The sequence below is a fragment of the Schistocerca piceifrons genome, unplaced genomic scaffold (assembly GCF_021461385.2).
Source record: "Schistocerca piceifrons isolate TAMUIC-IGC-003096 unplaced genomic scaffold, iqSchPice1.1 HiC_scaffold_1808, whole genome shotgun sequence".
Lineage (NCBI taxonomy): Eukaryota > Metazoa > Arthropoda > Insecta > Orthoptera > Acrididae > Schistocerca > Schistocerca piceifrons.
Window position 1 is genome coordinate 1,857,569 of NW_025727688.1, and position 144,179 is coordinate 2,001,747.

Genomic DNA, 144,179 nt, shown 5'->3' on the forward strand with positions numbered 1-144,179 from the left:
AAGACTGACTCTTCACATTGTTTGTGGATTGCTTTGAGCATTTCCTGGGAGACCAGTATTAGATTCCGATGCACCAATGCAGCTTTATTGCATCCGATGGACCTTCACATTGACGATGAAACACAGAAATTGCGTCGGGATTCAATTCAAATGCCACAATGCCGACTTAAGTACAGGAAGACTGACTCCTCTCATTGTTTGTGGTTTGATAAGAGCGTTTCCTGGGAGACCAGGATTAGATTCCGATGCACCATTGCAGCTTTACTGTTTACGATAGACCTTCACATTGACGATGAAACACAGAAATTGCGTCGGGATTTTATTCAAATGGCACAATGCCGACAAGGTACAAGAAGACTGACTCAAGTCATTGTTTGTGGTGTGCTTTGAGCGTTTCCTGGGAGACCAGTATTATTTTCCGATGCACCAATGCAGCTTTACTGTTACCGATCGACCTTCACTTTGACGATGAAACACAGAAATTGCGTCGGGATTTAATTCAAATGGCACAATGCCGACAAGGTACAAGATGACTGACTCTACTCATTGTTTGTGGTTTGATTTGAGTGTTTCCTGGGAGACCAGTATTAGATTCCGATGTACCAATGCAAGTTTACTATATCCGATGAACCTTCACATTGACGATGAATCACAGAAATTGCAACGGGATTTAATTCAAATGGCACAATGCCGACTTAAGTTCAAGAAGACAGTCTCTTCTCATTGTTTGTGGTTTGCTTTGAGCGTTTCTTGGGAGACTAGTATTAGATTCCGATGCACCAATGGGGCTTTACTGTATCCAAAGGACCTTCACATTGACGATGAAACACAGAAATTGCGTCGGGATTAATTCAAATGGCACAATGCCTACAAGTTACAAGAAGACTGACTCCCCTCATTGTTTGTGGTTTGCTTTGAGCGTTTCCTGGTCACGAGAATTAGATCCCGATGCACCAATGCAGCTTTACTGTATCCGTTGTACCTTCACATTGACGAAGAAACATAGAAATTGCGTCGCGGTTTAATTCAAATGGCACAATGCCGACAAGGTACAAGAAGACTAAATCCTCTCATTGATTGGGGCTTGCTGTGAGAGTTTCCTGGGAGACCAGTATTAGTTTCCGATGCACAAATGGAGCTTTACTGTATCCGATGGACTTTCACATTGACGATCAAACACAGAAATTGCGTCGGGATTTAATTCTAATGGCACAAGGCCGACAAGGTACAAGAAGACTGACTCTTCTCATTGTTTGTGGTTTCCTTTGCGCGTTTCCTGGGAGGCAAGTATTTCCCTCCGATGTACCAATGCAGCTTTACTGTATCCGATGGACATTAACATTGACGACGAAACATAGAAATTGCGTCGGGCTTTAATTCAAATGGCACAATGCCGACAAGGTACAAGAAGACTAAATCCTCTCATTGATTGGGGCTTGCTGTGAGCATTTCCTGGGAGACCAGTATTAGTTTCCGATGCACAAATGGGGCTTTACTGTATCCGATGGACTTTCACATTGACGATCAATCACAGAAATTGGGTCGGGATTTAATTCTAATGGCACAAGGCCGACAAGGTACAAGAAGACTGACTCTTCTCTTTGTTTGTGGTTTGCTTTGAGCGATTCCTGGAAGACCAGTAGTAGATTCCGATGCACCAATGCTGCTTTACTGATTCTGATGGACATTCACATTGACGATGAAACAAAGAAATTGTATCGGGATTTAATTCAAATGGCACAATGCCGACAAGGTACAGGAAGACTGACTCTTCTCTTTGTTTGTGGTTTGCTTTGAGCGTTTCCTGGAAGACCAGTATTAGATTCCGATGCACCAATGCAGCTTGACTGTATCCGATGGACCTTCACATTGACATTGAAACACAGAAATTGATTCGGAATTTAATTCAAATAGCAAAATGCCGACAAGGTACAAGACGACTGACTCTTCTTATTGTTTTTGGTTTGCTTTGAGCGTTTCCTGAGACGCCAGTATTAGATTCCGGTTCACCAATGCAGCTTTACTGTATCCGATGTATATTCACATTGACGATGAAACACAGAAACCACGTCGGGATTAACTTCGAATGGCACAATGCCGACAAGGTACATGAGGACTGACTCTTCTCATTGTTTGTGGTTTGCTTTGTGCGTTTCCAGGGAGACCAGTATTAGACTCCGATGCACCAATGCAGCTTTACTGTATCCGATGGACCTCCACATTGACCTTGAGACATAGATATTGCGTTGGGATTTAATTCAAATGGCATAATGCCGACAAGGTGCAAGAAGACTGACTCTTCTCATTGTTTGTGGTTTGCTTTGAGCGTTTCCTGGTAGACCAGTATTAGATTCCGATGCACCAATGCAGCTTTACCGTATCCGATGGACCTGCACATTGACGATGAAATTAAGAAATGGCGTCGGGATATCAATCGAAATGCACAATGCCGACTTAGGTACAAGAAGTCTGACTCTTCTCATTGTTTGTGGTTTGCTTTGAGCGTTTCCTGGGAGACCACTATTAGATTCCAATGCACCAATGCTGCATTACTGTATCCGATGGTTCATCACATTGACGATGAAACACAGAAATTGCGTCGGGATTTAATTCAAATGGCACAATGCCGACTAGGTACATGAAGACTGACTCTTATCATTGTTTGTGGTTTGCTTTGAACGTTTCCTGGGAGACCAGTATTAGATTCCGAGGCACCAATTCAGCATTACTGTATCTGATGGACATTCACATTGCCGATGAACCACAGAAAATACGTCAGGGTTTATTTCAAATGGCACAATGCCGACAAGGTACAAGTAGACTGACTCTTCTTAATGTTTGTGGTTTGCTTTGAGCGTTTCCTGGGAGACCAGTATTAGATTCCAATGCACCAGAGCAGCATTACTGTATCCGATGGACCTCCACATTGAAGATGAAACACACAAATTGCGTCGGTCTTTAATTCAAGTGGCACATTGCCCACTTAAGCACAAGAAAACTGACTGTTCTCATTGTTTGTGGTTTGCTTTGAGCGTTTCCTGGGAGACCAGTATTAGATTCCGTTGCACCAATCCAGCTTTATTGTATCCGATGGACCCTCTCATTAACCACGAAACACAGAAATTGCGTCTAGATTTAATTAAAATTGCACAATGCCGACTGAAGTACAAGAAGACTGACTCTTCTCATAGCTTCTGGTGTGCTTTGGGCGTTTCCTGGGGGACCAGTATTAGTTTCCGTTGCACCAAAGCAGCTCTACTGTATCCGATGGACCTCCACATTGACGATCGAACACAGAAATTGCGTCGGTATATAATTCAAACGACACAATGCTGACAAGGCACAAGAAGACTGACTCTTCTCAATGTTTGTGGTTTGATTTGAGCGTTTGCTGTGAGACCAGTATTAAATTCCGATGCACCAATGCAGCTTTACTGTATCCGATGGACATTCACATCGACGATGAAGCACAGATATTGCGTCGGGACTTAATTCAAACGGCACGTGGTTTGCTTTGAGCGTTTCCTGAGAGGCCAGTATTAGATTCCGGTTCACCAATGCAACTTTACTGTATCCGGTGTATATTCACATTGACGATGAAACACTGAAATCACATCGGGATTTACTTCAAATGGCACAATGCCGACAAGGTATATTAGGACTGACTCTTCTCATTGTTTGTTGTTTGCTTTGAGCGTTTCCTGGGAGACCAGTATTAGATTCCGATGCACCAATGCAGCTTTACTGTATCCGATGGACCTCCACACTGACGACGAAACACACAAATTGCGTCGGGATTTAATACAAATGGCACAATGCTGACTTAAGTACACGAAGACTGACACCTCTCATTGTTTGTGGTTTGCTCCGAGCGTTCCCTGGGTGACCAGTATTAGATTCCGATGCACCAATGAAGCTTTACATCATCCGTTGGACCTTCTCATTGACGATGAGACACAGAAATTGCGTCGGGATCTAATTCAAATGGCACTATGCCGACAAGGTACTAGACGACTGACTCTTCTCATTGTTTGTGGTTTGTTTTGAGCTTTTCCTGGGAGACCAGTATTAGATTCCGATACACCAATGCAGCTTTACTGTATCCGATGGAGCTCCACGTTGACGATCAAACAGAGAAATTGCGTCGGGTTTTAACTCAAATGGCACAATGCCGACAAGGTACAAGAAGACTGACTCTTCTCATTGTTTTTGGTTTGCTTTGAGCGTTTCCTGGGAGCCCAGTATTAGATTCCGATGCACCAATACAGTGTTAGTGTATCCGATGGACCTTCACATTGACGATGAAACAAAGAAATTGTGTCAGGATTTAATTCAAATGGCACAGTGCCGACTTAAGTACAGGAAGACTGACTCCTCTCATTGTTCGTGGTTTGCTTGAGCACTTCCTGGGAGAACAGTATTAGTGTCCGATGCCCCAGTGCAGCTTTAGTGTATCCGATGAACCTTCAGATAAACGATGAATCACAGAAATTGCGTCGGGATTTAATTCAAATGGCACAATGCTGACTAGGTACAAGAACACTGACTCTTCTCATTGTTTGTGGTTTGCTTTGAGCGTTTTCTGGGAAAGCATTATTGGATTCAGATGCACCAATGCAGCTTTACTGAATCCGATGGACCTTCACATTGCCGATGAAACACAGAAAATACGTCAGGGTTCATATCAAATGGCACAATGCCGACATGGTACAAGAAGGCTGACTCATCTTAATGTTTGTGATTTAATTTGAGCGTTTCCTGGGAGACCAGTATTTGATTCCGAAGCACCAATTCAGCATTACTGTATCCGATGGACCTTCACATTGACGATGAAACCCAGAAATGGTGTCGGAATTTAATTCAAATGGCACAATGCCGACGAGGTACAAGAAGACTGACTCTTCGCATTGTTTGTGGTTTGCTTTGAGCGTTTCCTGGGAGACCACCATTAGATTCCGATGCACCAATGTAGCATTACCGTATCCTATGGACCTGCACATTGACGATGAAATACAGAAATTGCGTCGAGATATCATTCAAAAGGCACATGGCAGACTTAAGTACAAGAAGACCGACTCTTATCATTGTTTGTGGTTTGCATTGAGCGTTTCCTGGGAGACCAGTATTAGTTTCCGATGCACCAATGCAGCTTTACTGTATCCGATGGACCTTCACATTGACGATTAAACACAGAAATTGCATCTTGATTTAATTCGTATGGCACAATGCAGACTTAAGTACAACAAGACTGACTCTTTTCATTGATTGTAGTTTGCTTTGAGCGTTTCCTGGGAGACCAGTATTAGATTCCGATGCACCAATACAGAATAACTGTATCCGGTGCACCTTCACATTGACGATAAAACACAGATGATGCGTCGGGATTTAATTCAAATGGCACAATGTCGACAAGGTACAAGAAGACTGACTCTTCTCATTGTATGAGTTTCTTTTTGCGTTTCCTGGGATAACAGTAATAGATTCCGTCGCACCAATGCAGCTTTACTGTATCCAATGGACCTTCACACTGACGATGAAACACACTAATTGCGTCGCGATTTAATTCAAATAGCACAATGCCGACAAGGTACAAGAAGACTGATTCTTCTCATTGTTTGTGGTTTGTTTTGAGCGTTACCTGGGAGACCAGTATTACATTCCGTTGCACCAATGCAGCTTTACTGAATCCGATGGACCTTCACATTGCCGATGAAACACAGAAAATACGTCAGGGTTTATTTCAAATGGCACAATGCCGACAAGGTACAAGAAGACTGACTCTTCTTAATGTTTGTGGTTTGCTTTGAGCGTTTCCTGTGAGACTAGTATTACATTCCATTGCACCAATGCAGCTTTATTGAATCCGATGGACCTTCACATTGAGGATGAAACACAGAAATTGCGTCGGGATATAATTCAAATGCGACAATACCGACTTAAGTACACAAAGACAGACTCTTCTCATTGTTTGTGATTGCTTTGAGCGTTTCCTGGGGGCCAGTATTAGATTCCGATGCATCAATGCAGTTTTACTCTATCCAATGGACCTTCACATTGTCGATGAAACCCAGAAATGGTGTCGGAATTTAATTCAAATGGCACAATGCCGACGAGGTACAAGAAGACTGACACTTCTCATTGTTTGTGGTTTGCTTTGAGCGTTTCCTGGGAGAACTGTATTAGATTCGGATGCACCAATGCAGCTTTACTGTATCCGATGGACCATACCATTGACGATGAAACACAGAAATTGCTTCGGGATTTCATTAAATTGGCACAATGCCGACAAGGTACAAGAAGACTGACTCTTCTCATTGTTTGTGGTTTGCTTTGAGCGTTCCCTGGGAGACCAGTATCAGATTCCGATGCACCAATGCAGCTTTACTGTATCCGATGGACCTCCACATTGACCTTGAAACACAGATATTGCGTTCGGATTTAATTCAAATGGCAAATTGCCGACAAGGTACAAGAAGACTGACTCTTCTCATTGTTTGTGGTTTGCTTTGAGCGTTTCCTGGGAGACCAGTATTAGATTCCGATGCACCAATGCATCTTTACCGTATCCGATGGACCTGCACATTGACGATGAAATACAGAAATTGCTTCGGGATATCATTCAAAAGGCACAATGCCGACTTAAGTACAAGAAGACTGACTCTTCTCATTGTTTGTGGTTTGCTTTGAGCGTTTCCTGGGAGATCAGTATTAGTTTCTGATGCACCAATGCAGCTTAACAGTATGCAATGGACCTTCACATTGTCGATGAAACACGGATATAGCGTCAGGAGTTAATTCAAATGGCACAATGCCGACAAGGTACAATATAACTGACTCTTCTCATTGTTTGTGGTTTGCTTTGAGTGATTTCTGGGAGACGAGTATTAGATTCCGGTGTACCAATGCAGCTTTACTGTATCCAATGGACCTCCACATTGACGATGAAACGCAGATGTTGCGTTGGGTTTTAATCCAAATGGCACAATGCCAACAAGGTACAAGAAGACTGACTCTTCTCATTGTTTGTGGTTTGCTTTGAGCGTTTCCTCGGAGACCAGTATTAGTTTCCGATTCACCAATGCAGCTGTACTGTATCCGATGGACCTTCACATTGACGATTAAACACAGAAAATGGGGCTTGATTTAATTCATATGGCACAATGCAGACTTAAGTACATCAAGACTGACTCTTCTCATTGATTGTAGTTTGCTTTGAGCGTTTCCTGGGAGACCAGTATTAGATTCCGATGGACCAATGCAGCATAACTGTATCCGGTGCACCTTCACATTGACGATGAAACACAGAAATTACGTCGGGATTTTATTCAAATGGCACAATTCCGACAAGGTACAAGAAGACTGACTTTCCTCATTGTTTCTGGTTTGCTCTGAGCGTTTCCTGAGAGACCAGTATTATATTCCGATACACCAATGCAGCTCTACTGTATCCGATGGACCTTCACATTGTCGATGAAACACAAAAATTGCGTCTGGATTTTTTTCAAATGGCACAAAGCAGACAAGGTACAAGAAGATTGACTCTTCTCAATGTCTGTGGTTTGCTTAGAGCGTTTTCTGGGGGACCAGTATTAGATTCCAATGCACCAATGCAGCATAACTGTATCAGGTGCACCTTCACATTGACGATGAAACACAGAAATTGCGTCGGGATTTGATTCAAATGGCACAATGCAAAGCAGGTACAAGAAGACACACTCTTCTCATTGTTTTTGGTTGCTTTGAGCGTTTCTTGGGAGACCGGTATTAGTATCCGATACACCAATGCAGCTTTACTGTATCCAATGGACCATCACGTTGACGATGAAACACAGAAATTACGTCGGTATTTTATTCAAATGGCACAATTAAGACAAGGTACAGGAAGACTCACTCTTCTCATTGTTTGTGGTTTGCTTCGAGCGTTTCCTGGAAGACCAGTATTAGATTCCGATGCACCAATGCAGTTTTACCGTATCCGATGGACCTTCACATTGTCTATTAAAAACAGAAAATGCGTCTGGATCTCTTTGAAATGGCACAATGCCTACAACGTACAGGGAGATTGACTCTTCTCATTGTTTGTGGTTTGCCTTGAGCCTTTCGAGGGAGACCAGTATTGGATTACGATGCACCAATGCAGCTTTACTGTATCCGATGGACCTTCACATTGACGATGACACACAGAAATTGCAACGGGAGTTAATTCAAATGGCACAATGCCGACAAGGTACAAGAAGACTGACTCTTCTCATTGTTTGTGGATTGCTTTGACCGTTACCTGGAAGACCAGTATTAGAATCCGATGCACCAATGCAGCTTCACAGTATTCGATGGACCTCCTCACAGACGATGAAACACATATATTGCGTCGGTATTTAATTAAAACGGCACAATGCCGACAAGGTACAAGAAGACTGACCCTTCTCACTGTTTGTGGTTTGTTTTGAGCAGTTTCCTGGGAGACTAGTATTAGATACCGATGTACCAATGCAGCTTTACAGTATCCGATGGACCTTCACATTGACGATGAAACACAGAAATTGCGTCGGGATTTAATTCGAGTGGCACAATGCCGACAACGTACATGGAGACTGACTCTTCTCATTGTTTGTGGTTTGCTTTGATCGCTTACTGGGAGACCGGTATTAGATTCCGACGCACAAATGCAGCTTAACTCTATCTGTTGGACCTTTACATTGACGGTGAAATACAGAAATTGCGTCGGGATGCAGTTCAAAAGGCACAATGCCGAAAAGGTACAAGACGACTGACTCATCTCATTGTTTGTGGGTTGCATTTCGCGTTACCTGGGAGACCAGTATTAGATTACGATTCACCAATGCAGCTTTACTGTATCCGATGGACTTTCGCAATAACGATGATACACAGAAACTGCGTCTGCATTTAATTCAAATGGCACAATGCCGACAAGGTACAAGAAAACTGACTCTTCTCATTGTGTGTGGTTTGCTTTGAGCGTTTCCTCGGAGACCGGTATTAAATTCCGATACACTAATGCAGCTTTACTGTATCCGATGGACCCTCACATTGACGATGAAACACAGAAGTTACGTCGGGATTTAATTCAAATGGCACATTGCCGACAAGGTACAGGAAGACTGACTCTTCTCGTAGTTTGTGGTTTGCTTTGAGCGTTTCCTGGGAGACCAGTATTTGATTCCGACGCACCAATGCAGCTTTACTGTATCCGATGGACCACTTCATTGACTATGAAACACAGAAATAGCGTCGGGATTTAATTCAAATGGCACAATGCCGAAAAGGTGCATGAAGACAGACTCTTCTCATTGTTTGTGGTTTGCTATTAGTATTACCTGGGAGACCAGAATTAGATTGAATGCACCAATGCAGGTTTACTGTATCCGATGGACCTTCACATTGACGATGAAAGTAAGAAATTGCGTCGGGATTTAATTCGAACGGCACAATGCCGACTGAGGTACAAGACGATTGACTCTTCTCATTGTTTGTAGTTTGCTTTGAGTGATTCCTGGGAGACCAGTATTAGATACCGATGCACCAATGGTGCTTTACTGTATCCGAAGGACCTTCACATTGACGATGAAGCACAGATATGGTGTAGGGATTTAATTCAAATGGCACAATGCTGACAAGGTCCAGGAAGACTGACTCTTCTCATTGTTAGTGGTTTGCTGTGAGCGTTTCCTGGGAGACCAGTATTAAATTCCGATACACCAATGCAGTTTTACTGAACCCGATGGACCTTCACATTAACGATGAAACACAGAAATTGCTTCGGGATCTAATTCAAATGGCACAATGCCGAAAAGGTACAGGATGACTGACTCTTCTCGTTTTTGTGGTTTGCTTTGAGCGCTTCCTGGGAGTCCGGTATTACATTCCGACGCAACAATGCGGCTTTAGTGTATACGATGGACCTTCACATTGACGATAAAACACAGAAATTGCGTCGGGATATAAATTCAAATGGCACAATGCCGACACGGTACAAGAAGACTGACTCTTCTCATTGTTTGAGGTTTGCTTTGAGCCTTTCCTGGGAGACCAGTATTAGATTCCGATGCACCAATGAAGCCTTACTGTATCCGATGGTCCTCCACATTGACGAAGAAACACAGAAATTCCGTCGCTATTTAATTCAAGTGGCACAATGCCGACTAGGTACAAGAAGACTGACTCTTCTCATTGTTTGTGGTTTGCCTTGAGCGTTTCCTGGGAGAACTGTATTAGATTCCGATGCACCAATGCAGCTTTACTTTATCCGATGGACCTTTACATTGACAATGAAACACAGAAATTGCGTCGGGCTTTAATTCAAATGGTACAATGCCGACAAGGTACATGGAGACCGACTCTTCTCATTGTTTGTGGTTTGCTTTGTCTGTTTCCTGGGGACCAGTATTAGATTCCGGTGCAGCAATGCTGCTGTACTGAAATACATGGACCTTCTCAATGACGATGTAACACTTGAAATGCGTCGGGATTTAATGCAAATGGCACGATGCCGAACTTAAGTACAAGAAGAGTGACCCTACTCATTGTTTGTGGTTTGCTTTGAGCCTATCCTGGGAGACCAGTATTAGATTCCGATGCACCAATGCAGCTTTACTGTATCCGATGGACTTTCACATTGACAATGAAACATAGATATTGCGTCGGTATTTCATTCAAATGGCACGATGCCGGCAAAAGTCAAGACGACTGACTCTTCTCATTGTTCGTGGTTTGCTTTGAGCGTTTCCTGGGATACCAGCATTAAATTCCGATGCACCAATGCAGCTTTACTGTATCCGATGGACCTTCACATTGAAGATGAAACACAGAAATTGCGTCGGTATTAATTCAAATGGCACAATGCCGACAAGGTACAAGAAGACTGACTCTTATCATTGTTTGTGGGTTGCATTTGGCGTTACCTGGGAGACCAGTAATAGATTACGATGCACCAATGCAGCTTTACTGTATCCGATGGACCTTCACATTGACGATGATACACAGAAACTGCGTCAGCATTTAATTCAAATGGCACAATGCCGTCAAGGTACAAGAAGACTGACTCTTCTCGTTGTTTGTGGTTTGCTTTGAGCGCTTCCTGGGAGACCAGTATTAGATTCCGACGCACCAATGCAGCTTTACTGTATCAGGTAGACCTTCACATTGACGATGAAACTTAGAAATTGCGTCGGGATTTAATTCAAATCGCACAATGCCGACTTAGGTACAAGAAGAATAACTCTACTCATTGTTTGTGGTTTGCTTTGAGCGTTTCCTGTGAGACCAGTATTAGATTCCGATGCACCAATGAAGCCTTACTGTATCCGATGGATGTTCACATTGACGAAGAAACACACAAATTGCGTCGGTATTTAAATCAAATGGCACAATGCCGACAAGGTACAAGAAGACTGACTCATCTCATTGTTTGTGGTTTGCTTTGAGCGTTTCCTGGATGACCAGTATTAGATTACGATGCACCAATCCAGCTTTACTGTATCCAATGGATCTTCACATTGACGAAGAAACACACAAATTGCGTCGGTATTTAAATCAAATGGCACAATGCCGACAAGGTACAAGAAGACTGACTCTTCTCATTGTTTGTGGTATGCTTTGAGCGTTTCCTGGGAAAACAGTATTAGGTTCCGATGCTTCAATGCAGCTTTACTGTAGCCGATGGACATTCACATTGACGATGAAACACAGTAATTGCGTCGGGATTTAATTATAATGGCACAGTGCCGACAAGGTACAGGAAGTCTGACTCTTCTCGTAGTTTGTGGTTTGCTTTGAGCCCTTCCTGGGAGACCAGTATTAGATTCCGACGCACAAATGCAGTTTTACTGTATCCAATGGACCTACTCATTGACGATGAAACACAGTAATTGCGTCGGGATTTAATTCAAATAGCACAATGCCGAAAAGGTACATGAAGACAGACTCTTCTCATTGTTTATGGTTTGGTTTGAGCGTTTCCTCGGAGACAAGTATTAGATTCCGATACATCTATGCAGATTTACTGTATCCGATGGATGTTCACATTGACGGTGAAACACAGATATAGCGTCGGGATTTAATTCAAATGGCGCAATGCCGTCAAGGTACAAGAAGACTGACTCTTCTCATTGTTTGTGGTTTGCTTTGAGCGCTTCCTGGGAGACTAGTATCAGATTCCGTTGCACGAACGCAGCTTTACTGTATCCGATGGACCCTCACATTGACGATAAAACACAGAAATTGCGTCGGGATTTAATTCAAATGGCACAATGCCGAAAAGGTACATGAAGACAGACTCTTCTCATTGTTTGTGGTTTGCTTTTAAGGTTACCTGGGAGACTAGAATTAGATTGCGATGCACCAATGCAGCTTTACTGTATCCGATGGACCTTCACATTGACGATGAAACACAGATATTGCGTCGGGATTTAATTCAAATGGCACAATGCCGTCAAGGTACAAGAAGACTGACTCTTCTCATTGTTTGTGGTTTGCTTTGAGCGCTTCCTGGGAGACTAGTATCAGATTCCGTTGCACGAACGCAGCTTTACTGTATCCGATGGACCCTCAAATTGACGATAAAACACAGAAATTGCGTCGGGATTCAATTGAAATGGCACGATGCCACCTTACGTACAAGAAGACTGACTCTACTCATTGTTTGTGGTTTGCTTTGAGCGTTTCCTCGGAGACCAGTTTAAGATTCCGATGCACCTATGGAGCTTTAATGTATCCGACGGACCTTTACATAGACGATGAAACACAGAAATTACGTCGGGATTTATTTCAAACGTCACAATGCCGACAAGGTACAAGAAGACTGACTATTCTCATTGTTTATGGTTTCGTTTGAGCGTTTCCTCGGAGACAAGTATTAGATTCCGATACATCTATGCAGATTTACTGTATCCGATGGATGTTCACATTGACGGTGAAACAGAGATATAGCGTCGGGATTTAATTCAAATGGCGCAATGCCGACAAGGTACTTGATGACCGACTCTTCTCATTGTTTGTGGTTTGCTTTGTCTGTTTCCTGGGAGACCAGTATTAGATTCCGTTGCAGCATTGCAGCTGTAGTGTAACAGATGGGCCTAATTAATGACGATGAAACACAGAAAATGCGTCGGGTTTTAATGCAAATGGCACGATGCCGACTTAAGTACAAGAAGAGTGACTCTACTCATTGTTTGTGGTTTGCTTTGAGCGCTTCCTGGGAGACCAGTATTAGATTCCGTCGCACCAATGCCGCTTTACTGTATCCGATGGACCTTCTCATTGACGATGAAACACAGTAATTGCGTCGGGATTTAATTCCAACGGCACAATGCCGACAAGGTACATGAAGACTGACTCTCCTCATTGTTTGCGGTTTGTTTTGAGCGTTTCCTGGGCGAGCAGTATTAGATTCCGATTCACCAATGCAGCTATACTGGATCCGATGGACCTCCTCATTGACGATTAAACACAGAAATTGCGTCGGGATGTAATTCAAATAGCACAATGCCGAAAAGGTACATCTAGACAGACTCTTCTCATTGTTTGTGGTTTGCTTTTCGGGTTAGATGGGAGACCAGAATTAGATTGCGATGCCCCAATGCAGCTTTACTGTATCCGATGGACCTTGACATTGACGATGAAGCACAGAAATGGGGTCGGGATTTAATTCAAATGGCACAATGCCGACTTAGGTACATGCAGACTGACTCTACTCATTGTTTGTGGTATGCTGTGAGCGTTTCCTGGGAGACCAGCATTAGATTCCGATGCACCAATGGAGCTCTACTGTATCCGATGGACCTTCACATTGACGATGAAGCACAGAAATGTTGTAGGGATTTAATTCAAATGGCACAATGCTGATAAGGTACAGGAAGACTGAATCTTCTCGTTTTTGTGGTTTGCTTTGAGCGCTTTCTGGGAGTCCGGTATTAGTTTCCGACGCACCAATGCAGCTTTACTGTTTCCGATGGGCCTTCACATTGACGGTAAAACACAGAAATTGCGTCGGGATTTAATTCAAATGGCACAATGCCGACAAGGTACAAGAAGACTGACTCTTCTCATTGTTTGAGGTTTGCTTTGAGAGTTTCCTGTTAGACCAGTATTAGATTCCGATGCACAAATGAAGCCTTACTGTATAAGATGGACCTTCACATTGACGAAGAAACACAGAAATTGTGTCGCTATTTCATTCAAGTGGCACAATGCCGACAAGGTACAAGAAGACTGACTCTTCTCATTGTTTGTGGTTTGCCTTGAGCGTTTCCTGGGAAAACTCTATTAGATTCCGATGCACCAATGCAGCTTTACTTTATCCGATGGATATTTACATTGACAATGAAACACAGAAATTGCGTCGGGCTCTAATTCAAATGGCACAATGCCGACAAGGTACAAGAAGAGATACTCTTCTCATAGTTTTTCGTTTGCTTTGAGCGTTTCCTGGGAGACCAGTATTAGATTCCGATGCACGAGTGCAGCTTTACTGTATCCGATGGACCTTTACATTGACGATGAAACACAGATATTGCGTCGGGATTTAATTGAAATGGCACGTGCCACCTTAAGTACAAGAAGACAGACTCTACTCATTGTTTGGGGTTTGATTTGAGCGTATCCTGGTAGACCAGTATTGGATTCCGATGCACCAATGCAGCATAACTGTATCCGATGGACCTCCACAAAGCCGATGAAACTCAGAAATTGCGTCGTGATTTATTTCAAACGGCACAATGCCGACAAGGTAGAAGAAGACTGACCCTTCGCATTGTTTGTGGTTTACTTTGAGCGCTTCCTGGGAGACCAGTAATAGATTCCGACGCACCAATGCAGCTAAACTGTATCACGTAGACCTTCACATTGACGATGAAACTCAGAAATTACGTCGGGATTAATTGATATGGCACGATGTTTCCTTAAGTACAAGAAGACTGTCTCTACTCATTGTTTGTGGTTAGCTTTGAGCGTTTCCTGGGAGACCAGTATTAGATTCCGATGCACCAATGCAGCTTTACTGTATCCGACGGAGCTTTACATTGACGATGAAACACAGAGATTGCGTCGGGATATATTACAAACGGCACAATGCCGACAACGTACAAGAAGACTGACTCATCTCATTGTTTGTGGTTTGCTTTGAGCGTTTTCTGGGAGACAAGTATTAGATTTGATACATCTATGCAGATTTACTGGATCCGATGGACCTTCACATTGACGATGAAACACAGAAATTGCGTCGGGATTTAATTCAAATGGCACAATGCCAACAAGGTACAGGAGGACTGACTCTTCTCGTAGCTTGTGGTTTGCTTTGAGCGCTTCCTGGGAGACCAGTATTAGATTCCGACGCACCAATGCAGCTTTACTGTATCCGATGGACCTCCTCATTGACTATGAAACACAGAAATTGCGTCGGGATTTAATTCAAATAGCACAATGCCGAAAAGGTACATGAAGACAGACTCTTCTCATTGTTTGTGGTTTGCTTTTAAGGTTACCTGGGAGACTAGAATTAGATTGTGATGCACCAATGCAGCTTTACTGTATCCGATGGACCTTCACATTGACGATGAAACACAGATATTGCGTCGGGATTTAATTCAAACCGCACAATGCCGACAAGGTACAAGAAGACTGACTCTTCTCATTGGTTATGGTTTGGTTTGAGCGTTTCCTCGGAGACAAGTATTAGATTCCGATACATCTATGCAGATTTACTGTATCCGATGGATCTTCACATTGCCGGTGAAACACAGATATAGCGTCTTGATTTAATTCAAATGGCGCAATGCCGACAAGGTACTTGAAGACCGACTCTTCTCATTGTTTGTGGTTTGCTTTGTCTGTTTCCTGGGAGACCAGTACTAGATTCCGGTGCAGCATTGCAGCTGTAGTGTAACAGATGGGCCTAATTAATGGCGATGAAACACAGATAATGCGTCGGGTTTTAATGCAAATGGCACGAAGCCGACTTAAGTGCAAGAAGAGTGACTCTACTCATTGTTTGTGGTTTGCTTTGAGCGCTTCCTGGGAGACCAGTATTAGATTCCGCCGCACCAATGCAGTTTTACTGTATCCGATGGACCTTCTCATTGACGATGAAACACAGTAATTGCGTCGGGATTTAATTCCGCGGCACAATGCCGACAAGGTACATGAAGACTGACTCTCCTCATTGTTTGCGGTTTGTTTTGAGCGTTTCCTGGGCGAGCAGTATTAGATTCCGATTCACCAATGCAGCTATACTGGATCCGATGGACCTCCTCATTGACGATTAAACACAGAAATTGCGTCGGGATTTAATTCAAATAGCACAATGCCGAAAAGGTACATGAAGACAGACTCTTCTCATTGATTGTGGTTTGCTTTTAGGGTTACCTGGGAGACCAGAATTAGATGGCGATGCCCCAATGCAGCTTTACTGTATCCGATGGACCTTGACATTGACGATGAAGCACAGAAATGGCGTCGGGATTTAATTCAAATGGCACAATGCCGACTTAGGTACATGCAGACTGACTCTACTCATTGTTCGTGGTATGCTGTGAGCGTTTCCTGGGAGACCAGCATTAGATTCCGATGCACCAATGGAGCTCTACTGTATCCGATGGACCTTCAGATTGACGATGAAGCACAGAAATGTTGTAGGGATTTAATTCAAATGGCACAATGCTGCTAAGGTACAGGAAGACTGAATCTTCTCGTTTTTGAGGTTTGCTTTGAGCGCTTCCTGGGAGTCCGGTATTACTTTCCGACGCACCAATGCAGCTTTACTGTTTCCGATGGGCCTTCACATTGACGGTAAAACACAGAAATTGCGTCGGGATTTAATTCAAATGGCACAATGCCGACAAGGTACAAGAAGACTGACTCTTCTCATTGTTTGAGGTTTGCTTTGAGAGTTTCCTGTTAGACCAGTATTAGATTCCGATGCACAAATGAAGCCTTACTGTATAAGATGGACCTTCACATTGACGAAGAAACACAGAAATTGTGTCGCTATTTCATTCAAGTGGCACAATGCCGACAAGGTACAAGAAGACTGACTCTTCTCATTGTTTGTGGTTTGCCTTGAGCGTTTCCTGGGAAAACTCTATTAGATTCCGATGCACCAATGCAGCTTTACTTTATCCGATGGATCTTTACATTGACAATGAAACACAGAAATTGCGTCGGGCTCTAATTCAAGTGGCACAATGCCGACAAGGTACAAGAAGAAATACTCTTCTCATAGTTTTTCGTTTGCTTTGAGCGTTTCCTGGGAGACCAGTATTAGATTCCGATGCACGAGTGCAGCTTTACTGTATCCGATGAACCTTCATATTGACGATGAAACACAGATATTGCGTCGGGATTTAATTGAAATGGCACGTGCCACCTTAAGTACAAGAAGACTGACTGTACTCATTGTTTGTGGTTTGATTTGAGCGTATCCTGGTAGACCAGTATTAGATTCCGATGCACCAATGCAGCATAACTGTATCCGATGGACCTCCACAATGCCGATGAAACACAGAAATTGCGTCGTGATTTATTTCAAACGGCACAATGCCGACAAGGTAGAAGAAGACTGACCCTTCGCATTGTTTGTGGTTTTCTTTGAGCTCTTCCTGGGAGACCAGTAATAGATTCCGACGCACCAATGCAGCTAAACTGTATCAGGTAGACCTTCACATTGACGATGAAACTCAGAAATTACGTCGGGATTAAATGATATGGCACGATGTTTCCTTAAGTAAAAGAAGACTGTCTCTACTCATTGTATGTGGTTTGCTTTGAGCGTTTCCTGGGAGACCAGTATTAGATTCCGATGCACCAATGCAGCTTTACTGTATCCGACGGACCTTTACATTGACGATGAAACACAGAGATTGCGTCGGGATATATTACAAACGGCACAATGCCGACAAGGTACAAGAAGACTGACTCATCTCATTGTTTGTGGTTTGCTTTGAGGGTTTTCTGGGAGACAAGTATTAGATTCCGATACATCTATGCAGATTTACTGGATCCCATGGACCTTCACATTGACGATGAAACACAGAAATTGCGTCGGGATTTAATTCAAATGGCACAATGCCGAAAAGGTACATGAAGAGCGTCTCTTCTCATTGTTTGTGGTTTGCTTTTTTCTGTTTCCTGGGAGACCAGTACAAGATTCCGGTGAAGCAATGCAGCTGTACTATATCAGATGGTCCTTCTCAATGACGATGAAACACAGAAAATGCGTCGGGATTTAATGCAAATGGCACGATGCCGACAGAAGTACAAGATGAGTGACTCTACCCATTTTTTGTGTTTTGCTTTGAGCGTATCCTGGGAGACCAGTATTAGATTCCGATGCACCAATGCAGCTTTAATGTATTCGATGGAACTTCACATTGACGATGAAACACAGAAAATGCGTCGGGATTTAATTCAAATGGCACAATGCCGACAAGGTACTGGAAGACTGACTCTTCTCGTTTTTGTGGTTTGTTTGAGCGCTTCCTGGGAGTCCGGTATTAGATTCCGACGCACCAATGCAGCTTTACTGTATCCGATGGACCTTCACATTGACGATAAAACACAGAAATTCCGTCGGGATTTAATTCAAATGGCACAATGCCGACTTAGTTACAGGAAGACAGACTCTTCTCATTGTTTGTGGTTTGCCTTGAGCGTTTCCTTGGAGACTGTATTAGATTCCGATGCACCAATTCAGCTTTACTGTATCCGATAGACCTTCACATTGACGATGAAACACAGAAATTGCGTCGGGATTTAATTCAAATGGCACAATGCCGGCAAAAGGCAAGACGACTGACTCATCTCATTGTTTGAGGTTTGCTTTGAGCGTTTCCTGGGAGACCAGTATTAGATTCCGATGCTCCAATGCAGCTTTACTGTATCCGATGGACCTTTACATTGGCGGCGAAACACAGTTATTGCCTCGGAATGTAATTCAAAAGGCACAATGCCGAAAAGGTACAAGAGGACTGACTCATCTCATTGTTTGTGGGTTGCATTATCGTTACCTGAGAGACCAGTATTAGATTACGATGCACCAATGCAGCTTTACTGTATCCGATGGACCTTCACATTGACGATCATACACAGAAACTGCGTCAGCATTTAATTCAAATGGCACAATGCCTTCAAGGTACAAGAAAATGACTCTTCTCATTGTGTGTGGTTTGCTTTGAGCGTTTCCTCGGAGACCGGTATTAGATTCCGATACACTAATGTAGCTTTACTGTATACGATGGACCTTCGCATTGACGATGAAACACAGAAATTGCGTCGGGATTTAATTCAAATGGCACAATGCCAACAAGGTACAGGAGGACTGACTCTTCTCGTAGTTTGTGGTTTGCTTTGAGCGCTTCCTGGGAGACCAGTATTAGATTCCGACGCACCAATGCAGCTTTACTGTATCCGATGGACCTTCTCATTGACGATGAAACACAGTAATTGCGTCGGGATTTAATTCCAACGGCGCAATGCCGACAAGGTACATGAAGACTGACTCTCCTCATTGTTTGCGGTTTGTTTTGAGCGTTTCCTGGGCGAGCAGTATTAGATTCCGATTCACCAATGCAGGTATACTGGATCCGATGGACCTCCTCCTTGACTATGAAACACAGGAATTGCGTCGGGATTTAATTCAAATAGCACAATGCCGAAAAGGTACATGAAGACAGACTCTTCTCATTGTTTGTGGTTTGCTTTTAAGGTTACCTGGGAGACTAGAATTAGATTGTGATGCACCAATGCAGCTTTACTGTATCCGATGGATCTTCACATTGACGATGAAACACAGATATAGCGCATTGATTTAATTCAAATGGCGCAATGCCGACAAGGTACTTGAAGACCGACTCTTCTCATTGTTTGTGGTTTGCTTTGTCTGTTTCCTGGGAGACCAGTACTAGATTCCGGTGCAGCATTGCAGCTGTAGTGTAACAGATGGGCCTGATTAATGACGATGAAACACAGAAAATGCGTCGGGTTTTAATGCAAATGGCACGATGCCGACTTAAGTACAAGAAGAGTGACTCTACTCATTGTTTGTGGTTTGCTTTGAGCGCTTCCTGGGTGACCAGTATTAGATTCCGTCGCACCAATGCAGCTTTACTGTATCCGATGGACCTTCTCATTGACGATGAAACACAGTAATTGCGTCGGGATTTAATTCCAACGGCACAATGCCGACAAGGTACATGAAGACTGACTCTCCTCATCGTTTGCGGTTTGTTTTGAGCGTTTCCTGGGCGAGCAGTATTAGATTCCGATTCACCAATGCAGCTATACTGGATCCGATGGACCTCCTCATTGACTATGAAACACTGAAATTGCGTCGCGATTTAATTCAAATAGCACAATGCCGAAAAGGTACATGAAGACAGACTCTTCTCATTGATTGTGGTTTGCTTTTAGGGTTACCTGGGAGAGCAGACTTAGATGGCGATGCCCCAATGCAGCTTTACTGTATCCGATGGACCTTGACATTGACAATGAAGCACAGAAATGGCGTCGGGATTTAATTCAAATGGCACAATGCCGGTAAGGTACAAGAAGACTGACTCTTCTCATTGTTTGTGGTTTGCTTTTAGCGCTTCCTGGGAGACCAGTATTAGATTCCGAAGCATCAATGCAGCTTTACTGTATCCGATGACCTTCTCATTGACGATGAAACTAATAAATTGCGTCGCGATTTAATTCAAATAGCACAATGCCGAAAAGGTACATGAAGACAGACTCTTCTCATTGATTGTGGTTTGCTTTAAGGGTTACCTGGGAGACCAGAATTAGATGGCGATGCCCCAATGCAGCTATACTGGATCCGATGGGCCTTCACATTGACGGTAAAGCACAGAAATTGCGTCGGGATTTAATTCAAATGGCACAATGCCGACAAGGTACAAGAAGACTGACTCTTCTCATTGTTTGTGGTTTGCCTTGAGCGTTTCCTGGGAAAACTCTATTAGATTCCGATGCACCAATGCAGCTTTACTTTATCCGATGGACCTTTACATTGACAATGAAACACAGAAATTGCGTCGGGCTCTAATTCAAATGGCACAATGCCGACAAGGTACAAGAAGAGATACTCATCTCATAGTTTACGTTTGCTTTGAACGTCTCCTGGGAGACCAGTATTAGATTCCGATGCACGAGTGCAGCTTTACTGTATCCAATGGACCTTCACATTGACGATGAAACACAGAAATTGCGTCGGGATTTAATTGAAATGGCACGTGCCACCTTAAGCACAAGAAGACTGACTCTACTCATTGTTTGTGGTTTGATTTGAGCGTATCCTTGAGGACCAGTATTAGATTCCGATGCACCAATGCAGCATAACTGTATCCGATGGACCTTCACAAAGCCGATGAAACACAGAAATTGCGTCGTGATTTATTTCAAACGGCACAATGCCGACAAGGTAGAAGAAGACTGACCCTTCGCATTGGTTGTGGTTTACTTTGAGCGCTTCCTGGGAGACCAGTAATAGATTCCGACGCACCAATGCAGCCAAACTGTATCAGGTAGACCTTCACATTGACGATGAAACTCAGAAATTACGTCGGGATTAATTGATATGGCACGATGTTTCCTTAAGTACAGAAGACTGACTCTACTCATTTTTTGTGTTTTGCTTTGAGCGTATCCTGGGAGACCAGTATTAGATTCCGATGCACCAATGCAGCTTTAATGTATCCGATGGAACTTCACATTGACGATGAAACACAGAAAATGCGTCGGGATTTAATTCAAATGGCACAATGCCGACAAGGTACAGGAAGACTGACTCTTCTCGTTTTTGTGGTTTGCTTTGAGCGCTTCCTGGGAGTCCGGTATTAGATTCCGACGCACCAATGCAGCTTTACTGTATCCGATGGATCTTCACATTGACGATAAAACACAGAAATTGCGTCGGGATTTAATTCAAATGGCACAATGCCGACTTAGGTACAGGAAGACTGACTCTTCTCATTGTTTGTGGTTTGCCTTAAGCGTTTCCTGGGTGAACTGTTTTAGATTCCGATGCACCAATTCAGCTTTACTGTATCCGATAGACCTTCACATTGACGATGAATCACAGAAATTGCGTCGGGATTTAATTCAAATGGCACAATGCCGGCAAAAGGCCAGACGACTGACTCATCTCATTGTTTGAGGTTTGCTTTGAGCGTTTCCTGGGAGACCAGTATTAGATTCCGATGCTCCAATGCAGCTTTACTGTATCCAATGGACCTTTACATTGGTGGCGAAACACAGTAATTGCCTCGGGATGTAATTCAAAAGGCACAATGCAGAAAAGGTACAAGACAACTGACTCATCTCATTGTTTGTGGGTTGCATTTAGCGTTCCCTGAGAGACCAGTATTAGATTACGAAGCACCAATGGAGCTTTACTGTATCCGATGGACCTTCACATTGACGATGATACACAGAAACTGCGTCAGCATTTAATTCAAATGGCACAATGCCGACAAGGTACAAGAAAATGACTCTTCTCATTGTGTGTGGTTTGCTTTGAGCGTTTCCTCGGAGACCGGTATTAGATTCCGATACACTAATGTAGCTTTACTGTATACGATGGACTTTCACATTGACGACGAAACACAGATATTGCGTCGGGATTTAATTCAAATGGCACAATGCCGACAAGGTACAGGAGGACTGACTCTTCTCGTAGTTTGTGGTTTGCTTTGAGCGCTTCCTGGGAGACCAGTATTAGATTCCGACGCACCAATGCAGCTTTACTGTATCCGATGACCTTCTCATTGACGATGAAACACAGTAATTGCGTCGGGAAATAATTCCAATGGCACAATGCCGACAAGGTACAAGAAGACTGACTCTTCTCACTGTTTGTGGTTTGTTTTGAGCGTTTCCTGGGTAACCAATATTAGATTCCGATGCACCAATGCAGCTTTACGGGATCCGATGGTCCTCCTCATTGACTATGAAACGCAGAAATTGCGTAGGGGTTTAATTCAAACGGCACAATGCCGTCAAGGTACAAGAAGACTGACTCTTCTCATTGTTTGTGGTTTGCTTTGAGCGCTTCCTTGGAGACCAGTATTAGATTCCGACGCACCAATGCAGCTTTACTGTATCAGGTAGACCTTCACATTGACGATGAAACTCAGAAATTGCGTCGGGATTTAATTCAAATGGCACAATGCCGACATAGGTACAAGAAGACTGACCCTACTCATTGTTTGTGGTTTGCTTTGAGCGTTCCCTGGGAGACCAGTACCAGATTCCGATGCACCAATGGAGCTTTACTGTATCCGATGGACCTTCACATTGACGATGAAGCACAGAAATGTCGTAGGGATTTAATTCAAATGGCACAATGCTGACAAGGTACAGGAAGACTGACTCTTATCATTGTTAGTGGTTTGCTTTGAGCGTTTCCTGGGAGACCAGTATAAAATTCCGATACACCAATACAGTCTCACCAAATCCGCTGGACCTTCACATTGGCGATGAAACACAGAAATTGCGTCGGTATTTAATTCAAATGGCACAATGCCGACAAGGTACAAGAAGACTGATTCTTCTCATTACTTGTGGTTTGCCTTGAGCGTTTCCTGGGAGAACTGTATTAGATTCCGATGCACCAATACAGCTTTACTTTATCCGATGGACCTTTACATTGACAATGAAACAAAGAAATTGCGTCGGGATTTAATTCAAATGGCACAATGCTGAAAAGGTACAAGAATAGATACTCTTCTCATTGTTTCTCGTTTGCTTTGAGCGTCTCCAGGGAGAAAAGTATTAGATTCCGATGCACGAACGCAGCATTACTGTATCCGATGGACCTTCACATTGACGGTGAAACACAGAAATTGCGTCGCGACTTAATTGAAATGGCACGATGCCACCTTAAGTACAAGAAGATTGACTCTACTCAGTGTTTGTGGTTTGCTTTGGGCGTTTCCTGGGAGACCAGTATTAGATTCCGATGCACCAATGCAGCTTTACTGTCCCGACGGACCTTTACATTGCCGATGAAACACAGAATTCGCGTCGGGATTTGTTTCAAACGGCACAATGCCGACAAGGTACAAGAAGACTGACTCTTCTCATTGTTTGTGGTTTACTTTGAGCCTTTCCTGGGAGAGAAGTATTAGATTCCGATACATCTATGCTGATTTACTGTATCCGATGGACCTTCACATTGACGATGAAACACAGAAATTGCGTCGGGATTTAATTCAAATGACACAATGCCGACAAGGTACATGAAGACCGAATCTTCTCATTGTTTGTGGTTTGCTATGTCTGTTTCCTGGGATACCAGTATTAGATTCCGATGCACGAATGCAGCTTTACTGTATTCGATGGACCTTCACATTGGCGATGAAACACAGAAATTGCGTCGGGATTTGATTCAAATGGCACGATGCCGACAAGATACAAGAAGACTAACTCTTCTCATTGTTTGTGGTTTGCTTTGAGCGTTTCCTGGGTGACCAGTATTAGATTCCAATACAGCAATGAAGCTTTACTGTATCCGATGGACCTTAGCGATGACGAAGAACCACACATATTGCGTCGGTATTTAATTCAAATGGCACAATGCCGACAAGGTACAGGAAGACTGACTCTTCTCTTAGTTTGAGGTTTGCTTTGAGCGTTTCCTGGGAGACCAGTATTAGATTCCGATACACCAATGCATTTCCACTGCATCCGATGGACCATCACATTGACGATGAAACACAGAAATGGCGTCCAGATTTAATTCAAGTGGCACAATGCCGACAAGGTACAAGAAGACTGACTCCTCTCACTGTCTGTGGTTTGCTTTGAGCGTTTGCTGGGAGACAAGAATTAGATTCCGATACATCTATGCAGTTTTACTGTATCCGATGGACCTTCACATTGACGATGAAACACAGAAATTGCGTCGGGATTTAAATCGAATGGCACAATGCCGACAAGGTACATGAAGAGAGACTCTTCTCATTGTTTGTGCTTTGCTTTGTCTGTTTCCTGGGAGACCAGTATTAGAATCCGGTGCAGCAATTCAGCTGTACTGTATCAGATGGACCTTCTCAATGACGATGAAACACAGAAAATGCGTCGGGGTTTATTGCAAATGGCACGATGCCGACTTAAGTACAAGTAGAGTGAATTTACTCATTGTTTGTGGTTTTCTTTGATCGTATCCTGGGAGACCAGTATTAGATTCCGATGCACCAATGCAGCTTTAACGTATCCGATGGAACTTCACATTGACGATGAAACACAGAAAATGCGTCGGGATTTAATTCAAATGGCACAATGCCGACAAGGTACAGGAAGACTGACTCTTCTCATTGTTTGTGGTTTGCCTTGAGCGTTTCCTGGGAGAACTGTATTAGATTCCGATGCACCAATTCAGCTTTACTGTATCCGATAGACCTTCACATTGACGATGAATCACAGAAATTGCGTCGGGATATAATTCAAATGGCACAATGCCGGCAAAAGGCAAGACGACTGACTCATCTCATTGTTTGAGGTTTGCTTTGAGCGTTTCCTGGGAGACCAGTATTAGATTCCGGTGCTCCAATGCAGCTTTACTGTATCCGATGGACCTTTACATTGGTGGCGAAACACAGTAATTGCCTCGGGATGTAATTCAAAAGGCACAATGCAGAAAAGGTACAAGACGACTGACTCATCTCATTGTTTGTGGGTTGCATTTAGCGTTACCTGAGAGACCAGTATTAGATTACGAAGCACCAATGGAGCTTTACTGTATCCGATGGACCTTCACATTGACGATGATACACAGAAACTGCGTCAGCATTTAATTCAAATGGCACAATGCCGACAAGGTACAAGAAAATGACTCTTCTCATTGTGTGTGGTTTGCTTTGAGCGTTTCCTCGGAGACCGGTATTAGATTCCGATACACTAATGTAGGTTTACTGTGTACAATGGACCTTCACATTGACGATGAAACACAGAAATTGCGTCGGGATTTAATTCAAATGGCACAATGCCGACAAGGTACAGGAGGACTGACTCTTCTCGTAGTTTGTGGTTTGCTTTGAGCGCTTCCTGGGAGACCAGTATTAGATTCCGACGCACCAATGCAGCTTTACTGTATCTGATGACCTTCTCATTGACGATGAAACACAGTAATTGCGTCGGGAAATAATTCCAATGGCACAATGCCGACAAGGTACAAGAAGACTGACTCTTCTCACTGTTTGTGGTTTGCTTTGAGCGTTTCCTGGGCAACCAATATTAGATTCCGATGCACCAATGCAGCTTTACGGGATCCGATGGACCTCCTCATTGACTATGAAACGCAGAAATTGCGTAGGGATATAATTCAAACGGCACAATGCCGTCAAGGTACAAGAAGACTGAATCTTCTCATTGTTTGTGGTTTGCTTTGAGCGCTTCCTTGGAGACCAGTATTAGATTCCGATGCACCAATGCAGCTTTACTGTATCAGGTAGACCTTCACATTGACGATGAAACTCAGAAATTGCGTCGGGATTTAATTCAAATGGCACAATGCCGACTTAGGTACAAGAAGACTGACCCTACTCATTGTTTGTGGTTTGCTTTGAGCGTTTCCTGGGAGACCAGTACCAGATTCCGATGCACCAATGGAGCTTTACTGTATCCGATGGACCTTCACATTGACGATGAAGCACAGAAATGTCGTAGGGATTTAATTCAAATGGCACAATGCTGACAAGGTACAGGAAGACTGACTCTTATCATTGTTAGTGGTTTGCTTTGAGCGTTTCCTGGGAGACCAGTATAAAATTCCGATACACCAATGCAGTCTCACTGAATCCGCTGGACCTTCACATTGGCGATGAAACACAGAAATTGCGTCGGTATTTAATTCAAATGGCACAATGCCGACAAGGTACAGGAAGACTGACTCTTCTCATTGTTTGAGGTTTGATTTGTGGGTTTCCTGGGAGACCAGTATTAGATTTCGATGCACCAATGAAGCCTTACTATATCCGATGGACCTTCACATTGACGAAGAAACACAGAAATTGCGTCGCCATTTAATTCAAGTGGCACAATGCCGACAAGGTACAAGAAGACTGATTCTTCTCATTACTTGTGGTTTGCCTTGAGCGTTTCCTGGGAGAACTGTATTAGATTCCGATGCACCAATACAGCTTTACTTTATCCGATGGACCTTTACATTGACAATGAAACAAAGAAATTGCGTCGGGATTTAATTCAAATGGCACAATGCTGACAAGGTACAAGAATAGATACTCTTCTCATTGTTTCTCGTTTGCTTTGAGCGTTTCCTGGGAGAAAAGTATTAGATTCCGATGCACGAACGCAGCATTACTGTATCCGATGGACCTTCACATTGACGGTGAAACACAGAAATTGCGTCGCGATTTAATTGAAAGGGCACGATGCCACCTTAAGTACAAGAAGACTGACTCTACTCAGTGTTTGTGGTTTGCTTTGAGCGTTTCCTGGGAGACCAGTATTAGATTCCGATGCACCAATGCAGCTTTACTGTCCCGACGGACCTTTACATTGCCGATGAAACACAGAAATCGCGTCGGGATTTGTTTCAAACGGCACAATGCCGACAAGGTACAAGAAGACTAACTCTTCTCATTGTTTGTGGTTTGCTTTGAGCCTTTCCTGGGAGAGAAGTATTAGATTCCGATACATCTATGCAGATTTACTGTATCCGATGGACCTTCACATTGACGATGAAACACAGAAATTGCGTCGGGATTTAATTCAAATGACACAATGCCGACAAGGTACATGAAGACCGAATCTTCTCATTGTTTGTGGTTTGCTATGTCTGTTTCCTGGGATACCAGTATTAGATTCCGATGCACGAATGCAGCTTTACTGTATTCGATGGACCTTCACATTGGCGATGAAACACAGAAATTGCGTCGGGATTTGATTCAAATGGCACGATGCCGACAAGATACAAGAAGACTAACTCTTCTCATTGTTTGTGGTTTGCTTTGAGCGTTTCCTGGGAGACAAGAATTAGATTCCGATACATCTATGCAGTTTTACTGTATCCGATGGACCTTCACATTGACGATCAAACACAGAAATTGCGACGGGATTTAATCCAAGTGGCACAATGCCTACTTACGTACAAGAAGACTGACTCTCCTCATTGTTTGTGGTTTGCTTTGAGCGTTTCCTGGGTGACCAGTATTAGATTCCAATACAGCAATGAAGCTTTACTGTATCCGATGGACCTTAGCGATGACGAAGAACCACACATATTGCGTCGGTATTTAATTCAAATGGCACAATGCCGACAAGGTACAGGAAGACTGACTCTTCTCTTAGTTTGAGGTTTGCATTGAGCGTTTCCTGGGAGACCAGTATTAGATTCCGATACACTAATGCATTTCCACTGCATCCGATGGACCCTCACATTGACGATGAAACACAGAAATGGCGTCCAGATTTAATTCAAGTGGCACAATGCCGACAAGGTACAAGAAGACTGACTCCTCTCACTGTCTGTGGTTTGCTTTGAGCGTTTCCTGGGAGACAAGAATTAGATTCCGATACATCTATGCAGTTTTACTGTATCCGATGGACCTTCACATTGACGATCAAACACAGAAATTGCGTCGGGATTTAATTCGAATGGCACAATGCCGACAAGGTACATGAAGAGAGACTCTTCTCATTGTTTGTGCTTTGCTTTGTCTGTTTCCTGGGAGACCAGTATTAGAATCCCGTGCAGCAACTCAGCTGTACTGTATCAGATGGACCTTCTCAATGACGATGAAACACAGAAAATGCGTCGGGGTTTATTGTTAATGGCACGATGCCGACTTAAGTACAAGTAGAGTGAATCTACTCATTGTTTGTGGTTTCCTTTGATCGTATCCTGGGAGACCAGTATTAGATTCCGATGCACCAATGCAGCTTTAATGTGTCCGATGGAACTTCACATTGACGATGAAACACAGAAAATGCGTCGGGATTTAATTCAAATGACACAATGCCGACAAGGTACAGGAAGACTGACTCTTCTCGTTTTTGTGGTTTGCTTTGAGCGCCTCCTGGGAGTCCGGTATTAGATTCCGACGTACCAATGCAGCTTTACTGTATCCGATGGACCTTCACATTGACGATAAAACACAGAAATTGCGTCGGGATTTAATTCAAATGGCACAATGCTGACTTAGGTACAGGAAGACTGACTCTTCTCATTGTTTGTGGTTTGCCTTGAGCGTATCCTGGGAGAACTGTATTAGATTCCGATGCACCAATTCAGCTTTACTTTATCCGATGGACCATTACATTGACAATGAAACACAGAATTTGCGTCGGGCTTTAATTCAAATGGCACAATGCCGACAAGGTACAAGGAGAGTTACTCTTCTCATTATTTGTCGTTTGCTTTGAGCGTTTCCTGGGAGACCAGTATTAGATTGCGATTAACGTATGCAGCTTTACTGTATCCGATGGACCTACACATTGACGTTGAGACACAGAAATTGGGTCAGGATTTAATTTAAATGGCACGATGCTTCCTTAAGTACTAGAAGACTGACTCTACTCATTGTTTGTGGTTTGCTTTGAGCGTATCCTGGGAGACCAGCATTAGATTCCAATGCACCAATGCCGCTTTACTGTATCCGATGGACTTTCACATTGACGATAAAACACCGAAATTGCGTCGGGATTTAATTCAAATGGCACAATGCTGACAAGGTACAAGAAGACAGACTCTTCCAATTGTTTGTGGTGTGCTTTGAGCGTTTCCTGAGAGACAAGAATTAGATTCCAATGCACAAATGGAGCCTTACTGTATCCGATGGACCTTCAAATTGACGATGAAACACAGAAATTGCATCGGGATTTAATTCAAATGGCACAATGCCGGCAAAAGGCAAGACGACTGACTCTTCTCCTTGTTTGTGGTTAGCTTTGAGCGTTTCCTGGGAGACCAGAATTAGATTCCGATGCTCCATTGCAGCTTTACTGAATCCGATGGACCTTTACATTGGCGGCGAAACACAGTAATTGCGTCGGGATGTTATTCAAAAGGCACAATGCCGAAAAAGTACAAGACGACTGACTCATCTCATTGTTTGTGGGTTGCATTTAGCGTTACCTGAGAGAACAGTATTAGATTACGATGCACCAATGGAGCTTTACTGAATCTGATGGACCCTCACATTGACGATGATACACAGAAACTGCGTCAGCATTTAATTCAAATAGCACAATGCCGACAAGGTACGAGAAGACTTACTCTTCTCATTGTTTGTGGTTTGTTTTGAGCGTTTTATGGGCGACCAATATTAGATTCGGATGCACCAATACAGCTTTACGGGATCCGTTGGATCTCCTCATTGAAAATGAAAGACAGGAATTGCGTCGGGATTTAATTCAAATGGCACAATGCCGAAAAGGTACATGAAGACAGACTAATCTCATTGTTTGTGGTTTGCTTTTAGGGTTACCTGGGAGACCAGATTTAGATTGTGATGCCCCAATGCAGCTTTACTGTATCTGATGGACCATGACAGTGACGATGAAACACAGAAATGGCGTCGGGAATTAATTCAAACGGCACAATGCCGTCAAGGTACTAGGAGACTAACTCTTCTCACTGTTTGTGGTTTGCTTTGAGCGCTTCCTTGGAGACCAGTATTAGATTCCGATGCACCAATGCAGCATTACTGTATCAGGTAGGCCTTCACATTGACGATGAAACTCAGAAATTGCGTCGGGATTTAATTCAAATGGCACAATGCCGACTTAATTACAAGAAGACTGACCCTACTCATTGTTTGTGGTTTGCTTTGAGCGTTTCCTGCGAGACCAGTATTAGATTCCGATGCACCAATGGAGCTTTACTGTATTCGATGGACCTTCACATTGACGAAGATGCAAAGAAATGTCGTAGGGATTTAATTCAAATGGCACAATGCCGACAAGGTACAGGAAGACTGACTCTTCTCATTGTTTGAGTCTTGCCTTGAGCGTTTCCTGGGAGAACTGTATTAGATTCCGATGCACGAACGCAGCTTTACTGTATCCGATGGACCTTCACATTGACAATGAAACACAGAAATTGCGTCGGGATTTAATTCAAATAGCACGATGCCACCTTAAGTACAAGAAGACTGACACTACTCATTGTTTGTGGTTTGCTTTGAGCGTTTCCTGGGAGACCAGTATTAGATTCCGAAGCACCAATGCAGCTTTACTGTTTCCGACGGACCTTTACATTGACGATAAAACACAGAAATCGCGTCGGGATTTGTTTCAAACGGCACAATGCCGATAAGTTACAAGAAGACTGACTCTTCTCATTGTTTGTGCTTTGCTTTGAGCCTTTCCTGGGAGAGAAGTATTAGATTCCCATACATCTATGCAGATTTACTGTATCCGATGGACCTTCTATTTGACGATGAAACACAGAAATTGCGATTGGATTTAATTCAAATGACACAACGCCGACAAGGTACATGAAGACCGAATCTTCTCATTGTTTGTGGTTTGCTATGTCTGTTTCCTGGGAGACCAGTATTAGATTCCAATGCACGAATGCAGCATTACTGTATCCGATGGACCTTCACATTGACGATGAGACACAGATATTGCGTCGGGATTTGATTCAAATGGCACGATGCCGACAAGGTACAAGAAGACTAACTCTTCTCATTGTTTGTGGTTTGCTTTGAGCGTTTGCTGGGAAAACAGTATTAGATTCCGATGCAGCAATGCAGCTTTACTGTAGCCGATGGACCTACACATTGACGATGAAACACTGAAATTGCGTCGGGATGTAATTCAAAAGGCACAATGCCGAAAAGGAACAAGTCGAATGACTCATCTGATTGTTTGTGTGATGCATTTAGCGTTACCTGGGAGACCAGTATTTGATTACGATGCACCAATGCAACTTTACTGTATCCGATGGACCTTCACTTTGACGATGATAAACAGAAACTGCGTCAGCAATTAATTCAATTAGCACAATGCCGACATGGTACAAGAAAACTGACTCTTCTCATTGTGTGTTGTTTGGTTTGAGCGTTTCCTCGGAGGCCGGTATTAGATTCCGATACACTAATGCAGCTTTCCTGTATCTGATGGACCTTCACATTGACGATATAACACAGAAATTGGGTCGCTATTTAGTTCAAGTTGCACAATGAAGACAAGGTACAAGAAGACTGACTCTTCTCAATGTTTGTGGTTTGCCTTGAGCGTTTAATGCTAGAACTGTATTAGATTCCGATGCACCAATGCAGCTTTGCTTAATACGATGGACCTTTACATTGACAATGAAACACAGAAATTGCGTCGGGCTTTAATTCAAATGGCACAATGCCGACAAAGTACAATAAGAGATGCTCTCCTCATTGTTTGTCGTTTGCTTTGAGCGTTTCCTGGGAGACCAGTATTAGATTTTGATGCACCAATGCAGCTTTACTGTATCCAACGGATCTTTACATTGACGATGAAACACAGAAATTGCGGCGGGATTTATTTCAAACGGCACAATGAAGACAAGGTACAAGAAGACGGACTCTTCTCATTGTTTGTGGTTTGCTTTGAGCGTTTCCTGGGATACAAGTATTAGATTCCGATACATCTATGCAGATTTACTGTATCCGATGGACCTTCACATTGACGATGAAACACAGAAATTGCGTCGGGATTTAATGCAAATGGCACGATGCCGACTTAAGTACAAGAAGATTGACTGTACTCATTGTTTGTGGTTTGCTTTGAGCGTATCCTGGGAGACAAGTATTAGATTCCGATACATCTATGCAGATTTACTGTATCCGATGGACCTTCACATTGACGATGAAACACAGAAATTGGGTCGGGATTTAATTCAAATGGCTCAGTGCTGACACGGTACATGAAGACCGACTCTTCACATTGTTTGTGGTTTGCTTTGTCTGTTTCCTGCTAGACCAGTATTAGATTCCGGTGCAGCAATGCAGCTGTACTGTATCAGATGGACCTTCTTAATGACGATGAAACACAGAAAATGTTCGGGATTTAATGCAAATGGCACGATGCCGACTGAAGTACAAGATGAGTGACTCTACTCATTGCTTGTGGTTTGCTTTGAGCGTATCCTGGGAGACCAGTATTAGATTCCGATGCTCCAATGCAGCTTTACTGTATCCGATGGACCTTCACATTGAGGATAAAACACCGAAAATGCGTCGAGATTTAATTCAAATGGCACAATGCTGACAAGGTACAAGAAGACAGACTCTTCCAATTGTTTGTGGTTTGCTTTGAGCGTTTCCTGAGAGACCAGTATTAGATTCCGATGCACCAATGAAGCCTTACTGTATCCGATGGACCTTCATATTGATGGAGAAATACTGAAATTGCGTCGGTATTTAATTCAAGTGGCACAATGCCGACAAGGTACAAGAAGACTGACTCGTCTCATTGTTTGTGGTTTGCTTTGAGCGTTTCCTGGGAGAACAGTATTAGATTCCGATGCACCAATTCAGCTTTACTGTATCCGATAGACCTTCACAATGACGATGAAACACAGAAATTGCGTCGGGATTTAATTCAAATGGCACAATGCCGGCAAAAGGCAAGACGACTGACTCTTCTCATTGTTTGTGGTTTGCTTTGAGCGTTTCCTGGGAGACCAGTATTAGATTCCGATGCTCCAATGCAGCTTTACTGTATCCGATGGACCTTTACATTGACGGCGAAACACAGAAATTGCGTCGGGATGTAATTCAAAAGCCACAATGCCGAAAAGGTACAAGATGACTGACACATCTCATTGTTTGTGGGTTGCATTTAGCGTTACCTGAGAGACCAGTATTAGAATACGATGCACCAATGCAACTTTACTGAATCCGATGGACCCTCACATTGACGATGATACTCAGAAACTGCGTCAGCATTTAATTCAAATGGCACAATGCCGACAAGGTACAGGAAGACTGACTCTTCTCATTGTTTGAGTCTTGCCTTGAGCGTTTCCTGGGAGAACTGTATTAGATTTCGATGCACCAATACAGCTTTACTTTATCCGATGGGCCTTTACATTGACAATGAGACATAGAAATTGCGTCGGGGTTTAATTCGAATGGCACAATGCCGACAAGGTACAAGAAAACTGACTCTTCTCATTGTGTGTTGTTTGCTTTGAGCGTTTCCTGGGAGACCAGTATTAGATTCCGATGCTCCAATGCAGCTTTACTGTATCCGATGGACCTTTACATTGACGGCGAAACACAGAAATTGCGTCGGGATGTAATTCAAAAGGCACAATGCCGAAAAGGTACAAGATGACTGACTCATCTCATTGTTTGTGGGTTGCATTTAGCGTTACCAGGGAGACCAGTATTAGATTACGATGCACCAATGCAGCTTTACTCTATCCGATGGACCTTCACATTGACGATGATACACAGAAATTGCGTCGGGATTTAATTCAAATGGCACAATGCCGACAAGGTAGAGGAAGACTGACTCTTCTCGTAGTTTGTGGTTTGCTTTGAGCGCTTCCTGGGAGACCAGTATTAGATTCCGACGCACCAATGCAGCTTTACTGAATCCGATGACCTTCTCATAGACGATGAAACACAGTAATTGCGTCTGGAATTAATTCCAATGGCACAATGCCGACAAGGTACAAGAAGGCTGACTCTTCTCATTGTTTGTGATTTGTTTTGAGCGTTTCCTGGGCGACCAATATTAGATTCCGATGCACCAATGCAGCTTTGCGGGATCCGATTGACCTCCTCATTGACTATGAAACACAGAAATTGCGTAAGGATTTAATTCACATGGCACAATGCCGAAAAGGTACATGAAGACAGAATATTCTCATTGTTTGTGGTTTGCTTTTAGGGTTACCTGGGAGACCAGATTTTGATTGCGATGCACCAATGCAGCTTTAGTGTATCCGATGGACTTTCACATTGACGATGAAACACAGAAATTGCGTCGGGATTTAATTCAAATGGCACAATGCCGACTTAGATACAAGAAGACTGACCCTACTCATTGTTTGTGGTTTGCTTCGGGCGTTTCCTGGGAGACCAGTATGAGATTCCGATGCACCAATGGAGCTTTACTGTATCCGATGGACCTTCACATAGACAATGAAGCACAAAAATGTCGTAGGGATATAATTCAAATGGCACAATGCTGACAAGGTACAGGAAGACTGACTCTTCTCATTGTTAGTGGTTTGCTTTGAGCGTTTCCTGGGAGACCAGTATAAATTTCCGATACACCAATGCAGTTTTACTGAACCCGCTGGACCTGCACATTGACGATGAAACACAGAAATTGCGTCGGTATTTAATTCAAATAGCACAATGCCGACAAGGTACAGGAAGACTGACTCTTCTCATTGTTTGAGGTTTGCTTTGAGGGTTTCCTGGGAGACCAGTATTAGATTCCGATGCACCAATGAAGCCTTACTGTATCCGATGGACCTTCACATTGACGAAGAAACACAGATATTGCGTCGCTATTTAATTCAAGTGGCACAATGCCGACAAGGTACAAGAAGACTGATTCTTCTCATTGTTTGTGGTTTGCCTTGAGCGTTTCCTGGGAGAACTGTATTAGATTTCGATGCACCAATTCAGCTTTACTTTATCCGATGGACCTTTACTATGACAATGAAACACAGAAATTGCGTCGGGCTTTAATTCAAATGGCACAATGCCGACAAGGTACAAGAAGAGATACTCTTCTCATTGTTTCCCGTTTGCTTTGAGCGTTTCCTGCGAGAAAAGTATTAGATTCCGATGCACCAATGCAGCTTTACTGTATCCGATGGACCTTCACTTTGACAATGATACACAGAAACTGCGTCAGCATTTAATTCAATTGGCACAATGCCGACACGGTACAAGAGAACTGACTCTCTTCATTGTGTGTGGTTTGCTTTGAGCGTTTCCTCGGAAACCGGTAATAGATTCCGATACACCAATGCAGCTTTCCTGTATCCGATGGACCTTCACATTGTCGATGAAACACAGAAATTGCGTCGGGAGTTAATTCAAATGGCACAATGCCGACAAGGTGCAGGAAGACTGACTCTTCTCGTAGTTTGTGGTTTGCTTTGATTGCTTCCTGGGTGACCAGTATTAGAGTCCGACGCAACAATGCAGCTTTACTGTATCCGATGGACCGTCTCATTGACGATGAAACACAGTAATTGCATCGGGATTTAATTTCAATGGCACAATGCCGACAAGGTACAAGAAGACTTACTTATCTCATTGTTTTCGGTTTGTTTTGAGAGTTTCCTGGGCGACCAGTATTAGATTCCGATGCACCAATGCAGCTGTATTGGATCCGATGGACCTCCTCATTGACTATGAAACACAGAAATTGCGTCGGGATTTAATTCAAATTTCACAATCCCGAAAAGGTACATGAAGACAGACTCTTCTCATAGTTTGTGGTTTGATGGTAGGGTTACCAGGGAGACCAGAATTAGATTGCGATGCACCAATGCAGCTTTACTGTAACTGATGGACCTTCACAATGACGAAGAAACAAAGAAATTGCGTCGCTATTTAATTCAAGTGGCACAATGCCGACAAGGTTCAAGAAGACTGACTCTCCACATTGTTTGTGGTTTGCTCTGAGCGTTTGCTCGGAGACCAGTATTAGATTCCGATGCACCAATGGAGCTTCACTGTATCCGATGGACCTTCACATTGACGATGAAGCACAGAAATGTCGTAGGGATTCAATTCAAATGGCACAATGCTAACAAGGTACAGGAAGTCTGACTCTTTTCGTTTTTGTGGTTTGCTTTGATTGCTTACTGGGAGTCCGGTATTAGTTTCCGACTCAAGAATGCAGCTTTACTGTATCCGATGGACCTTCACATTGACGATAAAACACAGAAATTGCGTCGGGACTTAATTCAAATGGCACGATGCCGACTTAAGTACAAGAAGATTGACTGTACTCATTGTTTGTGGTTTGCTTTGAGCGTATCCTGGGAGACCAGTATTAGATTCCGATTCACCAATGAAGCCTTAATGTATCCGATGGACCTTCACATTGACGAAGAAAGACAGAAATTGGGTCGCTATTTAGTTTAAGTTGCGCAATGCTGACAAGGTACAAGAAGACTGACTCTTCTCACTGTTTGTGGTTTCCTTTGAGCGTTTCCTGGGAGACAAGGATTAGATTCTGATACATCTATGCAGATTTACTGTATCCAATGGACCTTCACATTGACGATGTAACACAGAAATTGCGTTGGGATTTAATGCAAATGTCACGATGCCGTCTTAAGTACAAGAAGATTGACAGTACTCATTGTTTGTGGTTTGCTTTGAGCGTATCCTGGGAGACAAGTAATAGATTCCGAAGCACCAATGCAGCTTTACTGTATCTGATGGACCTGCACATTGACGATGAAACACAAATATTGAGTCGGGATTTAATTCAAAAGGCACAATGCTGACAAGGTACAAGAAGATAGACTCTTATCATTGATTGTGGTTTGCTTTTAGTGTTACCAGGGAGATTAGAATTAGATTGCGATGCACCAATGCAGCTTTAATGTATCCGATGGAACTTCACATTGACGATGAAACACAGAAATTGCGTCGGAATTTAATTCAAATGGCACAATGCCGACAAGGTATAAGAAGACTGACTCTTCCCATTGTTTGAGGTTTGCTTTGATCGTTTCCTGGGAGACCAGTATTAGATTCCGATGAACCAATGAAGCCTTACTGTATCCGATGGACCTTCACATTGACGAAGTTACACAGAAATTGCGTCGCTATTTAATTTAATTGGCACAATGCCGACTAGGTACAAGAAGACTGACTCCTCTCTTTGTTTGTGGTTTGCCTTGAGCGTTTCTTGGGAGAACTGTATTAGATTCCGATGCAGCTTTACTTAATCCGATGGCCTTTACATTGACAATGAAACACGGAAATTGCGTCGGGCTTTAATTGAAATGGCACGATGCCACCTTAAGTACAAGAAGACTGACTCTACTCATTGTTTGTGGTTTGCTTTGAGCGTTTCCTGGGAGACCAGTATTAGATTCCGATGCACGAATGAAGCTTCACTGTATCCGACGGACCTTCACATTGACAATGGAACACAGAAATTGCGCCGGGAATTGATTCAAATCGCACGATGCCGAAAAGGTACAAGAAGACTAACTCTTCTCATTGTTTGTGGTTTGCTTTGAGCGTTTCCTGGGTGACCAGTATTTGATTCCAATACACCAATGAAGCTTTACTGTAACCGATGGACCTTAGCGATGACGAAGAACCACACATATTGCGTCGGTATATAATTCAAATGGCACAATGGCGACAAGGTACAAGAAGACCGACTCTTCTCATTGTTTGTGGTTTGCTTTGAGCGTTTCCTGGGAGACCAGTATTAGATTCCGATGCACCAATGAAGCCTTACTGTATCTGATGGACCTTCACATTGACGAAGAAACACAGATATTGCGTCGCTATTTAATTCGAGTGGCACAATGCAAAAAGGTACAGGAAGACTGACTCTTCTCGTTTTTATGCTTTGCTTTGAGCGCTTCCTGGGAGTCTGGTATTAGATTCCGACTCAACAATGCAGCGTTACAATATCCGTTGGACTTTTACATTGACGATAAAACACAGAAATTGCGTCGGGATTTAATTGAAATAGCACAATGCCGACAAGGTACAAGAAGACTGACTCTTCTCATTGTGTGTGGTTTGTTTTGAGCGTTTCCTCGGATACCGGTATTAGATACCGATACACTAATGCAGCTCTCCAGTATCCAATGGACCTTCACATTGACGATGAAACACAGAAATTGCGTCGGGAGTTATTTCAAATGGCACAATGCCGACAAGGTGCAGGAAGACTGACTCTTCTCGTAGGTTGTGGTATGCATTGAGCGCTTCCTGGGAGACCAGTATTAGATTCCGACGCACCAATGCAGCTTTACTGTATCCGATGGACCTTCTCATTGACGATGAAACACAGTAATTGCATCGGTATTTAATTTCAATGGCACAATGCCGACAAGGTACAAGAAGACTGACATTTCTCGTTGTTTTCGGTTTGTTTTGAGAGTTTCCTGGGCGACCAGTATTAGATTTCGATGCACCAATGCAGCTTTACTGGATCCGATGAACCTCCTCATTGACTATGAAACACAGAAATTGCGTCGGCTTTTAATTAAAATGGCACAATGCTAACAAGGTACAGGAAGAATGACTCTCCTCGTTTTTGTGCTTTGGTTTGAGCGCTTCCTGGGGGTCTGGTATTAGATTCCGACTCAACAATGCAGCGTTACTATATCCGATGGACCATCACATTGACGATAAAACACAGAAATTGCGTCGGAATTTAATTCAAATAGCACAATGCCGACAAGGTACAAGAAGACTGACTCTTCTCATTGTTTGAGGTTTGCTTTGAGCGTTTCCTGGGAGACCAGTATTAGATACCGATTCACCAATGAAGCCTTACTGTTTCCGATGGTCCTTCACATTGACGAAGAAATACTGAAATTGCGTCGCTATATAGTTCGAGTTGCACAATGCCGACAAGGTACACGATGACTGACTCTTCTCAATGTTTGTGGTTTGCCTTGAGAATTTCCTGCTAGAACTGCATTAGATTCCGATGCACCAATACAGCTTTACTTTATCCGACGGACCTTTACATTGACGATGAATCACAGAAATTGCGGCGGGATTTGCTTCAAACGGCACAATGCCGACAAGGTACAAGATGACTGACTCTTCTCATTGTTTGTGATTTGCTTTGAGCGTTTCCTGGGAGACAAGTATTAGATTCCGATACATCTATGCAGATTTACTGTATCCAATGGACCTCCACATTGACGATGAAACACAGAAATTGCGTCGGGATTTAATTCAAATGGCACGATGCCGACTTAAGTACAAGAGATTGACTGTACTCATTGTTCGTGGTTTGCTTTGAGCGTATCCTGGGAGACCAGTATTGGATTCCGAAGCACCAATGCAGCTTTACTGTATCCGATGGACCTGCACATTGACGATGAAACACAGAAATAGCGTCGGGATTTAATTGAAATGGCACAATGCTGACAAGGTACAAGAAGACAGACTGTTATCATTGTTTGTGGTTTGCTTTTAGTGTTACCTGGGAGACCAGAATTAGATTGCGATGCACCAATGCAGCTTTACTGTATCCGATGGAACATCACATTGACGAAAAAACACAGAAATTGCGTCGGGATTTAATTCAAATGGCACAATGCCGACAAGGTACAAGATGACTGACTCTTCTCATTGTTTGAGATTTGCTTTGATCGTTACCTGGGAGTCCAGTATTAGATTCTGATGCACCAATGAAGCCTTAATGTATCCGATGGACCTTCGCATTGACGAAGTCACACAGAAATTGCGTCGCTATTTAATTCAATTGGCACAATGCCGAAAAGGTACAAGAAGAGATACTCTTCTCATTCTTTGTCGTTTAGATTGAGCGTTTACTGGGAGACCAGTATTAGATTCCGATGCACCAATGCTGCTTTACTGTATCCGATGGACCTTAGCGATGACGAAGAACCACAGATATTGCGTCGGTATATAATTCAAATGGCACAATGCCGACAAGGTACAAGAAGACTGACTCTTCTCATTGTTAGTGGTTTGCTTTGAGCGTTTCCTGGGAGACCAGTACAAATTTTCGATACACCAATGCAGTTTTACTGAACCCGCTGGACCTTCACATTGACGATGAAACACAGAAATTGCGTCGGTATTTAATTCAAATGGCACAATGCCGACAAGGTACAGGAAGACTGACTCTTCTCATTGTTTGAGGTTTGCTTTGAGGGTTTCCTGGGAGACCAATATTAGATTCCGATGCACCAATGAAGCCTTACTGTATCCGATGGACCTTCACATTGGCGAAGAAACACAGATATTGCGTCGCTATTTAATTCAAGTGGCACAATGCCGACAAGGTACAAGAAGACTGATTCTTCTCATTGATTGTGGTTTGCCTTGAGAGTATTAGATTCCGATGCACCAATACAGCTTTACTTTATCCGATGGACTTTACATTGACAATGAAACACAGAAATTGCGTCGGGCTTTAATTCAAATGGCACAATGCCGACAAGGTACAAGAAGAGATACTCTTCTCATTGTTTCCCGTTTGCTTTGAGCGTTTCCTGGGAGAAAAGTATTAGATTCCGATGCAAGTTCGCAGCTTTACTGTATCCGATGGACCTTCACATTGACGATGAAACACAGAAATTGCGTCGGGACTTAATTGAAATGGCACGATGCCACCATAAGTACAAGAAGACTGACTCTACTCATTGTTTGTGGTGGGCTTTGAGCGTTTCCTGCGAGACCAGTATTAGATTCCGATGCACCAATGCAGGTTAACTGTTTCCGACGGATCTTTACATTGACGATGAAACACAGAAATTGCGTCGGGATTTGTTTCAAACGGCACAATGCCGACAAGGTACAAGAAGACTGACTCTTCTCATTGTTTGTGGTTTGCTTTGAGCCTTTCCTGGGAGAGAAGTATTAGATTCCGATACATCTTTGCAGATTTACTGTATCCGATGGACCTTCACATTGACGATGAAACACAGAAATTGCGTCGGGATTTGATTGAAATGGCACGATGCCGACAAGGTACAAGAAGACTAACTCTTCTCATTGTTTGCGGTTTGCTTAGAGCGTTTCCTGGGTGACCAGTATTAGATTCCAATACACCAATGAAGCTTTACTGTATCCGATGGAACTTAGCGATGACGAAGAACCACACATATTGCGTCGGTATTTAATTCAAATGGCACAATGCCGACAAGGTACAAGAAGACTGACTCTTCTCATTGTTTGTGATTTGCTTTGAGCGTTTCCTGGGAAAAAAGTATTAGATTCCGATGCTGCAATGCAGCTTTACTGTAGCCGATGGACCTACACATTGACGATGAAACAGAGAAATTGCGTCGGGATGTAATTCAAAAAGCGCAATGCCGAAAAGGAACAAGTCGAATGACTCTTCTCATTGTTTGTGTGTTGCATTTAGCGTTACATGGGAAACCAGTATTAGATTACGATGCACCAATGCAACTTTACTGTATCCGATGGACCTTCACTTTGACAATGATACACAGAAACTGCGTCAGCATTTAATTCAATTGGCACAATGCCGACATGGTACAAGAAAACTGACTCTTCTCATTGTGTGTGGTTTGCGTTGAGCGTTTCCTCGGAAACTGGTATTAGTTTCCGATACACCAATGCAGCTTTCCTGTATCCGATGGACATTCACATTGACAATGAATCTCAGAAATTGCGTCGGGAGTTAATTCAAATGGCACAATGCCGACAAGGTGCAGGAAGACTGACTCTTCTCGTAGTTTGTGGTTTGCTTTGAGCGCTTCCTGGGAGACCAGTATTAGAGTCCGACGCACCAATGCAGCTTTACTGTATCCGATGGACCGTCTCATTGACGATGAAACACAGTAATTGCATCGGGATTTAATTTCAATGGCACAATGCCGACAAGGTACAAGAAGACTGACACATCTCATTGTTTTCGGTTTGCTTTGAGAGTTTCCTGGGCGACCAGTATTAGATTCCGATGCACCAATGCAGCTTTATTGGATCCGATGGACCTCCTCATTGACTATGAAACACAGAAATTGCGTCGGGATTTAATTCAAATTTCACAATCCCGAAGAGCTACATGAAGACAGACTCTTCTCATTGTTTGTGGTTTGCTTGTAGGGTTACCTGGGAGACCAGAATTAGATTGCGATGCACCAATGCAGCTTTACTGTAACCGATGGACCTTCACAATGACGAAGAAACACAGAAATTGCGTCGCTATTTAATTCAAGTGGCACAATGCCGACAAGGTACAAGAAGACTGACTCTCCTCATTGTTTGTGGTTTGCTCTGAGCGTTTGCTGGGAGACCAGTATTAGATTCCGATGCACAAATGGAGCTTTACTGTATCCGATGGACCTTCACATTGACGACGAAGCACAGAAATGTCGTCGGGATTTAAATCAAATGGCACAATGCTAACAAGGTACAGGAAGACTGACTCTTCTCGTTTTTGTGGTTTGCTTTGATCGCTTACTGGGAGTCCGGTATTAGTTTCCGACTCTACAATTCAGCATTACTGTATCCAATGGACCTTCACATTGACGATGTAACACAGAAATTGCGTTGGGATTTAATGCAAATGGCACGATGCCGTCTTAAGTACAAGAGGATTGACAGTACTCATTGTTTGTGGTTTGCTTTGAGCGTATCCTGGGAGACCAGTATTAGATTCCGAGGCACCAATGCAGCTTTACTGTATCCGATGGACCTGCACATTGACGATGAAACACAGATATTGAGTCGGGATTTAATTCAAATGGCACAATGCTGACAACGTACAAGAAGATAGACTCTTATCATTGATTGTGGTTTGCTTTTAGTGTTACCAGGGAGACCAGAATTAGATTGCGATGCACCAATGCAGCTTTACTGTATCCGATGGAACTTTACATTGACGATAAAACACAGAAATTGCGTCGGGATTTATTTCAAATGGCACAATGCCGACAAGGTATAAGAAGACTGACTCTTCCCATTGTTTGAGGTTTGCTTTGGTCGTTTCCTGGGAGACCAGTATTAGATTCCGATGCACCAATGAAGCCTTACTGTATCCGATGGACCTTCACTTTGACGAAGTTACACAGAAATTGCGTCGCTATTTAATTCAATTAGCATAATGCCGACTAGGTACAAGAAGACTGACTCCTCTCATTGTTTGTGGTTTGCCTTGATCGTTTCTTGGGAGAACTGTATTAGATTCCGACGCACCAATGCAGCTTTACTTAATCCGATGGTCCTTTACATTGACAATGAAACACAGAAATTGCGTCGGGCTTTAATTCAAATGGCACAATGCCAACAAGGTACAAGAAGAGATACTTTTCTCATTGTTTCTCGTTTGCTTTGAGCGTTTCCTGTCAGAAAAGTATTAGATTCCGATGCACGAATGCAGCTTTACTGTATCCGATGGACCTTCACATTGACGATGAAACACAGAAATTGCGTCGGGATTTAATTGAAATGGCACGATGCCACCTTAAGTACAAGAAGACTGACTCTACTCATTGTTTGTGGTTTGCTTTGAGCAGTTCCTGGGAGACCAGTATTAGACTCCGATGCACGAATGCAGCTTTACTGTATCCGATGGACCTTCACATTGACAATGGAACACAGAAATTGCGTCGGGAATTGATTCAAATCGCACGATGCCGAAAAGGTACAAGAAGACTAACTCTTCTCATTGTTTGTGGTTTTCTTTGAGCGTTTCCTGGGTGACCAGTATTAGATTCCAATACACCAATGAAGCTTTACTGTATCCGATGGACCATAGCGATGACGAAGAACGACACATATTGCGTCGGTATTTAATTCAAATGGAACAATGCCGACAAGGTACAAGAAGACTGACTCTTCTCATTGTTTGTGGTTTGGTTTGAGCGTTTCCTGGGAAAACAGTATTAGTTTCCAATGCTGCAATGCAGCTTTACTGTAGCCGATGGACTTACACATTGACGATGAAACAGAGAAATTGCGTCGGGATGTTTTTCAGAAGGCACACTGCCGAAAAGGAACAAGTCGAATGACTCATCTCATTGTTTGTGTGTTGCATTTAGCGTTACCTTGGAGACCTGAATTAGATTACGATGCACCAATGCAGATTTACTGTATCCGATGGACCTTCACTTTGACGATGATACACAGAAACTGCGTCAGCATTTAATTTAATTGGCACAATGCCGACATGGTACAAGAAAACTGACTCTTCTCATTGTGTGAGGTTTGCTTTGAGTGTTTCCTCGGAGACCGGTATTAGATTCCGATACACTAATGCAGCTTTCCGGTATCCAATGGATCTTCACATTGACGATGGAACACAGAATTTGCGTCGGGAGTTAATTCAAATGGCACAATGCCGACAAGGTGCAGGAAGACTGACTCTTCTCGTAGTTTGTGGTTGGCTTTGAGCGCTTCCTCGGAGACCAGTATTAGATTCCGACGCACCAATGCAGCTTTACTGTATCCGACGGACCTTCTCATTGACGATGATACACAGTAATTGCATCGGGATTTAATTTCAATGGCACAATGCCGACAAGGTACAAGAAGGCTGACACTTCTCATTGTTTTCGGTTTGTTTTGAGAGTTTCCTGGGCGACCAGTATTAGATTCCGATGCACCAATGCAGCTTTACTGGAGCCGATGGACCTCCTCATTGACTATGAAACAGAGAAATTGCGTCGGGTTTTAATTCAAGTTTCACAATCGCAAAAAGATACATAAGACAGACTCTACTCATTGTTTGTGGTTTGCTTGTAGGGTTACCTGGGAGACCAGAATTAGATTGCGATGCACCAATGCAGCTTTACTGTATCTGATTGTCCTTCACATTGACGAAGAAACACTGAAATTGCGTCGCTATTTAATTCAAGTGGCACAATGCCGACAAGATACAATAAGACTAACTCTCCTCATTGTTTGTGGTTTGCTCTGAGCGTATGCTGGGAGACCAGTATTAGATTCCGATGCACCAATGGAGCCTTACTGTATCCGATGGACCTTCACATTGACGATGAAGCACAGAAATGTCGTAGGGATTTCATTCAAATGGCACAATGCTAACAAGGTACAGGAAGACTGACTCTTCTCGTTTTTGTGCTTTGCTTTCAGCGCTTCCTGGGAGTCTGGTATTAGATTCCGACTCAACAATGCAGCGTTACTATATCCGATGGACCTTCACATTGACGATAAAACACAGAAATTGCGTCGGGATTTAATTCAAATGGCACGATGCCGAGTTAAGTACAAGAGATTTACTGTACTCATTGTTTGTGGTTTGCTTTGAGCGTATCCTGGGAGACCAGTATTGGATTCCGAAGCACCAATGCAGCTTTGCTGTATCCGATGGACCTGCACATTGACGATGAAACACAGAAATTGCGTCGGGATTTAATTCAAATGGCACAATGCTGACAAGGTACAAGAAGACAGACTGTTATCATTGTTTGTCGTTTGCTTTTAGCGTTACCTGGGAGACCAGAATTAGATTGCGATGCACCAATGCAGCTTTACTGTATCCGATGGAACTTCACATTGACGATAAAACACAGAAATTGCGTCGGGATTTAATTCAAATGGCACAATGCCGACAAGGTACAAGTAGACTGACTCTTCTCATTGTCTGAGGTTTGCTTTGATCGTTTCCTGGGAGGCCAGTATTAGATTCCGATGCACCAATGAAGCCTTACTGTATCCGATGGACCTTCACATTGACGAAGTCACACAGAAATTGCGTCGCTATTTAAATCAATTGGCACAATGCCGACAAGGTACAAGAAGAGATACTCTTCTCATTCTTTGTAGTTTAGATTGAACGTTTACTGGGTGACCAGTATTAGATTCCGATGCACGAATTCAGCTTTACTGTATCCGATGGACCTTCACATTGACGATGGAACACAGAAATTGCGTCGGGATGTAATTGAAATGGCACACCGCCACCTTAAGTACAAGATGACTGACTCCACTCATTGTTTGTGGTTTGCTTTGAGCGTTTACTGGAAGACCAGTATTAGATTCCGATGCACCAATGCAGCTTTACTGTATCCGATGGACCTTCGCATTGACGATGATACACAGAAACTGCGTCAGCATTTAATTCAAATGGCACAATGCTGACAAGGTACAAGAAAACTGACTCGTCTCATTGTGTGTGGTTTGCTTTGAGCGTTTCCTGGGAAAACAGTATTAGATTCCAATGCTCCAATGCAGCTTTACTGTAGCCGATGGACCTTCACATTGACGATGAAACACAGATAATGCGTCGGGATTTAAATCAAATGGCACAATGCCGACAAGGTACTGGAGGACTGACTCTTCTGATTTTTGTGGTTTGCTTTGAGCGTTTCCTGGGAGACCAGTTTTAGATTCTGATACACCAATGCAGCTCCACTGCATCCGATGGACCATCAGACTGACGATGAAACACAGAAATGGCGTCGGGATTTAATTCAAATGGCACAATGCCGACAAGGTACAAGAAGACTGACTCTTCTCATTGTTTGTGGATTGCTTTGAGCGTGTCCTGGGAGACCAGTATTAGATTCCGAAGCACCTATGCAGCTTTACTGTATCCCATGGACCTTTACATTGACGGTGAAACACAGAAATTGAGTCCGGATGTAATTCAAAAGGCACAATGCCGAAAAGATACAAGACGACTGACTCATCTCATTGTTTGTGGTTTGCATATAGCGTTAGCTGGGAGACCAGTATTAGATTCCGAAGCACCAATGCAGCTTTACTGTATCCGATGGACCTTCTCATTGACGATGAAACACAGATTTTGCGTCGGAATTTAAATCAAATGGCACAATGCCGACAAGGTACAGGAAGACTGACTCTTCTCATTGTTTGAGGTTTGCTTTGATAGTTTCCTGGGAGACCAGTATTAGATTCCGATGCACCAATGAAGCCTTACTGTATCCGATGGACCTTCACATTGACGTAGTTACACAGAAATTGCGTCGCTATTTAATTCAATTGGCACAATGCCGACTAGGTACAAGAAGACTGACTCCTCTCATTGTTTGTGGTATGCCTTGAGCGTTTCCTGGGAGACCTGTATTAGATTCCGATGCGCCAATGCAGTTTTACCTTATCCGATGGACCTTTACATTGACAAAGAAACACAGAAATTGCGTCGGGCTTTAATTCTAATGGCACAATGCCGACAAGGTACAAGAAGAGATACTCTTCTCATTCTTTGTAGTTTGCATTGAGCGTTTACTGGGAGACCAGTATTAGATTCCGATGCACGAATGCAGCTTTACTGAATCCGATGGGCCTTCACATTGGCGATGGAACACAGAAATTGCGTCGGGATGTAACTGAAATGGCACACCGTCACCTTAAGTACAAGAAGATTGACTCCACTTATTGTTTGTGGTTTGCTTTGAGCGTTTCCTGGGAGACCGTTATTAGATTCCGATGCACCAATGCAGCTTTACTGTATCCGACGTACCTTTACATTGACGATGAATCACAGAAATTGCGTCGGGATTTATCTTAAACGGCACAAAGCCGACAAGGTACAAGAAGACTGACACCTCTCATTGATTGTGGATTGCTTTGAGCGTATCCTGGGAGACCAGTATTAGATTCCGAAGCACCTATGCAGCTTTACTGTATCCGTTGGACATTCACATTGACGATGAAACACAGGTATTGCGTCGGAATTTAATTCAAATGACACAATGCCGACAAGGGTTGGAGGACTGACTCATCTGATTGTTTGTGGTTTGCTTTGAGCGTTTCCTGGGAGACCAGTATTAGATTCTGATACACCAATGCAGCTCCACTGCATCCGATGGACCATCAGATTGACGATGAAACACAGAAATGGCGTCGGGATTTAATTCAAATGGCACAATGCCGACAAGGTACAAGAAGACAGACTGTTATCATTGTTTGTGGTTTGCTTTGAGCGTTTCCTGGGAGACCAGTATTACATTCCGATGCTCCAATGCAGCTTTACTGTATCCGATGGACCTTTACATTGATGGTGAAACACAGACATTGCGTCGGGATGTAATTCAAAAGGCAGAATGCGAAAAGGTACAAGACGACTGACTCATCTCATTGTTTTTGGGTTGCATTTAGCGTTACCTGGGAGACCAGTATTATATTCCGATGCACCAAGCAGCTTTACTGTATCCGATGGACCTTCACACTGACGATGCTACACAGAAACAGCGTCAGCATTTAATTCAAATTGCACAACGCCGACAAGGTACGAGAAATCTGACTCTTCTCATTGTGTGCGTTTTGCTTTGAGCGTTTCCTCGGTGACCGGTATTAGATTCCGATACACTGATGCAGCTTTACTGTATCCGATGGACCTTCACATTGACGATGAAACACAGAAAATGCGTCGGGATTTAAATCAAATGGCACAATGCCGACAAGGTACAAGAAGACTGACTCTTCTCATTGTTTGTGGTTTGCTTTGAGCGTTTCCTGGGAAAACAGTATTAGATTCCAATGCTCCATTGCAGCTTTACTGTTGCCGATGGACCTTCACATTGACGATGGAACACAGAAAATTCGTCGGGAAAAAAATCAAATGGCACAATGCCGACAAGGTACAAGAAGACTGACTCATCTCATTGTTTGTGGATTGCTTTGAGCGTATCCTGGGAGACCACTATGAGATTCCGAAGTACCTATGCAGCTTTACTGTATCCGATGGACCTTTACATTGACGCTGAAATACAGAAATTGGGTCGGGATGTAATTCAAAAGGCACAATGCCGAAAAGATTCAAGACGACTGACTCATCTCATTGTTTGTGTTGCATTTAGCGTTACCTGGGAAACCAGTATTAGATTACGATGCACCAATGCAACTTTACTGTATCCGATGGACCTTCACTTTGACAATGATACACAGAAACTGCTTGAGCATTTAATTCAATTGGCACAATGCCAACATGGTACAAGAAAACTGACTCTTCTCATTGTGTGTGGTTTGCGTTGAGCCTTTCCTCGGAACTGGTATTAGATTCCGATACACCAATGCAGCTTTCCTGTATCCGATGGACCTTCACATTGACGATGAAACACAGAAATTGCGTCGGGAGTTAATTCAAATGGCACAATGCCGACAAGGTGCAGGAAGACTGACTCTTCTCGTAGTTTGTGGTTTGCTTTGAGCGCTTCCTGGGAGACCAGTATTATAGTCCGACGCACCAATGCAGCTTTACAGTATCCGATGGACCGACTCATTGACGATGAAACACAGTAATTGCATCGGGATTTAATTTCAATGGCACAATGCCGACAAGGTACAAGAAGACTGACACATCTCATTGTTTTCGGTTTGTTTTGAGAGTTTCCTGGGCGACCAGTATTAGATTCCGATGCACCAATGCAGCTTAATTGGATCCGATGGACCTCCTCATTGACTATGAAACACAGAAATTGTGTCGGGATTTCATTCAAATGCCAGAGAGCCGAAAAGGTACATGATGACAGACTCTTCTCATTGTTTGTGGTTTGCTTTTTAGGGTTACCTGGGAGACCAGTATTAGATTCCTAAGCACCAATGCAGCTTTACTATATCCGATGGACCTGCTCATTGACGATGAAACACATAAATCGCCTCGGGATTTAATTCAAATGGCACAATGCTGACAAGGTACAAGAAGACAGACTCTTATCATTGTCTGTGGTTTGCTTTTAGTGTTACCTGGGAGACCAGAATTAGATTGCGATGCACCAATGCAGCTATACTGTATCCGATGTAACTTCACATTGACGATAAAACACAGAAATTGCGTCGGGATTTAATTCAAATGGCACAATGCCGAGAAGGTTAAAGAAGACTGACTCTTCTCATTGTTTGAGGTTTGCTTTGATAGTTTCCTGGGAGACCAGTATTAGATTCCGATGCACCAATGAAGCCTTACTGTATCCGATGGACCTTCACATTGACGTAGTTACACAGAAATTGCGTCGCTATTTAATTCAATTGGCACAATGCCGACTAGGTACAAGAAGACTGACTCCTCTCATTGTTTATGGTTTGCCTTGAGCGTTTCTTGGGAGACCTGTATTAGATTCCGATGCGCCAATGCAGCTTTACCTTATCCGATGGACCTTTACATTGACAAAGAAACACAGAAATTGCGTCGGGCTTTAATTCTAATGGCACAATGCCGACAAGGTACAAGAAGAGATACTCTTCTCATTCTTTGTAGTTTGCATTGATCGTTTACTGGGAGACCAGTATTAGATTCCGATGCACGAATGCAGCTTTACTGAATCCGATGGACCTTCACATTGGCGATGGAACACAGAAATTGCGTCGGGATGTAACTGAAATGGCACACCGTCACCTTAAGTACAAGAAGATTGACTCCACTTATTGTTTGTGGTTTGCTTTGAGCGTTTCCTGGGAGACCAGTATTAGATTCCGATGCACCAATGCAGCTTTACTGTATCCGACATACCTTTACATTGACGATGAATCACAGAAATTGCGTCGGGATTTATCTTAAACGGCACAAAGCCGACAAGGTACAAGAAGACTGACACCTCTCATTGTTTGTGGATTGCTTTGAGCGTATCCTGGGAGACCAGTATTAGATTCCGAAGCACCTATGCAGCTTTACTGTATCCGATGGACATTCACATTGACGATGAAACACAGGTATTGCGTCGGAATTTAATTCAAATGGCACAATGCCGACAAGGTACTGGAGGACTGACTCTTCTGATTGTTTGTGGTTTGCTTTGAGCGTTTCCTGGGAGACCAGTATTAGATTCTGGTACACCAATGCAGCACCATTGCATCCGATGGACCATCAGATTGACGATGAAACACAGAAATGGCGTCGGGATTTCATTCAAATGGCACAATGCCGACAAGGTACAAGAAGCCTGCCTCTTATCATTGTTTGTGGTTTGCTTTGAGCGTTTCCTGGGAGACCAGTATTACATTCCGATGCTCCAATGCAGCTTTACTGTATCCGATGGACCTTCACATTGACTATGATACACAGAAACTGCATCAGCATTTAATTCAAATGGCACAATGCCGACAAGGTACGAGAAATCTGACTCTTCTCATTGTGTGTGGTTTGCCTTGAGCGTTTCCTCGGTGACCGGTATTAGATTCCGATAAACTAATGCAGCTTTACTGTATCCGATGGACCTTCACATTGACGATGAAACACAGAAAATGCGTCGGGATTTAAATCAAATGGCACAATGCCGACAAGGTACAAGAGGACTGACTCTTCCCATTGTTTGTAGTTTGCTTTGAGCGTTTCCTGGGAAAACAGTATTAGATTCCAATGCTCCTTTGCAGCTTTACTGTTGCCGATGGACTTTCACATTGACGATGGAACACAGAAAATTCGTCGGGATATAATCAAATGGCAAAATGCCGACAAGGTACAAGAAGACTGACTCTTCTCATTGTTTGTGGATTTCTTTGAGCGTATCCTGGGAGACCACTATTAGATTCCGAAGTACCTATGCAGCTTTACTGTATCCGATGGACCGTTACATTGACGGTGAAACACAGAAATTGGGTCGGGATGTAATTCAAAAGGCACAATGCCGAAAAGATACAAGACGACTGACTCATCTCATTGTTTGTGGGTTGCATTTAGCGTTAACTAGGAGACCAGTATTAGATTCCGAAGCACCAATGCAGCTTTACTGGATCCGATGGACCTTCTCATTGACGATGAAACACAGTAATTGCGTCGGGATTTAATTCCAATGGCACAATGCCGACAAAGTACAAGAACACTGACTCTTCTCATTGTTTGTGATTTGTTTTGAGCGTTTCCTGGGAGACCAGTATTAGACTCCGATGCACCAGTGCAGCTTTACTGGATCCGATGGACCTCCTCATTGACTATGAAACACAGAAATTGCGTCGGGATTTCATTCAAATGCCAGAAAGCCGAAATGGTACATGAAGACAGACTCTTCTCACATTTTGTGGTTTGCTTTTAGGGTTACCTGGGAGACCTGAATTAGATTGCAATGCACCAATGCAGATTTACTGTAGCCGATGGACCTTCACATTGACGATGAAACACAGAAATTGCGTCGGGATTTAATTCAAACGGCACAATGCCGTCAAGGTACAAGAAGACTGACTCTTCTCATTGTTTGTGGTTTGCTTTGAGCGCTTCCTGGGAGACCAGTATTAGATTCCGACGCACCAATGCAGGTTTACTGTATCAGGTAGATCTTCACATTGACGATGAATCTCAGAAATTGGGTCGGGATTTAATTCAAATGGCACAATGCCGACATAGGTACAAGTAGACTGTCTCTAGTCATTGTCTGTGGTTTGCTTTGAGCGTTTCCTGGGAGACCAGTATTAGATTCCGATGCACCAATGGAGTTTTACTGTATCCGATGGACCTTAACATTGACGATAAAACACAGTTATTGCTTCGGGATTTAATTCAAATGGCACAATGCCGACAAGGTACATGAAGACCGACTCTTCTCATTGTTTGTGGTTTGCTTTGTCTGTTTCCTGGGAGACCAGTATTAGATTCCGATGCACGAATGCAGCTTTACTGTATCCGATGGACCTTCGCATTGACGATGATACACAGAAACTGCGTCAGCATTTAATTCAAATGGTACAATGCTGACAAGGTACAAGAAAACTGACTCGTCTCTTTGTGTGTGGTTTGCTTTGAGCGTTTCCTGGGAAAACAGTATTAGATTCCAATGCTCCAATGCAGCTTTACTGTAGCCGATGGACCTTCACATTGACGATGAAACACAGATAATGCGTCGGGATTTAAATCAAATGGCACAATGCCGACAAGGTACTGGAGGACTGACTCTTCTGATTTTTGTGGTTTGCTTTGAGCGTTTCCTGGGAGACCAGTTTTAGATTGTGGTACACCAATGCAGCTCCACTGCATCCGATGGACCATCAGATTGACGATGAAACACAGAAATGGCGTCGGGATTTAATTCAAATGGCACAATGCCGACAAGGTACAAGAAGACTGACTCTTCTCATTGTTTGTGGATTGCTTTGAGCGTATCCTGGGAGACCAGTATTAGATTCCGAAGCACCTATGCAGCTTTACTGTATCCCATGGACCTTTACATTGACGGTGAAACACAGAAATTGAGTCCGGATGTAATTCAAAAGGCACAATGCCGAAAAGATACAAGACGACTGACTCATCTCATTGTTTGTGGTTTGCATATAGCGTTAACTGGGAGACCAGTATTAGATTCCGAAGCACCAATGCAGCTTTACTGTATCCGATGGACCTTCTCATTGACGATGAAACACAGATTTTGCGTCGGAATTTAATTCAAATGGCACAATGCCGACAAGGTACAGGAAGACTGACTCTTCTCATTGTTTGAGGTTTGCTTTGATAGTTTCCTGGGAGACCAGTATTAGATTCCGATGCACCAATGAAGCCTTACTGTATCCGATGGACCTTCACATTGACGTAGTTACACAGAAATTGCGTCGCTATTTAATTCAATTGGCACAATGCCGACTAGGTACAAGAAGACTGACTCCTCTCATTGTTTGTGGTATGCCTTGAGCGTTTCTTGGGAGACCTGTATTAGATTCCGATGCGCCAATGCAGTTTTACCTTATCCGATGGACCTTTACATTGACAAAGAAACACAGAAATTGCGTCGGGCTTTAATTCTAATGGCACAATGCCGACAAGGTACAAGAAGTTTGCATTGAGCGTTTACTGGGAGACCAGTATTAGATTCCGATGCGCGAATGCAGCTTTACTGAATCCGATGGACCTTCACATTGGCGATGGAACACAGAAATTGCGTCGGGATGTAACTGAAATGGCACACCGTCACCTTAAGTACAAGAAGATTGACTCCACTTATTGTTTGTGGTTTGCTTTGAGCGTTTCCTGGGAGACCGTTATTAGATTCCGATGCACCAATGCAGCTTTACTGTATCCGACGTACCTTTACATTGACGATGAATCACAGAAATTGCGTCGGGATTTATCTTAAACGGCACAAAGCCGACAAGGTACAAGAAGACTGACACCTCTCATTGATTGTGGATTGCTTTGAGCGTATCCTGGGAGACCAGTATTAGATTCCGAAGCACCTATGCAGCTTTACTGTATCCGTTGGACATTCACATTGACGATGAAACACAGGTATTGCGTCGGAATTTAATTCAAATGACACAATGCCGACAAGGGTTGGAGGACTGACTCATCTGATTGTTTGTGGTTTGCTTTGAGCGTTTCCTGGGAGACCAGTATTAGATTCTGATACACCAATGCAGCTCCACTACATCCGATGGACCATCAGATTGACGATGAAACACAGAAAAGGCGTTGGGATTTAATTCAAATGGCAAAATGCCGACAAGGTACAAGAAGCCTGCCTCTTATCATTATTTGTGGTTTGCTTTGAGCGTTTCCTGGGAGACCAGTATTACATTCTGATGCTCCAATGCAGCTTTACTCTATCCGATGGACCTTTACATTGACGGTGAAACACAGACATCGCGTCGGGATGTAATTCAAAAGGCAGAATGCGAAAAGGTACAAGACGACTGACTCATCTCATTGTTTTTGGGTTGCATTTAGCGTTACCTGGGAGACCAGTATTATATTCCGATGCACCAAGCAGCTTTACTGTATCCGATGGACCTTCACACTGACGATGCTACACAGAAACAGCGTCAGCATTTAATTCAAATTGCACAACGCCGACAAGGTACGAGAAATCTGACTCTTCTCATTGTGTGCGGTTTGCTTTGAGCGTTTCCTCGGTGACCGGTATTAGATTCCGATACACTGATGCAGCTTTACTGTATCCGATGGACCTTCACATTGACGATGAAACACAGAAAATGCGTCGGGATTTAAATCAAATGGCACAATGCCGACAAGGTACAAGAAGACTGACTCTTCTCATTGTTTGTGGTTTGCTTTGAGCGTTTCCTGGGAAAACAGTATTAGATTCCAATGCTCCATTGCAGCTTTACTGTTGCCGATGGACCTTCACATTGACGATGGAACACAGAAAATTCGTCGGGAAAAAAATCAAATGGCACAATGCCGACAAGGTACAAGAAGACTGACTCATCTCATTGTTTGTGGATTGCTTTGAGCGTATCCTGGGAGACCACTATTAGATTCCGAAGTACCTATGCAGCTTTACTGTATCCGATGGACCTTTACATTGACGCTGAAACACAGAAATTGGGTCGGGATGTAATTCAAAAGGCACAATGCCGAAAAGATACAAGACGACTGACTCATCTCATTGTTTGTGTTGCATTTAGCGTTACCTGGGAAACCAGTATTAGATTACAATGCACCAATGCAACTTTACTGTATCCGATGGACCTTCACTTTGACAATGATACACAGAAACTGCGTCAGCATTTAATTCAATTGGCACAATGCCAACATGGTACAAGAAAACTGACTCTTCTCATTGTGTGTGGTTTGCGTTGAGCCTTTCCTCGGAAACTGGTATTAGATTCCGATACACCAATGCAGCTTTCCTGTATCCGATGGACCTTCACATTGACGATGAAACACAGAAATTGCGTCGGGAGTTAATTCAAATGGCACAATGCCGACAAGGTGCAGGAAGACTGACTCTTCTCGTAGTTTGTGGTTTGCTTTGAGCGCTTCCTGGGAGACCAGTATTAGAGTCCGACGCACCAATGCAGCTTTACAGTATCCGATGGACCGTCTCATTGACGATGAAACACAGTAATTGCATCGGGATTTAATTTCAATGGCACAATGCCGACAAGGTACAAGAAGACTGACACATCTCATTGTTTTCGGTTTGTTTTGAGAGTTTCCTGGGCGACCAGTATTAGATTCCGATGCACCAATGCAGCTTTATTGGATCCGATGGACCTCCTCATTGACTATGAAACACAGAAATTGCGTCGGGATTTAATTCAAATTTCACAATCCCGAAAAGCTACATGAAGACAGACTCTTCTCATTGTTTGTGGTTTGCTTGTAGGGTTACCTGGAAGACCAGAATTAGATTGCGATGCACCAATGCAGCTTTACTGTAACCGATGGACCTTCACAATGACGAAGAAACACAGAAATTGCGTCGCTATTTAATTCAAGTGGCACAATGCCGACAAGGTACAAGAAGACTGACTCTCCTCATTGTGTGTGGTTTGCTCTGAGCGTTTGCTGGGAGACCAGTATTAGATTCCGATGCACCAATGGAGCTTTGCTGTATCCGATGGACCTTCACATTGACGACGAAGCACAGAAATGTCGTAGGGATTTAAATCAAATGGCACAATGCTAACAAGGTACAGGAAGACTGACTCTTCTCGTTTTTGTGGTTTGCTTTGATCGCTTACTGGGAGTCCGGTATTAGTTTCCGACTCAACAATTCAGCTTTACTGTATCCGATGGACCTTCACATTGACGATGTAACACAGAAATTGCGTTGGGATTTAATGCAAATGGCACGATGCCGTCTTAAGAACAAGAAGATTGACAGTACTCATTGTTTGCGGTTTGCTTTGAGCGTTTCCTGGGAGACCAGTATTAGATTCCGATGCACCAATGCAGCTTTACTGGATCCGATGGACCTCCTCATTGACTATGAAACACAGAAATTGTGTCTGGATTTCATTCAAATGCCAGAGAGCCGAAAAGGTACATGATGACAGACTCTTCTCATTGTTTGTGGTTTGCTTTTTAGGGTTACCTGGGAGACCAGTATTAGATTCCGAAGCACCGATGCAGCTTTACTATATCCGATGGACCTGCTCATTGACGATGAAACACATAAATCGCGTCGGGATTTAATTCAAATGGCACAATGCTGACAAGGTACAAGAAGACAGACTCTTATCATTGTCTGTGGTTTGCTTTTAGTGTTACCTGGGAGACCAGAATTAGATTGCGATGCACCAATGCAGCTATACTGTATCCGATGTAACTTCACATTGACGATAAAACACAGAAATTGCGTCGGGATTTAATTCAAATGGCACAATGCCGAGAAGGTACAAGAAGACTGACTCTTCTCATTGTTTGAGGTTTGCTTTGATAGTTTCCTGGGAGACCAGTATTAGATTCCGATGCACCAATGAAGCCTTACTGTATCCGATGGACCTTCACATTGACGTAGTTACACAGAAATTGCGTCGCTATTTAATTCAATTGGCACAATGCCGACTAGGTACAAGAAGACTGACTCCTCTCATTGTTTATGGTTTGCCTTGAGCGTTTCTTGGGAGACCTGTATTAGATTCCGATGCGCCAATGCAGCTTTACCTTATCCGATGGACCTTTACATTGACAAAGAAACACAGAAATTGCGTCGGGCTTTAATTCTAATGGCACAATGCCGACAAGGTACAAGAAGAGCTACTCTTCTCATTCTTTGTAGTTTGCATTGATCGTTTACTGGGAGACCAGTATTAGATTCCGATGCACGAATGCAGCTTTACTGAATCCGATGGACCTTCACATTGGCGATGGAACACAGAAATTGCGTCGGGATGTAACTGAAATGGCACACCGTCACATTAAGTACAAGAAGATTGACTCCACTTATTGTTTGTGGTTTGCTTTGAGCGTTTCCTGGGAGACCAGTATTAGATTCCGATGCACCAATGCAGCTTTACTGTATCCGACGTACCTTTACATTGACGATGAATCACAGAAATTGCGTCAGGATTTATCTTAAACGGCACAAAGCCGACAAGGTACAAGAAGACTGACACCTCTCATTGTTTGTGGATTGCTTTGAGCGTATCCTGGGAGACCAGTATTAGATTCCGAAGCACCTATGCAGCTTTACTGTATCCGATGGACATGCACATTGACGATGAAACACAGGTATTGCGTCGGAATTTAATTCAAATGGCACAATGCCGACAAGGTACTGGAGGACTGACTCTTCTGATTGTTTGTGGTTTGCTTTGAGCGTTTCCTGGGAGACCAGTATTAGATTCTGATACACCAATGCAGCACCATTGCATCCGATGGACCATCAGATTGACGATGAAACACAGAAATGGCGTCGGGATTTAATTCAAATGGCACAATGCCGACAAGGTACAAGAAGCCTGCCTCTTATCATTGTTTGTGGTTTGCTTTGAGCGTTTCCTGGGAGACCAGTATTACATTCCGATGCTCCAATGCAGCTTTACTGTATCCGATGGACCTTCACATTGACTATGATACACAGAAACTGCATCAGCATTAAATTCAAATGGCACAATGCCGACAAGGTACGAGAAATCTGACTCTTCTCATTGTGTGTGGTTTGCCTTGAGCGTTTCCTCGGTGACCGGTATTAGATTCCGATACACTAATGCAGCTTTACTGTATCCGATGGACCTTCACATTGACGATGAAACACAGAAAATGCGTCGGGATTTAAATCAAATGGCACAATGCCGACAAGGTACAAGAGGACTGACTCTTCCCATTGTTTGTAGTTTGCTTTGAGCGTTTCCTGGGAAAACAGTATTAGATTCCAATGCTCCTTTGCAGCTTTACTGTTGCCGATGGACTTTCACATTGACGATGGAACACAGAAAATTCGTCGGGATATAATCAAATGGCAAAATGCCGACAAGGTACAAGAAGACTGACTCTTCTCATTGTTTGTGGATTTCTTTGAGCGTATCCTGGGAGACCACTATTAGATTCCGAAGTACCTATGCAGCTTTACTGTATCCGATGGACCGTTACATTGACGGTGAAACACAGAAATTGGGTCGGGATGTAATTCAAAAGGCACAATGCCGAAAAGATACAAGACGACTGACTCATCTCATTGTTTGTGGGTTGCATTTAGCGTTAACTAGGAGACCAGTATTAGATTCCGAAGCACCAATGCAGCTTTACTGGATCCGATGGACCTTCTCATTGACAATGAAACACAGTAATTGCGTCGGGATTTAATTCCAATGGCACAATGCCGACTAAGTACAAGAACACTGACTCTTCTCATTGTTTGTGATTTGTTTTGAGCGTTTCCTGGGAGACCAGTATTAGACTCCGATGCACCAGTGCAGCTTTACTGGATCCGATGGACCTCCTCATTGACTATGAAACACAGAAATTGCGTCGGGATTTCATTCAAATGCCAGAAAGCCGAAATGGTACATGAAGACAGACTCTTCTCACATTTTGTGGTTTGCTTTTAGGGTTACCTGGGAGACCTGAATTAGATTGCAATGCACCAATGCAGATTTACTGTAGCCGATGGACCTTCACATTGACGATGAAACACAGAAATTGCGTCGGGATTTAATTCAAACGGCACAATGCCGTCAAGGTACAAGAAGACTGACTCTTCTCATTGTTTGTGGTTTGCTTTGAGCGCTTCCTGGGAGACCAGTATTAGATTCTGACGCACCAATGCAGGTTTACTGTATCAGGTAGATCTTCACATTGACGATGAATCTCAGAAATTGGGTCGGGATTTAATTCAAATGGCACAATGCCGACATAGGTACAAGTAGACTGTCTCTAGTCATTGTCTGTGGTTTGCTTTGAGCGTTTCCTGGGAGACCAGTATTAGATTCCGATGCACCAATGGAGTTTTACTGTATCCGATGGACCTTAACATTGACGATAAAACACAGTTATTGCTTCGGGATTTAATTCAAATGGCACAATGCCGACAAGGTACATGAAGACCGACTCTTCTCATTGTTTGTGGTTTGCTTTGTCTGTTTCCTGGGAGACCAGTATTAGATTCCGATGCACGAATGCAGCTTTACTGTATCCGATGGACCTTCGCATTGACGATGATACACAGAAACTGCGTCAGCATTTAATTCAAATGGTACAATGCTGACAAGGTACAAGAAAACTGACTCGTCTCTTTGTGTGTGGTTTGCTTTGAGCGTTTCCTGGGAAAACAGTATTAGATTCCAATGCTCCAATGCAGCTTTACTGTAGCCGATGGACCTTCACATTGACGATGAAACACAGATAATGCGTCGGGATTTAAATCAAATGGCACAATGCCGACAAGGTACTGGAGGACTGACTCTTCTGATTTTTGTGGTTTGCTTTGAGCGTTTCCTGGGAGACCAGTTTTAGATTGTGGTACACCAATGCAGCTCCACTGCATCCGATGGACCATCAGATTGACGATGAAACACAGAAATGGCGTCGGGATTTAATTCAAATGGCACAATGCCGACAAGGTACAAGAAGACTGACTCTTCTCATTGTTTGTGGATTGCTTTGAGCGTATCCTGGGAGACCAGTATTAGATTCCGAAGCACCTATGCAGCTTTACTGTATCCCATGGACCTTTACATTGACGGTGAAACACAGAAATTGAGTCCGGATGTAATTCAAAAGGCACAATGCCGAAAAGATACAAGACGACTGACTCATCTCATTGTTTGTGGTTTGCATATAGCGTTAACTGGGAGACCAGTATTAGATTCCGAAGCACCAATGCAGCTTTACTGTATCCGATGGACCTTCTCATTGACGATGAAACACAGATTTTGCGTCGGAATTTAATTCAAATGGCACAATGCCGACAAGGTACAGGAAGACTGACTCTTCTCATTGTTTGAGGTTTGCTTTGATAGTTTCCTGGGAGACCAGTATTAGATTCCGATGCACCAATGAAGCCTTACTGTATCCGATGGACCTTCACATTGACGTAGTTACACAGAAATTGCGTCGCTATTTAATTCAATTGGCACAATGCCGACTAGGTACAAGAAGACTGACTCCTCTCATTGTTTGTGGTATGCCTTGAGCGTTTCTTGGGAGACCTGTATTAGATTCCGATGCGCCAATGCAGTTTTACCTTATCCGATGGACCTTTACATTGACAAAGAAACACAGAAATTGCGTCGGGGTGTAATTCTAATGGCACAATGCCGACAAGGTACAAGAAGAGATACTCTTCTCATTCTTTGTAGTTTGCATTGAGCGTTTACTGGGAGACCAGTATTAGATTCCGATGCACGAATGCAGCTTTACTGAATCCGATGGACCTTCACATTGGCGATGGAACACAGAAATTGCGTCGGGATGTAACTGAAATGGCACACCGTCACCTTAAGTACAAGAAGATTGACTCCACTAATTGTTTGTGGTTTGCTTTGAGCGTTTCCTGGGAGACCGTTATTAGATTCCGATGCACCAATGCAGCTTTACTGTATCCGACGTACCTTTACATTGACGATGGATCACAGAAATTGCGTCGGGATTTATCTTAAACGGCACAAAGCCGACAAGGTACAAGAAGACTGACACCTCTCATTGATTGTGGATTGCTTTGAGCGTATCCTGGGAGACCAGTATTAGATTCCGAAGCACCTATGCAGCTTTACTGTATCCGTTGGACATTCACATTGACGATGAAACACAGGTATTGCGTCGGAATTTAATTCAAATGACACAATGCCGACAAGGGTTGGAGGACTGACTCATCTGATTGTTTGTGGTTTGCTTTGAGCGTTTCCTGGGAGACCAGTATTAGATTCTGATACACCAATGCAGCTCCACTGCATCCGATGGACCATCAGATTGACGATGAAACACAGAAATGGCGTCGGGATTTAATTCAAATGGCACAATGCCGACAAGGTACAAGAAGCCTGCCTCTTATCATTGTTTGTGGTTTGCTTTGAGCGTTTCCTGGGAGACCAGTATTACATTCTGATGCTCCAATGCAGCTTTACTCTATCCGATGGACCTTTACATTGACGGTGAAACACAGACATCGCGTCGGGATGTAATTCAAAAGGCAGAATGCGAAAAGGTACAAGGCGACTGACTCATCTCATTGTTTTTGGGTTGCATTTAGCGTTACCTGGGAGACCAGTATTATATTCCGATGCACCAAGCAGCTTTACTGTATCCGATGGACCTTCACACTGACGATGCTACACAGAAACAGCGTCAGCATTTAATTCAAATTGCACAACGCCGACAAGGTACGAGAAATCTGACTCTTCTCATTGTGTGCGGTTTGCTTTGAGCGTTTCCTCGGTGACCGGTATTAGATTCCGATACACTGATGCAGCTTTACTGTATCCGATGGACCTTCACATTGACGATGAAACACAGAAAATGCGTCGGGATTTAAATCAAATGGCACAATGCCGACAAGGTACAAGAAGACTGACTCTTCTCATTGTTTGTGGTTTGCTTTGAGCGTTTCCTGGGAAAACAGTATTAGATTCCAATGCTCCATTGCAGCTTTACTGTTGCCGATGGACCTTCACATTGACGATGGAACACAGAAAATTCGTCGGGAAAAAAATCAAATGGCACAATGCCGACAAGGTACAAGAAGACTGACTCATCTCATTGTTTGTGGATTGCTTTGAGCGTATCCTGGGAGACCACTATTAGATTCCGAAGTACCTATGCAGCTTTACTGTATCCGATGGACCTTTACATTGACGCTGAAACACAGAAATTGGGTCGGGCTGTAATTCAAAAGGCACAATGCCGAAAAGATACAAGACGACTGACTCATCTCATTGTTTGTGTTGCATTTAGCGTTACCTGGGAAACCAGTATTAGATTACGATGCACCAATGCAACTTTACTGTATCCGATGGACCTTCACTTTGACAATGATACACAGAAACTGCGTCAGCATTTAATTCAATTGGCACAATGCCAACATGGTACAAGAAAACTGACTCTTCTCATTGTGTGTGGTTTGCGTTGAGCCTTTCCTCGGAAACTGGTATTAGATTCCGATACACCAATGCAGCTTTCCTGTATCCGATGGACCTTCACATTGACGATGAAACACAGAAATTGCGTCGGGAGTTAATTCAAATGGCACAATGCCGACAAGGTGCAGGAAGACTGACTCTTCTCGTAGTTTGTGGTTTGCTTTGAGCGCTTCCTGGGAGACCAGTATTAGAGTCCGACGCACCAATGCAGCTTTACAGTATCCGATGGACCGTCTCATTGACGATGAAACACAGTAATTGCATCGGGATTTAATTTCAATGGCACAATGCCGACAAGGTACAAGAAGACTGACACATCTCATTGTTTTCGGTTTGTTTTGAGAGTTTCCTGGACGACCAGTATTAGATTCCGATGCACCAATGCAGCTTTATTGGATCCGATGGACCTCCTCATTGACTATGAAACACAGAAATTGCGTCGGGATTTAATTCAAATTTCACAATCCCGAAAAGCTACATGAAGACAGACTCTTCTCATTGTTTGTGGTTTGCTTGTAGGGATACCTGGGAGACCAGAATTAGATTGCGATGCACCAATGCAGCTTTACTGTAACCGATGGACCTTCACAATGACGAAGAAACACAGAAATTGCGTCGCTATTTAATTCAAGTGGCACAATGCCGACAAGGTACAAGAAGACTGACTCTCCTCATTGTTTGTGGTTTGCTCTGAGCGTTTGCTGGGAGACCAGTATTAGATTCCGATGCACCAATGGAGCTTTGCTGTATCCGATGGACCTTCACATTGACGACGAAGCACAGAAATGTCGTAGGGATTTAAATCAAATGGCACAATGCTAACAAGGTACAGGAAGACTGACTCTTCTCGTTTTTGTGGTTAGCGTTGATCGCTTACTGGGAGTCCGGTATTAGTTTCCGACTCAACAATTCAGCTTTACTGTGTCCGATGGACCTTCACATTGACGATGTAACACAGAAATTGCGTTGGGATTTAATGCAAATGGCACGATGCCGTCTTAAGAACAAGAAGATTGACAGTACTCATTGTTTGCGGTTTGCTTTGAGCGTTTCCTGGGAGACCAGAATTAGATTCCGATGCACCAATGCAGCTTTACTGGATCCGATGGACCTCCTCATTGACTATGAAACACAGAAATTGTGTCGGGATTTCATTCAAATGCCAGAGAGCCGAAAAGGTACATGATGACAGACTCTTCTCATTGTTTGTGGTTTGCTTTTTAGGGTTACCTGGGAGACCAGTATTAGATTCCGAAGCACCAATGCAGCTTTACTATATCCGATGGACCTGCTCATTGACGATGAAACACATAAATCGCGTCGGGATATAATTCAAATGGCACAATGCTGACAAGGTACAAGAAGACAGACTCTTATCATTGTCTGTGGTTTGCTTTTAGTGTTACCTGGGAGACCAGAATTAGATTGCGATGCACCAATGCAGCTATACTGTATCCGATGTAACTTCACATTGACGATAAAACACAGAAATTGCGTCGGGATTTAATTCAAATGGCACAATGCCGAGAAGGTACAAGAAGACTGACTCTTCTCATTGTTTGAGGTTTGCTTTGATAGTTTCCTGGGAGACCAGTATTAGAATCCGATGCACCAATGAAGCCTTACTGTATCCGATGGACCTTCACATTGACGTAGTTACACAGAAATTGCGTCGCTATTTAATTCAATTGGCACAATGCCGACTAGGTACAAGAAGACTGACTCCTCTCATTGTTTATGGTTTGCCTTGAGCGTTTCTTGGGAGACCTGTATTAGATTCCGATGCGCCAATGCAGCTTTACCTTATCCGATGGACCTTTACATTGACAAAGAAACACAGAAATTGCGTCGGGCTTTAATTCTAATGGCACAATGCCGACAAGGTACAAGAAGAGATACTCTTCTCATTCTTTGTAGTTTGCATTGATCGTTTACTGGGAGACCAGTATTAGATTCCGATGCACGAATGCAGCTTTACTGAATCCGATGGACCTTCACATTGGCGATGGAACACAGAAATTGCGTCGGGATGTAACTGAAATGGCACACCGTCACCTTAAGTACAAGAAGATTGACTCCACTTATTGTTTGTGGTTTGCTTTGAGCGTTTCCTGGGAGACCAGTATTAGATTCCGATGCACCAATGCAGCTTTACTGTATCCGACGTACCTTTACATTGACGATGAATCACAGAAATTGTGTCGGGATTTATCTTAAACGGCACAAAGCCGACAAGGTACAAGAAGACTGACACCTCTCATTGTTTGTGGATTGCTTTGAGCGTATCCTGGGAGACCAGTATTAGATTCCGAAGCACCTATGCAGCTTTACTGTATCCGATGGACATTCACATTGACGATGAAACACAGGTATTGCGTCGGAATTTAATTCAAATGGCACAATGCCGACAAGGTACTGGAGGACTGACTCTTCTGATTGTTTGTGGTTTGCTTTGAGCGTTTCCTGGGAGACCAGTATTAGATTCTGATACACCAATGCAGCACCATTGCATCCGATGGACCATCAGATTGACGATGAAACACAGAAATGGCGTCGGGATTTAATTCAAATGGCACAATGCCGACAAGGTACAAGAAGCCTGCCTCTTATCATTGTTTGTGGTTTGCTTTGAGCGTTTCCTGGGAGACCAGTATTACATTCCGATGCTCAAATGCAGCTTTACTGTATCCGATGGACCTTCACATTGACTATGATACACAGAAACTGCATCAGCATTTAATTCAAATGGCACAATGCCGACAAGGTACGAGAAATCTGACTCTTCTCATTGTGTGTGGTTTGCCTTGAGCGTTTCCTCGGTGACCGGTATTAGATTCCGATACACTAATGCAGCTTTACTGTATCCGATGGACCTTCACATTGACGATGAAACACAGAAAATGCGTCGGGATTTAAATCAAATGGCACAATGCCGACAAGGTACAAGAGGACTGACTCTTCCCATTGTTTGTAGTTTGCTTTGAGCGTTTCCTGGGAAAACAGTATTAGATTCCAATGCTCCTTTGCAGCTTTACTGTTGCCGATGGACTTTCACATTGACGATGGAACACAGAAAATTCGTCGGGATATAATCAAATGGCAAAATGCCGACAAGGTACAAGAAGACTGACTCTTCTCATTGTTTGTGGATTTCTTTGAGCGTATCCTGGGAGACCACTATTAGATTCCGAAGTACCTATGCAGCTTTACTGTATCCGATGGACCGTTACATTGACGGTGAAACACAGAAATTGGGTCGGGATGTAATTCAAAAGGCACAATGCCGAAAAGATACAAGACGACTGACTCATCTCATTGTTTGTGGGTTGCATTTAGCGTTAACTAGGAGACCAGTATTAGATTCCGAAGCACCAATGCAGCTTTACTGGATCCGATGGACCTTCTCATTGACGATGAAACACAGTAATTGCGTCGGGATTTAATTCCAATGGCACAATGCCGACAAAGTACAAGAACACTGACTCTTCTCATTGTTTGTGATTTGTTTTGAGCGTTTCCTGGGAGACCAGTATTAGACTCCGATGCACCAGTGCAGCTTAACTGGATCCGATGGACCTCCTCATTGACTATGAAACACAGAAATTGCGTCGGGATTTCATTCAAATGCCAGAAAGCCGAAATGGTACATGAAGACAGACTCTTCTCACATTTTGTGGTTTGCTTTTAGGGTTACCTGGGAGACCTGAATTAGATTGCAATGCACCAATGCAGATTTACTGTAGCCGATGGACCTTCACATTGACGATGAAACACAGAAATTGCGTCGGGATTTAATTCAAACGGCACAATGCCGTCAAGGTACAAGAAGACTGACTCTTCTCATTGTTTGTGGTTTGCTTTGAGCGCTTCCTGGGAGACCAGTATTAGATTCCGACGCACCAATGCAGGTTTACTGTATCAGGTAGATCTTCACATTGACGATGAATCTCAGAAATTGGGTCGGGATTTAATTCAAATGGCACAATGCCGACATAGGTACAAGTAGACTGTCTCTAGTCATTGTCTGTGGTTTGCTTTGAGCGTTTCCTGGGAGACCAGTATTAGATTCCGATGCACCAATGGAGTTTTACTGTATCCGATGGACCTTAACATTGACGATAAAACACAGTTATTGCTTCGGGATTTAATTCAAATGGCACAATGCCGACAAGGTACATGAAGACCGACTCTTCTCATTGTTTGTGGTTTGCTTTGTCTGTTTCCTGGGAGACCAGTATTAGATTCCGATGCACGAATGCAGCTTTACTGTATCCGATGGACCTTCGCATTGACGATGATACACAGAAACTGCGTCAGCATTTAATTCAAATGGTACAATGCTGACAAGGTACAAGAAAACTGACTCGTCTCTTTGTGTGTGGTTTGCTTTGAGCGTTTCCTGGGAAAACAGTATTAGATTCCAATGCTCCAATGCAGCTTTACTGTAGCCGATGGACCTTCACATTGACGATGAAACACAGATAATGCGTCGGGATTTAAATCAAATGGCACAATGCCGACAAGGTACTGGAGGACTGACTCTTCTGATTTTTGTGGTTTGCTTTGAGCGTTTCCTGGGAGACCAGTTTTAGATTGTGATACACCAATGCAGCTCCACTGCATCCGATGGACCATCAGATTGACGATGAAACACAGAAATGGCGTCGGGATTTAATTCAAATGGCACAATGCCGACAAGGTACAAGAAGACTGACTCTTCTCATTGTTTGTGGATTGCTTTGAGCGTATCCTGGGAGACCAGTATTAGATTCCGAAGCACCTATGCAGCTTTACTGTATCCCATGGACCTTTACATTGACGGTGAAACACAGAAATTGAGTCCGGATGTAATTCAAAAGGCACAATGCCGAAAAGATACAAGACGACTGACTCATCTCGTTGTTTGTGGTTTGCATATAGCGTTAACTGGGAGACCAGTATTAGATTCCGAAGCACCAATGCAGCTTTACTGTATCCGATGGACCTTCTCATTGACGATGAAACACAGATTTTGCGTCGGAATTTAATTCAAATGGCACAATGCCGACAAGGTACAGGAAGACTGACTCTTCTCATTGTTTGAGGTTTGCTTTGATAGTTTCCTGGGAGACCAGTATTAGATTCCGATGCACCAATGAAGCCTTACTGAATCCGATGGACCTTCACATTGGCGATGGAACACAGAAATTGCGTCGGGATGTAACTGAAATGGCACACCGTCACCTTAAGAACAAGAAGATTGACTCCACTTATTGTTTGTGGTTTGCTTTGAGCGTTTCCTGGGAGACCGTTATTAGATTCCGATGCACCAATGCAGCTTTACTGTATCCGACGTACCTTTACATTGACGATGAATCACAGAAATTGCGTCGGGATTTATCTTAAACGGCACAAAGCCGACAAGGTACAAGAAGACTGACACCTCTCATTGATTGTGGATTGCTTTGAGCGTATCCTGGGAGACCAGTATTAGATTCCGAAGCACCTATGCAGCTTTACTGTATCCGTTGGACATTCACATTGACGATGAAACACAGGTATTGCGTCGGAATTTAATTCAAATGACACAATGCCGACAAGGGTTGGAGGACTGACTCATCTGATTGTTTGTGGTTTGCTTTGAGCGTTTCCTGGGAGACCAGTATTAGATTCTGATACACCAATGCAGCTCCACTGCATCCGATGGACCATCAGATTGACGATGAAACACAGAAATGGCGTCGGGATTTAATTCAAATGGCGCAATGCCGACAAGGTACAAGAAGCCTGCCTCTTATCATTGTTTGTGGTTTGCTTTGAGCGTTTCCTGGGAGACCAGTATTACATTCTGATGCTCCAATGCAGCTTTACTCTATCCGATGGACCTTTACATTGACGGTGAAACACAGACATCGCGTCGGGATGTAATTCAAAAGGCAGAATGCGAAAAGGTACAAGACGACTGACTCATCTCATTGTTTTTGGGTTGCATTTAGCGTTACCTGGGAGACCAGTATTATATTCCGATGCACCAAGCAGCTTTACTGTATCCGATGGACCTTCACACTGACGATGCTACACAGAAACAGCGTCAGCATTTAATTCAAATTGCACAACGCCGACAAGGTACGAGAAATCTGACTCTTCTCATTGTGTGCGGTTTGCTTTGAGCGTTTCCTCGGTGACCGGTATTAGATTCCGATACACTGATGCAGCTTTACTGTATCCGATGGACCTTCACATTGACGATGAAACACAGAAAATGCGTCGGGATTTAAATCAAATTGCACAATGCCGACAAGGTACAAGAAGACTGACTCTTCTCATTGTTTGTGGTTTGCTTTGAGCGTTTCCTGGGAGACCACTATTAGATTCCGAAGTACCTATGCAGCTTTACTGTATCCGATGGACCTTTACATTGACGCTGAAACACAGAAATTGGGTCGGGATGTAATTCAAAAGGCACAATGCCGAAAAGATACAAGACGACTGACTCATCTCATTGTTTGTGTTGCATTTAGCGTTACCTGGGAAACCAGTATTAGATTACGATGCACCAATGCAACTTTACTGTATCCGATGGACCTTCACTTTGGCAATGATACACAGAAACTGCGTCAGCATTTAATTCAATTGGCACAATGCCAACATGGTACAAGAAAACTGACTCTTCTCATTGTGTGTGGTTTGCGTTGAGCCTTTCCTCGGAAACTGGTATTAGATTCCGATACACCAATGCAGTTTTCCTGTATCCGATGGACCTTCACATTGACGATGAAACACAGAAATTGCGTCGGGAGTTAATTCAAATGGCACAATGCCGACAAGGTGCAGGGAGACTGACTCTTCTCGTAGTTTGTGGTTTGCTTTGAGCGCTTCCTGGGAGACCAGTATTAGAGTCCGACGCACCAATGCAGCTTTACAGTATCCGATGGACCTGCTCATTGACGATGAAACACATAAATCGCGTCGGGGTTTAATTCAAATGCCACAATGCTGACAAGGTACAAGAAGACAGACTCTTATCATTGTCTGTGGTTTGCTTTTAGTGTTACCTGGGAGACCAGAATTAGATTGCGATGCACCAATGCAGCTATACTGTATCCGATGTAACTTCACATTGACGATAAAACACAGAAATTGCGTCGGGATTTAATTCAAATGGCACAATGCCGAGAAGGTACAAGAAGACTGATTCTTCTCATTGTTTGAGGTTTGCTTTGATAGTTTCCTGGGAGACCAGTATTAGATTCCGATGCACCAATGAAGCCTTACTGTATCCGATGGACCTTCACATTGACGTAGTTACACAGAAATTGCGTCGCTATTTAATTCAATTGGCACAATGCCGACTAGGTACAAGAAGACTGACTCCTCTCATTGTTTATGGTTTGCCTTGAGCGTTTCTTGGGAGACCTGTATTAGATTCCGATGCGCCAATGCAGCTTTACCTTACCCGATGGACCTTTACATTGACAAAGAAACACAGAAATTGCGTCGGGCTTTAATTCTAATGGCACAATGCCGACAAGGTACAAGAAGAGATACTCTTCTCTTTCTTTGTAGTTTGCATTGATCGTTTACTGGGAGACCAGTATTAGATTCCGATGCACGAATGCAGCTTTACTGAATCCGATGGACCTTCACATTGACGATGAAACACAGAAAATGCGTCGGGATTTAAATCAAATGGCACAATGCCGACAAGGTACAAGAGGACTGACTCTTCTCATTGTTTGTAGTTTGCTTTGAGCGTTTCCTGGGAAAACAGTATTAGATTCCAATGCTCCTTTGCAGCTTTACTGTTGCCGATGGACTTTCACATTGACGATGGAACACAGAAAATTCGTCGGGATATAATCAAATGGCAAAATGCCGACAAGGTACAAGAAGACTGACTCTTCTCATTGTTTGTGGATTGCTTTGAGCGTATCCTGGGAGACCACTATTAGATTCCGAAGTACCTATGCAGCTTTACTGTATCCGATGGACCGTTACATTGACGGTGAAACACAGAAATTGGGTCGGGATGTAATTCAAAAGGCACAATGCCGAAAAGATACAAGACGACTGACTCATCTCATTGTTTGTGGGTTGCATTTAGCGTTAACTAGGAGACCAGTATTAGATTCCGAAGCACCAATGCAGCTTTACTGGATCCGATGGACCTTCTCATTGACGATGAAACACAGTAATTGCGTCGGGATTTAATTCCAATGGCACAATGCCGACAAAGTACAAGAACACTGACTCTTCTCATTGTTTGTGATTTGTTTTGAGCGTTTCCTGGGAGACCAGTATTAGACTCCGATGCACCAGTGCAGCTTTACTGGATCCGATGGACCTCCTCATTGACTATGAAACATAGAAATTGCGTCGGGATTTCATTCAAATGCCAGAAAGCCGAAATGGTACATGAAGACAGACTCTTCTCACATTTTGTGGTTTGCTTTTAGGGTTACCTGGGAGACCTGAATTAGATTGCAATGCACCAATGCAGATTTACTGTAGCCGATGGACCTTCACATTGACGATGAAACACAGAAATTGCGTCGGGATTTAATTCAAACGGCACAATGCCGTCAAGGTACAAGAAGACTGACTCTTCTCATTGTTTGTGGTTTGCTTTGAGCGCTTCCTGGGAGACCAGTATTAGATTCCGACGCACCAATGCAGGTTTACTGTATCAGGTAGATCTTCACATTGACGATGAATCTCAGAAATTGGGTCGGGATTTAATTCAAAAGGCACAATGCCGACATAGGTACATGTAGACTGTCTCTAGTCATTGTCTGTGGTTTGCTTTGAGCGTTTCCTGGGAGACCAGTATTAGATTCCGATGCACCAATGGAGTTTTACTGTATCCGATGGACCCTAACATTGACGATAAAACACAGTTATAGCTTCGGGATTTAATTCAAATGGCACAATGCCGACAAGGTACATGAAGCCCGACTCTTCTCATTGTTTGTGGTTTGCTTTGTCTGTTTCCTGGGAGACCAGTATTAGATTCCGATGCACGAATGCAGCTTTACTGGATCCGATGGACATTCACATTGACGATGAAACACAGAAATTGCGTCGGGATTTAATTCAAATGGCACAATGCCGACAAGGTACATGAAGACCAACTCTTCACATTGTTTGTGGTTTGCTTTGTCTGTTTGATGGGAGACCAGTATTAGATTCCCGTGCAGCACTGCAGCTGTACTGTATCACATGGACCTTCTCAATGACGATGAAACACAGAAAAAGCGTCGGGATTTAATGAGAATCGCACGATGACGACTTAAGTACAAAAAGAGTGACTCTTCTCATTGTTTGTGGTTTGCTTTGAGGGTATCCTATGAGACCAGTATTAGATTCCGATGCACGAATGCAGCTTTACTGTATCCAATGGACCTTCACATTGACGATGAAACGCAGAAATTGCGTCGGGATTTAATTCAAATGGCACAATGCTGACAAGATACAAGAACACTGACTCCTCTCATTGTTTGTGGATTGCTTGAGCGTTTCCTGGGAGACCAGTATTATATTCCGGTACACCAATGAAGCATAGCTGTATCCGATGGACCTTCACATTGACGAAGAAACACAGAAAATGCGTCGGTATTTAATTCAAGTGGCACAATGTCGACAAGGTACAAGAAGACTGACTCTTCTCATTGTTTGTGGTTTGCTTTGAGCGTTTCCTGGGAGAACAGTATTAGATTCCGATGCACCAATGCAGGTTTACTGTATCCGATAGACCTTCACATTGACAAGGAAGACCCAGAAAATGCGTTGGGATTTCATTCAAATGGCACAATGCCGACAAGGTAAAGAAGACATACTCTTGTCATTGTTTGTGGTTTGCTTTGAGCGTTTCCTGGGACACCAGTATTAGATTCCGATGCACGAATGCAGCGTTACTGTATACGATGGACCATCACATTGACGATGAAACACAGCAATTGCGTCGGGATTTGATTCAAATTGCTCGATGCCGACAAGGTGCAAGAAGACTAACTCTTCTCATTGTTTGTGGTTTGCTTTGAGCGGTTCCTGGGTGACCAGAATTAGATTCCGATACACCAATGAAGCTTTACTATATCCGATGGACCTTAGCATTGACGAAAAAACACACAAATTGCGTCGGTATTTAATTCAAAAGGCACAATGCCGACGAGGTACAAGAAGACTGACTTTACGCATTGTTTGTGTTTTGCATTGAGCGTTTCCTGGGTAAACAGTATTAGATACCGATGCACGAATGCAGCTTTACTGTTTCCGATGGACCTTCACATTGACGATGAAACACAGCAATTGCGTCGTGATTTAATTCAAATGGCACAATACCGACTTAGGTCCACGAAAACTGACTCTTCTCATTGTTTGTGGTTTGCTTTAAGCGCTTCCTGGGAGACCAGTATTAAATTCCGATACACCAATGCAGTTTTACTGAATCCGATGGACATTCACATTGACGATGAAACACAGAAGTAGCGTCGGGATTTAATTCAAATGGCACAACGCCGACAAGGTATAGGATGACTGACTCTTCTCGTTTTTTGTGGTTTGCTTTGAGCGCTTATTGGGAGTCCAGTATTAGATTCCGACGCACCAATGCAGCTTTACTGTTTCCAATGGACCTTCACATTGATGATGAAACACAGAAATCGCGTCGGGTTTTAACTCAAATGGCACAATGCCGACAAGGTACAAGAAGACTGACTCTTCTCATTTTTTGTGGATTGTTTTGAGCGTTTCCTGGGAGACCAGTATTAGATTCCCATGCACCAATGAAGAGTTACTCTATCCGATGGACGTTCACATTGACGAAGAAACACAGAAATTGCGTCGGGATTTAATTCAAATGACACAATGCCGACAAGGTACACGAAGACATACTCTTCATTGGTTGTGGTTTGCTTTGAGCGTTTCCTGGGAGACCAGTATTACATTCTGATGCTCCAATGCAGCTTTACTCTATCCGATGGACCTTTACATTGACGGTGAAACACAGACATCGCGTCGGGATGTAATTCAAAAGGCAGAATGCGAAAAGGTACAAGACGACTGACTCATCTCATTGTTTTTGGGTTGCATTTAGCGTTACCTGGGAGACCAGTATTATATTCCGATGCACCAAGCAGCTTTACTGTATCCGATGGACCTTCACACTGACGATGCTACACAGAAACAGCGTCAGCATTTAATTCAAATTGCACAACGCCGACAAGGTACGAGAAATCTGACTCTTCTCATTGTGTGCGGTTTGCTTTGAGCGTTTCCTCGGTGACCGGTATTAGATTCCGATACACTGATGCAGCTTTACTGTATCCGATGGACCTTCACATTGACGATGAAACACAGAAAATGCGTCGGGATTTAAATCAAATTGCACAATGCCGACAAGGTACAAGAAGACTGACTCTTCTCATTGTTTGTGGTTTGCTTTGAGCGTTTCCTGGGAGACCACTATTAGATTCCGAAGTACCTATGCAGCTTTACTGTATCCGATGGACCTTTACATTGACGCTGAAACACAGAAATTGGGTCGGGATGTAATTCAAAAGGCACAATGCCGAAAAGATACAAGACGACTGACTCATCTCATTGTTTGTGTTGCATTTAGCGTTACCTGGGAAACCAGTATTAGATTACGATGCACCAATGCAACTTTACTGTATCCGATGGACCTTCACTTTGGCAATGATACACAGAAACTGCGTCAGCATTTAATTCAATTGGCACAATGCCAACATGGTACAAGAAAACTGACTCTTCTCATTGTGTGTGGTTTGCGTTGAGCCTTTCCTCGGAAACTGGTATTAGATTCCGATACACCAATGCAGTTTTCCTGTATCCGATGGACCTTCACATTGACGATGAAACACAGAAATTGCGTCGGGAGTTAATTCAAATGGCACAATGCCGACAAGGTGCAGGGAGACTGACTCTTCTCGTAGTTTGTGGTTTGCTTTGAGCGCTTCCTGGGAGACCAGTATTAGAGTCCGACGCACCAATGCAGCTTTACAGTATCCGATGGACCTGCTCATTGACGATGAAACACATAAATCGCGTCGGGGTTTAATTCAAATGCCACAATGCTGACAAGGTACAAGAAGACAGACTCTTATCATTGTCTGTGGTTTGCTTTTAGTGTTACCTGGGAGACCAGAATTAGATTGCGATGCACCAATGCAGCTATACTGTATCCGATGTAACTTCACATTGACGATAAAACACAGAAATTGCGTCGGGATTTAATTCAAATGGCACAATGCCGAGAAGGTACAAGAAGACTGATTCTTCTCATTGTTTGAGGTTTGCTTTGATAGTTTCCTGGGAGACCAGTATTAGATTCCGATGCACCAATGAAGCCTTACTGTATCCGATGGACCTTCACATTGACGTAGTTACACAGAAATTGCGTCGCTATTTAATTCAATTGGCACAATGCCGACTAGGTACAAGAAGACTGACTCCTCTCATTGTTTATGGTTTGCCTTGAGCGTATCTTGGGAGACCTGTATTAGATTCCGATGCGCCAATGCAGCTTTACCTTACCCGATGGACCTTTACATTGACAAAGAAACACAGAAATTGCGTCGGGCTTTAATTCTAATGGCACAATGCCGACAAGGTACAAGAAGAGATACTCTTCTCTTTCTTTGTAGTTTGCATTGATCGTTTACTGGGAGACCAGTATTAGATTCCGTTGCACGAATGCAGCTTTACTGAATCCGATGGACCTTCACATTGACGATGAAACACAGAAAATGCGTCGGGATTTAAATCAAATGGCACAATGCCGACAAGGTACAAGAGGACTGACTCTTCTCATTGTTTGTAGTTTGCTTTGAGCGTTTCCTGGGAAAACAGTATTAGATTCCAATGCTCCTTTGCAGCTTTACTGTTGCCGATGGACTTTCACATTGACGATGGAACACAGAAAATTCGTCGGGATATAATCAAATGGCAAAATGCCGACAAGGTACAAGAAGACTGACTCTTCTCATTGTTTGTGGATTGCTTTGAGCGTATCCTGGGAGACCACTATTAGATTCCGAAGTACCTATGCAGCTTTACTGTATCCGATGGACCGTTACATTGATGGTGAAACACAGAAATTGGGTCGGGATGTAATTCAAAAGGCACAATGCCGAAAAGATACAAGACGACTGACTCATCTCATTGTTTGTGGGTTGCATTTAGCGTTAACTAGGAGACCAGTATTAGATTCCGAAGCACCAATGCAGCTTTACTGGATCCGATGGACCTTCTCATTGACGATGAAACACAGTAATTGCGTCGGGATTTAATTCCAATGGCACAATGCCGACAAAGTACAAGAACACTGACTCTTCTCATTGTTTGTGATTTGTTTTGAGCGTTTCCTGGGAGACCAGTATTAGACTCCGATGCACCAGTGCAGCTTTACTGGATCCGATGGACCTCCTCATTGACTATGAAACATAGAAATTGCGTCGGGATTTCATTCAAATGCCAGAAAGCCGAAATGGTACATGAAGACAGACTCTTCTCACATTTTGTGGTTTGCTTTTAGGGTTACCTGGGAGACCTGAATTAGATTGCAATGCACCAATGCAGATTTACTGTAGCCGATGGACCTTCACATTGACGATGAAACACAGAAATTGCGTCGGGATTTAATTCAAACGGCACAATGCCGTCAAGGTACAAGAAGACTGACTCTTCTCATTGTTTGTGGTTTGCTTTGAGCGCTTCCTGGGAGACCAGTATTAGATTCCGACGCACCAATGCAGGTTTACTGTATCAGGTAGATCTTCACATTGACGATGAATCTCAGAAATTGGGTCGGGATTTAATTCAAAAGGCACAATGCCGACATAGGTACATGTAGACTGTCTCTAGTCATTGTCTGTGGTTTGCTTTGAGCGTTTCCTGGGAGACCAGTATTAGATTCCGATGCACCAATGGAGTTTTACTGTATCCGATGGACCCTAACATTGACGATAAAACACAGTTATAGCTTCGGGATTTAATTCAAATGGCACAATGCCGACAAGGTACATGAAGCCCGACTCTTCTCATTGTTTGTGGTTTGCTTTGTCTGTTTCCTGGGAGACCAGTATTAGATTCCGATGCACGAATGCAGCTTTACTGGATCCGATGGACATTCACATTGACGATGAAACACAGAAATTGCGTCGGGATTTAATTCAAATGGCACAATGCCGACAAGGTACATGAAGACCAACTCTTCACATTGTTTGTGGTTTGCTTTGTCTGTTTGATGGGAGACCAGTATTAGATTCCCGTGCAGCACTGCAGCTGTACTGTATCACATGGACCTTCTCAATGACGATGAAACACAGAAAAAGCGTCGGGATTTAATGAGAATCGCACGATGACGACTTAAGTACAAAAAGAGTGACTCTTCTCATTGTTTGTGGTTTGCTTTGAGGGTATCCTATGAGACCAGTATTAGATTCCGATGCACGAATGCAGCTTTACTGTATCCAATGGACCTTCACATTGACGATGAAACGCAGAAATTGCGTCGGGATTTAATTCAAATGGCACAATGCTGACAAGATACAAGAACACTGACTCCTCTCATTGTTTGTGGATTGCTTGAGCGTTTCCTGGGAGACCAGTATTATATTCCGGTACACCAATGAAGCATAGCTGTATCCGATGGACCTTCACATTGACGAAGAAACACAGAAAATGCGTCGGTATTTAATTCAAGTGGCACAATGTCGACAAGGTACAAGAAGACTGACTCTTCTCATTGTTTGTGGTTTGCTTTGAGCGTTTCCTGGGAGAACAGTATTAGATTCCGATGCACCAATGCAGGTTTACTGTATCCGATAGACCTTCACATTGACAAGGAAGACCCAGAAAATGCGTTGGGATTTCATTCAAATGGCACAATGCCGACAAGGTAAAGAAGACATACTCTTGTCATTGTTTGTGGTTTGCTTTGAGCGTTTCCTGGGACACCAGTATTAGATTCCGATGCACGAATGCAGCGTTACTGTATACGATGGACCATCACATTGACGATGAAACACAGCAATTGCGTCGGGATTTGATTCAAATTGCTCGATGCCGACAAGGTGCAAGAAGACTAACTCTTCTCATTGTTTGTGGTTTGCTTTGAGCGGTTCCTGGGTGACCAGAATTAGATTCCGATACACCAATGAAGCTTTACTATATCCGATGGACCTTAGCATTGACGAAAAAACACACAAATTGCGTCGGTATTTAATTCAAAAGGCACAATGCCGACGAGGTACAAGAAGACTGACTTTACGCATTGTTTGTGTTTTGCATTGAGCGTTTCCTGGGTAAACAGTATTAGATACCGATGCACGAATGCAGCTTTACTGTTTCCGATGGACCTTCACATTGACGATGAAACACAGCAATTGCGTCGTGATTTAATTCAAATGGCACAATACCGACTTAGGTCCACGAAAACTGACTCTTCTCATTGTTTGTGGTTTGCTTTAAGCGCTTCCTGGGAGACCAGTATTAAATTCCGATACACCAATGCAGTTTTACTGAATCCGATGGACATTCACATTGACGATGAAACACAGAAGTAGCGTCGGGATTTAATTCAAATGGCACAACGCCGACAAGGTATAGGATGACTGACTCTTCTCGTTTTTTGTGGTTTGCTTTGAGCGCTTATTGGGAGTCCAGTATTAGATTCCGACGCACCAATGCAGCTTTACTGTTTCCAATGGACCTTCACATTGATGATGAAACACAGAAATCGCGTCGGGTTTTAACTCAAATGGCACAATGCCGACAAGGTACAAGAAGACTGACTCTTCTCATTTTTTGTGGATTGTTTTGAGCGTTTCCTGGGAGACCAGTATTAGATTCCCATGCACCAATGAAGAGTTACTCTATCCGATGGACGTTCACATTGACGAAGAAACACAGAAATAGCGTCGGGATTTAATTCAAATGACACAATGCCGACAAGGTACACGAAGACATACTCTTCATTGGTTGTGGTTTGATTTGAGCGTTTCCTGGGAGACCAGTATTAGATTCCGATACACGAATTCAGCATAACTGTATCCGATGGACCTTCACATTGACGATGAAACACAGAATTTGCTTCGGGATTTAATTGAAATGACACTATCCCGCCTTAAGTACAAGAAGAATGACTCTACTCTCTGTTTGTTGTTTGCCTTGAGCGGTTCCTGGGAGACCAGTAGTAGATTCCGATGCACCAATGCAGCTTTACTGTATCCGATGGACCTTCACATTGAGGATACAACACAGAAATTGCGTCGGGATTTAATTCAAATGGCGCAATGCCGACAAGGTACAGGGAGAATGACTCTTCTCATTGTTAGTGACTAGTTTTGAGCGATTCCTGGGAGACCAGTATTAGATTCCGAAGCACCATTGCAGCTTTATTGTATCCGATTGACCTTCACATTGATGATGAAACACAGAAATTCGTCGTGTTTTAATTCAAATGGCACAATGCCGACTTAGTTACACGAAGACTGTCTCTTCTCATTGTTTGTGGTTTGCTTTAAGCGTTTCCTGGGAGACCAGTATTAAATTCCGATACACCAATGCAGTTTTACTGAATCCGATGGACCTTCACATTGACGATGAAACACAGAAATTGCGTCGGGATTTAATTCACATGGCACAACGCCGACAAGGTACACTAAGGCTGACTTTTCTCGTTTTTTGTGGTTTGCTTTGAGCGCTTATTGGGAGTCCAGCATTAGATTCCGACGCACCAATGCAGCTTTACTGTCCCCCATGGACCTTCACATTGATGATGAAACACAGATATCGCGTCGGGTTTTAACTCAAATGGCACAATGCCGACAAGGTACAAGACGACTGACTCTTCTCATTGTTTGTGGCTAGCTTTGAGCGTTTCCTGGGAGACTGGTATTAGATTCCGATGCACCAATGCAGTTTTACTGCATCCGATGGACCATCACATTGACGATGAAACACAGAAATTGCGTCGGTATTTAATTGAAATGGCACAATGCCGACAAGGTACAAGAAGACTGACTCTTCTCATTGTTTGTGGTTTGCTTTGAGCGTTTCCTGGGAGACAAGTATTAGATTCCGATGCACCAATGCAGCTTTACTGTATTCGATGGACCTTCTCATTGACGATGAAACACAGAAATTGCTTCGGGATTTAATTCAAATAACACAATGCCGAAATGGTACAAAAGACTGACTCTTCTCATTGTTTGTGGGTTGCTTTTACGGTTACCTGGGAGACCAGTTCTAGATTACGATGCACAAAAACAGCTTTACTGTATCCGATAGGCATTCACATTGACAATGATACACAGAAACTGCGTCGGGATTCGATTCAAATGGCACAATGCCGACAAGGTACAAGAAGACTGACTATTCTCATTCTTTGTGGTTTGTTTTGAGCGTTTCCTGGGGGTCCAGTATTAGACTCCGATGCACCAAAGCAGCTTTAATGCATCCGATGAACCATCACATTGACGATGAAACACAGAAATTGCGTCGGGATTTAATTCAAATGGCACATTGCCGACAAGGTGGAAGAAGACATTCTCTTCTCATTGGTTGTGGTTTGCTTTGAGCGTTTCCTGGGAGACCAGTATTAGATTCCGACGCACCAATGCAGCTTTACTGTTTCCGATGGACCTTCACATTGACGATGAAACACAGATATTGCCTCGGGATTTAATTCAAATGCCACAATGCCGACAAGGTAGAAGAAGACTGACTCTTCTCATTGTTTGTGGTTTGCTTTGAGCGTTTCCTGGGAGACCAGTATTAGATTCCTATGCACCAATGCAGGTTTACTGTATCCGATGGACCTTAACATTGACGATGAAACACAAAAATTGCATCGTAATGTAATTCAAATGGCACAATGCCGACAAGGTACAAGAAGACTGACTCTTCTCAAGGTTTGTGGTTTGCTTTGAGCGTTTCCTGGGAGTACAGTATTAGATTCCGATGCACCAATGCAGCTTTACTGTATCCGATGGACCATCATATCGACGATGAAACACAGAAATTGCGATGGGATTTAATTCATATGGCACATTGCCGACAAGGTACAGGAAGACATTCTCTTCTCATTCTTTCTTGTTGGCTTTGAGCGTTTACTGGGAGACCAGTATTAGATTCCGATACACCAATGCAGCTTTACTCTATCCGAAGGACCTTCACATTGACGATGAAACACAGATAATGCGTCGGTATTTGATTCAAATGGCACAATGCCGGCTAGGTACAAGAAGACTGACTACTCTCATTGTTTGTGGTTTGTTTTGAGCGTTTCCTGGGAGACCAGTATTAGATTCTGATGCGCCAATGCAGCATTACTGTATCCGATGGACCTTCACATTTACGATGAATCACAGAAATTGCGTCTGAATTTTTTTCAAATGGCACAATACCGACAAGGTACAAGAAGACTGTCTCTTCTCATAGTTTGTGGTTTGCTTTGAGCGTTTCCTGGGAGACCAGTATTAGATTCCGATGCACCAATTCAGCTTTACTGTATTCCGATGGACCTTCACATTGACGATGAAACACTGAAGATGCGTCGGGATTTAATTCAAATGGCACAGTGCCGACAAGGTACTAGAAGACTGACACTTCTCATTGTTTGTGGTTTGCTTTGATATTTTACTGGGAGATCAGTATTAGAATACGATGCACCAATGAACCTTTACTGTATCCAATGGACCCCCACATTGATGATGAAACACAGATATTGCGTCGGGATTTTATTCAAATGGCACAATGCCGACAAGGTACAAGAAGACTGATTCTTCTCATTGTTTGCGGTTTGCTTTGAGCGTTTCCTGGGAGACCAGTATTAGATTCCGATGTACCAATGCAGCTTTACTGTATCTGATAGACCCTCACATTGACGATGAACCACAGACATTGCGTCGAGAAGTAATTCAAACGGCACAATTTCGACAAGGTACAAGAAGACTGAATCTTCTCAATGATTGTGGTTCATTTTGAGCGTCTCCTGGGAGACCAGTATTAGATTCCGATGCACCAAAGCAGCTTTACTGTATCCGTTGGACCTTCACATTGACGATGAAACATAGAAATTGCGATGGGATTTAATTCAAACGGCACTATGCCGACAAGGTAGAAGAAGACTGACTCTTCTCACTGTTTGTGATTTCCTTTGAGCGTTTCCTGGGAGACCAGTATTAGATTCCGATACACCAATGTAGCTGTACTGTGCCCGATGGACCTTCACATTGACGATGAAACACCGACATTGCGTCGGTATTTAATTCAAATATCACAATGCCGACAATGTACAAGAAGACTGACTCATCTCAGTGTTTGTGGTTTGCTTTGAGCGTTACCTGGGAGAACACTATTACATTACGATGCACCAATGCACCTTTACTGAATCCGATGGTCCTTCATTTCGACGATGAAACACTGAAATTGCGTCGGGAATTAATTCAAATGGCACATTGCCGACAAGGAACAAGAAGACATTCTCTTCTCATTGTTTGTGGTTTGGTTTGAACGTTTCCTGGGAGACCAGTATTAGATTCCGATGCACCAATGCAGGTTTACTGTATCCGATGGACCATCATATCGACGATGAAACACAGAAATTGCGTCGGGATTTAATTCATATGGCACACTGCCGACAAGGTACAAGAAGACATTCTCTTCTCATTGTTTCTTGTTGGCTTTGAGCGTTTACTGGGAGACCAGTATTAGATTCCGATACACCAATGCAGATTTACTGTATTTGATGGACCTTCACATTGACGATGAAACACAGAAATTGCGGCGGGATTTAATTCAAATGGCACATCGCCGACAAGGAACAAGAAGACATTCTCTTCTCAATGTTTGTGGTTTGGTTTGAACGTTTCCTGGGAGACCAGTATTAGATTCCGATGCACCAATGCAGGTTTACTGTATCCGATGGACCATCATATCGACGATGAAACACAGAAATTGCGTCGGGATTTAATTCATATGGCACACTGCCGACAAGGTACAAGAAGACATTCTCTTCTCATTGTTTCTTGTTGGCTTTGAGCGTTTACTGGGAGACCAGTATTAGATTCCGATACACCAATGCAGATTTACTGTATTTGATGGACCTTCACATTGACGATGAAACACAGAAATTGCGGCGGGATTTAATTCAAATGGCACAATGCCGACAAGGTACAGGAAGACTGACTCTTCTCATTGTTAGTGGTTTGCTTTGAGCGTTTCCTGGGAGTACAGTATTAGATTCCGATGCACCAATGCAGCTTTACTGTATCCGAAGGACCTTCACATTGACGATGAAACACAGATATTGCGTCGGTATTTGATTCAAATGGCACAATGCCGGCAAGGTACAAGAAGACTGACTATTCTCATTGTTTGTGGTTTCTTTTGAGCGTTTCCTGGGAGACCAGTATTAGATTCTGATGCGCCAATGCAGCATTACTGTATCCGATGGACCTTCACATTTGCGATGAATCACAGAAATTGCGTCTGAATTTTTTTCAAATGGCACAATACCGACAAGGTACAAGATGACTTTCTCTTCTCATTGTTTGTGGTTTGCATTGAGCGTTTCCTGGGAGACCAGTATTAGATTCCGATGCACCAATTCAGCTTTACTGTATTCTGATGGGCCTTCACATTGACGATGAAACACTGAAGATGCGTCGGGATTTAATTCAAATGGCACAGTGCCGATAAGGTACTAGAAGACTGACACTTCTCATTGTTTCTGGTTTGCTTTGAGCGCTCTCTGGGAGACCAGTATTAGAAGACGACGCATCAAAGCAGCTTTACTGTATCCGATGGACTTTCACATTGACGATGAAACACAGATATTGCGTCTGGATTTTTTTCAGATGGCACAATGCTGCCAAGGTAAAAGATGACTGACTCTTCTCATTGTTTGTGGTTTGCTTGGAGCGTTTCTTGATAGACCTGTATTAGATTCCGATACACCAATGCAGATTTACTGTATCCGATGGACATTCACATTGACGATGAAACACTGAAATAGCGTCGGGATTTAATTCAAACGGCACAATACCGACAACATACAAGAAGACTGACTCTTCTCATTGTTTGTGGTTTGCTTTGATATTTTACTGGGAGATCAGTATTAGATTCCGATGCACCAATGAACCTTTACTGTATCCAATGGACCCCCACATTGATGATGAAACACAGATATTGCGTCGGGATTTAATCAAATGGCACAAAGCCGACAAGGTACGAGAGGACTGATTCTTCTCATTGTTTGTGGTTTGCTTTGAGCGTTTCCTGGGAGACCAGTATTAGATTCCGATGCACCAATGCAGCTTTACTGTATCCGAAAGGCCCTCACATTGACGATGAAACACAGACATTGCGTCGGGAAGTAATTCAAACGGCACAATTTCGACAAGGTACAAGAAGACTGAATCTTCTCAATGATTGTGGTTCATTTTGAGCGTCTCCTGGGAGACCAGTATTAGATTCCGATGCAGCAAAGCAGCTTTATTGTATCCGTTGGACCTTCACATTGACGATGAAACATAGAAATAGCGTTGGGATTTAATTCAAACGGCACTGTGCCGACAAGGTAGAAGAAGACTGACTCTTCTCACTGTTTGTGATTGGCTTTGAGCGTTTCCTGGGAGACCAGTATTAGATTCCGATACACCAATGTAGCTGTACTGTGCCCGATGGACCTTCACATTGACGATGAAACACCGACATTGCGTCGGTATTTAATTCAAATATCACAATGCCGACAATGTACAAGAAGACTGCTCATCTCAGTGTTTGTGGTTTGCTTTGAGCGTTACCTGGGAGAACACTATTGCATTACGATGCACCAATGCACATTTACTGAATCCGATGGTCCTTCACATTGACGATGAAACACAGAAATTGCGTCGGGATTTAATTCGAACGGCACAATGCCGAAAAGGTTTAAGAAGACTGACACTTCTCATTGTTTGTGGTTTGTTTTGAGCGTTTCCTGGGAGCGCAGTATTAGTTTCCGATGCACCAATGCAGCTTTACTGTATCCAATGGACCTTCACATTAACGTTGAAACACAGAAATTGCGTCGGCATTTCATCCAAATTGCACAATGCTGATAAGGTACATGAAGACTGACTTTTCTCATTGTTTGTGTTTTGCTTTTAGGGTTACCTGGGAGACCAGTATCAGATTCCGATGCACCAATGCAGCTTTACTGTATCCGATGGACCTTCATTTCGACGATGAAACACAGAAATTGCGTCGGGAATTAATTCTAATGGCACATTGCCGACAAGGTACAAGAAGACATTCTCTTCTCATTGTTTGTGGTTTGGTTTGAACGTTTCCTGGGAGACCAGTATTAGATTCCGATGCACCAATGAACATTTACTGGATCCAATGGATCCCCACATTGATGATGAAACACATATATTGCGTCGGGATTTAATTCAAATGGCACAATGCCGACAAGGTACAAGAAGACTGATTCTTCTCATTGTTTGTGGTTTGCATTGAGCGTTTCCTGGGAGACCAGTATTAGATTCCGATGCACCAATGCAGCTTTATTGTATCCGATAGACCCTCACATTGACGATGAAACACAGACATTGCGTCGGGAAGTAATTCAAACGGCACAATTTCGACAAGGTACAAGAAGACTGAATCTTCTCAATGATTGTGGTTCATTTTGAGCGTCTCCTGGGAGACCAGTATTAGATTCCGATGCACCAAAGCAGCTTTACTGTATCCGTTGGACCTTCACATTGACGATGAAACATAGAAATTGCGTTGGGATTTAATTCAAACGGCACTATGCCGACAAGGTAGAAGAAGACTGACTCTTCTCATTGTTTGTGATTTGCTTTGAGCGTTTCCTGGGAGACCAGTATTAGATTCCGATACACCAATGTAGCTGTACTGTGCCCGATGGACCTTCACATTGACGATGAAACACCGACATTGCGTCGGTATTTAATTCAAATATCACAATGCTGACAATGTACAAGAAGACTGACTCATCTCAGTGTTTGTGGTTTGCTTTGAGCGTTACCTGGGAGAACACTATTACATTACGATGCACCAATGCACCTTTACTGAATCCGATGGTCCTTCACATTGACGATGAAACACAGAAATTGCGTCGGGATTTAATTCAAACGGCACAATGCCGACAAGGTTTAAGAAGACTGACACTTCTCATTGTTTGTGGTTTGTTTTGAGCATTTCCTGGGAGCCCAGTATTAGTTTCCGATGCACCAATGCAGCTTTACTGTATCCGATGGACCTTCACATTAACGTTGAAACACAGAAATTGCGTCGGGATTTCATCCAAATTGCACAATGCTGATAAGGTACATGAAGACTGACTTTTCTCATTGTTTGTGTTTTGCTTTTAGGGTTACCTGGGAGGCCAGTATCAGATTCTGATGCACCAATGCAGCTTTACTGTATCCGATGGACCTTCATTTCGACGATGAAACACAGAAATTACGTCGGGATTTAATTCAAATGGCGCATTGCCGGAAGGTACAAGAAGACAAACTCTTCTCATTGTTTGTGGTTTGCATTGAGCGTTTCCTGGGAGACCAGTATTAGATTCCGGTACACCAATGCAGATTTACTGTATCCGACGGACCCTCACATTGACGATGAATCACAGAAATTGCGTCGGGATTAAATTCAAATGGCACAATGCCGACAAGGTACAAGACGACTGACTCTTCTCATGGTTTTTGGTTTGCTTTGAGCGTTTCCTTAGACTACAGTATTAGATTCCGATGCATCAAAGCAGCTGTACTGTATCCGACGGACTTTCACATTGATGAAGAAACACAGAAATTGCGTCTGGATTTTATCAGATGGCAGAATGCCGACAAGGTAAAAGAAGACTGACTCTTCTCACTGTTTGTGGTTTGCTTTGAGCGTTTCCTGGGAGACCAGAATTAGATTCCGATGCACCAATGCAGCTTTACTGTATCCGATGGACCATCACAATGACGATGAAACACAGAAATTGCATCGGGATTTAATTCAAATGGCACAATGCCGTCAATGTACAAGATGGCTGACTCTTCTCATTGTTTGTTCTTTGTTTTGAGCGTTACCTGGAAGATCAGAATTAGATTCCGATGCATCAATGCAGCTTTACTGTATCCGATGGACCTTCACGTTAACGATGAAACACAGAAATTGCGTTTGGATTTTTTTCAAATGGCACAATACCGACAAGGTGTGATGTTACAAAATAGAAGTGATGTTGCTATTCAATGGAAAGTTGGAAATTGAGATTTAACTAACTGTTTTATCAATCACAATTGGCGTAAGAATCATGGATTGACCATTGTCATAAAATATTGCATTATGAGATGTGAATAGTTTTTACTTGCGGTTTCGCGTGGCTTGAGGCAGTCACAACTAACGTGCTATTGATTAAGAAGTTGCGTTATCGTCTTTCTAATTACTTCATGATCGTAGATACGATCATACCCGGTTGTGAAGTTATTGTTATGACAAAACAATTTCCTAAGGGACCAGAAAGTTCTTAAGGGCGCAAAAACAACTGTAACATCACACAAAAGGGAAATTCGATATTAAAGCTGATGCAAGAAGACGATAAAACAGTTTTCTTTTTATCAATGTAACACGCACATTAGACTGCTGATCTTGGTGTCTGTAATATTAGCAAAATGCATAATTAAAATGAAAATAATACTGAGGAGATAATAGAAATGAGCACTGCTAAATGATTCAGTATTCCCAGAACAAATATTTATTATAACTAAAACATATATCGTACCTTAAGCTTAATACAACAATGACGGTAGATTTTTATGTCCGTATCATGTCCATTTAGCGCTCTTTTATATAGCCATTGTCTTCTTTGAGTCGCTCGTGCGTCGTCACGGTAAGTTATAACAGTTCTTTACACTTCACTCAACTCAGACATACACGTTTTTATACATTTAGTAAAAATTAGATCAGACTGCCACAAATCTGCGTCCGTCTTACTCGAGAAAAACAGTACAAGTCTTCTTAGCGCTCAAGGCTTCATTTGTTCTCCAGCGAACAAAATAGTGAAGGATCGTATATCTATCCGTATTTTTCTGTTTTTATTGCCGCCCAAAGACGACAAATTACATCACTAGAAAATTCCACCGTCGCCATGCGACGCCTCATTATACATTAATCATTATTTACAAACAAGTATTTGCCTTCTGGCTGAAAGTATTAACTACTCGTATTTGTTGTTTTAATGAAGTCAAAAATAGCGAATATCACATTGCCTCCCATGAGGAGAGAGGGAATGCCGAAGGACTACCTCGATCCTCATGTCCTCATGAGATATTCGTGATTTTTGGTGTGACATTTACATAACGTTACTGGCGTACAAAGTACATAAATTGAAATCACATTTATAAACATATATCAGATATTTATCATTTTTCAAAATAAAGTTTTTCATTCTTTGTTCATCAGTCACTTCATTCCATAATACCAAGACTAACATTTATGTGCATTTTTAAGTTTGGTCCATATTTGCTTATAACAATAAGTGAACGTTCATTTCGCTCTTCAGGGGATAGAATTCAGAAATTACTTTCTCTTGAGCTTAACAACTAATACATGAGTACAGTGAGTGCTTATTTTCACTAAACTAGAGTGGACAATGTTCGAGCATCTGTTGACTCCTTGTGGTTCAATTACAGTTTAATAACGTAGCACTACACTTCGTGATGCTTTCACTTTCTGTGTTAGCTGTCTACGGCGTTCATCATGCAGTACATCTGTCCTTTCCGCTGTGGTGCCAGGAATTCATGCGGCTTCCCGGGTTTTTATTTACAATATGAAACAGAAGAAGTGGAAAATTATTAGTATAACTTATAACCTATTGGATACATTTGTTAAGGATCGGGACTGGTCTGGGATTTAGGGTCTTCCTATAGTGCACATTCATTTTCTTTGTCCATCAAGAGACAGGATTATAATTCATTTTAGCAGTGTTCAGGAGTGCCGGTATTAATGGCTTTAAGGCCTGAGTAATCTAACAATCTACTTCTCACTCATCTTAACTTTAACTCAAGAAAATTGCATAATTTACATATGAAAATGTAGTCACACAAGTGTACAAATGTCTTTCCTCCAGTATGTACGATGGAAGTCATGGCGGTTAGCAGTTTAAAGTTTGGATTGTTTCGTCACCCACACGTCAGCCACTCACAGCGGCTGCACAGTGTTGCGTGAGCTCCAATACTTAGTATCCGTTCGCGCTCAGGCTGTAACAGAGCTGCTGGTCGTCGATTGCTCCCTTTTTTTTGTGAACTTCGTATCACACGAGTGCATCGATACAAACACCTCGCGCGCGTTTCCCATCGGAGGAGCCAGACACTGAAGCTGCCTCCATACTTCTCTGTCAACTGCCTCCCATGAGGCTCACAGGTAAGTGACGACGAATGTTTTAGCTGTCGCTGCACTTAGAACAACACTGAACTTTGCGTTGCACCTGTTGTCGTAGCCTTGACTTCTTTTCACACTTGCAGTACAACACTACCACTAATATACAGTGAACAGTTATTTTTATTATGCACGTCGCACTTTAGTGTGCATCTTCACACAGCATTCGTGCTTAGTTCCTTCGCCGATGGAGTTCATTTACAAAACAATCAATTTTGCACGTTTCCTCCACTGGTATAGAAAGACTTATATTCTACTATTTACAAAATATCACTTACGAGCTAATATTTACAATTAATGGTCACTCCTTTTGTTAAGTCCAGTGAACAACTGCTTTATGAATGGACTCTTTATATCTCAAGGTTTACTTTCACTAGTGAACCTAAAAATATTCTTTCAAACTTTCTTTTAAGGGCTCATCTCCTCATTATGAAAACTACAGGTTTCGCAACACTCGTTGCATTTATTCTTTAGTGCACCCAAGATCATTTTCTACTGCCACGCAGCATATCTACTACTTAACGAGTATGCATTTAACGCTGAATCTTTTTTTTTTTTTTTTTGCTTGCCAAATTTGTTTTTATATTTGAGGGCAGACTGGATAACAATAGGTCTCCCTCTTCGCTTCATGTACTCAGCAATCGTTCTCTGTTAAAAAAAAAATAGGGTAACGCGTGTCTACTATTTTTTTGCATGAATGAAATTACCGACAGTTCACTGGGTTTACGCAACCGGTCCATAACAAACATTACCAAAGCTAGCGAAGTTCATCACGCTACGTGTCTCATTTCTCATAAGCACTGCTTTGCTTCGAAGCACACGTGCCTTTTACAAGTCGACCCTTGGTCTGGGTTAATGAACCAGGATCAAAAGGAACGGGCAGAAGGAAAATGGATTTCATAAGAGGAGTGTCTTAGGAGACATTTTTGCAATAAAATCTGCATGTAAATAAAATTATCTTAATAAACATAGGCACATATATAAACTTCAACCTCCTTCCTTACAGCATGCTTTGCTACTTCTACGTCTTACTCAGGTTATAGTCAATATTAAGTTTAAATATCACTGCATTGCTTGTTCTTTAGATTAGCCTTCAATTAGGGTATTGAATGGTCGCTAGATTACACTACAGATCTTCTGAAGATCTTTACTTGGACTTATTTATGATACAGGGGGCTTGCTGTGTGGTTATTTAGTACCTCGATTCTACTGAAATCAATTCGTCAGCTAACATTCCTCATATACTCTTTACATTGGGCTCAGATCACAGGGAAATAGTTTACTTTCATAGCAATTAATGGCCTCGTGGAGTACTTACGCTACATTATTGATGCTTCATGGTTTGCCTCCATTTGTACTGTATTTCACCTTACTTAGTTTACTACAGCTTTTTGTCTCCTTGCGTGAACACATGCGGGTTACCACTTGTTTTTTCCATTTAACAGCACGCTTTAACTGAACTTTAAGTTATTTCTTCTACTCCTGTCCACTGTCTGGACTGTTTGAACATGTACCTTTTTTTTTTAAGCAGGTAATTTGGGCTTTTACTACAGAACTTCAAGTACTTACATTACTAAAAATAAATCTATAAATATTCTTGTACCTTGAGAGAAGTGCTTATTTACGCATCCTTCTCCATTTCTCACCTTTACATATTTATATAGCTCCGGGGAATCGCCTCGCAAGCACTTTTTTTTTTTTTTTAATACTAACTTAAAATTAAATTGAAATTCTTGGTGCAACCCCAGTTTCCTGCTTCAGCTTGTTGAAGAAATATCGGTTCATGTCCATCACTATAAACAATTTTTTCATACATAGCATTTAATACTTAAAGTTTACATGTAATAGCCGTTACCATGTAGTCAGTGCGCTGTTCAACACAATACTTATCATTAACAGTTCCACAAGGAAATTTCCAGTAAGCAAGAATTCATTTCCACGACAGTATTTAACCACTACCATTATAAAATTTCTTTAAGTCTTGATGGTGAAATAAGCCTTTTACTCTCCCCGTAGCCGGGTCAGTTAACAAATAACTCCCTATGTGCGGTTTCCTTAAAATAAGGTAAGGACCTTGGTACATATGTTGCCACTTGCGATTTTTCTTACATATTAATGATGGCTTGAAATGAGTCTTAAGTAATACCTTTTCACCTACATGGTAATTTACAACTTTGTTTACTTTTTTATCATAGCCTTTCTTCCTTAATTGAGCATTGGTGGTAATGGAACTTAAAGCTTCTCGAATTTTGACATCTAGATCTACCTCAGGGCTAGGTATCTTGGGAAGAGGATCAACCCACTCATTCTGTTCCTTCTTTCGAGATATCAACTCGTGTGGAGTAAAACCTGTGGAAGTGTGTGGCAAATTATTAACTATCTCCTCAAAAGGTGTCACAAAATCAACCCAACGAGTTTGCTTGTCTGGAATGTACGTCCGAACAAATCTGTTAAACTCCTTGAAGATCCGCTCAGTCAAATTCGACTGAGGCCTAAAACGTGATATTAAGATCTGCTTGACATTGTGATGGGCCAAAAACTCACGCCATTTGCGGCAAGTAAAGTTGGATGCATTATCTGAAAGTATAGATTCGGGGACTCCGAATCGAGGGAAATAGTCACTTTCAAGACAGCGTATAATAGGCGGAGCACAAGATGTCTTCATAACATACATTCGAACGTATTTAGTGAAGTTGTCGAGAACAGCAACGAGGTATTTGACACCTCCCCTACCCATCGGTAGAGGGCCAGCCAGGTCAATGCTAATGAGCTGATTAGGTCTTTCTGCGATGATCGGATTCAATGGAATTAAAGTAGGCATATTCAGAGCTTTCGCCTTTTGGCAGATGACACAGAATTTTAGCAACTTGTGTATCCGACGATGTAGGTTGGGCACATAACAGTAAGTAGCAATCTTCTTTTTACACTTCTCTGGACCATAGTGGCCCCAAGAAATGTGGGTATACCACAAAAGATGTTTGACAAAACTGCTAGGTATACAAACAAGCCAGTTGTCTGATGACACAGAGGTACGATGAAATAATACCTGATTATGAATCTTGAAGAATTTGGACAACTTATGGTTTGGATTTTCTTGAAGAAGTCTGATTACTTTTCCCCACTTAGGATCTGTGGTCTGTAGTGTCTGGATTTGCTTGCACAGTTCCAAGAAATATTTTCTATGAATGGGATCCTGCATAAGAAGAACTTTGTAATTCGACATCTGTTCTACCAACTCACTTGTCTCAGGCAGACCTTCTGGTGAACGAGAAAGTGCGTCTGCAATAATGTTATCCTTGCCCTTTATATACACAATATCAAAATCGTATTCTTGCAGAAATAAACACCACCTGGTCAGACGCGGATGTTGTAATTTACAGGTCAAAAGATACGAAAGTGCTTGATGGTCCGTAAACACTTTTATCTTTCTGCTCTCGATTTTGTGTTAGGACCTGAACTTCTGGATGAGGTAACTGTTTATGTAGATGACGTGTTGATAGCCACTAAGAACTGGGAAGATCATTTAGCTATTCTACGAAAGGTGTTTCAGAGATTTCAAGAACATGGTGTTACAGCGAATCTGAAAAAGTCAAAATTTGGAAAACGTGAGGTAAAGTTTTTAGGTCATGTGATTACACCTGAAGGGATTAAACCCGACCCGGAAAAGTTGTCTGCGATTAAGAATTTCCCTACGCCGGTAACTAAGAGGCAACTAAGAGGATTTCTCGGTCTTTCGTCTTTCTTTCGACGATTTCTGTCTGGTCAAGTAATGAACAATCCCGCTTTGCACAATCTTCTGAAGAAAAGTACGCATTGGATTTGGACACCAGAGTGTCAGAAAGCTTTTCAGGCAATTAAAGATGGTCTTGTAAACAATAACATTCTCTGTCATCCACAAATGGACAAAGAATTTTGTATCACCTCAGACGCTTCGTTTGTTGGAATTGGATCTTGTTTGTTTCAGATTGAATTAGTAGACGAAACAGAGCAGATCAGAGTGATTAGTTTTGCGAGTAGGGTCTTAACAGAATGTGAAAAGTCCTATTCAGTTACTGAACTGGAGGCACTTGCAGTTATTTGGTCCTTCAAGAGGTTATTGCGCACACTATCCACCATGTTGAAAATGCAATACAGGTATACTAAGAATGGGGAGAAATAATTTCTATTATCAGACTACGAAGAATTTTACTTTGAAAGATAAAATAAAGCAGATTTTCTATAGCGGGAAGGAGATAGAAAGGATGTGGATCGACTTGGAAAAGCAACGTTGCTACTGAAGCACTACACTGCGTATGCAAAATTCTGACTTACTTTTTGATGGCTTGAATACCGCTATGTTGTCTCAGCAAATTCACGTCTCTTTTCTTTTCTTTTCTCTCGGTAATTAAACTGCATTATTGACCGTTATTCTCACAGAGATACGATGTGTACATGAAACGACAGAACATTTATTAACACAAGCTCATAGAAAATTTTCCAAGAATTTGATCTAATTTTTGGTCGAGTCCCTGTTCGGGCGCCAAGTGTGATGTTACAAAATAGAAGTGATGTTGCTATTCAATGGAAAGTTGGAAATTGAGATTTAACTAACTGTTTTATCAATCACAATTGGCGTAAGAATCATGGATTGACCATTGTCATAAAATATTGCATTATGAGATGTGAATAGTTTTTACTTGCGGTTTCGCGTGGCTTGAGGCAGTCACAACTAACGTGCTATTGATTAAGAAGTTGCGTTATCGTCTTTCTAATTACTTCATGATCGTAGATACGATCATACCCGGTTGTGAAGTTATTGTTATGACAAAACAATTTCCTAAGGGACCAGAAAGTTCTTAAGGGCGCAAAAACAACTGTAACATCACACAAAAGGGAAATTCGATATTAAAGCTGATGCAAGAAGACGATAAAACAGTTTTCTTTTTATCAATGTAACACGCACATTAGACTGCTGATCTTGGTGTCTGTAATATTAGCAAAATGCATAATTAAAATGAAAATAATACTGAGGAGATAATAGAAATGAGCACTGCTAAATGATTCAGTATTCCCAGAACAAATATTTATTATAACTAAAACATATATCGTACCTTAAGCTTAATACAACAATGACGGTAGATTTTTATGTCCGTATCATGTCCATTTAGCGCTCTTTTATATAGCCATTGTCTTCTTTGAGTCGCTCGTGCGTCGTCACGGTAAGTTATAACAGTTCTTTACACTTCACTCAACTCAGACATACACGTTTTTATACATTTAGTAAAAATTAGATCAGACTGCCACAAATCTGCGTCCGTCTTACTCGAGAAAAACAGTACAAGTCTTCTTAGCGCTCAAGGCTTCATTTGTTCTCCAGCGAACAAAATAGTGAAGGATCGTATATCTATCCGTATTTTTCTGTTTTTATTGCCGCCCAAAGACGACAAATTACATCACTAGAAAATTCCACCGTCGCCATGCGACGCCTCATTATACATTAATCATTATTTACAAACAAGTATTTGCCTTCTGGCTGAAAGTATTAACTACTCGTATTTTTTGTTTTAATGAAGTCAAAAATAGCGAATATCACAAAGGTACAAGAAGATTGTCTCTTCTCATTATTTGTGGTTTGCTTTGAGCGTTTCCTGGGAGACCAGTATTAGATTCCGATGCACCAATGCAGCCTTACTGTATCCGATGGACCTTCACATTGCCGTTGAAACACAGAAATTGCGTCGGGATTTAATTCAAATGGCACAATGCCAAAAAGGTACAAGAAGACTGACTGTTCTCATTGTTTGTGGTTTGCTTTTAGCGTTACCTGGGAGACTACAATTCGATTCCGATACACCAATGCAGCTTTACCGTATCCGATGGACCTTTACATTCACCATGAAACACAGAAATTGCGTTGGGATGTAATTCAAATGGCACAATACCGACAAGGTACAAGAAGATTGTCTCTTCTTATTGTTTGTGGTTTGCTCCGAGCGTTTCCTGGGGGACCAGTATTAGATTCCGATGCACCAATGCAGCTTTACTGTATCCGATGGAGCCTCACATTGACGGTGAAACATAGAAATTGCGTCTGGAAGTAATTCAAACGGCACAATGTCGACAAGGTACAAGAAGATTGACTCTTATCAATGATTGTGGTTCGTTTTGAGCGTTTCCTGGGAGACCAGTATTAGATTCCGATGCACCAAAGCAGCTTTACTGTATCCGATGGACCTTCACATTGACGATGAAACATAGAAATTGCGTCGGGATTTAATTGAAACGGCACAATGCCGACAAGGAACAAGAAGACTGACTCCTCTCATTGTTTGTGGTTTGCTCTGAGCGTTTCCTGGGAGACCAGTATTAGATTCCGATGCACCAATGCAGCTTTACCGTATCTGATGGACATTCACATTGACGATGAAACACAGAAATTTCGTCGGTATTTAATTCAAATTGCACATTGACGACAAGGTACAAGAAGACTGCCTCTTCTCAGTGTTTGTAGTTTGCTTTGAGCGTTTCCTGGGAGTACACTATTAGATTACGATGCATAAATGCAGCTTCACTGTATCCGATGGACCCTCACATTGACGATGAAACACAGAAAATGCGTCCGGATTTAATTCAAACGGCACAATGCCGACAAGGTACAAGATGACTGAGTCTTGTCATTGTTTGTGATTCGCTTTGGGAGTATCCTGGCAGACCAGTATTAGATACCGATGCACCAGTGCAGCTTCACTGCATCTGTTGGGCCTTCACATTGACGATGAAACACAGAAATTGCGTTGGGATTTAATTCAAATGGCACAATGCCAACCTAAGTACAAGAGGACGGACTCTTCTCATTGTTTGTGGTTTGCTTTGGGCGTTTCCTGGGAGACCAGTATTAGATTCCGACGCACCAATGCAGCTTTACTGTATCCGATGGACCTTCACATAGACGATGAAACACAGAAATTGCGTCAGTATTTCATTCAAATGGCACACTGCCGACAAGGGACTAGAAGACTGACTCTTCCCATTGTTTGTGGTTTGCTTTGAGCGTTTCCTGGGAGACCAGTACTAGATTCCGATGCACCAATGCAGCTTTACTGTATCCGATGGACATTCACATTCACGATGAAACAAAGAAATGGCGGCGGGATTTAATTCAAATGGCACAATGCCGAAAAGGTACATGATGACCTACTCTTCTCTTTGTTTGTGGTTTGGCATTAGGCTTACCTAGGAGACCAGTATTAGATTCCGATGCACCAATGCAGCATTACTCTATCCGATGGACCTTCACATTGACGATGAAACACAGATATTGCGTCGAGATTCAATTGAAATGGCACAATGCCGACAAGATACAAGAAGACTGACTCTTCTCATAGTTTGTTGTTTGCTTTTAGCGCTTCCTGGAGACCAGTATTAGATTCCGATACAAAAATGCAGCATTACTGTATCCGATGGACCTTCACATTGAGATGAAACACAGAAAATGTGTCGGGATGTAGTTCAAATGGCACAATGCCGACAAGGTACAAGAAGACTAACTGTTCTCATTGTTTGTGGTTTCCTTAGAGCGTTTCCAGGGAGACCAGTATTAGATTCCGATACACCAATGCAGAATTACTGTATCCGATTGACCTTCACATTGACGATGAAACACAGATATTGCAACGGTATTTAATTCTAATGGCACAATGCCGACAACGTGCAGGAAGTGTGACTCATCTCATTGTTTGTAGTTTGCTTAGAGCGCTTCTTGGGAGCCATGTATTTGATTCAGACGCACCAAAGCAGCTTTACCGTATCCGATGGACCTTCCCATTGACGATGAGACCAAGAAATTGCTTCGGGATTTAGTACAAATGGAACAATGCCGAGAAGGTACATGAAGACTGACTCTTCCCATTGTTTGAGGTTTGCCTTGTCTGCTTCCTGGGAGACCAGTATCAGATTCCGATGCACCAATGCTGCTTTACTGTAATCCGATGGACCTTCACATTGACGATGAAACACAGAAATTGCGTCGCGATTTAAATGAAATGACACAATGCCGCCAAGGTACAAGAAGACTGACTCTTCCCATTGTTTGTGGTTTGGTTTGAACGTTTCCTGGGAGACTAGTATTAGATTCCGATGCACCAATGCAGCTTTACTGTATCCGATGGACCTTCATACAGACGATGAAACACAGAAAATCCGTCGGGATTTAATTCAAATGGCACAATGCCGAAAAGGTAATAGAAGTTTGACTTTCCTCTTTGTTTGTGGTTTGCTTTGTGCGCTTCCTGGGAGACGAGTATTAGATTGCGACGCACCAATGCAAATTTTCTGTATCCGATGGACCTTCTCATTGACGATGAATCACAGAAATTGCGTCGGGATTTAATTCAAATGGCACAATGCCGACATTGTAAAAGAACACTGATGCTTCTCATTGTTTGTGGTTTGGTTTGAGCGTTTCCTGGGAGACCAGTATTAGATACCGATGCACCATTGAAGCTTTATTGTAACAGATGGACATCCACATTGACGATGATACACAGACATAGGGTCGGTATTTAATTCAAATGGCACAATGCTGACATGGTACAAGCAGACTGACTCTTTTCATTGTACGTGGATTGCTGTAAGCGTTTCCTGGATGACCAGTATTTGTTTCCGATGCAACAATGCAGCTTCACTGTATCCGGTGGACTTTCACATTGAAGATGAAACACAGAAATTGCGTCGGGATTTAATTCAAATGGCACAAAGGCGACTTAAGTTCAAGAAAAGTGACTCCTCTCATTGTTTGTGGTTTGCTATGAGCTATTCCTGGGAGATCGGTATTAGATTCCGATGCACCAATGCAGCTTTACTGTATCCGATGGACCTTCACATTGACGATGAAACACAGATATTGCGTCGGGATTTAATTCAAATGGCACAATGCCGACAAGGTACAAGAAGACTGACCCTTCTCATTATTTGTGGTTTGTTTTGAGCGTTTCCTGGGAAATGAGTACTAGATACCTATGCAGCTTTACTGTATCCGATGGACCTTCACATTGACGATGAAACACAGATATTGCGTCTGGATTTAATTCAAATGGCACAATGCCGACCTAAGTACAAGAAGACGGACTCTTCTCACTGTTTGTGGTTTGCTTTGGGCGTTTCCTGGGAGACCAGTATTACATTCCGATGCACCAATGCAGCTTTACTGTATCCGATGGACCTTCACATTGACGATGAGACACAGAAATTGCGTCAGGATATAAATCAAATGGCACAATGCCGACAAGGTACAAGAAGACTGACTCTTCTCATTGTTTGTGGTTTGCTTTTACCGCTTCCTGGGGGACCAGTATGGGATCCTGACGCACCAATGCAGCTTCACTGTATCCGATGGACCTTCACATTTAGGATAAAACACAGAAATTGGGTTAGCATTTAATTCAAATGGCACAATGATGACAAGGTACAAGAAGACGGACTCTTCTGATTGTTTGTGGTTTGCTTTGAGATTTCCTGGGAGCCCAGTATTAGATACCGACACACTGATGCAGCTTTACTGTATCTGATGGACCTTCACATTGATGATGAAACACAGAAATTGCGTCAGTATTTGATTCAAATGGCACAAAGCCGACAAGGAACAGGAGGACTGATTCTTCCCATTGTTTGTGGTTTGCTTTGAGCGCTTCCTGGGAGGCCAGTATTAGATTCCGACGCACCAATGCAGCTTTACTGTATCCGATGGACCTTCATATTGACGATGAAACAGAGAAATACCGTCGGGATTTAATTCAAATGGCACAATGCCGAAAACGTACAAGAAGACTGACTCTTCTCTTTGTTTATGGTTTGTTTTGCGCGTTTCCTGGGAGACCAGTATTACATTCCGATACACCAATGCATCTTTACTTTATGCGATGGACCTTCACATTGACGATGAAACACAGAAGTTGAGTCGGGGTTTAATTCAATATTAACAATGCCGACAAGGTACAGGAAGGCTGACTCTTCTCATTGTTTGTGGTTTGCTTTGAGCGCTTCCTCGGAGGCCAGTATTAGACTCCGACGCACCAATGCAGCTTTACAGTATCCGGTGGACCATCACATTGACGATGAAACACAGAAATAGCGTCGGGATTTAATTCAAATGGCACAATGCCGAAAAGGTACAAGAGGACTGACTCTTCTCATTGTTTGTGGTTTGTTTTGAGCGTTTCCTGGGAGACCAGTATTACATTCCGATACACCAATGCAGCTTTACTTTATCCGATGGACCGTCACATTGAAGATGAAACACAGAAATTGCGTCGGGATATAATTCGAATGGCTCAAAGACGACTTAAGTTCAAGAAAGCTGACTCTTCTCATTGTTTGTGGTTTGCTATGAGCGTCTCCAGGGAGACCAGTATTAGATTCCGATGCGCCAATGCAGCTTTACTGAATCTGATGGGCCATCACATTGACGATGAAACATAGAAATTGCGACGCGATTTAATTCAAAAGGCACAATGCCGACAAGGTACAAGAAGGCTGAGTCTTCTCATTGTTTGTGGTTTGCTTTGAGCGATTCCTTTGTGACCAGATTTAGATTGCGATGTACAAATGCAGCATTACTGAATCCAATGGAACTTCACATTGACGATGAAAAAGAGAAATTGCGTCGGCATTTAATTCAAATGGCACAATGACGACAAGGTACAAGAAGACGGACTCTTCTCATTGTTTGTGGTTTGCTTTGAGATTTCCTGGGAGACCAGTATTACATACCGACACACCAATGTGGCTTTACTGTATCTGATAGACCTTCACATTGACGATGAAACACAGAAATTGCGTCAGTATTTCATTGAAATGGCACAATGCCGACAAGGAACAGGAGGACTGACCCTTCTCATTGTTTGTGGTTTGCTTTGAGCGCTTCCTGGGAGGCCAGTATTAGATTCCGACGCACCAATGCAGCTTTACTGTATCCGATGGACCTTCACATTGACGATGAAACAGAGAAATAGCGTCGGGATTTAATTCAAATGGCACAATGCTGAAACGGTACAAGAAGACTGACTCTTCTCATTGTTTGTGGTTTGCTTTGAGCGTTTCCTGGGAGACCAGTATTACATTCCGATACACCAATGCATCTTTACTTTATCCGATGGACCTTCACATTGACGATGAAACACAGAAATTGAGTCGGGGTTTAGTTCAAAATTAACAATGCCGACAAGGTACTGGAAGACTGACTCTTCTCATTGTTTGTGGGTTGCTTTGAGCGCTTCCTGGGGCCAGTATAAGAATCCGACGCACCAATGCAGCTTTACTGTATCCCATGGACCTTCACATTGACAATGAATCACAGAAATTGCGTCAGTATTTCATTCAAATGGCACGAAGCCGACAAGGTACAAGAAGACTGACTCTTCTCATTGTTTGTGTTTTTCTCTGAGCGCTTCCTGGGAGACCTGTATTAGATACTGATGCACAAATGCAGCTTTACTGTATCCGATAGGCCTTCACATTGACGATGAAACACACAGTTTGCGTCGCGACTTAATTCAAATGGCACAATGCCGACCTAAGTACAAGAAGACGGACTCTTCTCATTGTTTGTGGTTCGCTTTGAGCGTTTCCTGGGAGACCAGTATTAGATTCCGATGCACCAATGCAGCTTTACTGGATCCAATGGACCTTCACATTGACGATGAGACACAAAAATAGCGTCTGGATTTTTTTCAAATGGCACAATGCCGACAAGGTACAAGAAGATTGACTCTTCTCATTGTTTGTGGTTTGCTTTTAGCGCTTCCTGGGAGACCAGTATTAGATTCTGACGCACCAATGCATCTTTACTGTATCCGATGGACCATCACATTGACGATGAAACACAGAAATTGCGTCGGCATTTAATTCAAATGGCAGAATGATGACAAGGTACTAGAAGACTGACTCTTCTCATTGTTTGTGGTTTGCTTTGAGCGTTTCCTAGGAGAGCAGTATTAGATTCCGACGCACCAATGCAGCTTTACTGTATCCGGTTCACCTTCTCATAGACGATGATACACAGAAATTGCGTCAGCATTTCATTCAAATGGCACACTTTCGACAAGGTACAAGAAGACTGACTCTTCCCATTATTTGTGGTTTGCTTTGAGCGTTTCCTGGGAGACCAGTATTAGATTCCGATGCACCAATGCAGCTTTACTGTATCCGATGGACCATCACATTGACGATGAACCACAGAAATAGCGACTGGATTTCTTTCACATGGCACAATGGCGACAAGGTACAAGAAGTCTGACTTTTTTCATTGTTTGTGGTTTGCATTGAGCGTTTCCTGGGAGACCAGTATTAGATTCCGATGCTCCAATGCAGATTTACTGTATCCGAAGGACCTTCACATTGACAATGTAACACGGAAATTGCGTCGGGATTAATTTCAAATGGCACATTGCCGGATTAAGTACAAGAAACTAACTCTTCTCTTTGCTTGTGGTTTGCTTTGAGCGTTTCCTGGGAGACCAGTATTATACTCCGATGCACCAATAGAGCTTCAATGTATCTGATGGACTTTAACATTGACGATGAGACACAGATATTGCGCCTGGAATTTTTTCAAATGGCACAATGTCGACGAGGTACAAGAAGTGTGACTTTTTTCATTGTTTGTGGTTTGCATTGAGCGTTTCCTGGGAGACCAGTATTAGATTGCGATGCACCAATGCAGCTTCACTGTTGCCGATGGACCTTCACATTGACGATGAAACACAGAAATGGCGACGGTATTTAATTCAAATGGCACAATGCCGGCAAGGTACAAGAAAAATGACTCTTCTCATTGTTTGTGGTTGCTTCGAGCGTTTCTTGGGAGGCCAGTATTATATACCGATGCACCAATGATGCTTTTCTGTATCCCATGGACTTCCACATTGACGAAGAAACACAGAAATTGCGTCGGTTTTTAATTCAAATGGCACAATGCCGACATGGTACAAGCAGACTGACTCTTCATAGTTTGTGGATTGCTATGAGCGTTTCCTGGAAGACCAGTATCAGATACCGATGTACCAATGCAGCTTCACTGTAGCGGATGGACCTTCACATTGAAGATGAAACACAGAAATTGCGTCGGGAATTAATTAAAACGTCACAAAGCCGACTTAAGTACAAGAAAACTGACTCTTCTCATTGTTTGTGGTTTGCTATGAGCATTTCCTGGGAGACCAGTATTAGATTCCGATGCACCAATGCAGCTTTACTGTATCCGAAGGACCTTCACTTTGACAATGTAACACAGAAATTGTGTCGGGATTAATTTCAAATGGCACATTGCCGGATTAAATACAAGAAACTAACTCTTCCCATTGTTTGCGGTTTGCTTTGGGCGTTTCCTATGAGACCAGTATTAGATACTGATGCACAATTGCAGCTTTACTGTATGCGATGGGCCTTCACATTGACGATGAAACACAGAAATTGCGCCGGGATTTAATTCGAATGGCACAATGCCGACCTACGTACAAGAAGTCGGACTCTTCTCATTGTTTGTGGTTTGCTTTGGGCGTTTCCTGGGAGACCAGTATTAGATACCCGTGCAACAATGCAGCTTTACTGCATCCGAAAGACCTTCACATTGACAATGAAACACAGAAATTGCTTCAGTATTTAATTCAAATGTCACAATGCCAACAAGGTACAGGAAGAGTGACTCCTCACATTGTTTGTGGTTTGCTTTGAGCGCTTCTTGGGAGACCAGTATTAGATTCCGATGCACCAATGCAGCTAACTGTATTCAATGGACTTTCACATTGGCGATGAGACACAGATATTGCGTCTAGATTTTTTTCAAATGGCACAATGCCGACAAGGTACAAGAAGACGGACTCTTCTCATTGTTTGTGGTTTGCTTTGAGCGTTTCCTGGGAGATCAGTATTAGATTCCGACGCACCAATGCAGCTTTAGTGTTTCCGATGGTCCTTCTCATAGACGATGAAACACAGAAATTGCGTCAGTATTTCATTCAAATGGCACACTGCCGACAAGGTACAAGGAGACTGACTCTTCCCATTGTTTGTGGTTTGCATTGAGCGTTTCCTGAGAGACCAGTATTAGATTCCGATGCACCAATGCAGCTTTACTGTACCCGATGGACCTTCACATTGACGATGAAACAAAAAATTGCGGCCGGATTTAATTCAAATGGCACTATGCCAAAAAGGTACACGGTGACTAACTCTTCTCATTGTTTGTGGTTTTCTTTTAGGCTTACCTGGGAGACCAGTATTAGATTCCGATACCCCAATGCAGCATTAATGTATCTGATGGACCTTCACATTGACGATGAAACACAGAAATTGCGTCAGTATTTAATTCAAATGGCACAATGCCGACAAGGTACAAGAAGACTGACTCTTCTCATAGTTTGTGGTTTGCTTTGAGCGCTTCCTCGGAGACCAGTATTAGATTCCGACGCACCAATGCAGCTTTACTGTATCCGATGGACCTACATCGTTGACGATGAAACACAGAAATTGCGTCGGGATTTAATTCAAATGCCACAATGCTGACCTAAGTACAAGAAGACGGACTCTTCTCATTGTTTGTATTTTGCTTTGAGCGTTGCCGGAGAGCCCAGTATTACATTCCGATGCACCAATGCAGCTTCACTGTATACGATGGACCTTAACATTGACGATTAAACACAGAAATGGCGTCGCTATTAAATTCAAATGGCACAATGCCGACAAGGTAAAAGAAGACTGACTCTTCCCATTGTTTGTGGTTTGCTTTGAGCGTTCCCTGGGCGACCAGTATTAGATACTGATGCACAAATGCAGCTTTACTCTATCCGATTTGCCTTCACATTGCCGATGAAACACAGAAATAGCGTCGGGATTTAATTCAAATGGCAGAATGCCTACAAGGTACCAGAAGACTAACTCTTCTCATTGTTTGTGGTTTGCTTTCAGCGTTTCCTGGGAGACCAGTATTAGATTCCAATGCGCCAATGCAGCTTTACTGTATCCGATGGACCTTAACATTGACGATGAAACACACAAATGGCGTCGCGATTTAATTCAAATGGCACAATGCCGACAAGGTACAAGAAGACTGAGTCTTCTCATAGTTTATGGTATGTTCTGAGCGTTTCCTGGGTGACCGGTATTAGATTCCGATGCACTAATGCAGCTTTACTGTATCCGATGGACCATCACATTGACGATGAACCACAGTAATAGCGTCTGGATTTTTTTCACATGGCACAATGCCGACCAGGTACAAGAAGTCTGAATTTTTTCATTGTTTGTGGTTTGCATTGAGCGTTTCCTGGGAGACCAGTATTAGATTCCGATGCACCAATGCAGATTTACTGTATACGAAGGACCTTCACATTCACAATGTAACACAGAAATTGCGTCGGGAATAATTTCAAATGGCACATTGCCGGATTAAGTACGAGAAACTAACCCTTGTCATTGTTTGTGGTTTGCTTTGAGCGTTTCCTGGGAGACCAGTATTAGATTCCGATGCACCAATGCAGCTTTACTGTATCCGATGGACTTTCACATTGACGATGAGACCTAGATATTGCGTCTGGAATTTTTTCAAATGCCACAATGCCGACAAGGTACAAGAAGTGTGACGTTTTCATTGTTTGTGGTTTGCATTGAGCGTTTCCTGGGAGACCAGTATTGGATTCCGATGCACCAATGCAGCTTCACTGTTGCCGATGGACCTTCACATTGACGTAGAAACACAGAAATGGCGACGGTATTTAATTCAAATGGCACAATGCCGACAAGGTGCAAGAAGACTGACTCTTCTCATAGTTTGTGGTTTGCTTTTGAGCGAATCCTGGGAGACCAGTATTAGATTCCGATGCACCAATGCAGCTTTACTGTAGCCGATGGACCTTCACATTGAAGATGGAACACAGAAATGTGACGGGATTTAATTCAACTGGCACAATGCCGACAAGGTACAAGAAGACTGACTGTTCTCATTGTATGTGGTTTCCTTTGAGTGTTTCCTGGGAGACCAGTATCAGATTCCTATACACCAATGCAGAATTACTGTATCCGATGGACCATCACATTGACGATGAACCACAGTAATAGCGTCTGGATTTTTTTCACATGGCACAATGCCGACAAGGTACAAGAAGTCTGAATTTTTTCATTGTTTGTGGTTTGCTTAGTGCGCTTCCTGGGAGACCAGTATTAGATTCAGACGCACCAATGCAGCTTTACAGTATCCGATGGACCTACACATTGACGATGAAACACAGATATTGCGTCGGGATTTAATTCAAATTGCACAATGCCGGCAAGGTACAAGAAAAATGACTCTTCCCATTGTTTGTGTTTGCTTTGAGCGTTTCTTGGGAGGCCAGTATTATATACCGATGCACCAATGAAGCTATTCTGTATCCCATGGACCTCCACATTGACGAAGAAACACAGAAATTGCGTCGATTTATAATTCAAATGGCACAATGCCGACATGGTACAAGCAGACTGACTCTTTTCATTGTTTGTAGATTGCTATGAGCGTTCCCTGGAAGACCAGTATCAGATTCCGATGCACCAATGCAGCTTCACTGTATCCGCTGGACCTTCAAATTGCCGATGAACACCGAAATTACGTCGGAATTTAATTCATTTGGCACAATGCCGACTTAAGTACTAGTAGACTGACTCTTCTCATTGTTTGTGGTTTGCTATGAGCGTTTCCTGGGGGACCAGTATTAGATTCCGATGCACCAATGCTGCTTTACTGTATCCGAAGGACCTTCTCATTGACAATGTAACACAGAAATTGCGTCGGGATTAATTTCAAATGGCACATTGCCGGATTAAATACAAGAAACTAACTCTTCTCATTGTTTGTGGTTTGCTTTGGGCGTTTCCTATGAGACCAGTATTAGATACTGATGCACAATTGCAGCCTTACTGTATGCGATGGGCTTCACATTGACGATGAAACACAGAAATTGCGTCGGGATTTAATTCGAATGGCACAATTCCGACCTACGAACAAGAAGACGGACTCTTCTCATTGTTTGTGGTTTGCTTTGGGCGTTTCCTGGGAGACCAGTATTAGATACCGATGCAACAATGCAGCATTACTGTATCCGAAAGACCTTCACTTTGACGATGAAACACAGAAATTGCTTCAGTATTTAATTCAAATGGCACAATTCCGACAAGGTACAGGAAGACTGACTCCTCACATTGTTTGTGGTTAGCTTTGAGCGCTTCCTGGGAGACCGGTATTAGATTCCGACGCACCAAAGCAGCTTTACTGTATCCGATGGACCTTTACATTGACGATGAAACACAGAAATTGCGTCGGGATTTAATTCAAATGGCACAATGCCGAATAGGTACAAGGAGACTGCCTCTTCTCATTGTTTGTGGTTTGGTTTGAGCGTTTCCTGGGAGACCAGTATTACATTCCGATACGCCAATGCCGCTTTACTGTATTCGATGGACCTTCACATTGGCGATGAAACACAGAAATAGCGTCGTGGTTTAATTCAATTTTAACAATGCCGACAAGGAACAAGAAGACTGACTCTTCTCATTGTTTGTGGTTTGCTTTGAGCGCTTCCTGGTAGACCAGTATTAGACTCCGACGCACCAATGCAGCTTTACTGTATCCGATGGACCTTCACAAAAACGATGAAACACAGATATTGCGTCGGGATTTAATTCAAATGGCACAATGGCGACCTACATACGAGAAGACGGACTCTTCTCAATGTTTGTGTTTTGCTTTGAGCGCTTCTTGGGATACCAGTATTTGATTCCCACGCACCAATGCAGCTTTACTGTATCCGATGGACCTTCACATTGACAATGAAACACAGAAATTGCGTCGGCATTTAATTGAAATGGCACAATGATGACAAGGTACAAGAAGACTGAATCTTTTCGTTGCTTGTGGTTTGCTTTGAGCGTTCTCTGGGAGACCAGTATTAGATACTGATGCACAAATGCTGCTTTACTGTATCCGATGGGCCTTCACATTGCCGATGAAACACAGATGTTGCGTCGGGATTTAATTCAAATGGCACAATGCCGACCTAACTACAAGAAAGTGGACTCTTCTCATTGTTTGTGGTTTGCTTTGAGCGCTTCCTGGGAGACCAGTATTAGATTCCGATGCACCAATGCAGCTTCACTGTATCCGATGGACCTTCACATTGATGATGAGACACAGAAACTGCGTCTGGATTTTTTTTCAAATGGCACAATGCCGACAAGGTACAAGAAGACTAACTCTTCTCATTGTTTGTGGTTTGCTTAGTGCGCTTCCTGGGAGACCAGTATTAGCTTCAGACGCACCAATGCAGCTTCACAGTATCCGATGGACCTACACATTGACGATGAAACACAGATATTGCGTCGGGATTTAATTGAAATGGCACAATGACGGCTAGGTACAAGTAAAATGACTCTTATCATTGATTGCGGTTGCTTTGAGCGTTTGTTGGGAGGCCAGTATTGTATACCGAAGCACCAATGAAGCTTTACTGTATCCCATGGACCTCCACATTCCCGAAGAAACACAGAAATTACGTCGGTATTTAATTCAAATGGCACAATGCCGACATGCTACAAGCACACTGACTCTTTTCATTGTTTGTGGATTGCTATGAGCGTTTCCTGGAAGACCAGTATCAGATTCCGATGCACCTATGCATCTTCACTGTATCCGATGGACCTTCACATTGAAGATGAAACACAGAAATTGCGTCGGGAATTAATTAAAACGGCACAAAGGCGACTTAAGTACACGAAAACTGACTCTACTCATTGTTTGTGGTTTGCTATGAGCGTTTCCTGGGAGACCAGTATTACATTCCTTTGCACCAATGCAGCTTTACTGTATCCGATGGACCTTCACATTGACGATGAATCACAGATATTGCGTCGGGATGTAATTCAAATGGCACAATGCCGACAAGGTACAAGAAGACTGACTCTTCTCATTGTTTGTGGTTTGTTTTGAGCGTTTCCTGGGAGACCAGTATTAGCTTCTGAAGCGAAAATGCAGCTTTACTGTATATGATGGACCTTGACATTGACGATTGAACACAGATATGGCGGCGCGATTTAATTCAAATGGCACAATGCCGACAAGGTACTGGAAGACTGAGTCTTCTCATTGTTTGTGGTTTGCTTTGAGCGTTCCCTGGGTGACCAGTATTACATTCCGATGCACAAATGCAGGTTTACTGTATCCGATGGACCTTCACATTGACGATGAACCATAGAAATAGTGTCTGGATTTCGTTCACATGGCACATTGCCGGATTAAGTGCAAGAAACTAACTATTCTCATTGTTTGTGGTTTGCTTTGAGCGTTTCAGGGAGACCAGTATTAGATTCCGATGCACCAATGCAGCTTTACAGTATCCGATGGACTTCCACATTGACGATGAGACACAGATATTGCGTCTGGAATTTTTTCAAATGGCACAATGCCGACAAGGTACAAGAAGACTGACTCTTCTCATTGTTTGTGGTTTGCTTTGAGCGTTTCCTGGGAGACCAGTACTAGATACTGATGCACAATTGCAGCTTTACTGTATCCGATGGGCCTTCTCATAGACGTTGAAACACAGAAATTGCGTCGGGATTTAATTCAAATTGCACAATGCCGGCAAGGTACAAGAAAAATGACTCTTCTCATTGTTTGTGGTTGCTTTGCGCGTTTCTTGGGAGGCCAGTATTATATAGCGATGCACCAATGAAGCTTTTCTGTATCCCATGGACCTCCACATTGACGAAGAAACACAGAAATACCGTCGATTTTTAATTCAAATGGCACAATGCCGACATGGTACAAGCCGACTAACTCTTTTCATTGTTTGTGGATTGCTATGAGCGTTTCCTGGAAGACCAGTATCAGATTCCGATGCACCAATGCAGCCACACCGTAGCCGATGGACCTTCACATTGAAGATGAAACACAGAAATTGCGTCTGGAATTAATTACAACGGATCAAAGGCGACTTAAGTACAAGAAAACTGACTCTTCTCATTGTTTGTAGTTTGCTATGAGCGTTTCCTGGGAGACCAGTATTAGATTCCGATGCACCAATGCAGCTTTACTGTATCCGAAGGACCTGCACATTGACAATGTAACACAGAAATTGCGTCGGGATTTAATTCGATTGGCACAATGCCGACAAGGTACAGGAAGCCTGACTCCTCACATTGTTTGTGGTTTGCTTTGAGCGCTTCCTGGGAGACCAGTATTAGATTCCGACGCACCAAAGCAGCTTTACTGTATCCGATGGACCTTCACATTGACGATGAAACACAGAAATTAGGTCGTGGTTTAATTCAATTTTAACAATGTCGACAAGGTACAAGAAGACTGACTCTTCCCATTGTTTGTGGTTTGCTTTGAGCGCTTCCTGGAAGACCAGTATTAGATTCCGACGCACCAATGCAGCTTTACTGTATTCGATGGACCTTCACATTGACGATGAAACACAGATATTGCGTCGGTATATAATTCTAATGGCACAATGCCCACAAGGTATAGGAAGGGTGACTCTTCTCATTGTTTGTAGTTTGCTTAGTGCGCCTCCTGGGAGACCAGTATTAGATTCAGACGAACCAATGCAGCTTTACAGTATCCGATGGACCTACACATAGACGATGAAACACAGATATTGCGTCGGGATTTAATTCAAATGGCACAATGCCGGCAAGGTACAAGGTAGATGACTATTCTCATTGTTTGCGGTTGCTTTGAGCGTTTCTTGGGAGGCCAGTATTATATACCGATGCACCAATGAAGCTTTACTGTATCCCATGGACCTCCTCATTGACGAAGAAACACAGAAATTGCGTCGGTATTTAATTCAAATGGCACAATGCCGACATGGTACAAGCGGACTGACTCTTTTCATTGTTTGTGGATTGCTATGAGCGTTTCCTGGAAGACAAGTATCAGATTCCGATACACCAATGCAGCTTCACTGTATCCGATGGACCTTCACATTGAAGATGAAACACAGAAATTGCGTCGGGAATTAATTAAAACGGCACAAAGGCGACTTAAGTACAAGAAAACTGACTCTTCTCATTGTTTGTGGTTTGCTATGATCGTTTCCTGGGAGACCAGTATTAGATTCCGGTGCACCAATGCAGCTTTACTTTATCCGATGGACCTTCACATTGACAATGAACCACAGAAATTGCGTCTGGATTTCTTTCGCATGGCACAATGCCGACAAGGTACAATATGTCTGACTTTTTTCATTGTTTGTTGTTTGCATTCAGCGTTTCCTGGCAGACAAGTATTAGATTGCGATGCACCAATGCAGCATCACTGTTTCCGGTGGTCCTTCACATTGACGATGAAACACGGAAATGGCGTCGGGATTTAATTCAAATGGCACAATGCCGACAAGGTACAAGAAGACTGACTCTTCTCATAGTTTGTGGTTTGCTTTGAGCGTTTCCTGTGAGACCAGTATTAGATACCGATGCAGCAATGCAGCTTTACTGTATCCGAAGGACCTTCACATTGACAATGTAACACAGAAATTGCGTCGGGATTAATTTCAAATGGCACATTGCCGGATTAAGTACAAGAAACTAACTCTTCTCATTGTTTGTGGTTTGCTTTGAGCGTTTCCTGGGAGACCAGTATTAGAATCCGACGCACCAATGCATCTTTACTGTATCCGATGGACCTTCACGTTGACGATGAAACACAGAAATTGCGTCGGCATTTACTTCAAATGGCACAATGATGACAAGGTACAAGAAGACTGACTCTTCTCGTTGTTTGTGGTTTGCTTTGAGCGTTCCCTGGGAGACCAGTATTAGATACTGATGCACAAATTCAGCTGTACTGTAACCGATTTGCCTTCACATTGCCGATGAAACACAGAAATTGCGTCGGGATTTAATACAAATGGCACAATGCCGACCAAAGCACAAGAAGACTGACTCTTTTCATTGTTTGTGGTTTGCTTTAAGCGTTTCCAGGGAGACCAGTATTAGATTCCAATGCACCAATGCAGCTTCACTGTATACGATGGACCTTAACATTGACGATTAAACACAGAAATTGCGTCGGGATTAATTTCAACTGGCACATTGCCGGAATAAGTGCAAGAAACTAACTATTCTCATTGTTTGTGGTTTGCTTTGAGCGTTTCAGGGAGACCAGTATTAGATTCCGATGCACCAATGCAGCTTTACAGTATCCGATGGACTTTCACATTGACGATGAGACACAGATATTGCGTCTGGAATTTTTTCAAATGGCACAATGCCGACAAGGTACAAGATGACTGACTCTTCTCATTGTTTGTGGTTTGTTTTGAGCGTTTCCTATGAGACCAGTATTAGATACTGATGCACAATTGCAGCTTTAATGTATACGATGTGCCTTCACATTGACGATGATACACAGAAATTGCGTCGGGATTTAATTACAATGGCAAAATGCCGACCTAAGTACAAGAGGACGGACTCTTCTCATTGTTTGTGGTTTGCTTTGAGCGTTTCCAGGGAGACCAGTATTACATACCGACGCACCAATGCAGCTTTACTGTATCCGAAGGACCTTCACTTTGACGATGAAACACAGAAATTGCTTCAGTATTTAATTGAAATGGCACAAAGCCGACAAGGTACAGGAAGACTGACTCTTCTCATAGTTTGTGGTTTGCTTTGAGCGCTTCCTGGGAGACCAGTATTAGATTCCGACGCACCACAGCAGCTTAACAGTATCCGATGGACCTTCACATAGACGATGAAACACAGAAATAGCGTCGGAATTTAATTCAAATGGCACAATGCCGAAAAGGTACAAGAAGACCGACTCTTCTCATTGTTTGTGGTATGCTTTGAGCACTTCCTGGGAGACCAGTATTAGATTCTAACGCACCAATGCAGCTTTATTGTATCCGATGGACCTTCACATTCACAATGAAACACAGAAATTGTTTCAGTATTTCATTCAAATGGCATGATGCCGACATGACAGAGGAGGACTGACTCTTCTCATTGTTTGTGTTTTGCTTTGAGCGCTTCCTGGGAGACCAGTATTAGATTCCGACGCACCAATGCGCTTTACTGTATCCGATGGACCTTCACATTGATGATGAAACACATAAATTGCGTGGGCATTTAATTCGAATGGCACAATGCCGACAAGGTACAGGAAGACTGACTCCTCACATTGTTTGTGGTTTGCTTTGAGCGCTTCCTGGGAGACCAGTATTAGATTCCGGCGCACCAAATCTACTTTACTGTATCCGATGGACCTTCACATTGACGATGAAACACAGAAATTGCGTCGTGGTTTAATTCAATTTTAACAATGCCGACAAGGTACAGGAATACTGACTCTTCTCATTGTTCGTGGTTTGCTTTGAGCGTTTCCTGGGAGACCAGTTTTAGATTCCGACGCACCAATGCAGCTTTACTGTATCCGATGGACCTTCACATTGACGATGAAACACAGATATTGCGTCGGGATTTAATTCAAATGGCACAATGGCGACCTAACTACGAGAAGACGGACTCTTCTCTTTGTTTGTCGTTTGCTTTGAGCGTTTCCAGGGAGACCAGTATCAGATTCCGTCGCACCTATGCAGCTTTACTGTATCCGATGGACCTTCACAATGTCGATGAAACACAGAAGTTGTGTGGGGTTTAAATCAAATGGCACAATGCCGACAAGGTACAAGAAATCTGACTCTTCTCATTGTTTGTGGTTTGCTTTGAGCGTTTCCTGGGGGCCCAGTATTAGATTCCGATGCACCAGTGCAGCCGTACAGTATGGGATGAACCATCACAATGCCGATGGAACACAGGAATAGCGTCGGGATTTAATTCAAATGGCACTGTGCCAACAAGGTACAAGAAGACTGATTCTTCTCATTGTTTGTGGTTTGCTTTGAGCGTTTCCTGCTAGACCAGTAATAGATCCCAAAGCACCAATGCAGCTTTACTGTATCCGAAGGATCTTCACATTAACGATAAAACGCAAAAATTGCGTCGGGATTAAATTCAAATGGCACAATGCCGACAAGGTACAAGATGACTGACTCCTCTCATATTTTGTGGTTTGCTTTGAGCGTTTCCTGGGTGACCAGTGTTAGATTCCTACGCACCAATGCAGCTTTACTGTATCCGATGGACCTTCACATTAACGATGAAACACAGATATTGTGTCGGGATTTAATCCAAATGGAACAATGCCGACAAGGTACAAGAAGACTGACTCTTCTCATTGTTTGTGGTTTGCTTTGAGCGCTTCCTGGGAGGCCAGTATTAGATTCCGTCGCACCAATGCAGCTTCACTGTATCCGATGGACCTTCACATTGACGATGAAACACAGAAATAGCATCAGCATTTAATTCAAATGGCACAATGAAGACAATGTATTAGAAGACTGACTCTTCTCATTGTTTGTGGTTTGCTTTGAGCGTTTCCTGGGTGACCAGTATTAGATTCCGATGCACCAGTGCAGCCTTACTGTATCCGATGGACCTTCACAATGACGATGGAACACAGAAATGGCGTCGGGATTTATTTCAAAAGGCACAGTGCCAACTATGTACTAGAAGACTGGCTCTTCTCATTGTTTGTGGTATGCTTTGAGCGTTTACTGGAGACCAGTATTAGATTCTGATGCACCAATGCAGCTTTACTGTATCTGATGGGCCCTCACGTAGAAGATGAAAAACAGAATTTGCGTCGGGATTCAGATAAAGTGGCAAAATGTCAACAAGGTACAAGTAGACTGACTCTTCTCATTGTTTGTCGTTTGCGTTGAGCGTTTCCTGGGAGCCCAGTAATACATTCCGATGCACCAATGCAGCTTTACTGTATCCGAAGGACCTTCACATTGACGATGAAACACAGTATTGCGTGGCATTTAATTCAAATGGAACAATGCCGATAAGGTACAAGAAGACCGACTCTTCTCATTGTTTGTGGTTTCCTTTGAGCGCTTCCTGGGACATTAGTATTAGATTCCAACGTACCAATGCAGCTGTAATGTATCCGATGGACCTTCACATTGACGATAAAACAGAGAATTTGCGTCGGGATTTATTTCAAATGGCACAATGCCGACAAGGTACAAGAAGACTGACTCTCCTCATTGATTGTGGTGTGCTTTGAGCGTTTACTGGGAGACCAGTATGAGATTCCGATGCACAAATGCAGCCTTACTGTATCCGACGGACCTTCACATTGACGATGAAACACCGAAATTGCGACGGGATTTAATTCCAATGGCACAATGCCAACTTAAGTACACGAAGACTGCCTCTTCTCATTGTTTTTGGTTTCCTTGAGCGTTCCCTGGAAGACCAGTATTAGATTCCGATGCAGCAATGCTGCTTTACTGCATCCGATGGACCTTCACATTAACGATGAAACGCACAAATTGCGTTCGGATGTAATTCAAATGGCACAATGCCGACAAGGTACAAGAAGACTGACTCTTCTCATTGTTTGTGGTTTGCTTGCAGTGTTTCCTGGGAGACCATTATTAGATTCCGATGCACTAATGCAGCTTTACTGTGTCCGATGGACCTTCACGTTGACGAAGAAACACAGAATTTGCTTCGGGATTTAGATAAAGTGGCAAATTGCCAACAAGGTACAAGAAGACTGACTCTTCTCATCGTCTGTAGTCTGCTTTGAGCGTTTCCTGGGAGACCAGTATTTCATTCCGTTGCACCAATGCTGCTTTACTGTATCCGATGGACCTTCACATTGACGATGAAACACACAAATTGCTTTGAAATATAATTCTAATGGCACGATTCCGACTTAGGTACATGAAGACTGACTCTTCTCATGGGTTGTGGTTTGCTTTGAGCGTTTCCTGGGAGACCAGTAATAGATTCCGATGCACCAATGCAGCTTTACTCTATCCGATGGACATTCGCATTGACGACGAAACACACAAATTGTGTCGGGATTTGATTCAAATGGCACAATGGCGACAAGGTACAAGAAGACTGACTCTCCTCATTGTTTGTGGTTTGCATTGAGCGCTTCCTGGGAGACCAGTATTAGATTCCGAAGCACCAATGCAGCTTTACTGTATCCGATGGACCATCACATTGACGATGAAACACAGATATTGCGTCGGGATTTAATTCGAATGGCACAATGCCGACAACGTACAAGAACACTGAATCTTCTCATTTTTTGTGGTTTGCTTGCAGTGTTTCCTGGGAGACCGGTAATAGATTCCGATGCACTAATGCAGCTTTACTGTATCCGATGGACCTTCACATTGACGATGACACACAGAATTTGCGTCGGGATTTAATTCAAATGGCACAGTGCCAACATGGTACAAGAAGACTGACTCTTCTCATTGTTTGTGTTTTCCTTTGAGCGTGACCTGGGAGACCAGTATTAGATTCCGATACTCCAATGCAGCTTTACTGCATTCGATGGACCTTCACATTGGTGATGAAACACAGAAATTTCGTAGGGATTTAATTCAAGTTGCACAATGTCGACAAGGTACAAGAACACTGATTCTTCTCATTATTTGTGGTTTGCTTTGAGCGTTTCCTGGGAGACCATTATTAGATTCCGATGCACCAATGCAGCTTTACTGTATCCGATGGACCTTCACATTGACGATGAAACACAGCAATTGCGTCGGGAAGTGATTCAAATAGCACAATGCCGACTGAAGTACAAGAAGGCTGACTCTCATAGTTTGTGGTTTGCCTTGAGCGTTTCCTGGGAGACCAGTATTGGATTCCGATGCACCAATGAAGCTTTACTGTACCCGATGGACCTTCACATTGCCGATTAAACACAGAAATTAAGTCGGGATTTAATTCAAATATCACTATGCCGACTTCCGTAAAAAAAGACTGACCCTTCTCATTGTTTGTGGTTTGCTTTGAGCGTTTCCTGGGAGACTAGTATTAGATTCCGATGTACCAATGCAGCTTCACTGTATCCGATGGACTTTCACATTGACGATGAAACACAGGAATTGCGTCGCGATTTAATTCAAATTTCGCAATGCCGGCAGGGTACATGAACACTGACTCTTCCCATTGTTTGTGGTTTGCTTTGAGCGTTTCCTGGGAGACCAGTACAAGATTCCGATGCACCAATGCAGCTTTACTGTACCCGATGGACCTTCACATTGCCGATTAAACACAGAAATTAAGTCGGGATTTAATTCAAATATCACTATGCCGACTTCCGTAAAAAAAGACTGACCCTTCTCATTGTTTGTGCTTTGCTTTGAGCCTTTCCTGGGAAACCAGTATTAGATTCCGATGCACCAATGCAGCTTTACTGTATTCGATGGACCTTCACATTGACGATGAAAAACAGAATTTACGTCGGGATTTAATTCAAATGACACAATGCCGACTTAAGTACAAGTAGACTGACTCTTATCATTGTTTGTGGTTTGCTTTGAGCGTTTCGTGGGAGACCAGTATTCGATTCCGTTGCAACAATGCAGCTTTAATGCTTCCAATGGACCTTCACATTGACGATGAAACAGAGAAATTGCGTCGGGATTTAAGTCAAATGGGACATGGCGGACAATGTACAATAAGACTGATTCTTCTCATCGTTTGTGGTTTGCTTTGAGCGTTTCCTGGGAGACCAGTATTGGATTCCGATGCACCAATGAAGCTTTACTGTATCCGATGGACCTTCACATTGACGATGAAACACAGAGATTCCGTCTGGATTTAATTCAAATAGCACAATTCCGACTTAAGTACAAGAAGACTGACTCTTCTCATTGTTTGTGGATCGCTGTGATCGTTTCCTGGGGACCGGTATCAGATTTCGATGAGCCAATTCAGCTTTACTGTAACTGATGGACCTTCACATAGACGATGAAACACAGAAGTTGCGTCTGGATTTAATTCAAATGGCACAGTGCCGACTTAAGTTCAAGATGACTGACTCTTCTCATTGTTTGTGGATTGCTTTGAGCGTTTCCTGGGAGACCAGTATTAGATTCCGGTGCACCAATTCAACTTTACTGTATCCGATGGACCTTCACATTGACGATGAAACATAGAAATTGCGTCGGGATTTAATTCAAATGGCACAATGCCGAAATAAGTACAATAAGACTGATTCTTCTCATAGTTTGTGGTTTGCTTTGAGCGTTTCCTGGGAGACCAGTATTAGATTCCGAAGCACCAATGCAGCTTTACTGTATACAATGTACCTTCGCATTGACGATGAAAAACAGAAATGGCGTCGTGATATAATTAACATGGCACAATGCCAACTTAAGTACAAGAAGATTGACACTTCTCATTGTTTGTGGTTTGCTTTGAGCGTTTCCGGGGAGATCAGTATTAGATTCAGATGCACCAATGAAGCTTTTCTGTATCCCATGGACCTCCACATTGACGAAGAAACACAGAAATACCGTCGATTTTTAATTCAAATGGCACAATGCCGACATGGTACAAGCCGACTAACTCTTTTCATTGTTTGTGGATTGCTATGAGCGTTTCCTGGAAGACCAGTATCAGATTCCGATGCACCAATGCAGCCTCACCGTAGCCGATGGACCTTCACATTGAAGATGAAACACAGAAATTAGGTCGTGGTTTAATTCAATTTTAACAATGCCGACAAGGTACAAGAAGACTGACTCTTCCCATTGTTTGTGGTTTGCTTTGAGCGCTTCCTGGAAGACCAGTATTAGATTACGACGCACCAATGCAGCTTTACTGTATTCGATGGACCTTCACATTGACGATGAAACACAGATATTGCGTCGGTATATAATTCTAATGGCACAATGCCGTCAAGGTATAGGAAGGGTGACTCTTCTCATTGTTTGTGGTTAGCTTAGTGCGCCTCCTGGGAGACCAGTATTAGATTCAGACGAACCAATGCAGCTTTACAGTATCCGATGGACCTACACATAGACGATGAAACACAGATATTGCGTCGGGATTTAATTCAAATGGCACAATGCCGGCAAGGTACAAGGTAGATGACTATTCTCATTGTTTGCGGTTGCTTTGAGCGTTTCTTGGGAGGCCAGTATTAGATTCCGATGCACCAATGAAGCTTTACTGTATCCCATGGACCTCCTCATTGACGAAGAAACACAGAAATTGCTTCGGTATTTAATTCAAATGGCACAATGCTGACATGGTACAAGCAGACTGACTCTTTTCATTGTTTGTGGATTGCTATGAGCGTTCCCTGGAAGACAAGTATCAGATTCCGATGCACCAATGCAGCTTCACTGTATTCGATGGACCTTCACATTGAAGATGAAACACAGAAATTGCGTCGGGAATTAATTAAAACGGCACAAAGGCGACTTAAGTACAAGAAAACTGACTCTTCTCACTGTTTGTGGTTTGCTATGAGCGTTTCCTGGGAGACCAGTATTAGATTCCGGTGCACCAATGCAGCTTTACTTTATCCGATGGACCTTCACATTGACAATGTAACACAGAAATTGCGTCGGGATTAATTTCAAATGGCACATTGCCGGATTAAGTACAAGAAACTAACTCTTCTCATTGTTTGTGGTTTGCTTTGAGCGTTTCCTGGGAGACCAGTATTAGCATCCGACGCACCAATGCATCTTTACTGTATCCGATGGACCTTCACGTTGACGATGAAACACAGAAATTGCGTCGGCATTTAATTCAAATGGCACAATGATGACAAGGTACAAGAAGACTGACTCTTCTCGTAGTTTGTGGTTTGCTTTGAGCGTTCCCTGGGAGACCAGTATTAGATACTGATGCACAAATTGAGCTTTACTGTAACCGATTTGCCTTCACATTGCCGATGAAACACAGAAATTGCGTCGGGATTTAATTCAATTGGCACAATGCCGACCAAAGCACAAGAAGACTGACTCTTTTCATTGTTTGTGGTTTGCTTTAAGCGTTTCCAGGGAGACCAGTATTAGATTCCAATGCACCAATGCAGCTTCACTGTATACGATGGACCTTAACATTGACGATTAAACACAGAAATGGCGTCGCGATTTAATTCAAATGGCACAAAGCCGACAACGTACAAGAAGATTGAGTCCTCTCATTGTTTGTGGTTTGCTTTGAGCGTTTCCTGGGTGACCAGTATTAGATTCCGATGCACCAATGCAGCTTTACTGTATCCGAAGGTCCTTCACATTGACAATGTAACACAGAAATTGCGTCGGGATTAATTTCAACTGGCACATTGCCGGAATAAGTACAAGAAAATAACTCTTCTCATTGTTTCTGGTTTGATTTTAGTGTTTCTTGCGAGACCAGTATTAGATTCCGATGCACCAATGCAGCTTTACTGTATCCGAAGGATCTTCACATTAACGATCAAACGCAAAAATTGCGTCGGGATTAAATTCAAATGGCACAATGCCGACAAGGTACAAGATGACTGACTCCTCTCATTTTTTGTGGTTTGCTTTGAGCGTTTCCTGGGTGACCAGTGTTAGATTCCTATGCACCAATGCAGCTTTACTGTATCCGATGGACCTTCACATTAACGATGAAACACAGATATTGTGTCGGGATTTAATCCAAATGGAACAATGCCGACAAGGTACAAGAAGACTGACTCTCCTCATTGATTGTGGTGTGCTTTGAGCGTTTCCTGGGAGACCAGTATGAGATTCCGATGCACAAATGCAGCCTTACTGTATCCGACGGACCTTCACATTGACGATGAAACACCGAAATTGCGTCGGGATTCAATTCATATGGCACAATGCCGACTTAAGATTAGGAAGACTGACTCTTCTCATTGTTTGTGGTTCGCTTTAAGCGTTTCCTGGGAGACCAGTATTAGATTCCGATGCACCAATTCAGCTTTACTGTATCCGATGGACCTTCACATTGACGAAGAAACACAGAAGTTGCGACCGGATTTAATTCAAATGGCACAGTGCCTACTTAAGTACAAGACGACAGCCTCTTCTCATTGTTTGTGGTTTGTTATGAGCGTTTACTGGCAGACCAGTATTAGATTCCGATGCACCAAAGCAGCTTTACTGTATCCGATGGACCTTGACATTGACGATGAAACACAGAACCTGCGTACGGATTTAATTCAAATGGCACAATGCCGACTTAAGTACAAGTAAACTGACTCTTCTCAATGTTTGTGGTCTTCTTTGAGCGTTTCCTGGGAGACCAGTATTAGATTCCGATGCACCAATGCAGCTTTACTGTATCCGATGGACCTTCACATTGACGATGAAACACAGAACTTGCGTACGGATTTAATTCAAATGGCACAATGCCGACATAAGTACAAGAAGACCAGTATTAGATTCCGATGCATCAATGCAGATTTACTGTTTCTGATGGACCTTCACATTGTTGATGAATCACAGAAATTGCGTCGGGATTTAAAGCAGATGGCACAATGCCAACATAAATACAGAAAGACTGACTCTTCTCATTGTTTGTGGATTGCTTTGAGCATTTCCTGGGAGACCGGTATTAGATTCCGATGCAGCATTGGAGCATTACTGTATCCGATGGTCCTTCACTTTGACGATGAAAATCAGAAATTGCGTAGGGATTTAATTCAAATGGCACAATGACGTCTTAAGTCCAAGAAGACTGAGTCTTTTCATTGTTTGTGGTTTGCTTTGAGCGTTTCCTGGGAGACCAGTATGAGATTCCGATGCACCTATGCAGCTTTTCTGTATCCAATGTACCTTCGCATTGACGATGAAAAACAGAAATGGCGTCGTGATGTAATTCAAATGGCACAATGCCGACTTAAGTACCAGAAGATTGACACTTCTCATAGTTTGTGGTTTGCTTTGAGCGTCTCCTGGGAGACCAGTATTAGATTCCGATGCACCGATGCAGCTTCACTGTATCCGAAGGACTTTCAAATTGACGATGAAACACAGAAATTGCGTCGGGCGTTAATTCAAATTTCACAATGCCGACAGGGTACATGAAGACTGACTCTTCCCATTGTTTGTGGTAAGCTTTGAACGTTTCCTGGGAGACCAGTATTAGATTCCGATGCACCATTGCTGCTTCATTGTATCAGATGGACCTTCACATTGACGATGAAACAGAGAAAATGCGTCGGGATTTAGTTCAAATGACACAGTGCCGACTTAAGTACAAGATGACTGACTCTTCTCATTGTTGGTGGTTTGCTTTGAGTGTTTCCTGGGAGACCAGTACTAGATTCCGATGCACCAATGCCGCTTAACTGTATCCGATGGACTTTCACATTGTCGATGAAACACAGAAATAGCGCCGGGATTGAATTCAAATGGCACAATGCCGTCTTAAGTACAAGACGACTGACTCTTCTCATTGTTTGTGGTTTGCTTTGATCGTTTCCTGGGAGACCAGTATTAGATTCCGATGCACCAATGCAGATTTACTGTATCTGATGGACCTTCACATTGACGATGAAACACAGAAATTGCGTCTGGTCTTAATTCAAGTTGCACAATGCCGGCTTAAGTACAAGAAGACTGACTCGTCTCAATGTTTGTGGTTTGCTTTGAGCGTTTCCTGGAGACCAGTTTTAGATTCCGATGCACCAATGCAGCTTTACTGTATCCGATGGACGTTCACATCGACGATGAAACACAAAAATTGTGTCGGGAATTAATTCAAATGGTAGAATGCCGACTAAAGTACTATAAGACTGTCTTCTCATTGTTTGGGGTTTGCTTTGAGCGTTTCCTGGGAGACCAGTATTAGATTCCGATGCACCAATTCAGCTTTACTGTATCCGATGGACCTTCGCATTGACGCTGAAACGTAGAAATTGCGTCGGGATTTAATTCAAATGGCACAATGCCGAAATAAATTCAAGAAGACTGATTCTTCTCATAGTTTGTGGTTTGCTTTGAGCGTTTCCTGGGAGACCAGTATTAGATTCCGAAGCACCAATGCAGCTTTACTGTATACAATGTACCTTCGCATTGACGATGAAAAACAGAAATGGCGTCGTGATATAATTAAAATGGCACAATGCCAACTTAAGTACAAGAAGATTGACACTTCTCATTGTTTGTGGTTTGCTTTGAGCATCCGGGGAGACCAGTATTAGATTCAGATGCACCAATGCAGCTTTACTGTATCCGATGCACCTTCACATTGACGAAGAAACACAGAAGTTGCGTCCGGATTTAATTCAAATGGCACAGTGCCTACTTAAGTACAAGACGACAGCCTCTTCTCATTGTTTGTGGTTTGTTATGAGCGTTTCCTGGGAGACCAGTATTAGATTCCGATGCACCTATGCAGCTTTGCTGTATCCAATGTACCTTCGCATTGACGATGAAACACAGAACCTGCGTACGGATTTAATTCAAATGGCACAATGCCGACTTAAGTACAAGTAAACTGACTCTTCTCAATGTTTGTGGTCTTCTTTGAGCGTTTCCTGGGAGACCAGTATTAGATTCCGATGCACCAATGCAGCTTTACTGTATCCGATGGACCTTCACATTGACGATGAAACACAGAACTTGCGTACGGATTTAATTCAAATGGCACAATGCCGACATAAGTACAAGAAGACCAGTATTAGATTCCGATGCATCAATGCAGATTTACTGTTTCTGATGGACCTTCACATTGTTGATGAATCACAGAAATTGCGTCGGGATTTAAAACAGATGGCACAATGCCAACATAAATACAGAAAGACTGACTCTTCTCATTGTTTGTGGATTGCTTTGAGCGTTTCCTGGGAGACCGGTATTAGATTCCGATGCAGCATTGGAGCATTACTGTATCCGATGGTCCTTCACTTTGACGATGAAAATCAGAAATTGCGTAGGGATTTAATTCAAATGGCACAATGACGTCTTAAGTCCAAGAAGACTGAATCTTTTCATTGTTTGTGGTTTGCTTTGAGCGTTTCCTGGGAGACCAGTATTAGATTCCGATGCACCTATGCAGCTTTGCTGTATCCAATGGACCATCACATTCACGATGAAACACAGAAATTGCGTCGGGTTTCAATGAAAATGGCACAATGCCGATTGAAGTACAAGAAGACTGACTCTTCTCATTGTTTGTGGTTTGCCTTGAGCGTTTCCTCGGAGACCTGTTTAAGATTCCGATGCACCTATGCAGCTTTACTGTATCCGATGGACCTTCAAATAGACGATGAAACACAGATATTGCGTCGGGATTTAATTCAAATGGCACATTGCGGACTTTAGTACAAGAAGACTAATTCTTCTCATTGTTTGTGGTTTGCTTTGAGAGTTTCCCGGGAGACCAGTATTAGATTCCGACGCACCAATGCAGCTTTACTGCATCCGATGGACCTTCAAATTGACAATGACAAACAAAAATTGCGTCGGGATATAATTCAAATGGCACAATGCCGACTTAAATACAAGAAGACTGACTCTTCTCATTGTTTGTGGTTTGCTTTGGGCGTTTCCTGGGAGAGCAGTATTAGATTCCGATGCACCAATGCAGCTTTATTGTATCTTATGGAAATTCACATAGACGATGAAAAACAGAAATTGCGTCGGGATTTAATTCAAATGGCACAATGCCGACTTAAGTACAAGAAGACTGACTCTTTTCATTGTTTGTGGTTTGGTTTGACCATTTCCTGGGAGATCAGTATTAGACTCCGATGCACCAATGCAGCTTTACTGTATCCGATGGACCCACACATTGACGATGAAACACAGAAATTGCGTCGGGATTTAATTCAAATGGCTCATTGTGGACTTAAGTACAAGATGACTAATTCTTCTCATTGTTTGTGGTTTGCTTTGAGAGTTTCCCGGGAGACCAGTATTACATTCCGATTCACCAATTCAGTTATACTGTATCCGATGGACCCTCACATTGACGATGAAACATAGAAATTGCGTCGGATATAATTCTAATGGCGCAATGCCTCATTAAGTACAAGAAGACTGATTCTTCTCATTGTTTGTGGTTTGCTTTGAGCGTATCCTGGGCGATCAGTATTACCCTACGGTGGACCAATTCAGCAATTCTGTATCCGATGGCCCTTCACATTGACGATGAATCACAGAAATTGCGGCCGGATTTAATTCAAATGGCACAATGCCTACTTACGTACAAAAAGACTGACTCTTCTCATTGTTTGTGGTTTGTTTTGAGTGTTTCCTGGGAGACCAGTATTACATTCCGATGCACCAATGCAACTTTTACAGTATCCGATGGACCTTCACATTGACGATGAAACACAGATATTGCGTCGGGATTTAATTCTAATGGCACAATGCCGACTTATGTACAAGAAGAGTGACTCTTCTCTTGTTTGTGGTTTGCTTTGAGCGTTTCCTGGGCGACCTGTATTAGATTCCGATGCACCAATGCAGCCTTAGTGTATCCGAAGGACCTTCACATAGACGATGAAACACAGAAATTACGTCGGGATTTAAATCAAATGGCACAATGCCGAGTTAAGTACGAGATGACTGACTCTTCTCATTGTTTTTGGTTTGCTTTGAGTGTTTCCTGGGAGGTGGGTATTAGATTCCGCAGCACCAATGTAGCTCTACTGTATCCAATGGACCATCACATTGACGATGAATCACAGAAATTGCGTTGGGATAAATTCAAATGGCACAATGCCTACTTACGTACAAAAAGACTGACTCTTCTCATTGTTTGTGGTTTGTTTTGAGCGTTTCCTGGGAGGCCAGTATTAGATTCCGATGCACCAATGCAGCTTTACAGTATCCGATATACCCTCACATTGACGATGAAACACAGATATTGCGTCGGGATTTAAATCAAATGCCACAATGCCGACTTAAGTATAAGAAGACTGAGTCTTTTCATTGATTGTGGTATGCTTAGAGCGTTTCCTGGGAGATCAGTACTAGATTCCGATGCACCAATGCAGATTATCTGTATCCGATAGACCTTCACATTGACGATGAAACACAGATTTTGCGTCGGGATTTAATTCAAATGGCAGAATACCGACTTAAGTACAAGAAGACTGACTCTTCTCATTGTTTGTGGTTTGCTTTGAGCGTTTCCTGGGTGACCAGTATTAGATTCCGATGCACCAAAACAGCCTTAGTGTATCCAATGGACCTTCATATTGACGATGAAACACAGAAATTGCGTTGGGATTTAATTGAAATGGCACAATCCCGACAAGGTTTAAGAAGACTGACTCTATTCATTGTGTGCAGTTTCCTTTGAGCGTTTCCTGCGAGACCAGTATTAGATTCCGAAGCACCAATGCAGCTTTACTGCATCCGAATGACCTTCACATTGATGATGAAACACAGAAATTGTGTCGGTATTTAATTCAAATATCACTATGCCGACCTAAGTAAAAGAAGAATGACTCTTCACATTGTTTGTGCTTTGCTTTGAGCGTTTCCTGCGAGACCAGTATTAAATTCCGATGCACCAATGCAGCTTTACTGTATCCGACGGACCTTCACATTGACGATGAAACACAGAAATATCGTCGGGATTTAATTAAAGTGCCACAATGCCGTCAAGGTATTAGAAGACTGACTCATCTCATAGTATGTGGCTTGTTATGAGCGCTTCCTTGGAGACATGTATTATATTCCGATGCATCAATGCAGCATTACTGTATCCGATGGACCCTCACATTGACGATAAAACACAGAAATTGCGTCGGGATTTAATTCAAATGGCACAATGCCGACTTACGTAAAAGAAGACTGACTCTTCTCTTGTTTGTGGTTGGCTCTTAGCGAATCCTGGGAGACCAGTATTTGATTCCGATGCACCGAAGCAGCTTTACTGTATCCGATGGACCTTCACATTGACGATGAAACACAGAAAATTCGTCGGTATTTAATACAAAAGGCACAATGCCGACTTAAGTAAAAGATGACTGACTCTTCTCACTGTTTGTGGTTGGCTCTTAGCATTTCCTGGGAGACCTGTATTAGATTCCGAAACACCAACTCAGATTTACTGGATCCGATGGACCTTCACATTGACGATGAAAAACAGAAATTGCGTCGGGATTTAATTCAAATGGCACAATGCCGACTTAAGTACTACAAGACTGACTCTTCTCATTGATTGTGGTTTGCTTTGAGCGTATCCTGGGAGACCAGTATTTGATTCCGATGCACCAATGCAGCTTTACTGTATCCGATGGGCCTTCACCTTCACGATGAAACACAGAAATTGCGTCGGAATTTAATTCAAATGGCACAATGTCGACAAGGTACAAGGAGACTGACTCTTCTCATTGTTTGTGGTTTGCTTTGAGCGTCTCCTGGGAGACCAGTATTAGATTCAGATGCACCAATGCAGCTTTACTCTATCCGATGGACCTTCACATTGACGATGAAACAAAGAAATTGGGTCGGGGTTTAATTCACATGGCACAATGCCAACTTAAGTAAAAGATGACTGACTGTTCCCATTGTTTGTGCAGCTTTACTGTATCCGATGGACCTCCACATTGACGATGAAACACTGAAATTGCTTCAGGATTTAATTCAAATGGCACATTGTCGACAAGGTGCAAGATGGCTTACTCTTCTCATTGTTTGTGGTTTGCTTTGAGCGTTTCCCGGGAGACCAGTATTAGTTTCCGATGCACCAATGCTGCTTTACTCTATCCGATGGACTTTCACATGGACGATAACACACAGTTTTGAGTCGGGATATTATTCAAATGGCACAGTGCCGACTTAAGTACAAGAAGACTGGCTCTTCTCATTGTGTGTGGTTTGCTTTGAGCGTTTCCTGGGAGACCAGTCTTAGTTTTCGATGCGCCAAAGCAGCTTTACTGTATCTGATGGACCTTCACATTGACGATGAAACACAAATATTGCGTCGGAATTTAATTCAAATGGCACAATGCCGACTTAAGTACAAGAAGACTGACTCTTCTCATTGTTTGTGGTTTGCTTTGATCGTTTCCTGGGGGACCAGTATTAGATTACGATGCTCCAATGCAGCTTTACTGTATCCGATGGACTTTCACATGGACGATAACACACAGTTTTGCGTCGGGATATTATTCAAATGGCACAATGCCGACTTAAGTACAAGAAGACTGACTCTTCTCATTGTTTGTGGTTTGCTTTGATCGTTTCCTGGTGGACCAGTATTAGATTACGATGCTCCAATGCAGCTTTACTGTATCCGATGGACCTTCACATTGACGTAGAAAGAGAGAAATTGCGTCGGTATTTAATTCAAATGGCACAATGCCGACATAAGTACAAGAAGACTGTCTCTTCTCATTGATTGTGGTTTGCTTTGAGCGTTTCCTGGGAGACGAGTATTAGATTGCGACGCACCAATGCAGCTGTACTATGTCCGATGCACCATCAAATTGACGATGAAACACAGAAATTGCGTCGGGATTTAATTCAAATCGCACAATGCCGAGAGGGTACAAGTAGACTGACTCTATTCATTGTTTGCTGTTTGCTATGAGCGTTTATTGCGAGACCAGTATTAGATTCCGAAGCACCAATGCTGCTTTACTGCATCCTAATGACCTTCACATTGACGATGAAACACAGAAATTGCGTCGGGATTTAATTCAAATATCACTATGCCGACTTCAGTAAAAGAGGACTGACTCTTCTCATTGTTTGTGGTTTGCTTTGAGCGTTTCCTGGGAGACCAGTATTAGTTACCGATGCACCAATGCAGCTTCACTGTATCCGATGGACCTTCACATTGACGAAGAAACACAGAAATATCGTCGGGATTTAAGTAAAGTGGCACAATGCCGACAAGGTATTAGATGACTGACTCATCTCATTGTTTGTGGTTAGCTTCGAGTATTTCCTGCGAGACCAGTATTAGATGCCGATGCACCAATGAAGCTTTACTGTATCCGATGAACCTTCACATGGACGATGAAACACAGAAATTGCGTCGGGATTTAATTCAAATGGCACAATGCCGACTTAAGTACAAGAAGACTGATTCTTTTCATCGTTTGTGGTTTGCTTTGAGCGTTTCCTCGGAGACCAGTAATACTAACAAATGCACCAATGCAGCTTTACTGTATCCGATAAACCTTCAGATTGACGACGAAACACACAAATTGCGTCGGGATTTAATTCAATTATCACAATGCCGACTTAAGTACAACATGACTGACTATTCTCATTGTTTGTGGTTTGCTTTGAGCGGTTCTTGGGAGACCAGTATTAGATTAGGATGCACCAATGCCGCCTTACTGTATCCGATGGACTTTCACATTAACGATGAAAGACAGAAGTTACGTCGGGATTTAATTCAAATGGCAGAATGCCGTCAAGGTACAATAAGACTGACTCTTTTCATTGTTTGTGGTTTGCTTTGAGCGATTCCTGGGAGACCAGTATTTGATTCCGAAGCACCAATGCAGCTTTACTGTATCCGATGGACCTTCACACTGACGATGAAACTGACATATTACATCGGGACTTAAGTCAAATGGCCCAAAGCCGGCACGGCAGAAGGAGGCAGATTCTTGTCATTACTTGCGGTTTACTTTGGGCGTTTCCTAGGAATCCAGTATTAGAATCCGACGCACCAATGCAGCTTTACTTTATCCGAAGGACCACCACATTGACGATGAAACACAGATATTGCGACGGGATTTAATCCAAGTGGCACAATGCCTACTTACGTACAAGAAGACTGACTCTCCTCATTGTTTGTGGTTTGCTTTGAGCGTTTCCTGGGAGACCAGTATTAGATTCCCATGCACCAATGCAGCTTTACTGTATCCGATGGACCTTCACATTGACGATGAAACACAGATATTGCGTCGGGATTTAATTCAAATGGCAGAATACCGACTTAAGTACAAGAAGACTGACTCTTCTCATTGTTTGTGGTTTGCTTTGAGCGTTTCCTGGGAGACCAGTATTAGATTCCGATGCACCAAAACAGCCTTAGTGTATCCAATGGACCTTCACATTGACGATGAAACACAGAAATTGCGTTGGGATTTAATTGAAATGGCACAATCCCGACAAGGTTTAAGAAGACTGACTCTATTCATTGTGTGCAGTTTCCTTTGAGCGTTTCCTGCGAGACCAGTATTAGATTCCGAAGCACCAATGCAGCTTTACTGCATCCGAATGACCTTCACATTGACGATGAAACACAGAAATTGTGTCGGTATTTAATTCAAATATCACTATGCCGACCTAAGTAAAAGAAGAATGACTCATCACATTGTTTGTGCTTTGCTTTGAGCGTTTCCTGCGAGACCAGTATTAAATTCCGATGCACCAATGAAGCTTTACTGTATCCGATGGACCTTCACATTGACGATGAAACACAGAAATATCGTCGGGATTTAATTAAAGTGCCACAATGCCGTCAAGGTATTAGAAGACTGACTCATCTCGTTGTATGTGGCTTGCTATGAGCGTAACCTTGGAGAGCTGTATTATATTCCGATGCACCAATGCAGCATTACTGTATCCGATGGACCCTCACATTGACGATAAAACACAGAAATTGCGTCGGGATTTAATTCAAATGGCACAATGCCGACTTAAGTAAAAGAAGACTGACTCTTCTCATTGTCTGTGGTTGGCTCTTAGCGAATCCTGGGAGACCAGTATTTGATTCCGATACACCAATGCAACTTTACTGTATCCGATGGACCTTCACATTGACGATGAAACACAGAAAATGCGTCGGTATTTAATACAAAAGGCACAATGCCGACTTAAGTAAAGGTAGACTGACTCTTCTCATTGTTTGCGGTTGGCTATTAGCATTTCCTGGAAAACCTGTATTAGATTCCGAAACACCAACGCAGCTTTACTGTATCCGATAGACCTTCAGATTGACGACGAAACACAGAAATTGCGTCGGGATTTAATTCAAATGGCACAATGCCGACTTAAGTACAACAAGACTGACTCTTCTCATTGATTGTGGTTTGCCTTGAGCGTTTCCTCGGAGACCTGTTTAAGATTCCGATGCACCTATGCAGCTTTACTGTATCCGATGGACCTTCAAATAGACGATGAAACACAGATATTGCGTCGGGATTTAATTCAAATGGCACATTGCGGACTTTAGTACAAGAAGACTAATTCTTCTCATTGTTTGTGGTTTGCTTTGAGAGTTTCCCGGGAGACCAGTATTAGATTCCGACGCACCAATGCAGCTTTACTGCATCCGATGGACCTTCAAATTGACAATGACAAACAAAAATTGCGTCGGGATATAATTCAAATGGCACAATGCCGACTTAAATACAAGAAGACTGACTCTTCTCATTGTTTGTGGTTTGCTTTGGGCGTTTCCTGGGAGAGCAGTATTAGATTCCGATGCACCAATGCAGCTTTATTGTATCTTATGGAAATTCACATAGACGATGAAAAACAGAAATTGCGTCGGGATTTAATTCAAATGGCACAATGCCGACTTAAGTACAAGAAGACTGACTCTTTTCATTGTTTGTGGTTTGGTTTGACCATTTCCTGGGAGATCAGTATTAGACTCCGATGCACCAATGCAGCTTTACTGTATCCGATGGACCCACACATTGACGATGAAACACAGAAATTGCGTCGGGATTTAATTCAAATGGCACATTGTGGACTTAAGTACAAGATGACTAATTCTTCTCATTGTTTGTGGTTTGCTTTGAGAGTTTCCCGGGAGACCAGTATTACATTCCGATTCACCAATTCAGTTATACTGTATCCGATGGACCCTCACATTGACGATGAAACATAGAAATTGCGTCGGATATAATTCTAATGGCGCAATGCCTCATTAAGTACAAGAAGACTGATTCTTCTCATTGTTTGTGGTTTGCTTTGAGCGTATCCTGGGCGATCAGTATTACCCTACGGTGGACCAATTCAGCAATTCTGTATCCGATGGCCCTTCACATTGACGATGAATCACAGAAATTGCGGCCGGATTTAATTCAAATGGCACAATGCCTACTTACGTACAAAAAGACTGACTCTTCTCATTGTTTGTGGTTTGTTTTGAGTGTTTCCTGGGAGACCAGTATTACATTCCGATGCACCAATGCAACTTTTACAGTATCCGATGGACCTTCACATTGACGATGAAACACAGATATTGCGTCGGGATTTAATTCTAATGGCACAATGCCGACTTATGTACAAGAAGAGTGACTCTTCTCTTGTTTGTGGTTTGCTTTGAGCGTTTCCTGGGCGACCTGTATTAGATTCCGATGCACCAATGCAGCCTTAGTGTATCCGAAGGACCTTCACATAGACGATGAAACACAGAAATTACGTCGGGATTTAAATCAAATGGCACAATGCCGAGTTAAGTACGAGATGACTGACTCTTCTCATTGTTTTTGGTTTGCTTTGAGTGTTTCCTGGGAGGTGGGTATTAGATTCCGCAGCACCAATGTAGCTCTACTGTATCCAATGGACCATCACATTGACGATGAATCACAGAAATTGCGTTGGGATAAATTCAAATGGCACAATGCCTACTTACGTACAAAAAGACTGACTCTTCTCATTGTTTGTGGTTTGTTTTGAGCGTTTCCTGGGAGGCCAGTATTAGATTCCGATGCACCAATGCAGCTTTACAGTATCCGATATACCCTCACATTGACGATGAAACACAGATATTGCGTCGGGATTTAAATCAAATGCCACAATGCCGACTTAAGTATAAGAAGACTGAGTCTTTTCATTGATTGTGGTATGCTTAGAGCGTTTCCTGGGAGATCAGTACTAGATTCCGATGCACCAATGCAGATTATCTGTATCCGATAGACCTTCACATTGACGATGAAACACAGATTTTGCGTCGGGATTTAATTCAAATGGCAGAATACCGACTTAAGTACAAGAAGACTGACTCTTCTCATTGTTTGTGGTTTGCTTTGAGCGTTTCCTGGGTGACCAGTATTAGATTCCGATGCACCAAAACAGCCTTAGTGTATCCAATGGACCTTCACATTGACGATGAAACACAGAAATTGCGTTGGGATTTAATTGAAATGGCACAATCCCGACAAGGTTTAAGAAGACTGACTCTATTCATTGTGTGCAGTTTCCTTTGAGCGTTTCCTGCGAGACCAGTATTAGATTCCGAAGCACCAATGCAGCTTTACTGCATCCGAATGACCTTCACATTGATGATGAAACACAGAAATTGTGTCGGTATTTAATTCAAATATCACTATGCCGACCTAAGTAAAAGAAGAATGACTCTTCACATTGTTTGTGCTTTGCTTTGAGCGTTTCCTGCGAGACCAGTATTAAATTCCGATGCACCAATGCAGCTTTACTGTATCCGACGGACCTTCACATTGACGATGAAACACAGAAATATCGTCGGGATTTAATTAAAGTGCCACAATGCCGTCAAGGTATTAGAAGACTGACTCATCTCATAGTATGTGGCTTGTTATGAGCGCTTCCTTGGAGACATGTATTATATTCCGATGCATCAATGCAGCATTACTGTATCCGATGGACCCTCACATTGACGATAAAACACAGAAATTGCGTCGGGATTTAATTCAAATGGCACAATGCCGACTTACGTAAAAGAAGACTGACTCTTCTCTTGTTTGTGGTTGGCTCTTAGCGAATCCTGGGAGACCAGTATTTGATTCCGATGCACCGAAGCAGCTTTACTGTATCCGATGGACCTTCACATTGACGATGAAACACAGAAAATTCGTCGGTATTTAATACAAAAGGCACAATGCCGACTTAAGTAAAAGATGACTGACTCTTCTCACTGTTTGTGGTTGGCTCTTAGCATTTCCTGGGAGACCTGTATTAGATTCCGAAACACCAACTCAGATTTACTGGATCCGATGGACCTTCACATTGACGATGAAAAACAGAAATTGCGTCGGGATTTAATTCAAATGGCACAATGCCGACTTAAGTACTACAAGACTGACTCTTCTCATTGATTGTGGTTTGCTTTGAGCGTATCCTGGGAGACCAGTATTTGATTCCGATGCACCAATGCAGCTTTACTGTATCCGATGGGCCTTCACCTTCACGATGAAACACAGAAATTGCGTCGGAATTTAATTCAAATGGCACAATGTCGACAAGGTACAAGGAGACTGACTCTTCTCATTGTTTGTGGTTTGCTTTGAGCGTCTCCTGGGAGACCAGTATTAGATTCAGATGCACCAATGCAGCTTTACTCTATCCGATGGACCTTCACATTGACGATGAAACAAAGAAATTGGGTCGGGGTTTAATTCACATGGCACAATGCCAACTTAAGTAAAAGATGACTGACTGTTCCCATTGTTTGTGCAGCTTTACTGTATCCGATGGACCTCCACATTGACGATGAAACACTGAAATTGCTTCAGGATTTAATTCAAATGGCACATTGTCGACAAGGTGCAAGATGGCTTACTCTTCTCATTGTTTGTGGTTTGCTTTGAGCGATTCCCGGGAGACCAGTATTAGTTTCCGATGCACCAATGCTGCTTTACTCTATCCGATGGACTTTCACATGGACGATAACACACAGTTTTGAGTCGGGATATTATTCAAATGGCACAGTGCCGACTTAAGTACAAGAAGACTGGCTCTTCTCATTGTGTGTGGTTTGCTTTGAGCGTTTCCTGGGAGACCAGTCTTAGTTTTCGATGCGCCAAAGCAGCTTTACTGTATCTGATGGACCTTCACATTGACGATGAAACACAAATATTGCGTCGGAATTTAATTCAAATGGCACAATGCCGACTTAAGTACAAGAAGACTGACTCTTCTCATTGTTTGTGGTTTGCTTTGATCGTTTCCTGGGGGACCAGTATTAGATTACGATGCTCCAATGCAGCTTTACTGTATCCGATGGACTTTCACATGGACGATAACACACAGTTTTGCGTCGGGATATTATTCAAATGGCACAATGCCGACTTAAGTACAAGAAGACTGACTCTTCTCATTGTTTGTGGTTTGCTTTGATCGTTTCCTGGTGGACCAGTATTAGATTACGATGCTCCAATGCAGCTTTACTGTATCCGATGGACCTTCACATTGACGTAGAAAGAGAGAAATTGCGTCGGTATTTAATTCAAATGGCACAATGCCGACATAAGTACAAGAAGACTGTCTCTTCTCATTGATTGTGGTTTGCTTTGAGCGTTTCCTGGGAGACGAGTATTAGATTGCGACGCACCAATGCAGCTGTACTATGTCCGATGCACCATCAAATTGACGATGAAACACAGAAATTGCGTCGGGATTTAATTCAAATCGCACAATGCCGAGAGGGTACAAGTAGACTGACTCTATTCATTGTTTGCTGTTTGCTATGAGCGTTTATTGCGAGACCAGTATTAGATTCCGAAGCACCAATGCTGCTTTACTGCATCCTAATGACCTTCACATTGACGATGAAACACAGAAATTGCGTCGGGATTTAATTCAAATATCACTATGCCGACTTCAGTAAAAGAGGACTGACTCTTCTCATTGTTTGTGGTTTGCTTTGAGCGTTTCCTGGGAGACCAGTATTAGTTACCGATGCACCAATGCAGCTTCACTGTATCCGATGGACCTTCACATTGACGAAGAAACACAGAAATATCGTCGGGATTTAAGTAAAGTGGCACAATGCCGACAAGGTATTAGATGACTGACTCATCTCATTGTTTGTGGTTAGCTTCGAGTATTTCCTGCGAGACCAGTATTAGATGCCGATGCACCAATGAAGCTTTACTGTATCCGATGAACCTTCACATGGACGATGAAACACAGAAATTGCGTCGGGATTTAATTCAAATGGCACAATGCCGACTTAAGTACAAGAAGACTGATTCTTTTCATCGTTTGTGGTTTGCTTTGAGCGTTTCCTCGGAGACCAGTAATACTAACAAATGCACCAATGCAGCTTTACTGTATCCGATAAACCTTCAGATTGACGACGAAACACACAAATTGCGTCGGGATTTAATTCAATTATCACAATGCCGACTTAAGTACAACATGACTGACTATTCTCATTGTTTGTGGTTTGCTTTGAGCGGTTCTTGGGAGACCAGTATTAGATTAGGATGCACCAATGCCGCCTTACTGTATCCGATGGACTTTCACATTAACGATGAAAGACAGAAGTTACGTCGGGATTTAATTCAAATGGCAGAATGCCGTCAAGGTACAATAAGACTGACTCTTTTCATTGTTTGTGGTTTGCTTTGAGCGATTCCTGGGAGACCAGTATTTGATTCCGAAGCACCAATGCAGCTTTACTGTATCCGATGGACCTTCACACTGACGATGAAACTGACATATTACATCGGGACTTAAGTCAAATGGCCCAAAGCCGGCACGGCAGAAGGAGGCAGATTCTTGTCATTACTTGCGGTTTACTTTGGGCGTTTCCTAGGAATCCAGTATTAGAATCCGACGCACCAATGCAGCTTTACTTTATCCGAAGGACCACCACATTGACGATGAAACACAGATATTGCGACGGGATTTAATCCAAGTGGCACAATGCCTACTTACGTACAAGAAGACTGACTCTCCTCATTGTTTGTGGTTTGCTTTGAGCGTTTCCTGGGAGACCAGTATTAGATTCCCATGCACCAATGCAGCTTTACTGTATCCGATGGACCTTCACATTGACGATGAAACACAGATATTGCGTCGGGATTTAATTCAAATGGCAGAATACCGACTTAAGTACAAGAAGACTGACTCTTCTCATTGTTTGTGGTTTGCTTTGAGCGTTTCCTGGGAGACCAGTATTAGATTCCGATGCACCAAAACAGCCTTAGTGTATCCAATGGACCTTCACATTGACGATGAAACACAGAAATTGCGTTGGGATTTAATTGAAATGGCACAATCCCGACAAGGTTTAAGAAGACTGACTCTATTCATTGTGTGCAGTTTCCTTTGAGCGTTTCCTGCGAGACCAGTATTAGATTCCGAAGCACCAATGCAGCTTTACTGCATCCGAATGACCTTCACATTGACGATGAAACACAGAAATTGTGTCGGTATTTAATTCAAATATCACTATGCCGACCTAAGTAAAAGAAGAATGACTCATCACATTGTTTGTGCTTTGCTTTGAGCGTTTCCTGCGAGACCAGTATTAAATTCCGATGCACCAATGAAGCTTTACTGTATCCGATGGACCTTCACATTGACGATGAAACACAGAAATATCGTCGGGATTTAATTAAAGTGCCACAATGCCGTCAAGGTATTAGAAGACTGACTCATCTCGTTGTATGTGGCTTGCTATGAGCGTAACCTTGGAGAGCTGTATTATATTCCGATGCACCAATGCAGCATTACTGTATCCGATGGACCCTCACATTGACGATAAAACACAGAAATTGCGTCGGGATTTAATTCAAATGGCACAATGCCGACTTAAGTAAAAGAAGACTGACTCTTCTCATTGTCTGTGGTTGGCTCTTAGCGAATCCTGGGAGACCAGTATTTGATTCCGATACACCAATGCAACTTTACTGTATCCGATGGACCTTCACATTGACGATGAAACACAGAAAATGCGTCGGTATTTAATGCAAAAGGCACAATGCCGACTTAAGTAAAGGTAGACTGACTCTTCTCATTGTTTGCGGTTGGCTATTAGCATTTCCTGGAAAACCTGTATTAGATTCCGAAACACCAACGCAGCTTTACTGTATCCGATAGACCTTCAGATTGACGACGAAACACAGAAATTGCGTCGGGATTTAATTCAAATGGCACAATGCCGACTTAAGTACAACAAGACTGACTCTTCTCATTGATTGTGGTTTGCTTTGAGCGTATCCTGGGAGACCAGTATTTGATTCCGATACACCAATGCAGCTTTACTGTATCCGATGGACCTTCACCTTCACGATGAAACACAGAAATTGCGTCGGAATTTAACTCAAATGGCACAATGTCGACAAGGTACAAGAAGACTGACTCTTCTCATTGTTTGTGGTTTGCTTTGAGCGTTTCCTGGGAGACCAGTATTACATTCGATTGCAACAATTCAGCTTTACTGTATCCGATGGACCTTCACATTGACGATGAAAGATAGAAAATGGGTCGGGATTTAATTCATATGGCACAATGCCGACTTAAGTAAAAGATGACTGACACTTCAAACTGTTTGTGCAGATTTAGTGTATCCGATGGACCTCCACATTGGCGATGAAAAACAGAAATTGCTTCGGGATTTAATTCAAATGGCACATTGTCGACAAGGTACAAGATGGCTGACTCTTCTCATTTATTGTGGTTTGCTTTGAGCGCTTCCCGGGAGACCAGTATTAGTTTCCGATGCACCAATGCAGCTTTACTCTACCGTTGGACTTTCACATTGACGATAAAACACAGTTTTGCGTCGGGATATTATTCTAATGTCTCAGTGCCGACTTAAGTACTAGAAGACTGACTCTTCTCATTTTTTGTGGTTTGCTTTGAGCATTTCCTGGGAGACCAGTCTTAAATACCGATGCACCAATTCAGCTTTACTGTATCTGATGGACCTTCACATTGACGATGAAACACAAAAATTGCGTCGGGATTTAATTCAAATGGCACAATGCCGACTTAAGTACAAGAAGACTGACTCTTCTCATTGTTTGTGGATGGCTTTGAGCGTTTCCTGGGAGACCAGTATTTGCTTCCGATGCACCAATGCAGCTTTACTGTATCCGATGGACCTTCACATTGACGATGAAACACAGATATTGCGTCGGGATTTAAATCGAAATGCACAATGCCGACTTGAGTACAAGAAGACTGACTTTTCTCATTGTTTGTCGTATGCTTTGAGCGTTTCCTGGGGGACCAGTATTAGATTCCGATGCTCCAATGCAGCTTTACTGTATCCGATGGACCTTCACATTGACGATGAAACACAGAAAATGCGTCGGGACTTAAATCAAATGGCACAATGCCCACTTTAGTACAAGAACACAGACTCTTCTCATTGTTTGTGGTTTGCTTTGAGCCATTCCTCGGAGACCAGAATTAGATGCCGATGCACCAATGCAGCTTTACTGTATCCGATAGATTTTCTCATTGGCAATGAAATACAGAAATTGCGTCGGGATATATATCAAATGGCACAATGCCGACATAAGTACAAGATGACTGACTCTTCCCATTGTTTGTGCAGTTTTACTGTATCCGATGTTCCTCTACATTGGCGATGAAACACAGAAATTGCGTCGGGATTTAATTCAAATGGCACATTGTCGACAAGGTACAAGAAGGCTGACTCTTCTCATTGTTTGTGGATTGCTTTGAGCGTTTCCCGGGAGACCAGTATAAGATTCCGATGCACCAATGGAGCTTTACTGTATCCGATGGCCTTTCACATTGACTATGAAACGCAGGAATACCGTCGGGATATAATTCAAATGGCACTATACCGATTTAACTAGAAGAAATCTGCCTCTTCTCATTGTTTCGGGTTTCGCTATGAGCGTTTCCTGGGGAGACCAGTATTAGATTCCGATGCAACAATGCAGCCTTACTGTATCCGATGTTCCTTCACAATGACGATGAAACACAGGATTTGCGTCGGGATTTAGTTACAGTGGCACAATGCCGACAAGGTACAAGAAGACAGAGTCTTCTCATTGTTTGTGGTTTGCTTTGATAGTTTCCTGGGAGAGCAGTATTTGATTCCGAAGCACCAATGCAGCTTTACTGTATCCGATGGACCTTCACATTGACGATGAAACACAGAAATTTCGTCGGGATTTAATTGAAATGGCACAATGCCGACAAGGTTCAAGATGACTGAATCCTCTCATTGTTTGTGGTTTGCATTGAACGTTTCCTGGGAGCCCAGTATAATATTCCAATGCACCAATGCAGCTTTAATGTATCTGTTGGACCTTCACATTGCGATGAATCACAGAAATTGCGTCGGGATTTTATTCTAACGGCAGAATGCCGTCTTAAGTACAAGAAGACTGACTCTTATCATTCTTTGTGGTTTTCCTTGAGCGTTTCCTGGGAGACCAGTATTATATTCCAATGCACCAATTCAGCTTTACTGTGTCCGATTGACTTTCACATTGACGATGAAACACAGAGATTGCGTTGGGATTTAATTCAAATGGCACAATGCCGACTCAAGTTCAGGAAGACTGACTCTTTTCATTGTTTGTGGTTTGGATTGAGCGTTTGCTGGGAGACCAGTATTAGGATCCCATGCTCCAATGCAGCTTTACTGTATGCGATGGACCTTCACATTGACAACGAAACACACAAATTGCGTCGGGATTAAATCCAAATATCACAATGCCGACTTAAGTACAACAAGACTGACTATAATCATTGTTTCAGGTTTGCTTTGAGCGGTTCTTTAGTGACCAGTATTAGATTAGGATGCTCCATTGCCGCCTTACTGTATCCGATGGACTTTCACATTAACGACGAAAGACCGAAGTTGCGTCGGGATTTAATTCAAATGGCAGAATTCCGTCAAGGTACAAGAAGACTGACTCTTCTCATTTTTTGTGGTTTGCTTTGAGCGATTCCTGGGAGACCAGTGTTAGTTTCTGATGCACCAATGCAGCTTTACTCTATCCGATGGACTTTCACACTGACGATAAAACACAGTTTGCGTCGGGATATTATTCAAATGGCACAGTGCCGACTTAAGTACAAGAAGACTGGCTATTCTCATTGTTTGTGGTTTGCTTTGAGCGTTTATTGGGGGACCAGTATTAGATTACGATGCTCCATTACAGCTTTACTGTATCCGATGGACCTTCACATTGACGATGAAAGAGAGAAATTGCGTCGGGATTTAATTCAAATGGCACAATGCCGACTTAAGTACAGGAAGACTGTCTCTTCTCATTGATTGTGGTTTGCTTTGAGCGTTTCCTGAGAGACCAGTATTAGACTCCGACGCACCAATGCTGGTTTACTGTCTCCGATGGACCATCACATTGACAATGAAATACAGAAATTGAGTCAGGATTTAAATCAAATGGCACAATGCCGACTTAAGTACAAGATGACTGACTCTTCCCATTGTTTGTGCAGCTTTACTGTATCCGATGGACCTCCACATTGTCGATGAAACACAGATATTGCCTCGGGATTTAATTCAAATGGCACATTGTCCACAAGGTACAAGAAGACTGACTCTTCTCATTGTTTGTGGTTTGCTTTGAGCGATTCCTGGGAGACCAGTATTTGATTCCGAAGCACCAATGCAGCTTTACTGTATCCGATGGACGTTCACATTGACGATGAAACACAGAAATTGCGTCGGGATTTAAGTCAAATAGCACAAAGCCGACCAGGTACGAGGAGACTGACTCTTGTCATTGTTTGCGGTTTGCTCTGAGCGTTTCCTGCGAGACCAGTATTACTCCGACGCACCAAAGCAGCTTTACTGTATCCGATGGACCATCACATTGACGATGAAACACAGAAATTGCGTCGGGATTTAATTCAAATGGCACAATGCCTACTTACGTACAAGAAGACTGACCCTTCTCATTGTTTGTTTTTTTGTTTTGAGCGTTTCCTGGGAGACCAGTATTTGATTCCGATGCACCAACGCAGCTTTACTGTATCCGATGGACCTACACATTGATAATGAGACACAGATATTGCGTCGGGATTTAATTCTAATGGCACAATGCCGACTTAATTTCAAGAAGACTGACTCTTCTCATTGTTTGTGTTTTGCTTTGAGCGTTTCCTGGGAGACCAGTATTAGATTCCGATCCACCAATGCAGCCTTAGTGTAACCGACGGACCTTCACATTGACGATGAAACACAGATATTCCGTTGGGATTTAATTCAAATGGCACAATGCCGACTTAAGTACAAGAAGACTGACTATTCTCATTGTTTGTGGTATGCTTTGAGCGTTTCCTGGGGGACTAGTATTAGATTAGGATGCACCAATGCCGCTTTACTGTATCTGATGGACTATCACATTGACGATGAATGACAGAAGTTGCGTCGGGATTTAATTCTAATGGCAGAATGCCGACAAGGTACAAGAACACTGACTCTTCTCATTGTTTGTGGTTTGCTTTGAGCGATTCCTGGGAGACCAGTATTTGATTTCGAAGCACCAATGCAGCTTTACTGTATCCGATGGACCTACACCTTCACAATGAGACACAGAAATTGCGTCGGAATTTAATTCAAATGGCACAATGTCGACAAGGTACATGAAGACTGACTCTTCTCATTGTTTGAGGTTTGCTTTGAGCGTTTCCTGGGAGACCAGTATTAGATTCCGATCCACCAATGCAGCCTTAGTGTAACCGACGGACCTTCACATTGACGATGAAACACAGATATTCCGTTGGGATTTAATTCAAATGGCACAATGCCGACTTAAGTACAAGAAGACTGACTATTCTCATTGTTTGTGGTTTGCTTTGAGCGTTTCCTGGGGGACTAGTATTAGATTAGGATGCACCAATGCCGCTTTACTGTATCTGATGGACTATCACATTGACGATGAATGACAGAAGTTGCGTCGGGATTTAATTCTAATGGCAGAATGCCGACAAGGTACAAGAACACTGACTCTTCTCATTGTTTGTGGTTTGCTTTGAGCGATTCCTGGGAGACCAGTATTTGATTCCGAAGCAACAATGCAGCTTTACTGTATCCGATGGACCTTCACATTGACGATGAAACACAAAATTTTCGTCGGGATTTAATTGAAATGGCACAAGGCCGACAAGGTTCAAGATGACTGAATCCTCTCATTGTTTGTGGTTTGCATTGAGCGTTTCCTGGGAGACCAGTATAATATTCCAATGCACCAATGCAGCTTTAATGTATCTGATGGACCTTCACATTGCGATGAATCACAGAAATTGCGTCGGGATTTAATTCAAACGGCACAATGTCGTCTTAAGTACAAGAAGACTGACTCTTCTCATTCTTTGTGGTTTTCCTTGAGCGTTTCCTGGGAGACCAGTATTATATTCCAATGCACCAATTCAGCTTTACCGTGTCGAATGACTTACACATTGACGATGAAACGCAGAGATTACGTCAGGATTTAAGTCAAATGGCACGAAGCCGACCTGGTACAAGGAGACTGACTCTTGTCATTGTTTGCGGGTTGCTCTGAGCGTTTCCTGGGAGACCAGTATTAGACTCCGACGCACCAAAGCAGCTTTACTGTATCCGATGGACCATCACATTGACGATGAAATACAGAAATTGCGTCGGGATTTAATTCAAATGGCACAATGCCTACTTACGTACAAGAAGACTGACTCTTCTCATTGTTTGTGGTTTGTTTTGAGTGTTTCCTGGGAGACCAGTATTTGATTCCGATGCACCAACGCAGCTTTACTGTATCCGATGGACCTTCACATTGACGATGAAACACAGATATTCCGTTGGGATTTAATTCAAATGGCACAATGCCGACTTAAGTACAACAAGACTGACTATTCTCATTGTTTGTGGTTTGCTTTGAGCGTTTCCTGGGAGACCAGTATTAGATTAGGATGCACCAATGCCGCTTTACTGTATCTGATGGACTATCACATTGACGATGAACGACAGAAGTTGCGTCGGGATTTAATTCTAATGGTAGAATGCCGACAAGGTACAAGAAGACTGACTCTTCTCATTGTTTGTGGTTTGCTTTGAGCGATTTCTGGGAGACCAGTATTTGATTCCGAAGCACCAATGCAGCTTTACTGTATCCGATGGACTTTCACATTGACGATGAAACACAGAAATTGCGTCGGGATGTAAGTCAAATTGCACAAAGCCAACCAGGTACAAAGAGACTGACTCTTGTCATTGTTTGCGGTTTGCTCTGAGCGTTTCCTGGGAGACCAGTATTAGACTCCGATGCACCAATGCAGCTTTATTGTATCTGATGGACCATCACAGTGACGATGAAACACAGAAAATGCGTCGGGATTTAATTCAAATGGCACAATGCCTACTTACGTACAAGAAGACTGACTCTTCTAATTAATTGTGGTTTGTTTTGAGCGTTTCCTGGGAGACCTGTATTAGATTCCGATGCACCAACGCAGCTTTACTGTATCCGATGGACCTGCACATTGACGATGAGACACAGATATTGCGTCGGGCTTTAATTCAAATGGCACAATGCCGACTTAATTTCAAGAAGACTGACTCTTCTCATTGTTTGTGGTTTGCTTTGAGCGTTTCCTGGGAGACCAGTATTAGATTCCGATCCACCAATGCAGCCTTAGTGTATTTGATGGACCTTCACATTGACGATGAAACACAGAAATCGCGTCGGGATTTAAATCGAAATGCACAATCCCAACTTAAGTACCAGAAGACTGACTCTTCTCATTGTTTGTGGTTTGCTTTGAGCGTTTGCTGGGGGACCAGTATTAGATTACGATGCTCCAATGCAGCTTTACTCCATCCGATGGACCTTCACATTGACGATGAAAGAGAGAAATTGCGTCGGGATTTAATTCAAATGGCACAATGCCGACTTAAGTACAAGAAGGCTGTCTCTTCTCATTGTTT